General features: G+C 50.2%; 7 protein-coding genes and 1 non-coding gene across 21 annotated transcripts; 7 read left to right on the forward strand and 1 right to left on the reverse strand.

The window, feature by feature from the left end:
• Positions 1-1453: 1453 nt before the first annotated feature.
• On the forward strand, positions 1454-30188 carry GRIPAP1 (GRIP1 associated protein 1). The gene is made up of 26 exons (XM_025372093.1): positions 1454-1524; positions 4435-4501; positions 4640-4701; positions 5753-5779; positions 6588-6695; positions 11277-11427; positions 13434-13618; positions 13812-13859; positions 14830-14861; positions 14951-14998; positions 15123-15222; positions 16622-16699; positions 16912-17004; positions 19267-19401; positions 20811-20906; positions 21237-21449; positions 21585-21698; positions 22793-22870; positions 22974-23069; positions 23194-23250; positions 23352-23451; positions 25899-26029; positions 27552-27674; positions 27801-27894; positions 28613-28767; positions 29627-30188. The coding sequence occupies exons 1-26, from the start codon at positions 1483-1485 to the stop codon at positions 29717-29719; spliced, it is 2526 nt and encodes an 841-aa protein (XP_025227878.1). The 5' UTR covers positions 1454-1482; the 3' UTR covers positions 29720-30188.
• A 1896-nt stretch (positions 30189-32084) lies between these two features.
• KCND1 (potassium voltage-gated channel subfamily D member 1) lies at positions 32085-42923 on the forward strand. The gene is made up of 6 exons (XM_025372094.1): positions 32085-34773; positions 36859-37021; positions 37121-37204; positions 37292-37390; positions 37664-37914; positions 41499-42923. The coding sequence occupies exons 1-6, from the start codon at positions 33653-33655 to the stop codon at positions 41722-41724; spliced, it is 1944 nt and encodes a 647-aa protein (XP_025227879.1). The 5' UTR covers positions 32085-33652; the 3' UTR covers positions 41725-42923.
• A 2095-nt stretch (positions 42924-45018) lies between these two features.
• Positions 45019-45125, forward strand: LOC112616657. Its single transcript, XR_003117698.1, has one exon. It is a non-coding gene; the product is annotated as a U6 spliceosomal RNA (small nuclear RNA).
• A 1114-nt stretch (positions 45126-46239) lies between these two features.
• On the forward strand, positions 46240-82208 carry OTUD5 (OTU deubiquitinase 5). 6 transcript variants are annotated; one of them, XM_025372100.1, is made up of 10 exons: positions 46970-47618; positions 60208-60301; positions 69422-69486; positions 69576-69732; positions 69831-69979; positions 78509-78712; positions 80192-80393; positions 80484-80597; positions 80934-81092; positions 81318-82208. In XM_025372100.1, exons 1-9 carry the CDS (start codon positions 47025-47027, stop codon positions 81053-81055), a joined length of 1701 nt encoding a protein of 566 aa, XP_025227885.1. In that variant the 5' UTR covers positions 46970-47024; the 3' UTR covers positions 81056-81092; positions 81318-82208. The 6 variants fall into 6 exon arrangements, with proteins under 6 accessions (XP_025227882.1, XP_025227883.1, XP_025227880.1 ...); XM_025372097.1 differs by having other exon boundaries at positions 46240-47618; positions 69576-69747; positions 80934-82030; XM_025372098.1 differs by having other exon boundaries at positions 46240-47618; positions 80931-82030.
• Positions 82209-84596: 2388 nt separating this feature from the next.
• On the forward strand, positions 84597-90720 carry PIM2 (Pim-2 proto-oncogene, serine/threonine kinase). Its single transcript, XM_025372106.1, has 6 exons — positions 84597-85442; positions 85571-85680; positions 86381-86431; positions 88491-88863; positions 89313-89489; positions 89588-90720. Exons 1-6 carry the CDS (start codon positions 85382-85384, stop codon positions 89749-89751), a joined length of 936 nt encoding a protein of 311 aa, XP_025227891.1. The 5' UTR covers positions 84597-85381; the 3' UTR covers positions 89752-90720.
• A 1506-nt stretch (positions 90721-92226) lies between these two features.
• Positions 92227-103280, forward strand: SLC35A2 (solute carrier family 35 member A2). 5 transcript variants are annotated; one of them, XM_025372102.1, is made up of 5 exons: positions 92227-92638; positions 94199-94381; positions 99946-100097; positions 100999-101735; positions 103001-103280. In XM_025372102.1, the coding sequence occupies exons 1-5, from the start codon at positions 92548-92550 to the stop codon at positions 103026-103028; spliced, it is 1191 nt and encodes a 396-aa protein (XP_025227887.1). In that variant the 5' UTR covers positions 92227-92547; the 3' UTR covers positions 103029-103280. The 5 variants fall into 5 exon arrangements, with proteins under 5 accessions (XP_025227887.1, XP_025227890.1, XP_025227889.1 ...); XM_025372105.1 differs by having other exon boundaries at positions 101589-101735; XM_025372101.1 differs by adding an exon at positions 93877-93961 and having other exon boundaries at positions 92286-92646; positions 100999-103269.
• Positions 103281-103315: 35 nt separating this feature from the next.
• On the reverse strand, positions 103316-108613 carry PQBP1 (polyglutamine binding protein 1). 5 transcript variants are annotated; one of them, XM_025372110.1, is made up of 7 exons: positions 108257-108320; positions 107988-108065; positions 105164-105275; positions 104419-104531; positions 103944-104228; positions 103665-103728; positions 103316-103532 (listed from the first exon to the last, which is right to left on the reverse strand). In XM_025372110.1, the coding sequence occupies exons 2-7, from the start codon at positions 108052-108054 to the stop codon at positions 103376-103378; spliced, it is 798 nt and encodes a 265-aa protein (XP_025227895.1). In that variant the 5' UTR covers positions 108055-108065; positions 108257-108320; the 3' UTR covers positions 103316-103375. The 5 variants fall into 5 exon arrangements, with proteins under 5 accessions (XP_025227895.1, XP_025227896.1, XP_025227893.1 ...); XM_025372111.1 differs by lacking the exon at positions 108257-108320 and adding an exon at positions 108542-108613 and having other exon boundaries at positions 103317-103532; XM_025372108.1 differs by lacking the exon at positions 108257-108320 and adding an exon at positions 108474-108535 and having other exon boundaries at positions 103317-103532.
• A 37-nt stretch (positions 108614-108650) lies between these two features.
• Positions 108651-113134, forward strand: TIMM17B (translocase of inner mitochondrial membrane 17B). Its single transcript, XM_025372112.1, is given in 7 exon segments — positions 108651-108832; positions 109705-109804; positions 111495-111558; positions 112358-112374; positions 112376-112487; positions 112573-112683; positions 112766-113134. Coding segments are annotated over 7 exon segments (519 nt in total). The 5' UTR covers positions 108651-108806; the 3' UTR covers positions 112855-113134.
• Positions 113135-137710: the final 24576 nt, after the last annotated feature.

The following is a 137710-nucleotide window of genomic DNA, read 5'->3' on the forward strand; positions in this document are numbered from 1 at the left end:
TTAAATCAAGAAAGGAAACAAAGAGTCCTTGTTGGAAATACTTTTCTTTTTCTTTATTTCTTTCTTTTTTTTTCTTGGAGACAGAGTGTCGCTCTATCCCCCAGGCTGGAGTGTAGTGGTGCGATCTCGGCTCACCGCAACCTCCGCCTGGCGGGTTCAAGCGATTCTCGTGCCTCAGCCTTCTGAGTAGCTGGGATTACAAGCGCCCACCACCACTCCCGGCCAATTTTTGTATTTTTAGTAGAGACGGGGTTTCGCCATGTTGGCCAGGTTGGTCTCCAACACCTGACCTCAAGTGAACCACCCGCCTAGGCTTCCAAAGTGTTGGGATTACAGGTGTGAGCCACTGCGCCCGGCCCTGGCTGGAAATATTTTTCCTACAAGGGAAATCATTAACTTCTATGAAATAAGAAGAAGGCCGGGCGCCGTGGCTCACGCCTGTAATCCCAGCACTTTGGGAGGCCGAGGCGGGCAGATCCCCTGAGGTCGGGCGTTCGAGACCAGCCCGACCAATATGGAGAAACCCCATCTCTACTAAAAAAAAAATAATAATAATAAAATACAAAATTAGCTGGGCGTAGTGGCGGGCGCCTGTAATCCCAGCTACTCGGGAGGCTGAGGCAGGAGAATCGCTTGAACCCGCCAGGCGGAGGTTGCGGTGATGGGAGATCGTGCCATTGCACTCCAGCCTGGGCAACAAGAGTGAAACTCCGTCTCAAAAAAAAAAGAAAAAAAGAAAAAGAAAAGAAGAAGAAAAAAACTACACTGAGATACCATTTCTTACTCTCAGATCGGTGAGGGTTATAGTGCATTCTAATACTTAATTGAATGAGCCCGGTGTTTCACCACCCTGGTTTGTTTTTGTTTTTGTTTTCTTTTAATGTGGCTTTTTCGTTTGATTCACCGTCACTCTTTCCACTCCGCTATTTTTAATTTATTGGTGGCTAAGTCCTTTACCTAACGTGACGTGCAGCATCATGATAACAAAATCAGTGTCAAACCTTAAAAAAAAAAAAAAAAAAAAAAAAGGCCAAAGGCTTTACAAGAGGTGGGATTCCCCTTTGGGGTCTCCCGAAGGGGGGCGGGAACAAGACCAGAGCGAAGCTTCCGCTTTCATTTCTGTGGTTATTAAGTTACCCTTTCTCATTAAAGGAGTATCGCGGAAGGGTGATTTTCTGTCGGCAAAGACTTCCCTAACGACGAGTCCACCCATGAAACGGGGATGTAATAATGTCGTATCACAATGGGTGGCCTAAAAGAGCGCAAAAGCCAATCAGATGACTTACATTCTAGTAGAACGTTATATTATAGTTCACCTGACCAGTCAGTTTCGATCTCTTCTCTGCGTCTCCAAAATGCTGCCCTCCGGAATTAGGTTCTACCCCCTCCATTCCTGGCCAGTGGTTTGGTCCGACCTTAATACTGACAGGAGGAGCGAGCTGCGTCTGCGCAGAAAGCTGGCGGGGGGGTGGGGGGAGGAACATGGCGCAAGCTCTGTCTGAGGAGGAGTTTCAGCGGATGCAGGTGCCACTCGCGGTGGGAAAGACCACCCGGCTAGGCGACCGGGGGCGGGGTAGAGAGAGGTCGTGCCATCAGCTCTGAGAAGGGGTTGGTTGGGATGGACCCTGAGTTTATGGGGTGGGTCTGGAGAAGGGAAACTGAGGCTCGGAGTGGTGAGATTATTGGATTCCGAGATACTCTGCGGCTTTGAAGGTTGGACTCTGTTAGCATTGTGGGCGGGGGAGAGCGCCCTTAAGTAGGCGGTACCTTACTCAGACCTGGAGGGGATGAGACTTTTGGGCCCGTGCAGGGGACACCATCGGCGGGTGATGATAATGGGCTTTGAGGGAAGGAGATCCTGAGAAGGCGAAACCATTTTGTCTGGAGAGGAAGGAAGCGGGTGTTGGGTGGTTTGCGTCATGGTGGTAGGAGCCCTTGAGAGGGCAGAACCATTAGCGGGTGGGAGGTGGTAAGTTTTGGGGAGATACCACTGTGCCCGGGGATTGGGGAAAGACCCCAGATGTTGTCATTGTTCCTGGGAGGTGGAGATCTGTGCCATTGGTAGTTGGTAGTGCATCCTAAGAGGGGGCGGCACTGGGGTGAAGAAGGCCATGAATGGGTAATAACATTAATCCCATTAATTGGGGGGAGGACCAGAAGAGGTAAACGAGTGATACCTTGGACTACAAGGAGGGAAGATCACTGGGCTTTGGGGAGGCACTCCCACTTGATTCTTTTGGGGGGACTCTGAGATGCAATGAAAGGCCATAGCATTGCACTATGAATGGGCCCTTGTTGAGAGGGTTCCTCACTGGGGGGCTCTGAACAGGGTCCAGCATGGGGAGGGGAGGAACTCTGAGGGAGGACAGGTAATCCAATTGGTCCTTGAATGAGGGAAACCAACTGTCCCTGCGTGAGGGACACTGAGAATGGAAGGGCGAGTTGATTAACCCATGAATGGGGAAGGCCACTGTCATCTGAAGGGGATTCTAAGTGAGTAAGAGTCATCCAACTGGCCTACCCAAGGCCTTGTAGAGGCTTACCCTGAAGGGCGTAGGGCCATTCCCATTGGATCATGACTGGGGAGATCTTGGGAGTGGGAATACCCTTGAATGAGGAACACTGATCCCACTGGGCCATGAATGAGAGAGAACTACTGGGCTTTGTTGGGGGGCAAGTCTCAGGGGGTACAAAGGGTATTCCAATTGGACCAGGACTTGGAGAGACAGATCACTGGGTCCTGGGGAGGACAGGAGCAGGAAAGATTCTGTGAAGGCCAAGCCCTCTCACTTTGAGCAGACTACCAGAGATAGCAAGTGGAGGCTGGTGGCGTGGGAGGGAGGGAAAAGTCCTGGTGCGGGAAGGAACCGGCCTTGCTGGGTAGAACCAGCCTCAGGGTTCTACAGGGCTGGTAGGGAGGAGGATGCTTAATTCTTTTTTTTTTTTTTTTTTGAGACAGAGTCTGTCTCTGTTACCCAGGCTGGAGTGTGCAGTGGCACGATCTCAGCTCACTGCGACCTCCACCTCCTGGGTTCAAGCAATTCTCCTATCTCAGCTTCCCTAGTAGCTGGAATTACAGGTGCATACCACCATGACCAGCTGATTTTTGTATTTTTAGTAGAGATGAGGTTTCACCATGTTGGCCAGGCTGGTCTTGAACTCCTGACCTCAAGTGATCTGCCCACCTCAGCCTCTGAAAGTGTTTGGATTACAGGTGTGAGCCACTGCGCCTGGCACTTTCCCTTAATTCTTTTTTTTTTTTTTTTTTTTTTTTGAGACGGAGTCTCGCTCTGTCGCCCAGGCTGGAGTGCAGTGGCCGGATCTCAGCTCACTGCAAGCTCCGCCTCCCGGGTTCACACCATTCTCCTGCCTCTGCCTCCCGAGTAGCTGGGACTACAGGCGCCCGCCACCTCGCCCAGCTAGCTTTTTGTATTTTTTTAGTAGAGACGGGGTTTCACCGTGTTAGTCAGGATGGTCTCGATCTCCTGACCTCGGGATCCGCCCATCTCGGCCTCCCAAAGTGCTGGGATTACAGGCTTGAGCCACCGCGCCCGGCCTCCCTTAATTCTTTTTTTTGAGACAGAGTCTCACTGTGTCACCCAAGTTGGAGTGCAGTGGTGCAATCTCGGCTCACTGCAACCTCTGCCTCCCCAGTTCAAGCGATTCTCCTGCCTCACCCTCCCGAGTAGCTGGGACTACAGGTGTGCACCACCACACCCGGCTAATTTTTTATATTTTTAGTAGAGATGGGGTTTCACCATATTGGCCAGGCTGGTTTTGAACTCGTTACCTCGTGATCCACCCGCCTTGACCTCCCAAAGTGCTGGGATTACAGGTGTGAGCCACTGCACCTGGCCCTCCCTTAATTATTGAAGGCGGCCTGGATGTATTTTGAGAGACTTGGAGGTGGGGGGACCCTGGAAAGCCCCCTGACTCAGTGAAAGTTGGGCAGAATACTTGACCCTCTTCCCTTAGGAAAGAGGGAGGAAGACAGGCCCCTACTCCCTGCTTTCAGGGGCCCCCAGGTCTGGTCAGAAAGATGGACAACACCCCTGACAGTGTGTGTTCAGTGTGTGGAGAGGTCAGCCAGGATGAGGAGGAGGAACTTTATCCTGTGGGCATGGAGAGCCAGGGAACTCACACAAGCAAGACCCTGACTGGGGCAGTGCTCTAGGGTGGCCTGAGTGCAGCATGGATTATAGTGTGAGATGGAGGGGTGAGGCTGGCTGGGGTTATTAGTGGAGCTGGAAAAGGTGAGCCAGGGTCTGAGGGCCTGGAAGCTCACTTTAGGTGTAGCACATACAGGTCTTAAGGAGTAGCTACAGAGGAACATGGAGGGCATAAGGTCTGTGGGGCTTAGGGGCTTGGTTCCCTCATGGTAGGCGTAGGGGCGCTTTCCTGACCAAGTCTTTTCCCTTCCTGCCTCCCCCAAAGGCTCAGCTCCTGGAACTCCGGACAAACAACTACCAGCTTTCAGATGAACTACGCAAGAATGGTGTTGGTGAGCCAAGAGGGCCTTATTAGATGGGGGTGGCTTTGAGGCATGATGTCTGAGGTTTTCCCTCAGAGGCCTGGCAGGAAGGCCTTTCAGTTTCTTGCCACCTACTGAGGCTGAGTTTCCCTGCTTTCCTGACACCAGAACTCACCAGTCTTCGACAGAAGGTCGCCTACTTGGATAAGGAGTTCAGCAAAGCTCAGAAGGTACCTCCCTCCACCCATCCATCCACCTACCCATCCACCTACCCATCCACCCTTGCCTCTACCTATCTGACTCATTCATCCCTCCAGTGAGCACCTACAGTGAACCAGACTGAATGTTGCATGCTGTTTTCATGTAGTCATTTAAAAGATTCTCATGGAATTCTCTTTAGTTGGCTAATTTTACCTAATCCTGCTTAATTTATTGATTAATTTTAATTTACTTTTAATTCATTTCTAATTTCAGTTCCTCATTCTCATTCACTGACTTTTAATTAAATATTCAAATCTATCAGTAAATCTACCTTGAATCTGCCTCCCATCCTCCACTCACACTCCTGCCTTGTGCTCCTACTTCCCATCTCTGTCCTGGTCCAGTTGGGAAAATGAGAGCAAACCCACCTCTCAGATCCTCTAAAGATGAGATAGAATATAACCTAATGTGGCCCCTCAAGACATTCAAGGTTCTCCTTTGTCACTGCTCTGTCCCCATATCTAGCCATACCTAGCACAATGTTGATACATAATATGTGCTCAGTAAATATTTGTTGGATGAATGAATACAGTATGCAGAAAATCCGGCAGTCAGGAAGTTGCACTGCTCTTTGGTAGGATGCTGATTCCCCTAAGCTGGCAATGCTCTTGGCTGCCCAGCAGGGGAGCGACAGTTTCCACACTGCGTGGGAGGGACAACAGAGACATGTATGGACAGATGTAGCAATGAAGGCACAATTTCTGAGCCTGGAGATCCAGCCCGTAAATGGTTAAATACCAGGGCACCTCCCTACCTCCCCTACTCCCCATCAGCCTCCAGAGTTTCCAAGAAAGGATGATTTGTGTGTGCTGGGGCCCCAGGGCAAGATTTGCATTCATTCACTCACTCACGCCTTTGGGCTCCAAATTGTCACACATGTTCTGTGGTTGAAGATGCTCCCATCCCGCAACCCCCATCATCATTGTCCTCCCAAAACGCTTGGCACAGTTGTCTCCATATCCTAGTAAGGCAGTCCATCTCTGTTCACTTTAGCTCTCTTCCCACCCACCCCCACTTTAGGCACTGAGCAAGAGCAAGAAAGCTCAGGTAAGGGGATCTCTTGTGGGTGAGTGTGACTGGGAGACTGTCTTGGTGGGCTATTTCTGTATGCTGAGATTTCCTTGTACTGGCCTTTCTTTCTCTGTGTGCCCTTATGTCTGCTACTACCTCACTGCCATGTGTTGCTGTATCTGTCCTTGTTTCCCTATTTGTCTCTAACTCTGTGTCTCTTTCCTTCTCTCTCTTTCTATCCTCTTCCCTGAGTCTCTTTCTGTCTCTGTCTCTGTCTCTGTCTTCCTGTTCCTGTCTCTTTGACTCATTTCTCTTCCCAATCTTCTCTTTGTCTCTCCCCCTCTTGTTCCTGTCTCTGTGATTTCTCTTTTTTTCTGCTTTCTCTCTCTGACTCTTTGTTTCTTCCCCACCTTTCCTCTCTCTTCCTAACTCGTTTCTTTTCCTGACCCTTCCTTCTCTTCTCCCTGTTCTGTTCTCTCCCTGTTGATTTCTGTTTGTTCCTCTCTCCATCTTTTTCACTCTCTCCCTCCCAATCCCTCTCCCCTTTTCTATCTCTCCCCCTTTCCCCATCTCTACCTCCTCTCTCCCACATCATTATCTTCCTGTCTTTTCTTCTGCTGTCTTCCTCCCTGTATTCCCTTCTCTCTACCTTCCCATGTCTTTATCTCCCTTTCCCTGTCTCTCATTTTATCCTTCCCTATGTCTCTTTCTCCTGTATCACCTCATTCTCTGTACCCTATGTCTTCTCCCACCCATGTCATTTTCTCCCTCTCTCTGTTTCTTTGCCCTACCTCCCTATCCTTCCTGCCCTTGCTGGAGTCCTGGCCCTTGTCTGCCACTGCAGGAAGTCGAGGTATTGCTGAGTGAAAATGAGATGCTGCAGGCAAAGCTGCACAGCCAGGAGGAGGACTTCCGTTTGCAGAACAGCACGCTAATGGCCGAGTTCAGCAAGGTGCTGGTGCCTGGGATAGTCAAAGGGGAAATGAGGGGTAGGGGCCATCTGAGCTGAAACCTAACAGCAGCAGAGAGTGATTGGATAGGGTCTGGCCCTGGAGCACTGTCCGTGGTGCTGAAACAGGTCCTGGATTGCTGCTGGGGGGCAGTAATTTGACAGATGGGGCCACTAACTCTGCTGGGATTAGAACGCTTTGAGCCCTGAGGTCAGCTGGTTCCTGGCCAAGTCACTCCTTTTATTTGAGCTTCAGGTCTCCATGTGTATAATGTTGGGTTGATGCTATGGTGCTCCAAGGTATTGGGGGGTTTTAGGCAGAGTTCTTATGCTTAATATAGGATGGAAAAGTGTTTGGGCTTCTTCCCTTTTCTTTCTTCTCTTCATCTGACATGAGCCTGGGGTTCTACCTCTTCCAGATAATTCATCCTGGAGCTACTAATTCTATCTCTCCATTGATTTTAGTGTCCTGTCTGTTTCTAAATCTACTGGGCAGTTGGAGACATTGTCTTTTGTTCCCTCATCTATCTTCTGTATCCACAGTTAATAATTGTCTATGTTTTTAGTGTGTTTTAAGGAAAAAAGTCTCATGGCAGCAAATTTTTTTGAGATGGTGTTTCACTCTTGTTGTCCAGGCTGGAGTGCAATGGCGAGGTCTCAGCTCACTGCAACCTTTGCCTCCTGGGTTCAAGCAATTCTCCTGCCTCAGCCTCCTGAGTAGCTGGGATTACAGGCATACGCCACCATGCCTGGCTAATTTTGTATTTTTAGTAGAGATGGGGTTTCTCCATGTTGGTCAGGCTGGTCTTGAACCCCCAACCTCAAGTGATCCACCCACCTTGGCCTCCCAAAGTGCTGGGATTAAAGGCATGAGCCACCGTGCCTGGCCCAAAAATGGTATTTCTTTTTTTTTTTTTTTTTGAGACGGAGTCTCGCTCTGTAGCCCAGGCTGGAGTGCAGTGGCCGGATCTCAGCTCACTGCAAGCTCCGCCTCCCGGGTTCACGCCATTCTCCAGCCTCAGCCTCCCGAGTAGCTGGGACTACAGGCGCCCGCCATCTCGCCCGGCTATTTTTTGTATTTCTTAGTAGAGACGGGGTTTCACTGTGTTCGCCAGGATGGTCTCGATCTCCTGACCTCGTGATCTGCCCATCTCGGCCTCCCAAAGTGCTGGGATTACAGGCTTGAGCCACCGCGCCCGGCCCAAAAATGGTATTTCTAAGGCTCCATCTGAGAATATAGTGCCTGTGACCTTAAAAAAACAAAACTGAAAATAACCTTTAAGCAGATACAATACCAGGAGAGGCAGTTGAGCAAGTAGTAGTTACCAGCAGGGACTCTGTAACCAGAAGGCCTAGATTAAAATCTTGGCTCTACCTTTTACTAACTGTAACCTTGAGGAAGTTACTTAACTTGCCTGGTTCTTGGTTCCCAAATGTTTAAAATGGAAGTCATGATAATAACAGTACCTGCCTCCTCACAGGGCTTTTGTGAGGATTAAATGAATAAATGTATGTAAATCACTTAGAACAGAGCCTTGCACATAGTATCAGCTATGGAAGCATTAGCTATAACATTATCCTTCTATTAACTCATCTTCCCTCTAAAATATTTGACTTTTTAACAGTTTTGTGGCCGGGCGCGGTGGCTCACGCCTGTAATCCCAGCACTTTGGGAGGCCAAGGCGGGCGGATCATGAGGTCAGGAGATTGAGACCATCCTGGCTAACATGGTAAAACCCCGTCTCTACTAAAATACAAAAAATTAGCTGGGTGTGGTGGCGTGCGCCTGTAGTCCCAGCTACTCAGGAGGCTGAGGCAGGAGAATCGCTTGAACGCGGGAGGTGGAGGTTGTAGTGAGCCAAGATTGCACCACTGCACTCCAGCCTGGGCAACAGAGCAAGACTCTGTCTCAATAAAAAAAAAAAAAAAGTTTTATATCTACCCTGTGGCCCTGCTTTGCCTTAGTCTCTACCACCTCTCATCTGCTGTTTCTACAGCCGCCTCCCTGGTGTCTTCACTTCTAGTTTCTTCTACTTAGTTCACACCACAGAGGCTGTTCTGACCTGCAGATCTTACGACATCACTCCTTTACATAATACATTCCAGTGCCCCCGGTCCTGTCCCTAGTTCAGAGCCCCTGGTATTCACATAACTGCTGGCTTCACCGACTGACTCCTCACTGCTTCCTGCCTCCAGCCTCCATGGTATCATGATTCTTGCAGAGTGAGGCAAGGGCAGACATTCTTCCATAAATCCAGCTTGTTTCCCGGCATCTGCCCTGGTCCAGCACTGGGCCAGTTGCAGAGACTTCCTGCATAGTCCCTTTCCTCCTCCAATTCCTCCCAGGAACTGGAAGTGCTCACAGAGAGAGCTACGTTAAACCTGCCACTACCCCTTATTCACCAAGACATTTCAGCTCAATTGTTCCTTCAACAAATAGTTACTGAGTACCCACCACATGCTCTATGTTCTGGAAATACAGTTGTAAGCAGCACAGAATGATCTTCACTCTTAGCTTACATTCTGGGGGTGGGGATGGGAGAAAGATGATAACAGTAAACAAATAATGCTAGTAGTGATAGCTGACATTTATATGGTGCTTACTTTGTGCCAAGTCCTGTTTGAAGTACTCTACATTATTCACTCATTTAATCTTTGAAATAAGCCTATGAGATATTAGTATCCCTATTTGACAGATGAGGAAAACTGAGTTCCAGGGAGATTAAGTAATTTGTCACACAGCTAGTAAAAGGCAGAGTAGAAATTCACATTCAAGCAGTCTGGTTTCAGAATCTGTGCTTGTTACAAAAGAAAATTGTGATTAGTACTAGGTAAGAAAGAAATGAACAGTGCTGTGACAGAGAGTACTGGAATTTTCTCTGTTGAGGGATACCACTTTAAAGGTGACATCTGAGCAGAGCACTGAAGGATGCAAAGAAGCCAGTTATGTGAATAACTGGATGAAAGGATTGGTGTTCTGGGTAGAAAATATTGCAGGCAGGCTCGGTGCGGTGGCTCACGCCTGTAATCCCAGCACTTTGGGAGGCCGAGGTGGGTGGATCACCTGAGGTCAGGAGTTTGAGACCAGCCTGGCCAACATGGCAAAACCCCATCTCTACTAAGAATACAAAAATTAGCCAGGCATAGGCCGGGCGCGGTGGCTCAAGCCTGTAATCCCAGCACTTTGGGAGGCCGAGACGGATGGATCACGAGGTCAGGAGTTCCAGACCATCCTGGCTAACACGGTGAAACCCCGTCTCTACTAAAAAATACGAAAAACTAGCCGGGCGAGGTGGCGGGCGCCTGTAGTCCCGGCTACTCGGGAGGCTGAGGCAGGAGAATGGCATAAAAACCCGGGAGGCGGAGCTTGCAGTGAGCTGAGATCCGGCCACTGCACTCCAGCCTGGGCGACACAGCGAGACTCCGTCTCAACGAGACTCCGACAAAAAAATAAAAAAGGAAAAAAGTTAGCCAGGCATGGTGGCGCATGCCTGTAGTCCCAGCTACTCAGGAGGCTGAGGCGGGAGAATCGCTGGAACCTGGATGGCAGAGGTTGCAGTGAGCTGAAATCGTGCCACTGTACTCCAGCCTAGGTGACAGAGCGAGACTCCATCTAAAAAAAAAAAAAAAAAGAAAAAGAAAAAGAAAATATTGCAGGCAATAAAATAAAAATTCTCTGTAGGCCTCGATATTCTCATATGAAAATGGGGACAAGGGGCAGGGCGCAGTGGCTCACGCCTGTAATCCCAGCTCTTTGGGAGACCGAGGCAGGCGGATCACAAGGTCAGGAGATCGAGACCATCCTGGCTAATACGGTGAAACCCCATCTCTACTAAAAATACAAAAAATGAGCCGAGCGTGGTGGCAGGCGCCTGTAGTCCCAGCTCGGGAGGCTGAGGCAGGAGAATGGGGTGCACCTGGGGGGCGGAGCTTGCAGTGAGCCGAGATCGTGCCACTGCACTCCAGCCTGGGCGACAGAGCGAGACTCCGTCTCAAAAAAAAAGAAAATGGGGACAAGGGATTTTCTCAGGACTGCTTTGAGAAGTGTACTTTAGCCAGGAATTGGGCAGAGGTCTGGCTTAGTTTTATTGGCATTGTATACGTCTCCAAGACTAACGGCTGGCAATGCAGGAGCTGTCATCAGTGTTGGCCCTGGAAATGACCTGCAAGCTCTTTGTGGTGCTTAGGATGAGAGGGAGCTAACTCTGGGCCCAGGATCCAGCCCTCCACAGAAGAGGGGTGGCAGTGAGGCTGTCTGTAGCACTAACAACCTCCAGAGGAGCCTGAGGTCTTGGATTGCATCTCTGAGGTTGGAAGTAGGAAGAGGAAAATGGTTTTTGGTGTCCTCATACTTGGTATGCTCTTGGTATTTTCTGACTCTGCCACTTAAAAGATGTGTGAATTTGAAATTGTTTAACATCTCTGTGCCTCAATGTCCTTATTTGTAAAGTGGGAGGGCACCTACATCATAGGGTCATTATGGGAATTGAGTGAATTGTAAAGTACATGGACAAATGCTATGTAGGTTTCAGCAAATACTGTTCTGATTCTCTGCTTCTCTGCCCCTTCTCTTCCTCTGTTCAGCTCTGCAGCCAGATGGAACAGCTGGAGCGAGAGAACCAGCAACTGAAGGAGGGGGCTGCAGGAGCAGGGGTTGCCCAAGCTGGGCCCCTCGTGGATGGGGAGCTGCTGAGGCTGCAGGCTGAAAACACAGCCTTGCAGAAGAACGTGGCAGGTGCATAGAGGCCCTCCTGGGGATGCGGGGACCTTGGGGCTTGAGTAGGGCAAGAAAGGCTGTCATCCCCTCAGGGGAAGGAGAAGGGCTTCAGAAATAGGGTTGGCCCATGCCCTGTGTGACTTTGGACAAGCCATTTCACTTCTCTGAGCCAAAGCCTTGTCATCTACACAGTTCATGTAGTGATGTCTGTCACCCAGAAGATTGTAGTAGAGATAAAAGGTAATATCATTCTGCATTAGTTCAGTGTCTGATACCTAGCAGATGTTACAGATTAGCAGCTTGAATGTCAAAAAGGAGATATTTGCTAAGTGGAAAAAGTGAATGGAGTGTTGGGAAGATTCTGAGCCCAGATTGTAAGTGGGGTCTGGGATGAAAGCTGAAAGAAAGCTTGATAGAGTGTGGGAGCATGTGGTATGTGGAACTTTGGAGAGCAGCTGGGACGTCTGTGGTGGTGGGTGCTGGTTCCATGACTAGGAGGGAGACTTAGTAGAATGTGGGTGGGAATTAGGAGGCTCTAGGAGGGATTCAGCTATGGGTGGCACATGGTGGGCATGGCCTTCAAGGGCTATGGGTGGGGCTTGAAGGATTGAGAATGGGATTTGTGAAACCAGCTTGGGCTAATAGTAAACAGAATCTTAGTGGTTGATAGGGCTTAAAATATTTGTGAGAGACTGGGCACAGTGGCTCATACCTGTGATTCCAGCACTCTGGGAGGCCGAGGCAGAAGGATCTCTTGAGGCTAGGAGTTCAAGACCAGTCTGGGCAACATAGCAGGACCTTGTGTGTACTAAAAATAAAATAGGCCAGGCGCGGTGGCTCACACCTGTAATCCTAGCACTTTGGGAGGCCAAGGTGGGCAGATCGCCTGAGGTCAGAAGTTCAAGACCAACCTGGCCAACATGGCGAAACCCTGTTTCTATTAAAAATACAATAATTAGCCAGGTTTGGTGGAGCATGCCTGTAATTCCAGCTACTTGGGAGGCTGAGGCAGAAGAATCACTTGAACCTAGGAGGCAGAGTTTGCAGTGAGCCGAGATCACACCACTGTACTCCAGCCTGGGTGACAGAGAGAGACTCCATCTCAAGAAAATAAACAAATAAATAAATAATAAAATAAAAAAATTAAACGGGCATGGTGTGCACTTGTAGTCCCAGCTACTTGGGAGGATCGCTTGAGCCCAGGAGTTTGAGGTTGCAGTGAGCTATGATTGCACCACTGCACACCAGCCTGGGCAACAGAGCAAGACTGTCTAGGGAAAAAGTTTTTTTTCGAGATGGAGTCTCGCTCTGTCACCCAGGCTGGAGTGCAATGGCTCGATCTCGGCTCAATGCAACCTCTGCCTCCTGGGTTCAAGCGATTCTCCTGCCTCGGCCCCATGAGTAGCTGGGATTACAGGCGCGTTCGCTACCACACCCGCCTAATTTTTGTATTTTTAGTAGAGACTGGGTTTCACCATGTTGGTCAGGCTGGTCTTGAACTCCTGACCTCGTGATCTGCCCGCCTTGGCCTCCCGAAGTGCTGGGATTACAGGCGTGAGCCACCGTGCCTGGCCAGGGAAAAAGATTTTTGGGGGAGGCTGAGACGGGAGGATTGCTTGAGCTCAGGAGTTCAAGACCAGCCTGGGCAATGTAGTAAGACCTTGTCTCTACAATAACTCAAAGAATTAGCCCGGGGTGATGGCACACACCTCTGATCCCAGCTACTTGGGAGAGTGAGGTGGGAGAATCACTTGAGCCCAGGAGGTCAAGGCTGCAGTGAACCGTAATCATTCCACTGCACTCCAGCCTGGGTGACATAGCAAGTCCCTGTCTCAAAAAAAAAAAAAAAAAAAAAATGTTAGAGGCATGGATAGAGCTGAACCTTCGTCTTTTATGCATGTGGTCATTTGGCGCAGGGACTCTGCCACCTGAGGGGTTGAAGGCCAGTTCTCCCTCTGTTCGACGCATGGCAAGAGACTTCAGAGACCATCTCATCCATAATATATCCCTGTTCTACTCACCAGCCCTGCAGGAACGCTACGGGAAAGAAGCCGGGAAGTCCTTAGCTGTCAGTGAGGGCCAGGGGGACCCCCCAGGGGGTCCAGCCCCCACCGTCCTGGCCCCCATGCCGTTGGCAGAGGTGGAGCTGAAATGGGAAATGGAGAAAGAGGAGAAGAGATTGCTCTGGGAGCAGCTGCAAGGCTTAGAGGTGAATCTGGGTCTGTTGGAGCTGGAGACAGAAGGCAGGGCAGATGTTCTACCTCTGTCTATAGTCCCACGGAGATGGCTGTGACATCACACCATCTTGTGGGCTGATGGGGTGAGGGAGGCAGACGGGCAGGGGAAGGCTTCTCCCTGTCCTTGCTGACAACAACCCTCCCATCCCTCATCCTTCCCTGCAGAGCTCAAAGCAGGCCGAAACATCCAGGCTGCAGGAGGAACTTGCTAAGGTGCGGCTGCTTGGCTCTTTCCCATTTTACTCCCAATCTGCTGGATTCTTTCCCATTCCATTCCCAATCCTAGGGCAGAAGGGGCATTGTACCCCATCAAAGCCTAGGTTTCATCATCTGTGAAATGGAGAGACTCACACCTATGTCTCAGTTACTTTCAGTATGGAATGGGCTAATGTGGTCCCACTATATCTTGTGTATGATAAGTTTCATCCCATCCATCTCCTCTCAGCTTTGCCCATTCACTCATTCATTCATTCATGCAAGCATTTACAGACTCCTGACTCTTATCTTAGGACCTGGAGACCCAGGGATGAGGCACCCAGTCATGATCCTGCTTTCCAGGCCCCCCAGTGTAGCCATTCTATAACATGGCCATTGGCCACTATTTTGGGAGCATAAATACTGGGCTTTGGAGCCTGAAGGATCTGGGTGGAGATAATACTGTTGTTGCTGACCAGCTGGGCAACCAAAGACTCAGCTTCCCCATTTGTAAAATGTACTACTCACTTCTCAGGGCTATTTTGAGGATTCCACAAGATAACATAAGTAAATCCTGGCTTCCAAAAAGGACTTCATAAGAAGTGTCTATATTGGCCAGGCGCGGTGGCTCAAGCCTGTAATCCCAGCACTTTGGGAGGCCGAGACGGGCGGATCACGAGGTCAGGAGATCGAGACCATCCTGTCTAACACGGTGAAACCCCGTCTCTACTAAAAATACAAAAAAACTAGCCGGGCGAGGTGGCGGGCGCCTGTAGTCCCAGCTACTCGGGAGGCTGAGGCAGGAGAATGGCATAAACCCAGGAGGTGGAGCTTGCAGTGAGCTGAGATCCGGCCACTGCAGTCCAGCCTGGGAGACAGAGCGAGACTCTGTCTCCAAAAAAAAAAAAAAAAAGTCTATATTTATTAATTTTATATTTGTCTTTATATTATTCTCAATGTTATCACTTGTCTGCACCCCTCTCCCCAGCTCTCCGAGAAACTGAAAAAGAAACAAGAAAGGTAAATTTCTTTTTCCTAGGGGTACTGGGGGCTGAAGGGGGAATTAACTTACGGAACTGACCCATCTACATCTGTCCTTCTGTGCCCAGTTTTTGCCGTCTGCAGACAGAAAAGGAGACTCTATTTAATGACAGCAGGTAACTGCCAGATTTGCAGGCATTGGTGGACAATTGGGACAGTGCCTAGTGAAGACTACAGGGGCAGAGCTAGGAGACCGGGCCTCAAGCCATGCCCAACACACCCCCTCCCCATTACCCCTAGGAACAAGATTGAGGAATTACAACAACGGAAGGAAGCTGATCACAAAGCCCAGTTGGCTCGAACCCAGAAGCTGCAGCAGGAACTTGAGGCTGCAAATCAGGTGATGGGGGCTGGGTTCTGAGATCCCTGGGGTAGGGGCTAGGACTGGGAGCCTGGAGAGGTCTGAAGTCCATGGAGGCTGGCTGGGGAGTCTGAGATTTCCTGTGTTGGAAATGGATTCTAGGGTACCCCAGGAGCTAGGAAAATGGAGAGCCCTAGGAATTGTTATAGGAGTCTTCATGAGTGTAAGATCTCAGGGGGCTAAGGACTTAGGGGGCTGTGTGCTATAAATTTGTGTAAATATGAAACTCCTGGAGGTTTGAGACCACAGTCTGGATGAATCTGTGGTCACTAGGGCCTAGGACCAGGAATTGGGGTAAGTCTGAACTCCCTGGGCGCTGGGTGACTTTAAGACCTTTAGGGGCTGGGATATCAGTAAATTTGGGACTCCCAAGGGCTGAGGACATGGCTAGGTACAACTTTCAAGGGTGAGACAGTTGGGGCTGAAGGCTGAGTGCATTTGAGACTCTCAGGATCTGGGCGCTGGCTTGGGCCTAAGACACCTAGGAAGTGAGATCATATGGGCTAGGTAGTCCTGAGATCCTTGGGGGCTGTGAACAAAAAGCTGGTCAGTCTGAGACCTCCAGGGGCTGGAGCAAAAGTTTAGGTGGGTCTGAGGCTCCTGAGGACGGGGGGCTGGATGACTCTGAAGCCTCTGGGTTTCCTTCTAGAAAAGGTGAGTCTGAGGTCCCTTGGAATGGAGGATATGGTGGCTTGTGGTTCTGAAGTCCCTAGAAACTGGGAACATGGGGTCTAAGACAGGAGTCTAGGTAAAGCTGAGACCCCCAGGAACTGGTGGTTAGCTGGGTCTGAAGATCCCAAGAGACTGGGGAGCAGAGTGACAGGTGAAGGAGTCAGTCTGAGAGTTCACCAGGACCTGGAAACTAGGAGGTTGTGAGTTTGAGACCTCTAGGATCTGGGACTATGAGTTTGGGTGGATCTCACTTGGGAGATAGGGACATGGGAGATGAGTGTGTCTGAAACCCCTGGTGGCTGGGATTGGGAGGCTGGGTGAAGCTGTCATCCTTGTGTGCTGACTACATCTGAGATCCATGGGGCTGACTGTGTCTGAGAATCCTGGAGCTCCCAAGCTGGAATCTGGGTGAGTATGAGACCTCTTATGGATGGGAGCTGAGTGAGTTTGAACCACACAGGAGCTACGGCCAGGAGACTAGATGTGCCTGAGATCTTGGAGGCTGGGATAGAGGGGCTGACTGTGTCTTAAGCCCCTGAGGGTAGTGACCTGGCGTCTGGGTGAACCTGAGATTGCTGCTGGCTAGATAGTCTGAGACCCACAGGTGCTGGGAACATGCTGTCGGGTGGTCAAAGAGGGAGTCTGTATGGTTGTATGCACCCCAGGAGAGGCTGAGGTGTAAAATGGGCTCCCCTGGTCTCCACAGAGCTTGGCAGAGCTGAGAGATCAGCGGCAAGGGGAACGCCTGGAACATGCGGCAGCTTTGCGGGCCCTACAAGATCAGGTATGTTGTACTGGGTGGGCTCAGGGAGCTGGGGTTCAGGATGGGGGCAGCCTGAGTGGGTACTACATAGGCAGGCAAGGTCCCAGGGGATCCTGCTTCCCCCAGGCCTTCGTGTGTGTTTGTGTGTGTATGTGTCCTTTCTTTCTTGGCTGTGGGTAGGTCCTGTCCCCCTGTTCTGGACCCACTCTCACCTGCTGTGGGCATGGGGCCAGGTATCCATCCAGAGTGCAGATGCACAGGAACAAGTGGAAGGGCTTTTGGCTGAGAACAATGCCTTGAGGACTAGCCTGGCTGCCCTGGAGCAGGTAAAGGACACCTGGCGGCCCTTGCTGATCCCTGTCTTGTTCCCCCATCTCCATCTGTTTCTGGTGCACATCAGGGTAGGGTGGTCTGGACCCCATGCTATTCTCCTGTCTTTGTTTCTGTTGCTCCTTTCAGTTGGCATCCAGCCCTCTTCTCTCTGGCCATCCATCCCTACTTTTTTTTTTAACTTTAAAAAATTTTATTAGGGAGGCTGAGGCAGGAGAATTGCTTGAACCAGGACCCAGGAGGCAGAGGTTGCAGTGAGCCGAGATCGCGCCACTGTACTCCAGCCTGGGTGACAGAGCAATACTCTGTCTCAAAAAAAAAAAAAAAAAAAAAAAACGGGCTTGGTGGCTCACACTTGTAATCCCAGAACTTTGGGAGGCCGAGGCAGGCGGATCACCTGAGGTCAGGAGTTCGAGACCAGCCTGATCAACATAGAGAAACCCCATCTCTACTAAAACTACAAAATTAGCTGAGTATGGTGGCGGGCGCCTGTAATTCCAGCTACTCGGGAGGCTGAGGTGGGAGAATCGCTTGAGCCCGGGAAGCGGAGGTTGCGGTGAGCTGAGATCGTGCCATTGCACTCCAGCCTGGGCAACAAGAGTGAAACTCCATCTCAAAAAAAAAAAAAAAAAAAATTATTGGCCGGGCGTGGTGCTCACACCTGTAATCCCAGCACTTTGGGAGGCAGAGGTGGGCAGATCACCTGACATCAGGAGTTTGAGACCAGCCTGGCCAACATGGCGAAACTTCGTCTCTACTAAAAATACAAAAATTCGGCCAGGTGCGGTGGCTCACACCTGTAATCCCAGTACTTTGGGAGACCGAGGCGGGCAGATCACGAGGTCAGGAGATCGAGACCATCCTGGCTAACATGGTGAAATCCCGTCTCTACTAAAAATACAAAAAAAGTAACTGGACGTGGTGGCAGGAGCCTGTAGTCCCAGCTACTTGGGAGGCTGAGGCAGGAGAATGGCGAACCCGGGAGGCAGAGCTTGCAGGGAGCCGAGATTGCTCCACTGCACTCCAGCCTGGGTGACCGAGCGAGACTCCATCTCAAAAAAAAAAAAAAGAAAAAAAAAATTCGGCTCGGCGCAATGGCTCACACCTATAATCCCAGCACTTTGGGAGGCTGAGACGGGCGGATCACCTGGGGTCCAGAGTTCGAGACCAGCCTGGCCAATATGGTGAAACCTCGTCCCTAGTAAAAATACAAAAAAATTAGCTGGGCATGGTGGCGCACGCCTGTAATCCCAGCTACTCGAGAGGCTGAGGCAGGAGAATTGCTTGAACCTGGGAGGCAGAGGTTGTAGTGAGCCGAGATCGTGCCACTGCACTCCAGCCTGGGCGACGGAGCGAGACTCCGTCTCAAAAAAAAAAAAAAAATTAGCCGGGTGTGGTGGGGCCTGTAATTCTAGCTACCTGGGAGGCTGGGAGGATGAGGTAGGAGAATCGATTGAACCTGGGAGGCAGAGGCTGCAGTGAGCTGAGATGGTGCCACTGCACTCCAGCCTGGGTGACAGAGCAAGACTCCATCTCAAAAAAGAGAAAAAAAATTATTTTGTAGAGACAGGGTCTCACTGTGTTGCCCAGACTGGCTCAAACTTCTGGCCTCAAGCTGTCTTCCCACCTCGGCCTCCCAAAGTGCTGGGATTACAGACGTGAGCCACTGTGCTTGGCCTATCTCTGCTTTTCTTTCTTTCTAGTTTCTCTCTAGTAAAGTACATGAAATGTACTAATCTTAAGTGTACACTCAGTGAATCCTGTCTTCCTCTCTCTCTGCCTCTGTCTCTCTCTTTTCTCTCTCTCTCTTTCTCTCCCCGCCACCATAGCCACTACCCAGATCAAAGTATAAAGCACTTTTAGTACCCCAGAAGGTCCCCTTTATCCCTTCAAAGTCAGTCTCCCCCAGAAGTAACCATTATTCTGATCTCTAGCAACGTAAGATTCATTTTGCTTGTTCTTTAACTTTATATAAATGGAATCAGCTGCTCTTTGTCTCTGACTTCTTTCTGGTAGCACTATGTAAGTTTATCCACGTGGAACACAGGTGTGTTCTCTTATTGTTGTGTGGTATTCCATTGTATGAACATGCCACATTTACCCATTCTCTTCATTGCTTTTCTGTTTGAAATTTCCTCTCTCTTCCTGGTTCTCTTCCCACCTCCCTCCCTGTTTCCCTGGAACTAGGAGGCTCATACCCTGTCCCTGGCCCCTGGGGTCCCTTTCACTCTACTTCTTATCACCACTACTTTCTCCAGATCCAAACAGCAAAGACCCAAGAACTGAATATGCTCCGGGAACAGACCACTGGGCTGGCAGCTGAGTTGCAGCAGCGGCAGGCTGAGTACGAGGACCTTATGGGACAGAAAGATGACCTCAACTCCCAGCTCCAGGTAACACCTTTGGCTCTGGCCTGTCTCTTCCTAGTTCCCTAGTAATGGCCCAGGAAAGTCACCAATAAGGTAGAGTGGGAAGACTGGAGTCAGGAGGACTTAGGTTCCAGTCTGGCTCCCTAACTTATTAGCACCTTTGTGTTCTGGGACAAGTCATTTCACTTCTCTGAAACTAGCCTCTTCAGTTAGTTAGGATATCCATTCTTTTTCATTTTATTTTTATTTTTTATTTTATTTTATTTTATTTATTTATTTTTTGAGATGGAGTCTCACTTTGTCGCCCAGGCTGGAGTGCAGTGGCGTGATCTCGGCTCACTGCAAGCTCTGCCTCCCGGGTTCTCGCCATTCTCCTGCCTCTGCCTCCAGAGTAGCTGGGACTACAGGCGCCCGCCACCACGCCTGACTAATTTTTGGTATTTTTAGTAGAGACAGGGTTTCACCGTGTTAGCCAGGATGGTCTCGATCTCCTGACCTCGTGATCCGCCCACCTCGGCCTCCCAAAGTTCTGGGATTACAGGTGTGAGCCACCGCGCTCAGCCTCTTTTTTTTTTTTTTTTTTTTTGAGATGGAGTCTCGCTCTGTCGCCCAGGCTGGAGTGCAGTGGCGCCATCTCAGCTCACTGCAGCCTCCGCCTCCTGGGTTCAAGTGATTCTCCTGCCTTAGCCTCCCAAGTAGCTGGGATTACAGGCGCCTGGCACCACACCCAGCTAATTTTGTATTTTTAGTAGAGACGGGGTTTCACCATGTTGGTCAGGCTGGTCTCAAACTCCTGACCTCAGGAGATCCACCCGACTCAGCCTCCCAAAGGATATCCATTCTGATTCCATAATAGAAACCAGAATAACAGTAGATTAAATAAGATACAAATTTAGTTTTCTCTCATTAAAAGTCCAGGTATGTTGTTCAGGGATGGAATGATGGCTTTCCAGTCATCAGTGACCCAGGTTCTTTCTCCATTGCTGTTCCTCCATCTTCAACACAAGACTTTTATCTTGGCATCCAAGACAGGTGCTGAAGCTCCCTGACCATCATGTTTGTATTCTATCTGGAAAGGAGGAGGAAAGGGGGCAGGGAAGAGTGTGCCTCTTTCCTTTAAGAGCATAACCTAAATTACACTCACCACTTCCGCATACACAAATAAATCACATGGCCATACCTAACAGTGAGGGAGGAGGGGAAACATCTGCTAGACAGCTGTATGCCTGATTATAAATTTTATTGCTAGGGAAGTAAGGGAGAATGAATACTGGGGAGCAACTAGCAGTCTCTGCTATATTTCCTATCCAGAAATTGAGATCACAATACCAACTTTACCACGGAGAAGGGAGATGGTCTACCAGATGGTCCTGGGTGACTAGCACCTACTGGATGCTCTTTATCAAACTCTTTCCCCTTGGTGTCTGCATTAGGAGTCATTACGGGCCAATAGTCGGCTGCTGGAACAACTTCAAGAGATAGGGCAGGAGAAGGAGCAGTTGACCCAGGAACTACAGGAAGCTCGGAAGGTAGGGGAACATGAGGGTTGAGGGGAGAGGATGAGGGGTAGGAATTGGCTCAGTCCATGGGGATGGGAAGAGGTGATATAGCCAAATATGTGGGGATAGGAGGGAAAGGAAAATTGATTGGTTTGTGGTTGACCAGTTTCTTGGCCAAATCCATCAGAGTGGGAGGGGAAAGAAAGAAAGTGACCAGTTCTATAAGGATGGGTGAGTGCCTTAGCCAGTTCAATGAGGATAGGAGTAGAGTTTGGCTAGTTCTTTGGGCATGGGAAGAGGGTGGGAGGCCTTTTTTCAATGTTGTGGAATGAAGTTAACTGCCATCGTCCTGGTCCCCAGAGTGCTGAGAAGCGGAAGGCCATGCTGGATGAGCTAGCAATGGAGACGCTGCAAGAGAAGTCCCAGCACAAGGAAGAGCTGGGAGCAGTTCGTCTACGGCATGAGAAGGAGGTGCTGGGGGTGCGTGCCCGCTATGAGCGTGAGCTCCGAGAGCTGCATGAAGACAAGAAGCGTCAGGAGGAGGAGCTCCGTGGGCAGATCCGGGAGGAGAAGGTGGGTGGGTAGATGACGATGCCCTTCTTCCTCTAAAACCTGGGGACCACAGTGTTGCTGATAGGCCAATGGGTAGCGTGCATCAGGTGCCCACTCCTCTGCCTGCCTGGCCCATGACAGTCTGCCCCATCCCAGGCCCGGACACGGGAGCTGGAGACTCTCCAGCAGACAGTGGAAGAACTTCAAGCTCAGGTACACTCCATGGATGGAGCCAAGGGCTGGTTTGAACGGCGCTTGAAAGAAGCCGAGGTGAGTTGGGGATGCCTGGTGAGGAACAAGAGGTTGATTGGGGCCCTCATGTCAAACCAGAGAAACAGGAGTGGTCAGACCCTGGAACTTCCCGAGATTTTCTGGACTTAGGGATATCCCTACAGTCCCCTGGCTCAATAGCAGCTCTCTGGAGTGGATCAGGGGATGGCCATCAGATAGGACAGACTGTCACGTGTTAAGGCTGCCCTGCCTTTATGCAAATTTGGAAAGGCACCTCTTTCTCCTGAAACTGTACTTCTGTCAGGAAATTAATGCAATACACTGATGTTATTTGAATAAGAACCTGCTGGGTGTGGTGGCTCATGCCTGTAATCCCAGCATTTTGGGAGGCTGAGGTGGGCGGATCACTTGAGGTCAGGAGTTTAAGACCAGCCTGGCCAACATGGTGAAACCCTGTCTCTACTAAAAATACAAAAATTAGCTGGGCATGGTGGCCGGCGCCTGTAATTCCAGCTACTCAGGAGGCTGAGGCAGGAGAATCACTTGAACCCAGGAGGCAGAGGTTGCAGTGAGCTGAGATTGTGCCACTGCACTCCAGCCTGTCTCAAATAAAGAAACTTTGTTGCCATTTTCTGGAAATCTCATGATACATTGAAAGGCATTGTCATGTAGCAGTGAAGAGCACAGGCTGGAGCCAGTTGTTTGTCTAGGTTTGAATCCTGGCTGGGCTGTTTCCTAGCTGTGTGACCTTGGGCAGGTTATCTGACCTCTCTGTGGCCTGTTTTCATCAATGGTAGAAAGGGGATAACAATAATATCTACCGTCTAGGTATTACGGGAGGATTACAGAAAATGAGTTAATATATGTAAAACCCTTAGAACATTCTTGGCACATAGTAAGTGCTGTGTTATGTTTTGTTAAATAAAATAAAATGTAAATGCAAATCTAGGTCAACCATGTGAATGGTGCAGCTTTAGATGTGACACTTATGTATACTGCCTAAGGGCATGTGGGGTTCCCTGCAGGAGGGTCATTTCTGCATACCTCTGGGCCCCCATTGCAGTCCCTCATACCCCTAACGGGGCATGATATCTTCTGGGGGGCTGTGGCCAGACCTGGGACTTGTCTTGTAGGAATCCCTGCAGCAGCAGCAGCAGGAACAAGAGGAAGCCCTCAAGCAGTGTCGGGAGCAGCATGCTGCCGAGCTGAAGGTGCCTCTCGCATGATGGTGTTCCTCTCTCCAGACAGTGACGGGCCCTCCTGGGAGGACAGAGGCTTCCCAAGCCAATGCCTAAGCTGCTTTCTGCTTTGCAGGACAAGGAGGAGGAGCTACAGGATGTGCGGGATCAGCTCGAGCAGGCCCAGGAGGAGCGGGACTGCCACCTGAAGACCATTAGCAGCCTGAAGCAGGTCAGTGGTCCTTGCACAGCCCCCAGACACACCCCTGATCCTCAGCGTGCAGGAGGGGCAGGGAGGGAGCATGCTTCAGGCAGCCCTTCTGGCACCTACCAGCCATGCCTGCTTTCTCCCACAGGAAGTGAAGGACACAGCAGATGGGCAGAGGATCCTGGAGAAGAAGGGCAGTGCTGCGGTAAGACAGAGGGGTGCCCAAGCACGGCTCCCTCCTACCTGCAGCCTCCCTCCTATGGGCCCACTGGGCCTTAGTCCTCATCTTACCCCTGTCCCCCACAGCTCAAGGACCTCAAGCGGCAGCTGCATTTGGAGCGGAAACGGGCAGATAAGCTGCAGGAGCGGCTGCAGGACATCCTCACTAATAGCAAGAGCCGCTCAGGTGAGGGACCAGGACAGGCAGAGGAGGCTGAGGCATGGGGTAGGCAGGGCCTGGGCCCGCAGGCTGCAGGTCAGTCCTGCATCTTCCTCAGCTGTGCTTTCCTGCTTCTGTCGCTCTGGAACTCCATCTGTCTTTTACCTCTTCTCTGTCTCTCTTCTGATTCTTTCTCTGCATTTTCTCTTATTTCTATCTTTCTGTCTCGTTTTTGCCCTGTCTCTTCTCAGTTTCTGTCTCTGCCTCTGTCTCAGTTTGTTCTCCCTCTTTCCTCTATATTTGCCTTTATCTCCTTGCTTTCTTTCTCTAGTTTTCTCTCTCTTTTTTTTTTTTTTGAGACAGAGTTTCGCTCTTGTTGCCCAGGCTGGAGTGCAATGGTATGATCTCCGCTCACTGCAACCTCTGCCTCCCGGGTTCAAGCAATTCTCCTGCCTCGGCCTCCTGAGTAACTGGGATTACTGGCATGCACCACCACGCCCGGCTAATTTTGTATTTTTAGTAGAGGCAGGGTTTCTCCATGTTGGTCAGGCTGGTCCCAAACTCCCAACCTCAGGTGATCTGCCTGCCTCAGCCTCCCAAAGTGTTGGGATTACAGGCATGAGCCACTGCGCCCAGCGCCCCCTTACTTTTCTCTGTCCCTTTATCTCTTCCCACCACTTTATCTCTGCCTCCTCTTCCTCTCTCTTCTGTTTGTCTGTTTATATCTCTGTCTCCTCACTGTATGTCCTATGTTACACACTCCCACACCTCACTTGGTGTTTCTAAATCTATTGTATACAATCTCTCATTCTATAAATCTCCACACTCAAGTACAGGATCCCTGATAGAAAACTCCCTGAGTCCCTGCCCTCCAGAAGCCCCCAGTTGAGCTAGGGAGACAGACTTATACACAGTCAGCAACCCTGTGGTGTTTTCATTATACAACTAATCCAATCTGTTATTTCTGCCACTTCAAGCAGAAGACACACACACACACGCACAACTTTCGTTGCTTCAGCCTTTTTTTAGACGGGGATGGCCTATAAATACATTTAAGTAAGTAAAATGCAGTGATGGCTCTGTTGTATCTCCTAGATCACAGACTCAGAGAAAACTTGGTCCCTTGTTCCCCTACTCGGGATACCTATGGATCCCCACTCAGTCACCCCACCCTTGCCAGAGATCCTTGAGGGCTTTAAGTGACGTGGCAAAACAGATGTATCTCTCACCAAATCAATTTCTCTCTGAGGCACTCAGTCTCCCGAAGTAACCTTTCTTTATAAAGGAGGAGTTTTGTTTCTGTTTTATCACAGACGAATGTAAGAATCTTGGGAAAGGTGTAATCCCAGCACTTTGGGAGGCCAAGGTGGGTGGATCACCTGAGGTCAGGAGTTTAAGACCAGCCTGGCCAACATGGTGAAACCCCGTCTCAACTAAAAATACAAAAAAATTAGCTGGGCCTGGTGGTGGGCGCCTGTAATCCCAGCTGCTTCGGGAGGCTGAGTCAGGAGAATTGCCTGAACCCAGGAGGCAGGGGTTGCAGTGAGCCAAGATTGCGGCATTGCACTCCAGCCTGGGCGACAAGAGTGAAACTCTGTCTAAAAAAAAAGAAAAGAATCTTGGGAAAAGTTACAATTGTATACCATACATTCAATACATTCACCTTGTCCATTAGATTAAACTGAGATTTAGGTGTGTGGTTACGAGAGCCTGCTTGCATGTTTTTTCCTCTCTGTCTCTGCTCTGGCTCACTTCTTTCTCCAGGGTCTCTGTTAGTTTCTGTCATCTGCTCTGGCTTTCCATCTCTGGCATTTTCTCTCTGCAAGCAGATGTGCCCTGTGTCCTCCTAGCTGTCTTCCTTTCTCTGAACCCTGTGTCCAAGTGTGTCTGCCATTAGAGGCCCATGTATACCCACATCGTTGGGTTTCTCCAACCTCTTCCATTTTCTCCCTCTCTTTTTGTATGTGTTTCTCCAGAAAGGCAGCTCTTTCTTTTCTTTTCTTTTCTTTTTTTTTTGAAACGGAGTCTCACTCTGTCACCCAGGCTGGAGTGCAATGGTGCGATCTCGGCTCATTGCAACCTCCGCCTGCCAGGTTCAAGCGATTCTCCTGCCTCAGCCTCCTGAGTCGCCGGAATTACAGGCATGCACCACCACACCTCGCTAATTTTTGTGTTTTTAGTAGAGACAGGGTTTCTCCATGTTGGCCAGGCTGTTCTCGAACTCCTGACATCAAGTGATCCACCCGCCTCGGCCTCCCAAAGTGCTGAGATTACAGGTGTGAGCCAGTGCGCCCGGCCTCAGCTCTTTTTTCTGTCTCTGTCTCTCCCTGTCCTCCTGTCTGCTTCTGCCTTTCCCCATGCCTCGGTGTCTCTCTTTCCATCTCTGTTAAATCTGTTTCTGCCTCTTCCTGCTGGTTGCTGCTCTGGGACTCAGGGGTATTGGGGCTCAAGTTTCTCTTCCCTCCACCACCCAGGCCTTGAGGAGCTGGTTCTCTCAGAGATGAACTCACCAAGCCGGACCCAGACAGGGGACAGCAGTAGCATCTCCTCCTTCAGCTACCGGGAGATCTTGCGGGAAAAGGAGAGCTCGGCTGTTCCAGCCAGGGTAAGGGGAAAGGAAGAACCTACAGCTCCAGCTTCTCTCAACCCAAAAATCTGAGAACTCCTCCCCTTTTCTCCTCACTTAAATCCATCTCCTACTTTGGGCGCAGCACACATATTTTCTTGCCAACTTCTCCCCAAGCCCACCAACTTGGATTCGGATTGCTACATGTGGGACAGGCCATTCTCTCTCTGTCTGACTTTCTGTTCCATCATCTGTGGGCTAATTCCCCCTTCTCTGGTGCCATAAAGTATGTGGCTCATAGTAGGTGCACCATCCAAGGAGAAGGTCCCTTTTTCCAACTTGTAACCATCATGAATTATTATTGCCAGCTATCATGTCAGCCTCTTTACCAGTCACTTTCCTTTGGAAATAACTTTTTTATGTTCCACAAATAGTATGTGCGCATTGTAGTACATTTTTTAAAAACCACAAATGAGCAAAGATTTTTTAAAACCTTAAATGTCTGGCCGGGTATGGTGGCTCATCCTTATAATCCTAGCACTTTGGGAGGCCAAGGTGGGTGGATCACATGAGCTCAGGAGTTTAAGACCAGCCTGGGAAACACAGTGAAACTCCGACTCTATTTAGAAAAAACAAAAACCAAGAAACCTTAAATGTCAAAAAAAATAATATTTTCACCATCCAGAAGTCACTATTATAAATTTTTAGTTCAGGGCTGGGCGTGGTGGCTCATGCCTGTAACCCCAGCACTTTGGGAGGCTGAGGTGGGCAGATCACTTGAGGTCAGGAGTTTGAGAACAGCCTGGCCAACATAGCAAAACCTTGTCTCCACTAAAATACAAAAATTAGCTGGGCGTGGTGGTGCGTGCCTGTAATTCCAGCTACTCGGGAGGCTGAGGCAGGAGAATCGCTTGATCCCGGGAGGCAGAGGTTGCAGTGAGCCAAGATCTTGCCATTGCACTCCAGCCTGGGCAACAAGAGCGAAACTCTGTCTCAAAAAAAAAAAAAAAAAAAATTTAATGTCATCTAATACTTTGACCTTAACCAGATTTCTCTAGTTGGCCCCAGAATGTCCTTTCTTGCTGGTTTTATGAAAACTAGCATTCAGATTCAGAGCACATGTTACATCTGGTTGTTTTATGACCCTTAAATCTCTTTAGTGTGGTCCCTTTTTTCCTGAGACCAACTTGTTGAAGAGGCCAGCCCAGTCACCCCACAGGAAGTATGCTACCTTTTGGGTTTTTCTGCTGGCTTCCTGGTGGTATGATCTAACATGTCCCTCTCTCTTCCAGTTTTCCTGTCAGCTGGAAGTTAGATCGCATTTGCTTTGGGATCTTCCTTTAATCCTCTCCACAAAGCTCTGATGTGGTTACTCTCTACCCCCGTTTAGGCAGAGGGGAAAACAGAGTCTGAGGGTACCAAGATGGGCCTACAGTCCCATCTTCAGGGCCCACGTTCTCTCATCCACCTCTGGCCTGGTTCTCCTCCCCAGTCCCTGACACCTGTCTGCGGTCAGTGGTGCTGAGCCTGGGTCTGGCCTCTCCCCTTCTCTTTCCTGCAGTCCTTATCCAGCAGCCCTCAGGCCCAGCCCCCTCGGCCAGCAGAGCTGTCAGATGAGGAAGTGGCTGAGCTCTTTCAGCGGCTGGCAGAGACACAGCAGGAGAAATGGATGCTGGAGGAGAAGGTGCTGCCTGCCTGCCTGCCCATCCCCACTTGAAGTGCCCTTGGGGGTGTGGGGTCTGTCCAGGGCCCGCCTCATGTGTGAACATGTACAGTAGAGGGGTCTCAGGTGGGCTGGGCCATCTTGCAGGTGAAGCACCTGGAGGTGAGCAGTGCTTCCATGGCAGAGGACCTCTGCCGGAAGAGCGCCATCATTGAGACCTACGTCATGGACAGCCGGATCGGTCAGTGCCCCCTTTTCCCTGGCCCTCAGCCCTGGTCCAGCCTTCACCTGGCCCTCCCTCTCCATTATGTGCTGCGGCTTCTCTCCTCTTGGAACTCAGCGAAGCTACTGACAAGACCATGGCCTGTGGAGGGGAGAATAGGAAAGCACTGTCTCTTGATCTCGCCTCCTCCCTCTTCTTCCTTTCTCTGTCATCTCTCCACTCTCCATTCTCCAGTGTGTCTGTCCGCTTTCTCCTTTCTTCTCCCTGTGCCTCATCTTCCTCTCCTCTCTCCCTTCTCTCTTCTCCCTGTTTCTCTTTTTCACCCCACTCCTTCATCTTGTCTCGCTGTCTATACTGTTCTATCTCCATACATTTTCCTTCTCTGTATCTTCATTGCTTTTGCTCCTTTCTTTCAAACCTTCTCCTTCACAGATTTTTCTTTATTAATCAGAATCATACTGACCAACATGTGCTGAGGACTTTCTGTGTGCTCTGTGCTTCACACGCAGTCATGTGCATCTTTCCAGTTCCACAAGTTAGTTATCCTCATTTCTCGGGGCCGCAGAGCTAGTGAGTGACAGAGCTAGGTTTCATATGTCAAAGCCTCTGTCCTCCATGACATGGCTTTTCCTGCTCCCTTCTTCCCTGGTATTCGTCTCCCTCTTTTCTCCTCTGGCTCTGCCTGGCTCTCCTCTGGCTCTGCCGAGGGGGTTGTTCTCAGCCTGGGCCCTTGCAGATGTGTCTGTGGCAGCAGGCCACACAGACCGCAGCGGGCTGGGCAGCGTCCTGAGAGACCTAGTGAAGCCAGGCGACGAGAACCTTCGGGAGATGAACAAGAAGCTGCAGAACATGCTGGAGGAGCAGCTCACCAAGAATATGCACTTGCACAAGGCGAGTGTGGCCTGCCAGCCTACCCATCTGTTCACCCAGCCACCTGCCTACCCAGCCACAGCCCCTGGGTTATCTGCCAGTCCTCTTGCCCACCCACCCAGCCTGTCTTCCCAGCTATCCTCCTACCCACTCATCAACTACCCCATCATGCTCTCATCTTCCACTGTCTCATCAAGTTATTATCCATTCATTCCTTCCATGTATCCGCTCATCCATTTATCTACACATCCACCCAACCATTTGCCCATCTGTCCATCTGCCCAATCTACTACTTACTCATCTCATTGTCTACCCCATGTCCTGCCACCCATTTCTTGACATATCATTCTCTTATCTACTCATCAATTGCCCCTTGTGTTACCTTTCACCCACCCGGTGACCTGCCTGCCCACCTGTTGATCTCCATCTGTCCTCTGGACAATTCATTTGTCCACCAATTTGTCTACCACAGATCCCCCATGCCCATGAGTCCACACACACATCTTTTTGTCCAACCTGCCACCCAAAGACTTTCCCCATCTCTGAGAGTCAGAAAGGAGTCAGACCCAGCTCCTGCCTTTGAGAAGCAAGCTCACACTTAGTAGAAGGGCAGGTGGCCAGAGTGGTGATGTATCCTGCAGCAGCACCATGCCGCAGGAGGCGTCCCACTCCCATATCTGTAGCTCCCCACCCATCCTCATGACTTTTCTGAGCCCAGCCCACTGCTGGGGGTGCTGTGAGTACCTTCCCATCCCAGGCCAGACACAGCTGAGCATTGATTAATGAAAGGGTGTGAAGGAAATCACAGATGATACTCTGCATTTGGCAAGGGAGCAGCCTGTCCCCTTTTCCGGCCCCTGATGGTTCATTTGTTTCTTAGGACATGGAAGTTCTGTCCCAGGAAATTGTGCGGCTCAGCAAGGAGTGCGTGGGGCCTCCTGACCCAGACCTAGAGCCAGGAGAAACCAGCTAAAGACCTGCAGGCTGCACCCACCTCCTCCCCCTCCTACCCCCTAGGATGCCATTCCCTTGGGCTGTGGTGGGGAAATGAGGGCTGAAGCCAAAATCAAATAGCTTGGGAGACTGGACATTAAAGGGACTAGAGGCCTGATGGTTAGTGTTAATGATCCTGTCTTAGGGCAGAGGCCACCAGGGAGTGGGGATCCTGAAGGAAGGGGCAGGGATTTCTCCTTCTTCTTGGTCCTGGCTCCCAAGGGCTTCTGTCTTCATCTCTGCATGAGCTCTCCTTCCCAGAGACCAACTCTTTTTTATTTTATTTTATTTTATTTTTTAATTTATGTCTGGAGCCTGGCTACTCTGCATTTGGGATTGGGGATGTTGGGTGGGTGTGTGGTCCATGTTCAGCGTTCTAGCAACACGTGTGTGTGTGTGTGTAAAGGCTGTGCAGCCAAAATACCATCTGGCCAGACGGGCCCACCCACTGACTGTCTCGTCTCATTCTTTTCAACCAAGAGGGACGTGCTGGGGGCGGGGAGGTTCACACCATTGGAATAGGGAGGGAGATCTCTGGCTGCAACGTTACTCTCTTTTCCTCACCCTCATCCAGCCTGTCTCCATTTACTGCTGACCAGCCCCTCAAACTGAGTAGAGCTGAAATACCTGCAGATATGTACATGGGTAGACATGTATGGGATTGTGGGTATAGATAAGTAGATAGACGGGGGGATGGGTAAGTGGTTGGATGGACAGATGGATGAATAAGTGGACAGTTGCATGGACTGATGATGGATAGGTTGGCAAATAAATGGATGGATGGATAGGTGGTTGGATGAATAAATGGATAGATAGATTGGTGGGTGGATAAATAGAGGATGGATAGTAGAGATGTAAATGGACACATGGATAATAGGTCTATGGACAAATGGATGGGTGGAGGAATTAGGTAGATAGGTGGATGGATGGGTTTATGGACAGGTCGGGAGTAAATGGACCAATGGTTAGGGGAATGGATGGATGGGTAGATGAGCTCATGAATGGGAAGGGTAAAGAGTGGGAGAAGAAATGATGAGTGGAGCTATGTATGGACAGCAAAGGGCAGAGGATGTCACCCTGCGTGTATTCCAGGTGGGAAGAGATGGGTGGAGGATGGATGCATACAGATAGATTGGCAAATAGGCAGATGGGGTGAACTTACACATGGATGAATGAGTGGGTGGGTAGATTAACAACTAAGTGGACAGATGGGTGGGTGGAGGGATGGATAGAGTAATTGGTTGTGTGGGTGGGAGAATGGATGGATGGGTAGGTGGAGGAATGGATGTAGAAATGGACAAATCAGGAGTGTGCCAAGTGGGCAAATGGAAGATTACATGGGTGGGTAATCGGATGAAAGGCTAGGCCTGGCCCTGCGTTACAGTGCCCCTGTCATCACACTCCTTTAATTAAGATTAAGCATCCCTGGTGTGTGCTGTGTCCAGTGCTATCACCTTTCACATCATGTAATGCTCCAAATGATGCTATCAACTTGGGATAAGTCTCTCCATCTGACAAATGAGGAAACAATGCAAGTCACTTGCTCAAGGATGCAGCAAGTCAGTGGCAAAGGTGGGGTCTGAACCCACCCATAGCCAGCCAGAGGCATTCCATAATCAGTGCTCCTGCCATCCAGAAGCAGAGCCCTCTAGCGGAGGAGGTGTGATTTGAGGCCACTGGATGTGGACAGATAAGAGAGACTGCCCCCTCAGAGTGGGGCCTGCCTGAGAGACGACTTGGTAGAGGGATGGGACCTGGATTGTCCCCCTCTACATTCCCTTTATCCTCATTTCATATCTAAAAACAGGAAGTCGTGTGCTCCAGTCCCACAGTCGAAGTCTTAGAGCTGGGGCTCTAACCCATGCTGCGTCCCTCAAGGGGGCAGCTTCGGAAGCTTGGCCATTTAGAGAAACACTCCCCAGCAATTACCCCCGACTCCTGGCTCTCCTGCCCTTCCACAGTCTGGGGGGCAGGGAGGGGACAGCGCTGCATCATTCCCTGTGGCACTCCGCTCTGGGGCCATTAACAGACGCCTCCCCATCGATCGGATCTGCTAAGTGCTGCTGATTCAGGCGAGTGGGGGTGGGGGCCCCTGGGGGCAGAGGGGGTAGGAGCTGGGCAGGAAGAGAGGGGAGTCCAGGAAGGAGGTGGAGAGAATTGGCAAAGTTCCCTGCCACCCCCATTTTCCAGATGACGCGACTGAGGCCCAACCAGCTTTGTAGGAGGCGGAGTCTCCCCAGGGTCCCTCTCTGGCTGTCCTAGGGGAGGGGGCTCGGGGAGCCACGAGGCCCCTCCCTGCCTCCCTCCATCTCCCGGCAAGCTCGGAGGGGCGGGGAGAGAGAGCCAGAGGAGGAGGAGAACTCAGGCAGCTCTGCAGAGGGGGCCAGGAGCTCGGGTGTTTGGTACCCCCAGCCCCACCGCTGTTGCTGCTGCTGCAACGGGGACACAGGTGAGGACGGCCCGAGAGGGAGGGGGAGGGGGACCACCACTAGCGCTGTCCTCATCCTTCCCTGGTCCAGCCCCCATGCCCTAGCCCATCCTGGGATAGTCCCCAGGGGTCCCACTGGACCTTGCCCTTCCCAGGCCTCCTTCCGGGGACCCTGCGCCCTCTCCCTGCCTATGCCACCTCTCCTACGCCTGGCTGTGGTTGCTTCTCTTCCTCCTGCTGCCGCTGCTGCTACTGCCACTGCCCAGCACACACCGCCAGCCCCTCGGGGTGTGGTTTCCCCAGACCTGCCCCCAACGGTGGGACCCAGCCTTCTCCCGGCCTCCCCTGCCAGCTTCCTGCAAAGCCCAGGAGCCCCCCTCCCTGGAGACACACCCAACTCCCTTTCAACACCCCACCCTCCTCTTAACCCCATTTTGGGGGTAACCCCCTTCCTCTTATTTAGTCTTCATAGATCCCCTGGGTGCTCTGGGACTGTGCCCAACTTCCTAACATTTGAATCCCAGCTCCTTGGAATTCCCCAGGCCCCTTTTTCCTCCCCGTAGAACTCCTGAGACTGTCGACTCAGGCTTTCTTGGCCCCTCTAGACACCCACCTCCCCCAGATAACTCTCAGCCTCTCAAAAAATAACCCAGCCCCCTATCCACCCCTTTGGATAACCTCTTCCCCTCTCCAGCCCTACTAGGCGGCCCTCGCCTCTCCTTTCTTCCCCAGAACTCCTCTAGAGTACAGACATCCCCCCAGGCTATTCTTGGCAGCTCTAGGCAGTCCCAAGACACCTTTCAGCCTCTTTACAACCTCCTGGATCCACAGCCACCCCTCCAGATGCACCAGCTGCCTTTCCAGATCCATGAGGGGGGTCTAACCCTCTTATGCTTCCCCTAGAAGCTTGAGGGTGTGGACAACCCTCCTCACCTGTCTCAGCCCCTCTAGAACCCCCACTTCCAGACACTCTCAGTCTCTTTCAAGCACCTCTGGTCCCATTTCTACCCCTCCGGATGCCCCAGTCTCCTCTCCACCTCCACAAAGGAGTTCCAGGCTCTTCTGCCTTCCCTGAGACTCTTGAGAGTGTAGAGAACTCCTCACGTGTTTCTTGGCCCCTCTAGACGCCCCCAGACACCTCTCAGGCACAGGCTAACTCCTTTAGAATCATCTCGGTCTCTCTAAACCCTCCCTCAGCTCCTTCTTGGCCCCATCCCCACACCTCTTTTCTGTTCTCTATGTCCCCAAGTCCCTTCTTAGTCCCTCAGGACATTGCCCAGGCCCCTCCTAGGCTCTGTAAATGTCCCCCAAACTCCTTCCCATCTCTCTAGTTCTTCCTCCTGGTTCCTCTTGGCCTCTCTAGACACCCCCAGTTTCCTTGTTCAGGTGGCTCAAGGCGTCTCCAAGCCCCCACCATCCTGGAGACAGCCACATTCTCCTACGCGCCACCCTCACTAAGTCTCCCTGGGCTTGGGGAGCGGCACGATGGCGGCAGGCCTGGCCACGTGGCTGCCTTTTGCCCGGGCGGCAGCGGTGGGCTGGCTGCCCCTGGCCCAGCAGCCCCTGCCCCCAGCACCGGGGGTGAAGACATCTCGAGGAGATGAGGTTCTGGTGGTGAACGTGAGCGGACGGCGCTTTGAGACCTGGAAGAATACGCTGGACCGCTACCCAGATACCTTGTTGGGCAGCTCAGAGAAGGAATTCTTCTACGATGCTGACTCAGGCGAGTACTTCTTCGATCGCGACCCTGACATGTTCCGTCATGTGCTGAACTTCTACCGAACGGGGCGTCTGCACTGCCCACGGCAGGAGTGCATCCAGGCCTTCGACGAAGAGCTGGCCTTCTACGGCCTGGTCCCCGAGCTAGTTGGTGACTGCTGCCTTGAAGAGTATCGGGACCGAAAGAAGGAGAATGCCGAGCGCCTGGCAGAGGATGAGGAGGCCGAGCAGGCCGGGGACGGCCCAGCCCTGCCTGCGGGCAGCTCCCTGCGGCAGCGGCTCTGGCGGGCCTTCGAGAATCCACATACGAGCACTGCAGCCCTCGTTTTCTACTACGTGACCGGCTTCTTCATCGCCGTGTCGGTCATCGCCAATGTGGTGGAGACCATCCCATGCCGCGGCGCTGCACGCAGGTCCTCGAGGGAGCAGCCCTGTGGCGAACGCTTCCCACAGGCCTTTTTCTGCATGGACACAGCCTGTGTACTCATATTCACAGGTGAATACCTCCTGCGGCTGTTTGCTGCCCCCAGCCGTTGCCGCTTCCTGCGGAGTGTCATGAGCCTCATTGACGTGGTGGCCATCCTGCCCTACTACATTGGGCTTTTGGTGCCCAAGAACGACGATGTCTCGGGCGCCTTTGTCACCCTGCGTGTGTTCCGGGTGTTTCGCATCTTCAAGTTCTCCAGGCACTCACAGGGCTTGAGGATTCTGGGCTACACACTCAAGAGCTGTGCCTCTGAGCTGGGCTTTCTCCTCTTTTCTCTAACCATGGCCATCATCATCTTTGCCACTGTCATGTTTTATGCTGAGAAGGGCACAAACAAGACCAACTTTACAAGCATCCCTGCGGCCTTCTGGTATACCATTGTCACCATGACCACGCTTGGGTGAGTGCGGACTCCATGTTGGGGGCTGCCCGATTACACTCACCCTTTCTGTAAAATTAGGAAGTTTAAAGGAATGATCTCCTTCCTTCCTTCCTCCCTCCCTCCCTCTCTCCCTCCCTTCCTTCCTTCCTTCCTCTTTCTTTTTTAGATGGAGTCTTACTCTGTTGCCCAGGCTGGAGTGCAGTGGCAAGATCTCAGCTCACTGCAACCTCTGCTTCCTGGGTTCAAGTGATTCTCCCGCTTCAGAATCCCAAGTAGCTGGGATTACAGGTGCATGCCACCATGCCCAGCTAATTTTTGTATTTTTAGTAGAGATGGGATTTCACCATGTTGGCCAGGCTGGTCTCAAACTCCTGACCTCAGGTGATCCGCCCACCTTGGCCTCCCAAAGGGCTGGGATTACAGGCGTGAGCCACCGTGCCTGGCCTCTCTCTCTTTTTGAGCTTCAGTTTGCTAATCTGTACAAACTGAAGGAGCTGGACTTATTCTTCAGATCCCCCCCAGCTCTGACAATGCCTTGATTTTCTAGGTCAGGAGACTTGGGTTCAAGGATTGTCTTAGCTGCTCTCTTTCTGTTGATGTCATTTTCTCATGGCCTCAGTTTTCCCCTCCGTAAAATGGGGAATGCTGATCCCTTCATCATCTAGAGAGGATTCAATGACATCACAGTTGTGAAAGTTCTCTGAATGTTTCTGGTGCAGGACACATAGGTGTTGGCTTTCTAGCACCTCTTTTTCTGTTTTGGGGACCCATGTCTCCCAACCTTCTAGAATTGTCTGCTGTGTGGGGCACTACTTCTGTGCCTTTGTGATTCCTTGATGTTTCCCAGAACAAGATGTTTTCAGCTTTTTTTTTTTTTTTTTTTGGTAGATCCCTGCAGAAGAAACAGAGTTCGGATAAAAGTATCAAATGGAATCATTGAACTCATGAGCTTTCTAAAGATACTGTCTAGGGCAGATGCTGTGATCCTTCTCTAAGTTTCCATCACTGGGATTGGGTATACAGTTGGTGCTCAGTATCTGTTGAAGGAATGACTGAATGAATTGGGTTTGCTCAGTTTCTTCATAGAGGTACAAAAAAAGTTGATTTGGGGTTTCTAAAGCGTAGAAACCCCAATTCTAGTTGGAGGTCCAGGATCAGACCAACAAACAAATACAGAGCGCTGACAGTAGGCTGGAACTGAGTATTTTGATGGCTTTTACTCTATTCAAGTCCTCACAACAACTCTGTGAGGGTGGATGTCTGCCCATGTCTCATAGTTGAGGACACGGTCTGAGATGACACATCAGAGAGCCAGCAATGGCCAAGTTGGAGAGACTTTTGAGCAGAGTCCTGAATGCTTAAAATGAGTCAAAATACAGAAATAAGGAACAGCCATCCTAGGGCACAGAGAAAAGGCTTAGAGGCTAAAGACTGCAGAGACTGTGTTTCTGTGGAGGAGTTCTGATTGGTTCTGCGGTCAGAACAAAAGTATGCAGTGTGATCTTGGGCGAGTCAGTTACAGAACCTCCCTGATCTTCAGGGGAGCTCTCTGTGAACAAGTTAGTAAGGTTGGCTTGGCTCTATCTCTATGGGAGGTGGGTGGCATGGAGAAAGACAGGGGGGTTTCAAGGCTCCTCCCTGTTTTGTCATATGTGGACAGTTTTCAAAGATTCCCCTACAGGGAAATGAAAAGGGGTCCTACTTAGACCGGGTAAGAGAGGCAGCCAAAACCAACAAAACACTCAGCCTGGGACTTGAAGCCCTTCGACTGGCCCATGGTGCTGGGACTCTCCTCCTAGGAGGAGGCTGTGTTCACTGTCTGTGACTTCCTCATGCTCCCCTCTGTTGGTTTTCATAGATTTCTAGCTGACTCAGGTGCTTGGTATGTAGCTTGGACAGGGGCAGCAGATGGTAGGGGTTGAGGGCCAGGCCCATTTCTCACTTGACTCCCCAACATTTTACAGAGCAAGAAACTGAGGGACTCAGAAGGTTTGAGTGCCTGGCCAGGGTCACAGAGCTAGTCCGGATTAGATGGGATGGAGTGAGGGACTGAAAGGTAGGTGGGCACTTTTCCTGACCTTGGCCTACCTCCCCTCACTCCAGCTACGGAGACATGGTGCCCAGCACCATTGCTGGCAAGATTTTCGGGTCCATCTGCTCACTCAGTGGCGTCTTGGTCATTGCCCTGCCTGTGCCAGTCATTGTGTCCAACTTTAGCCGCATCTACCACCAGAACCAGCGGGCTGACAAGCGCCGAGCACAGCAGGTAACTGCGCTTTCCATCCGAGCACCTCCCACTCCCTACACCCCAAGCCAGTCTACTTTGGGGCTTACCCACCTGACCTTTTATCTCCTCTCTCTGCAGAAGGTGCGCTTGGCAAGGATCCGATTGGCAAAGAGTGGTACCACCAATGCCTTCCTGCAGTACAAGCAGAATGGGGGCCTTGAGGTGGGTTGGGGCCTGGATTGGGGTTGCAGTGAGCCATAACAGGGGGAGGAAGGTGCTGCCCTTATTGCTCTGCTCCATCCACTCCAGGACAGCGGCAGTGGCGAGGAACAGGCTCTTTGTGTCAGGAACCGTTCTGCCTTTGAACAGCAACATCACCACTTGCTGCACTGTCTAGAGAAGACAACGGTGAGGCCTAATGTGAGGTGGTATAGCAGAATAGAAAGGGGTCCCTCTGAGGCCATGCCAGTTCTCTCCCTTGGATGGGAGGCTCACTACAAATTGTGGAAATCACACAGAGCTTCCTGGAAGAGGCTACAGGAGAGCCAAGCCTTGAAGGATGGGCAAGGGAAGGCAAGAGGGAGCAATTTACAGAAAGGAGAGAACAGCCTGAGCAAAGGCTTGAGGGTGGGATTAGCTCCCATGGGATGCCCCGTGACCCCGCCTCCCTTCTGCCCACAGTGTCATGAGTTCACAGACGAGCTCACCTTCAGCGAAGCCCTGGGAGCCGTCTCGCCGGGTGGCCGCACCAGCCGCAGCACCTCTGTGTCTTCCCAGCCAATGGGACACGGAAGCCTGCTGTCTTCTTGTTGCCCTCGCAGGGCCAAGCGCCGTGCCATCCGCCTTGCCAACTCCACTGCCTCAGTCAGCCGTGGCAGCATGCAGGAGCTGGACATGCTGGCAGGGCTGCGTAGGAGCCCTGCCCCCCAGAGGTAAGCAGCCCTCCTACCTGCTAGCCACACCTGGGGAAGCTCAGAGCTTAGACCAGAAGCTCTGAGATTCCATGACTCCAGGCCTAGCAAGTCAAGCTCGAACCCAAACCCCTCCATACTGGAAGCTTGGGCTTATCTTGTCTGGATCTCATTCTTCATCCATTCTTTTTTTTTTTTTTTTTTTTTTTTGAGACAGAGTCTCACTGTCACCCAGGCTGAAGTGCAATGGCGGGATCTCAGCTCACTGCAACCTCCACCTCCTGGGTTCAAGCGATTCTCCTGCCGCAGCCTCATGAGTAGCTGGGGTTACAGGCACCTGCCATCATGCCCAGCTAATTTTTGTATTTTTAGTAGAGATGAGGTTTTGCCATGTTACCTAGACTAGTCTCGAACTCCTCACCTCAAGTGATCCACCTGCCTCAGCCTCCCAGAGTGCTGAGATTACAGGCATACGCCACCTCGCCTGGCCTCTTCATCCATTCTTTCACCAAACATTTATTGAGCACCTATTGTGTGGCAGGCACAGTTGTAGGCAACTTGGATGTGGCAGTCAATGAACAGACAGAAGCCCCTGTATCCTATTCTAGTGGGATAAGACAGTTAACTTCTATTCTAGTGGGATAGGACAGTTAATAAACAAATACATAGATTATATAGCATATCAAACAGCTGTAAATGCCAAGGAGAAAAGTCAGTCAGGGATGGGGGCTAGAAAGCATAGAGCAGGCCAGGTGCGGTGGCTCATGCCTATAATCCCACCACTTTGGGAGGCCAAGGCGAGCGGATAACAGGAGTTGGAGACCAGCCTGGCTAACATAGTGAAACCCTGTTTCTATTAAAAATACAAAATACTAGCTGGGTGTGGTGGTGTGCACCTGTAATCCCAGTTACTTGGGAGGCTGAGGCAGGAGAATCACCTGAACCAGGGAGGTGGAGGTTCCAGTGAGCTGAGATCGCACCATTGCACTCCAGCTTGGGCAACAACAGCAAAACGCTGTCTCAAAAAAAAAAAAAGAAAAGAAAAAAAAAAAAAGAAAAAAAAGCGTAGAGCAGGTGGTGATGCAGATTTTTTTTTTTTTTTTTTTTTGAGACGGAGTCTCGCTCTGTTGCCCAGGCTGGAGTGCAGTGGCGCGATCTCAGTTCACTACAAGCTCTGCCTCCTAGGTGCATGCCATTCTCCTGCCTCAGCCTCCTGAGTAGCTGGGACTACAGGCGCCTGCCACCACGCCTGGCTAAGTTTTTGTATTTTTAGTAGGGACAGGGTTTCACAGTGTTAGCCAGGATGGCCTCGATCTCCTGACCTCATGATCTGCCCACCTCGGCCTCCCAAAGTGCTGGGATTATAGGCATGAGCCACCACGCCCAGCCTTTTTTTTTTTTTTTTTTGAGACTGAGTCTTGCTCTCTTGCCAGGCTGGAGTGCAGTGGCTCAATCTTGGCCCACTGCAACCTCTGCCTCCTGGGTTCAAGCGACTCTCCTGCCTCAGCCTCCCAAGAAGCTGGGCCTATAGGCATGCGGCACCACACCCAGCTAATTTTTGTATTTTTAGTAGAGACAGGGTTTCACCATGTTGGCTAGGATGGTATCGATCTCCTGACCTCATGATCCACCCACCTCGGCCTCCCAATGTGCTGGGATTACAGGCGTGAGCCATCGCGCCTGGCTGCGTTTTTTGGTTTTTCTTTTGAGATGAAGTTTTGCTCTTGTTGCCCAGGCTGGAGTGCAGTGGTGCAATCTCGGCTCACTGCAACCTCTGCCTCCCGGGTTCAGATGATTCTCCTGCCTCAGCCTCCCGAATAGCTGGGATCACAGGTGCCCGCCACCATACCCAGCTAGTTTTTTATATTTATGTATTTATTTATATATTTATATATTTATTTATTTATTTTTGAGATGGAGTCCTGCTCTGTCGCCCAGACTGGAGTGCAGTGGCGTGATCTTGGCTTACTGCAACCTCCGCCTCCCGGGTTCAAGCAGTTCTCTGCCTTAGCCTCCCAAGTAGCTGGGACTACAAGTGCGTGCCACCACGCCCAGCTAATTTTTGTATTTTTAGTAAAGATGGGGTTTTGCCATGTTGGCCAGGATGGTCTCAATCTCTTGACCTTGTGATCTGGCCACCTCGACCTCCTAAAGTGCTGGGATTACGGGCATGAGCCACTGCACCCGCCAATTTTTTATATTTTTAGTAGAGATGAGGTTTCACCATGTTGGCCAGGCTGGCCTCAAACTCCTGACCTTCAGGTGGTCCACCTGCCTCGGCCTCCCAGAGTGCTGGGATTACAAGCATGAGCCACCACTCTCAGTTGGTGATGCAGTTTTAATAGTGTGGTCAGGGAAGGCTTTACTAAGGTGACAACTGAGCCAAGACCTGAAGGAGGCAAAGGAGTGGGCTATGCAGAGGAAGGAAGAGCTTTCTAAGCAGAGTGAACAGCCTGTGCAAAGGCCTTGAAGCAGATGTGGGTCCACATTAGAGACATAGCAAGGAAGCTATCATGGGTGGAGGAGAGTGAGCTAGGGGGAGAGTGGTAAGAGGCAAACTCAGAAAGGAGTGAGGGTCCCACCTTAGATCCTACTGTAGACACTTGGAAGGACTTGGACACTGTTAGGAGTAACCATGAGAGAACATTTTCATATGTATGCTCATTGTGTTCCAGACACTGCTCTGAGCACTTCGTAACATTTTCAATCTCATTTAATCTCCACAGCAACCCTATGGGAGATAGTGTTCATTCCACGCTACAGATGAGAGAAGAGAGAGGTTTGGAGTGGTTAAAATAGGACCAGGATTTGAACCCAGGACTGTCTGACTCTAGAGTCCTCACTCTTTACCACCATAATTGGGGATGCAGGAGAAGTACTTACGTACTTAGCAGTGTCAGGGACCCAGTAGGTGCTCAATAAATGCCATGATTGCTATGGCAAGTATTAAGATAACTTTTTTTTTTTTTTTTTTGCGACTGAGTCTCACTCTGTTGCCCAGGCTGGAGTGCAGTGGCGCGATTTCGGCTCACTGCAAGCTCCGCATCCTGGGTTCATGCCATTCTCCTGCCTCAGCCTCCTGAGTAGCTGGGACTACAGGTGTCTGCCACCACGCCCAGCTAATGTTTTGTATTTTTAGTAGAGATGGAGTTTCACCATGTTAGCCAGGATGGTCTCAATCTCCTGATCTCGTGATCTGCCTGCCTTGGCCTCCCAAAGTGCTGGGATTACAGGCATGAGCTACCGCGCCTGGCTGATAACTTTTATTTATTTATTTATTTATTTTGAGATGGAGTCTCATTCCGTCGCCCAGGTTGAAGTGCAGTGGTGCAATCTCAGCTCACTGCAACCTCCACCTCCTGGGTTCAAGCAATTCTCCTGCCTCAGCCTCCCAAGTAGCTGGGATTACAGGCATGCGCCACCATGCCCGGCTAATTTTTTGTATTTAGTAGAGACCAGGTTTCACCACGTTGGTCAGGCTGGTCTTGAACTCCTGACCTCAGGTGATCCACCCGCCTTGGCTTCCCAAAGTGCAGGGATTACAGGCATGAGCCACCGCACCCGGCCTAAGATAACTTTTTAAGAGCCTTCCATCTTTTCCACAGCCGCTCCAGCCTCAATGCCAAGCCCCATGACAGCCTTGACCTGAACTGCGACAGCCGGGACTTCGTGGCTGCCATTATCAGTATCCCTACCCCTCCTGCCAACACCCCAGATGAGAGCCAACCTTCCTCCCCTGGTGGCGGCAGCAGGGCCGGCAGCACCCTCAGGAACTCCAGCCTGGGTACCCCTTGCCTCTTCCCTGAGACCGTCAAGATCTCTTCCCTGTGAGGGGTAGACCTGCCCATTCAGAAGGTCCTCTTCATTTTTGGGAAATCCTTTCCAAAGCCATATTTTTGGGAGGCAGAGAGAGGCAGACTTGGACACCCCTTCTGCCCCCCTACTGAGAACTATGCAATGGAGTTTCATGAAATGGTCCACATAGTGGGGAAGTAGCCAGGAAATGGGAAACTTCCCCCCACCCCAGACATTTTTCCTGGTGGGAGCTGAAGCACTGGGCTTCCACAGGCCCCTGGCCTCCTTGCCCCAGCACACTGGGACTGGCCCCACTCTCCCAGCTGGACTCCTGCATGCTCCTCCCCTTGGGCTCTCAGTTGAAGGTAAAGCTTTGATCTGATATCTGAGGTCTGGCCTAAGAAGGAGAGTTGAGATTTCCACCTCCCTCTGGCTGGGATATGGAGCTTTGGAGGTTCAGAGAAGAGAACCCTCACCTCTGATCTGGCCTCTACACGAGGTCCTCACCCTCCATCTGGCCCAACAATTCCCAGATTCTGAAGCTTGGAATGCAAACACAGGCTTCATGGGCTGTGGCCTCTGCAGTGACCTGCCATCCCCAGGCCTTGCCTGAGGGGTCAGGCTGCCTCTCCCAACACACACTCAGATAGCACAAATTCTACCATCCCCTTCCCTGGCTGCTGGAAATGGGACCCCGCAACCCTGTCCTCTGCCAGGCCCCCAGCAAACTCTAGCAATAGCAGCTGCTGCCGTGTCATTATGCAAAGCCTCTGACCAGTTTGCTGCAGCATTTACATCTGCCCTAATCAGAGGGGCCACCTCTAACTCCTCCTCCTCCTCTCTTCTCCTCTGGTTTGCCTCCTTCCTGGGTTGGGCTGGAGTCTGGACTGGCCGAGATAAGAGCCTGGCAACCAGCAAGAGCTGGGCTGTATTTGGAGATCATGGGCTGATTCCATGTTCTTGGGCAAGAGTCCAGAAGCATCAGGGGCTCAGGCCTGGGATGTTTTTGAACTTTGGGAGTTATAGGAGACAGGAGGAACTTCTCCTCCTCCTCCCCTACAATTCCTTTTCCCATATTCCTTTCTTCTCCCTCTTGGGTCACCTTCCAGAACTCTGCTCTCAGGCTGAAATCTGGCATCATCTCAGGTTCCCTGTCCCCAGCACTGTCCCCATGGAGCTGGCGGCTGACAAAGATGTAGTTTCCATCAGTCAATAAAACCTGAGAGGAGAGATGAGGACTGAGTATCTCCTGGCTCTGTGGATTTGGGGGCTGGGTTGGGCTTGGGGGTTGAAAACACTCTGATTTCAATCCCTTTTGGCTAGGAAAAGGGCAGGTATGGGTCAAGGTATGGGAGATGGATGGTTGGTGATGTATTCTGGAAGACGGGGATCCAGGAGAAATGAAAGAACGTGGTTTGAGGAGTCCATCTACAGCCAGTGAGGCAGGCCAGGGGGTCCTGAGACATTCCTCCTTGGATATCATCTGCGCCAGCTTCCTGATTCACAGATGGGGAAACTGAGACCCAGAGAAACACATAGAGGAGACTTAAACCCAGGCTTCCTGACAGCAAACAACTCTGAATTTAACCCTAATAAAAGCATCACTTGGTTTGGTGAATTTCCTTTCCTTATGGACGCCCCCTACATTCTCTCTTCTGGGCTACTGGCTACACTAGGTTAGTGTGTGGCTGAGTTCTGTAGAGCACTGAGCAGACAGACCATGGATTCAGGTTGATCTGGGTTCCAGTCCCTGGGTGAGAGAATCATTTACCTTCTCTTGCCTCAGGTTGCTAATCTGTGAAATAGGGATAATTCATTTAGTCACCAAATATTTATTAACTTCCATTATGTGCCAGCCCTAGGGATACAAAGGTGGGCAAAGTAGACATTGTCTCTGATGTATAGTTGAGCATGGAAGGCAGACAAGTAATTACAACATGGGGTGTGGCAGAATTACAACAAAGATCCATGGGTTATAGAAGCATGCAGATGGCAGGAGAACTTAACCTGGCCAACACACAAGGAATGAGTTGGAGTTAGCCAGGCAGCAAATCAAAGGATGCAATGTTCTGGGCAGAGGGAACAGCATGTGCAATGACCTGGAGGTTAGAGAGTGAGCTCAGGCCTTTGGGGAACTGAAAGTATTTCAGTCCAGCTGGGGAGGAGAGTGTGGGGCTGAGGAGAGGAAGGATGGAGAGGTAGGCCAGATAACAAAAAGCTTTGACGCTATGACGCGAATTTTGAACTTCATCCTAAAGATAGTGGGGACTTCTAAAGGCTTTTAAACAGAAAAGTCATGATGAAGTTTGTGTTTCAGAATGATCATTCTGGCTATGGAGAGTAGATATAGAGAAACAGTCCTGGAAGGAAGAAAAGTAGGGAGGAGGCTTTTATAATAGTTTAGGTGGTAGGGGACAGTGGCTTGGACTAGAGTAGTGGCAGTAGAATTGCAGAGTCTAGAGATTTGGGAGGTAGAATTGGCAGGACTTGGGATTGACAGGCATGTGGGAGTTGAGGAAGAGGGAGCAGTCAAGGTTGACTCCCAGGTTCTGGCTTGGACAACGGCTGGATGGGAGTGCTATTCCCTGGTAAAGGGAACATCAAAGCTGTTAGCACTCAGTGCTAGGTACATAGTAAGTACTTGGTGAAGGGTAGCCATGATTACTATCTTGAGTTCAGTTTTAGATGTGTAGTGAGTGAAACATATGGGGCTAGAGTGAGATGATCATGAGAAGATTCAATGTGATAATGTGCATTTGGCACAGAGCCATGAACACAACAGGCCTGGTAAACATGAAAGTCCCCTCCTCCCATTAAGTCTCATGAGCAGAAAACACTACTTAGAACCCATTTATTACTTACACCTTTCAGGGAAGAACTTCAACTAGGGTTAGTATCTGAAGGGAGGCAAGGCTATACTCAAAACAGCTTTCCCATGGTCTCTTTCAGTCAACCTGTTGTATGGCTTGTCTCCTAAGACTGGAAGTGAACTCCTAATACCTTCTTGGTTCATCAGCTCATCTGAACCCCATAACCATTCCCTGAGGTAGTCTGGGCAGGCATTATCATTCCCGTTTTACACATGGGTAATCTCAAAAGCAACACAATGACGTGCTCAAGATCATACAGTTGGTAATGGTCCATCTGTGCCTGGAACTGAGGTCTTTCTGGCTCCAAAGCCTAGGATCCTTCCACTGCACCACCATGCAGACTACTTTATTGAACACTTCCTATGTGCTGGGCACAACACCAGGCCCTTCAGAAGCATTAATCTCTGATCCTCAGATTGGAATTATCATTGCCAATTTATAGAACAGAAATTGAGGATGGGTGCTCACTTCGCACCACATATACTAAACTTAGAACGATACAGAGAAGATTAGCATGGCACTATGCGAAAGGATGACACGCAAATACGTGAAGCGTTCTTTTTTTTTTTTTTTTTTTTTTGAGGCGGAGTCTAGCTCTGCCGCCCAGGCTGGAGTGCAGTGGCCGGATCTCAGCTCACTGCAAGCTCCGCCTCCCGGGTTCACGCCATTCTCCGGCCTCAGCCTCCCGAGTAGCTGGGACTACAGGCGCCCGCCACCTCGCCCGGCTAGTTTTTTGTATTTCTTAGTAGAGACGGGGTTTCACCGTGTTAGCCAGGATGGTCTCGATCTCCTGACCTCGTGATCCGCCCGTCTCGGCCTCCCAAAGTGCTAGGATTACAGGCTTGAGCCACCGCGCCGGGCCGAAGCGTTCTATAAAAAAGTAAACAACAACAATAACAAAAGTTGAGGACGGGGTGGGAGTTAAATGACTGACAAAGATCAATCAGACAGGAAGGGTAGAGCTAGAATTAGCGTGTAGCTCTCCAGCTACTCAACAGCAGGGATTCTGCCAACCCCATTTCGAGACGCTGAATGGTGACAGAGCTGATTCATAAACCTCGATCGACCCAAGCAAACTCAGTTTTAGAAAAAGGCTGGGCTTGGCCAGGCGCGGTGACTCACGCCTGTAATCCCAGCACTCTGCGAAGCCGAGGCGGGAGGATCGCTTGAGCCCAGGAGCTGGAGATCAGCCTGGGCAACATAGCGAGACTTTGTCCCTACAAAAAAGTGAAAAAAAAATTAGCCGGGCGTAGTGGTGCGCGCTTGCGGTTCCAGCTATTCGGGAGACTGAGGCGGGAGGATCGCTTGAACCTGGGAGTTGGAGTTTGCAGTGAGCTATGATCGCGCCACCGCATTCCAGCCTGGGCGACAGAGTGAGACCCCCGTCTCGATTAGAGGGGAAAAAAAAAAAAAAAAAGGCTGGGCCGCGCCTGCGCACTAGCCGTAGGGCCGGGGAGGTCAACGCGAGGGCGAGACTACTGTGGTGCCAGAGAAGGCGTGTCTGTTTCCCAAACAACCACTGTCCCCACGGTGCTTGTCTGTCCCAAGGTTGGTCGGTATGACGCGAGTGACGGCGTCTTTTAGCCAATCACCGCAGAACTCAGGCTGTTGCCGGGGTGAAGCGGTGTCCGCCTCCCCGGAAGAATATTTGTAGGTGGGTGGGACCGGAAGTGACGCTACAGGGGAATGCTATGCCCTGGGAGTGTTGATGTTTTCCAGTCATTCCGGCTGACAGCGTTCAAGTTGGAAGCCTGGAGGGGAGGTGTTTTTCCTGTCGTACGTGGGACAGGCCACACTGTCCGTCCGCAGTACCGACGACTGCGAGTCAGAGCTTCAGGGAGAAAAGTGAAGAGCAAGACGGGACCGACGGGGAGAAAGGCTGGGAACCAGGGTGTCGACTTTGACTGAAATTTGAGACGGAGGGCACCGGAGGGCGAGCACTCGCCTGTGATTGGCCCGTGGGCGTCGTCGAGGACCCACGCAGCTGCTCAATTGGTTGGTGTTCGCAATTGTTGTGGCTGCGGCGGCGATTTTGCCCACGTACTTCCGAGCAAGGGGCGGGGCTGTGCCCTGGCGCGCGTGCGCAGCGTCCCGGGGCCCCACCCGGTAGTGCAAGAACCTGCGAGGGGGCGGAGCGAAGAGGTGCTTGTTTTGGTTCTGTTTCCTTTGAAGCAGAAGGCAGGAACAAGCGTAGCAATAAATTTGCTGGACTTGGAGAGAAGGTTCCGACAAACTCGCCGCACTGCCTTCATCTTGGACTTTACATCCGGGTTCTCCTCCCGGCGTGACCCGCGCGCCGCCGCCGCCGCCGCCGCCGCCGAGGGTTCTCGAACCGGTGCCGCGATCCCTTTATCCGGGTTTCGCCGTTCCCGTCGTGCTTAGCGCACTACACTAGCCCCCCTCATCCGGGTTCTCTCCCGGCGTGCCTCGCGCCGGGTTTGTTGGGGGGTACTCGGCGGTGCAGCCATGACTATACTCCCCAAAAAGAAGCCGCCGCCTCCCGACGCCGACCCCGCCAACGAGCCGCCGCCGCCCGGGCCGCTGCCCCCGGCGCCGCGGCGCGGCGGGGGTGTGGGCGTGGGCGGCGGCGGCACGGGCGTGGGCGGCGGCGATCGCGACCGTGACTCCGGCGTCGTGGGGGCCCGTCCGCGAGCTTCGCCACCGCCTCAAGGCCCGCTACCAGGACCGCCGGGCGCACTTCATCGCTGGGCGCTGGCCGTGCCGCCTGGTGCAGTGGCGGGTCCCCGGCCACAACAGGCTTCTCCACCTCCTTGCGGGGGCCCAGGTGGTCCCGGCGGCGGTCCCGGCGACGCGCTGGGCGCAGCGGCGGCGGGTGTGGGTGCCGCGGGCGTGGTGGTGGGTGTGGGTGGTGCCGTAGGCGTGGGCGGCTGCTGCTCCGGGCCTGGGCACAGCAAGCGGCGACGTCAAGCTCCTGGGGTTGGCGCGGTTGGCGGGGGCAGTCCCGAGCGTGAGGAGGTCGGCGCAGGCTACAACAGTGAGGACGAGTATGAGGCGGCTGCAGCACGCATCGAGGCTATGGACCCTGCTACTGTCGAGCAGGTAAGAGCTGCGGGATGAGGGGTGGGCGGCTACGGCAGATGGGACCCCCAGACTGTGAAGAGACTCAAGGAAGGCTGTTTGAGATCGCCCCAAGGGATTTAGGCGTTTTCACTGGGCCTGACAGTCTTCTCTGGTGGTAGGGGTGTGAGATGCCTTCTTTCTTCCTCTCCAGGGATTTGGGGCTAGAGGCCTACGATAAGGTGGCAGACTTAAAGATGGGATCCGAGGCCTCTTTTAGGGTCTGTAATCGTCATTTCAGTCCTTGGGACCTCATCTTGTAGGGCCAATAGGTGGGAATTCTCCAAGAGACACAGGTAGGATCGCGCCCCTCTTGAGCAGGAGTCTCAGGTCTTCCAAAAGACCTAGGTCTGTGTTCAGTGGCTTAAGAGCTCTTTTCCTTTGGGATAGAAGTTTGAGATTCCTCCTCCAGGAAAGTCAAATAAGGTGGAGACCTCAGAGATCAGGTCTGAACATCCCCAGGGAGCCTAAGCCCTTTCAAGAGTCTAAGACACTCTGCATGTAGGACAGTCCTCTCCTGCTTCACTAGGTAACACGGCACAGGACCACTGAATAGCCAGACCGGAGACCTCAAGGGTCCTAAGTCTGTCTTCAGGGGCCTGAGAGTCCTTATTGTAGAATCAAGGTCCTGACACACACACACACACACGCCCCCTTTAAGGACAGGGATCTTCTAAGCTTTTTCCAGGGATGTAAGACTTTTCGCAGGAATATATGATTCCCTTGCCCTTGGGGACAGGGACCGAAACCAACACCCAAGGACCAGCAGCTTTACTTGAGTACAAGAGACTCATCCGCTTTCTGAGTGACAAAGGTCTGCATTTCCTATCAGTGGCTGAGACCTACCTCTTCGGAGACAAGGCCCTGACTCTCTTCAGGATCTTAAGCTTCTTGTAAGAAGAGATGGGCCCTCAGCGCCCCCACCAGGGGCCTGAACCTTTCTTCAGGAAAATGAAGACTCACAGCGTTGGATCCTAGGGCCTAAGATCCACCTGCTTATGGACTGAGGTTTTTAGAGACCGAGTCTGAGGCCTCTTCGGGGGCGTGGTGTTCTGCTGCAAAGGTCTCAGACAAGGTGAAGCCTTAGGAGATTCTTCTTCTCAAGACTAGTGTCTGAGTGGTTTTGGGGGTCCGAGACTCCCTACCCCACAAGCATATGTGACCTTTTTACCCCAATTATAAGGGACTGAAACATACCTTGGGGATACAGTATCTCATTTTCCCTTTTGTAACAGGGGTTTGAGGCCCTCCCCTCTTTGGGCCTAAGCTTCTTGTCAGGGACATATGACCCTTGCCTTGGGAACTTGAGCCTGAGACTACTCCTCAGGGGACATGGGCAACATGGGATCCCAGAGATGATGTCTGGGGCCTCCCTACAGATCTCTGCCTACATTTAAGGGCCTGAGACCCACTCTGCCAAGGACACTTGAGCTTTCCTTCAGGGACGGGAGACTCATACATACCCTGGTGACTTGTGTGTCTAGAGGTAAGGTCTGAGCTTCCTCCTCAAGGAACTTAAGGTGTACCCCTGAGAAACAGGAGGACTCCTCCCCCGACACCTGAGCCCTGAGACCCTTCCCTTGGGGCATGGATAAAGGATTCCTGTGGAACAGGGTCCTGAGTCTACCTCCAAGGGTTTGAATCCTACCTCAGGTGTGCGAAGGCCTGTTCCCCACCTTAGGACCTGATTTCTGAACCTGTCCTTAGGGTACTGTCACCTCACCTCAGACAACATACATACACCCTAGTCATAGGGGTCATTTGGGGATGTAAGATTTCCTGCCTCGGGGACTTGGGCCTCAGATTCCCAATTCCTTTCGGGGACATGAGTAGAGCAGGATTCTGAGGAAAAGAGTCTGGGCCCGAGCTTCCTCTCTGGGACAAGATATCGTTTGCCTTAGGGACTGGGGCCTGGCTCCCAGTTGGGCATGAGGCTCTCCCGCTACCACACCAGGCATTCTTTTTTGTACCGGGAGAGGAACGTGAGGTCATCCTCTCCCATTGGACAGAAGGACCTGGATGCTCTTCAGGGTCATATGAACCCCTTATCCTGAGCTCCCTCGTGGCCAGGGCCAAGAAGATCCTCCTACTTTTTATGAGAAGATTGTCAGGTCCTGGGGACATGGAGTCTGGAGCCTCCCTTCTGAAACCAGGAGCGATTCAGAGTTTCTCCCTGACCTAGCTATGCTTGCTTCTCACCTCTAGATCATATAATAAGTTTTGAACTGCTTTTGACAAGCTTTTTTCTTCCCAGGGACAGGAAAGGGGTTTGGGACATCGCCACTCTGGGGAAATTCTCCTCCCACATTCCTTTTCCCCTTGGCTCAGGTAAATCTTTCTGTACTTCACAGGGGCCCCAAGCCTTGTCTTGAGCTCCCTGTTCTTGTTCCCTTCCTCCCATCATTAATTCTGGCACGATAAGCCATCTGTACTCAAGGGTCAGGACCAGTTATTTCTTCTCTCTGTGGTTGGGTAGTTTCTTTCCTTCTCTAGAAACAGGGAGCCATACATCCCTGGTTCCATCGACAGAGAGAAAGAACATCCTGTGCTGCCATGGTAACTCAAAAACACCTCCTTATGCCCCTTGCAGTCCCTCTCTTATACTTGTCCCCATAAGAACATGGGAGTAAGCCGGGCATAGTGGCCCATACCTGTAGTCCCAGCTACTCGGGAGGCTGAGGCGGGAGGATCACTTGAGCCCTGGAGTTCAAGACCTGTTTGGCAACATAGTGAGACCGCATCTTTTTTTTTTTTTTTTTGGGACGGAGTCTCGCTCTGTCGCCTAGGCTGGAGTGCAGTGGCGCGATCTCCGCTCACTGCAAGCTCCACCGCCTCCCGGGTTCACGCCATTCTCCTGCCTCAGCCTCCCTAGAAGCTGGGACTACAGGTGCCCGGCACCACGCCCAGCTAATTTTTTTGTATTTTTAGTAGAGATGGGGTTTCACCGTGTTCACCAGGATGGTCTTGATCTCCTGACTTTGTGATCCGCCCGCCTCGGCCTCCCAAAGTGCTGGGATTACAGGTGTGAGCCACCGCGCCCGGCCGACCTCATCTTTATTAATTAAAAAACAGAATATGAAAATCAAGTTCTGTGGGTTCATGAAACCTGCCCTTCCCAATGACAGGAGAGGCTTTCTGTCCCCACACTTTTTGGGACAAATAAGGTGATCCTCTTTTCCCTGCCTCACCTGGTCCAACTTGAGAACTTTTGGGGATGAGAAGAGGGAAGATTCCTCCTGCCACCCCAGTCTTGGTCCTAAACTATCACTAGGGGTGTTTGTAGCCTGGAGGTCAGTTGGATCCCTTGGGAAGAGAGGCGTCATTAAGAGGGAGTCTGGATGGCGATTCTGGGGTTCTGACTACTTGGGCTTCCTCTTTGTCCTGATTCTCTTGTATCCCTACTTCCTTTAGGAGTCTTTGGCACCGTGGGGTCCAGGTGCTGGGTGGGTGGTGATGTCAGGGGTTCCCAGGCATGGCTGTCTTGCTGAGAGTCTGCTCTATGAAAAGGTTGGCCTGTAAGCATCCTGAGTTTGGAGACCCCACAGAACTCTTTGAGAAGGGGCATGTGAACTGAGGTGGTGGAAAAAGCTGAGCGTGGCACCATAGTTGATGCCTGGGTTCCAACTCTGGGTCTTTCAGGGCTTTGGATGAAGCAGGGTAGGTTCTACCTATGCGCTCTGGGCCTCAGTTTCTTCACTGGCCAGGCAAGATGCTGGTGAGGTGTTGTTTGGGATTTTAGGGAACTCAGTCCAAAGCTCTCTGGACCTGGAGGTGGCAAAGAATGGTGGATGTCTTTTGAGGAGGAACTGGGTTTCTTCCCTCTCATCCTGGCTCCTCTGTTCCCTCTCAGCCATCCAAGCTTGGTGGGCAGGACAAGCAGCCTGTTTTGTGTGAGGCTCACGGTGGATGAACAGCCTTTTTTTGTGGGCAGCCCTGTTGTAATGAACAAGCTCAGTGGGATTTCCTGTCAGGAGGCCTGTTGGATAGTGGTGTGGAGGTAGAGTTGTGTGTGGAGTTGGGGCTTTGGAGCAAGGCAAGCTTTGAGCCATCATCCCTCAATTCTCTCATCACCTTCCAGACTTCAGCACCTTCTCCTTACCTGCTTTATAGCTTTAGGTAAACTACTTCCCCCCTCAGCTGCCCTTTTTGCAAAAGTTTGTCCGTGCCCAGGTGTATCTGATCTTGCTCACCTTGGACCTTGACTGGTTCTTCCTCTTGCCCAGAATGGGCAGTTTGCCCCAGGTTCATCTTCGTTCTTCCTAGGAGCCTTTGTCCACTCCTAGTAACCTATCTTTGGTAGCAAAAGCCCTTCATTTGGCATCTAGGAACCTGCTGATTTCTTGGGTTCTTCTTACCCCAACTGGAATTGGGTAGCTAGCTGGTGGGAAAGCAGGAAGGGGTCTTTTCCCAGGCAATGTGGATTTCAGTCCTGTTTCTGCAGTAAGCTTTTGTGTGGTCTTCAGCCAGTTCCCTTTTCTGGTTCTTGGTTTCTCCCTCCATGAAATGGGTAGTGGTGAGGAGGGAGGTTGGACTCATTGCTCTGAAGCAAGTTATAGTCTCTTCCCTGTTGCCACTCCCCTCACCCTTCATGAAAGTTTTAAGTGGGACCCCTTGGCCTTTGGGGGTTGTGGTAGGACATTTCAAGCAGTGTTCAGCATCCTTCTTGGCTGGTGCTGAGCCCTTGGGTGTGTTTCTTTTAACAACTTTAATGAGATGTAATTCATGTACCATGCTATTCACCTATTTGAAGTGTACAGTTCAGTGGCTTTTAGTATATTCACAGATCGGTGCGTCCATCACATCACTACAGTCAATTTTAGAACATTTTCATCACCTTAAAGAGAAATCCAGCACTCTTTAGCCATGATCCCCCAATTTCCTCATCCCCTTCCAGCCTCTGGCAACTACTAATCTACTTTCTGGCTTAATTTGTCTATTTTGGATGTTTCATGTAAATGGAATAATAGAATATGCAGTTATTTGTTATGTGGCTTTTTTCACTTAGCATAATATGTTAAAGGCTTATCCATGTTGTAGCATGTATCAGTACTTCATTCCTTTCTATTACTGAATAACAGGATCTTGGGTTGTTTTTGTTTTTGTTTTTGAGGTGGAGTCTCGCTCTGCTGCCCAGGCTGGAGTGCAGTGGCGCAATGTCAGCTCACTGCAACCTCCGGCTCCTGGGTTCAAGTGATTCTCCTGCCTCAGCCTCCCGAGTAGCTGGGACTACAGGCATCCGCCACCGTGCCCGGCTAATTTTTATATATTTAGTAGATATGGGGTTTTACCATGTTGGCAAAGCTGATCTCCTGAACTCCTGACCTCAGGTGATCCGCCTGCCTTGGCCTCCCAAAGTGCTGGGATTACAGGTGTGAGTGACCGCGCCCGGGCGATCTTGGAGGTTTTTAATCCCCCTGCCCTCAGTGGCCTAGCCAAATGTTGGTGCCTTGGGCTTCTCCCCTTCTGCCCTGGAGGGCTTGTGTTGGTCCTTAGAGAGTATTGTGTCTATGTTTCTCGTTGGATGGGTTGCCTGTGTTTTTTTTTTGTTTTTTGTTTGTTTGTTTTGTTTGAGACGGAGTCTCACTCTGTCCCCCAGGCTGGAGTGTAGTGGCGCCATCTCAGCTCGCTGCAACCTCCACCTCCCGGGTTCACGCCATTCTCCTGCCTCAGCCTCCCGAGTGGCTGGAACTACAGGCGCCCACCACCACGCCTGGCTAATAATTTTGTATTTTTAGTAGAGACGGGGTTTCACCGTGTTAGCCAGGGTGGTCTCGATCTCCTGACTTCGTGATCCACCCACCTTGGCCTCCCAAAGTGCTGGGATTACAGGTGTGAGCCACCGTGCCCAGCTCACCTGTTTTGTCCATGGAGCCAGGCTAGTGTTCCTGGGTGCTTTGCTGGAGGGGGTGGTCTTGGCACCAGGGCTGCTGGGACAGAGCTGTGAGTCCCAGAATGCTAAACACCTCTTGGCCATGGGCTCAGGGAAGACATCTGTCCATGAACTGCCACTGCTGCTGCCATCTTTTGCCCCCTTCCTGCTTCAGTGGCAGCTCATCCATCCATAGGCAGGGTCAGTAGTTTCCCATGCTGAGAAGGGAGATTCCAGGCCCCTGCTGCCTTAATTCTGACCTCCTATTCTGGAGGATGGTAGGCAGGTGGACCCTGCAGAGTGGGATCCATGCCATGTTGTCTCACATCCTTGAGGCACTAGGGAACAGACACCAAGGAGTGCTACCAAGAGGGGTGTGTTAGTTTCCTGTGGCTGTTGTGACAAATGTTACCACAGACTAGGTGGTTTAAAACAACAGAAGTTGGCTGGGTGCGGTGGCCCACCCCTGTAATCCCAGCACTTTGAGAGGCTGAGGCGGGTGGATCATGAGGTCAGGAGTTCAAGACCAGCTTGGCCAAGATGGTGAATCCGCATCTCTACTAAAAACAGAAAAATTAGCTGGGTGTGGTGGCGGGTGCCTGTAATCCCAGCTATTTAGGAGGCTGAGGCAGAGAATTGCTTGAACCCAGGAGACGGATTGGAGGTTGCAATGAGGTGGAGGTTTCAGTAAGTTGAGATTGCACCACTGCACTCCAGCCTGGGCGACAGAGAGAGACTCCGTCTCAAGAAAAACAAAACAAAACAAAAAACAGAAGTTTATTCTCTCACAATTCTGGAGGCCAGAAGACCAAAATCAGTTTCACTGCTTCCAAATCAAAGTGTTGGCAGGGCCACACTCCTTCTGGAAGCTCTCAAGGAGAATTTAGACCTTTTCTAGCCTCTCGTGGCTGCCAACATTCCTTGGTTTATGGTTGCGTCATTCTAATCTCTGCTTCCATCTTCATCATCGCCTTCTCTGTAAATTTGGTTTCCTTTTCTGTCTGTATTGAATTTCCCTTTGTCTCTCTTTCATAAGGACACTTGTGATTGCATTTAGGTCCTACCTGATACTCCAAGATAACCCCCCTATCTCCAGATTTAATAATGTAAGTTAATTACGTCTGCAAACACTTTCTATTTTCTCTTTTTTTTTTTTGAGAGAGTCTCGCTTTGTCACCCAGGCACAATCTCGGCTCTCTGCAACCTCCGCCTCCTGGGTTCAAGCTATTCTCCTGCTTCACCCTCCCGAGTAACTGGGATTACATGCACCCACCATCACTCCCGGCTAATTTTTGTATTTTTAGTAGAGATGGGGTTTCGCCATGTTGGCCAGGCTGGTTTCAAACTCCTGACCTCAGGTGATGCACCTGCCTCAGCCCCCCAAAGTGCTGGGATTGCAGGCATGAGCCACTGTGCCCGGGCTTTTCTTTTCTTTTCAGACAGGGCCTGCCTCTGTCACCCAGGCTGGAGTGCAGTGGTGTAATCTTGGCTCACTGCACCCTCCACTTCCTGGACTCAAGTGATCCTCCAGCCTCAGCCTCCCGAGTAGCTGGGACCACAGGTGCGAGCCACCATGCCTGGCTAATGTTTGGTGTTTGTTTGTTTGTTTTTGAGATGGAGTCTCGCTCTGTCGTCCAGGCTGGAGTACAGTGGTGCGATCTTGGCTCACTGCAACCTTCGCCTCCCAGGTTCCAGCAATTCTCTTGCCTCAGCCTCCTGAGTAGTTGGGATTACAGGCGCCTGCTACCACGCCCGGCTAATTTTTGTATTTTCAGTGGAGATAGGGTTTTACCATGTTGGCCAGGCTGGTCTCGAACTCCTGACCTCAGGCAATCCACCTGCCTCGGCCTCCCAAAGTGCTGCGATTACAGGCGTGAATCACCATGCCTGGCCTGTATTTTTCGTAGAGATGAGATTTCATCATGTTGCCTAGGCTAGTCTTGAACTCTTGAGCTCAAAGTGATCTACCTGCCTTAGCCTCCCAAAGTGCTGGGATTGCAGGCATGAGCCACCATGTCCGGCTCTACCTTTTTCATTATAAGGTAACATTTACAAGTTCCAGGGGGGTTAGGGTTTGATATCTTTGCGTGGCTATTAATCAGCCTACTAGAGAGGCTTTTTTCCTTCCTGGGGAAAGGAAGGGAACTCATTAAGTGGTCTCTTACTGGGCAAAGCCCTGTAATATTTGAGTCTGCCCAGCATCCCTATTATTGGGAGGCTTGGTATCCCCATTCACAGATTGGAAAACTGGCTCAGAGCAGTTCATCACATAGCTAATAATTGGTGGAGCTAGATTAGAACCTAAGTCAGTTGGGTTCCACAGCCTGCTGCTCCAACTTCACTTGGGCCTTTAGACTTCTAGGTTACAGAATCTTGCCTTATTTCCTGGGATCCTCTGGTGTTACGGAGCTTTACTCAGCCTTTTTGTGGAGGCTCAAAGATATGGAGGGACTTTCCCACAGTTCACAGCCTGGACTTGATCTCCTCAGACCAGGGCATTGTTGGAGCTTAAACTTATCTATGGCTGAGCTATCCCCTACCCCCTACCCCTACCAGCCCTTCCTGAGCAACATTTTCTCCCCAAAGGGAGAAAGAGAAGGGCCAGAGCCCAAACTCTTCAGGCTGCTGATGCCAAAGTCAGTGGGTGGCTAGCAGTCCAGCCTCTAGATCCAAGCCTGGATGCCAGTTTGACTGCCCCAGGACCCACACCCTGCAGTGCAAGGGGCTATTCAGTTCTCTTTCATGTTTAGAGACAAACCAGGATACTCCATGGATGGGCTGAGAGCTATGTCCTCTATGCTGTGGCTCATGGGAGCCTTCCCTGTTGCCTCTATACTAGGCTTTGCTGGTATCCAAACTCCAGCTCCTTTCTCTTTCTGCCTTTGTTTTTTTGTTTTTTGTTTTTTTGAGACAGAGTCTTGCTCTGTTACCCAGGCTGGCTAGGGTACAATGGTGCGATCTCGGCTCACTGCAACCTCCACCTCCCGGGTTCAAGTAGTTCTCCCGCTTCAGCCTCCCAAGTAGCTGGGATTACAGGCACACGCCACCACGCCCTGCCAATTTTTTGTATTTTTAGTAGAGACTGGGCTTCGCCATGTTGGCCAGGCTGGTCTTGAACTCCTAACCTCAGGTGATCCACCCGCCTTGGCCTCCCAGAGTGCTGGGATTACAGGCGTGAGCCACCATGTCTGGCCTCCTTTCTGCCTTTGTAAAGTGAGGGTAATGTTTCCTGCCACCTGGGCTGTGGTCAGGACAATTAAATGAGGTGACATCACCCTTTGCATCTGGCATGGGGCAGGTATTCAGTTAATATGAGTTCATCGTTCTTCCTGGCCCTCCTTGCTTACCTGCCTAGTACTACCCAGAACTTTAGCTCTACTGAATTCATTGCTGGGCTCCAGGCATCCCTGGTACTTCGTGGCAGAAGTGACTTCATTTCTCACCCAGTTAGCAAGCGTTTTTGGAGGTCTTGGTGTTTTAATCCTTTGGTCAGGTGGCACCTCCTCTCAGGTGCTAGCCTTGATGACTGTGTTTCTTTTTTTTCTTTTTTCTTTTCTTTTTGAGACGGAGTTTTGCTCTTATTGCCCAGGCTGAAATGCAATGGTGTGATCTCAGCTCACCGCAACCTCCACCTCCCAGGTTCAAGCGATTCTCTTGCCTCAGCCTCCTGAGTAGCTGGGATTGCAGGCATTCACCACCACGCCCGGCTAATTTTGTATTTTTTAGTAGAGACGGGGTTTCTCCATGTTGGTCAGGCTGGTCTCAAACTCCCAGCTTCAGGTGATCTGCCCACCTCGGCCTCCCAAAGTGCTGGGTTTACAGTTGTGAACCACCACGCCTGACCTAATGACTGTGTTTCTTTTCTTCTTCTTCTTTTTTTTTTTTTTTTTGAGGCAGAGGCAGAGTCTCGCTCTGTCACCTAGGCTAGAGTGCAGTGGCGGGATCCCGGCTCACTGCAACCTCTGCCTCCCAGGTTCAAGCGATTCTTCTCCCTCAGCCTCCTGATTAGCTGGTGTTACAGGCGTGCACCACCATGCCCCGCTATTTTTTTTGTATTTTTTAGTAGAAACGGGGTTTCACCATGTTGGGCAGGCTGGTCTTGAACTCTTCATCTCAAGTGATCCACCTGCCTCGGCCTCACAAAGTGCTGGGATTACAGGCGAGAGCCACCGTGCCCAGCCTCTTTTTGTTTTACAACACCTGGTATTTACCTTTTTCACAGCCTTGTTCATACCTTGTGGTGGTTACCTGTTTCCCTGCCCCTCTGCTAAATAGTTTGTGAGCTTATCAGGAGTGGAGACTAAGTCTGATTCATTTCACTGTCCTCACTGCCCAGCCCGGTATCTTACTGAGTAGCTACCTGGTAAATCTTTCTTAGATGGATAAGTAGGAGCCCCTCTCCTGTTTGACCTCCTTTTCGCCTCTCTTTTCCCCCTCTCTCCAAAGGCAGGAAGTTTCTGTGTTCTTTTTTAAGAACCCATTCTTGTGTCAGGTTTGGGACTATAGTTATGGTTGCACCATCCCTGCTGGAGACCCCTGGCTGGGGCAGGCCCATGACTCTGGGAGATGGCTGACCCTGTGTGGCCAGGATGGACTTGGCCATAACTGGCTGGAGTGTGTTAATCCACAGGCTCAGGGGCAAGGAGGGCCACCTGGACCACTGGAATGTTGTGCACAAACAGAAGTCCTTGTGCTGCGCATGGAAGCTCATTAAGGGCTTCCAGGTGCCTTTGTCATCTCTAGAAATCCAGCCACATCTTCCTGGGGTGTGGGCCCTGATGACCGGGCTGGCTGGGTATTCTCTTGTCACCTCTTCCTCCCCTCCTGTCCTGCTACTCACCTAGGATTTGCTGAGGGCCTCTCAGTTGTACATAATCTCCGTGCTGATCTCTTCCCCTTCTGTGACTGGCGACAACTTCCCCCAGTATATGGTACGTTATTTACAAAGCTTCTTTAGGTCCTGAAACTCCTCTGAACCTCTTGACAGCTCTGTCCGGTAGATCAACATATCCCCCATTCCATAGGAAACTGAGACTGATATCGGACAGCAAGTTTGTGACAAAGCTGGGGTTGGAATCCAGAGCTCTTGCCTTCCAAACCTTGTGCTTACAACTTTGCCAGAGATGCTTCTCCTCTGGCTTTCCTAGGGGATGGGTTCCACCCCTTGCCTGAGCTGGGGAAAAATGGCCTTATGGACAGGTGGGCCCCTATGTCTGGTCTCTGATACCCCAGATCCTATAAATTCCTGGGCAGGCCTGTGTTCCCAACGAGCAGGCTTGGGATCCTGTAGTTTGCAGCCCTGTTGCTGGGTCAGGCTGGCTGCTTCTGGTAGCCAGCAGAGGGCGTAAGGGGCCCAGGAAAGGTCTGCTGCTTCTGGTTGGTTTTGTTTTGAAATGAAAATTATGTTTTAAGAGGTTATGTGGTCATTATTTTTTTTAATCCAAAAATATGCATTTGTACAGGTTCATTTAAGTTGAACCTTCACGGTGCCAGATGTGCTTTGGAATTTAGGAAAAATTCGGAATTTATGAAACTCACCTGGTGTGTATACTTTGTATTACGTAACACCTCCAGCAGGGTCTGAGGCAGCACCTCATAATCAAACACCTGTATGTTTTCTGCATTGAAATATTTGAATATTCACCCCAAGTGGGATAGATTCTTGTCAGTTCTGGTCAGGTTATGATGCCAAATGAATTCGCTAAAGGCTTTTGATTTTCAAAGCTTTTTGGGTTTAGTGTACCTTTATAAAAGGAAAGTGCAGTGAAATCGCTGGTAACACCAGGACTTAGGGATAATATTTTGCTGTCTAGCTTTCCCAATTTTGTGTATGTGTGTTTGTATACATACATATGTATATGTGTGTAGATATCTATCTGTTAAATGTGTTCAGTCACAGATGAGAATATTGTTTGCACACTTTTGCCTTCTAGAGTATATCTTTTTTTTTTTTTTTTTTTTTGAGATGGAGTTTCACTATTGTTGCCCAGGCTGGAGTGCAATGGCGTGATCCCGGCTCACTGCAACCTCTTGCCTCCTGGGTTCAAGTGATTCTTCCGCCTCAGCCTCCCGAGTAGCTGGGATTACAGGCATGCACCACCACGCCCGGCCAATTTTGTATTTTTATTAGAGACGAGGTTTCTCTTTGTTGGTCAGGCTGGTCTCAAACTCCCGACCTCAGGTGATCAACCCACCTTGGCCTCCCAGAGTGCTGGGATTACAGGCGTGAGTCACCGCGCCCAGCCTACAGCATATCTTGGAATCCTCTAGCCCTTTGTCAGGTTCAGGATCTAGGCTCTTGCCAGTTACTCCCTCTTCACCACCTTTCCTAGATGAAATTCCTTAAGGTAGAGCCACATTCTCCACCCAGGCATTTGCTGGGTCTGAGTCTCTGGCTGCCTGGGGCAATGTGGCTCCCTGGGCCAGGCCCTGCAAGGTCAGCAAAAGTCATAAGGCAGATGGGGCCACTGTTCTCAGGGCACCTGGGACCCTTTTGGAAGCAAGTCTTAGTTTCACTCAGCAACTGATTCCCTAAAAGAGTCTCCTACTTCACATGCATGGAGTGGTCACACAGGGCTGAGAACTTTACCTTGGCCAGCGTCCTCTCTGTCAATGACCTAGGCCTCTCGGGAGCTTGAGGTCGGGGCCCTGGGGATGGAGTGTAGGTTTTCCCTGTTGCTGACCCCCACCTCTTCCCTCCAGCAGGAGCATTGGTTTGAAAAGGCCCTACGAGACAAGAAGGGCTTCATCATCAAGCAGATGAAGGAGGATGGCGCCTGTCTCTTCCGGGCTGTAGGTGAGTCTCTGCCTTAGTCCTTAAGGGCCTAGGGCTGCCCCTAAGCTGTGTCCCAGTTACCAGGAATAGCCCCTGAGACAGGGTTGAGGCAGAGCTAGCTAATCTTTTAGGGACTCCAGGCTCCAGCCTCCAAGTTGGTATCTGACCTCTAGCCGTGGGTCTTGAGACGTTGTAGTGGTGCAAGATTAATATGAATAATAACAGCAAGAAGAGTGATAAAGAAAATAATATCCTTTGGGACACATTGGTCTGTCAGGTGCTACAGGGAAACCTCTTTGATTCCCCCCTGAGCTAGGTGAGTGTAGGGACTATTGTTGCTTCCGTTTGTCAGATGAGAAAAGTGGCTCCGAGATGGTGGGTGACTTGTCTGGAGTAAAATAATAAGTGGTAGACTTGGGATTCAGTGTCTGCATTAGATTAGTCTGAGGCCCATGCTCTTAACCATAGCACACTGCTGCCACCCTGGCTGTATGACCCCTAGGTTTATACCCAGATCCCATCTCTGGTGTGTTGCGGGTCTCTGTTCCTCAATCTGTGTATATGGGGGCTACCAAACTAGATCTTTACAAATTTCTTATGTCATAGAATTTTTTTTTCAACTTACATAAAAGTAGAATGATGAACCCTCATGTACCCATCATCCAGCTTCAAAATAGTCAACACGTGGCCAGCCTTGTTTCATCACTATCCCGCCCACTCTTTCTCACTCCCCTGAAAGAAGAGTATTTTTAAAGCAAAACCCCGACATTGGATCTTTTTATTCGTAAATATTTCTGTATGTTTCTCTGACAGATACAGACTTACTCTTTTCTTTTTAACTTAATCAAAATGCCATTACTGCACCTAACAGAATTAATAATGCCTTAATACCATCAGTTATCCAGTCTGAGCTGGATCTTTGAGGCCATTTTGGCTCTGAATCTGTGACCCCACAAGTAGTTGTGAGGTCCTGTGCTAGGGTGAAGGGGAAGCTGGGAATGTGACCCTGATCCTCCCTTTGGTGCTCTGATACCTACCAAGGAAAAGTGCCCTCTGATAGGAGCTTTGAGCTGGGAGTCAGAAGACCTACCTTCTAGTTCTGGCCCTGACTCATAACTGCTGTGACACTTGGCCTTGGTCTTACCGTCTGTGAAATGATGTTGATTCTCAATGCCTCTTTGAGTTCCTTCTTGGTCTGCTATTCTCTCTGTCTGTGGGTAACCCCCATGTCTACTGGTGGGCTGGAGTGTTTCAGGCTCCATCCCTGGCTGCACCCCTGATTCTTGGTATGACCTTAGGCAAGCAGCTCTTCTTTCCTGAGGCCGTTTCCTCATCTATAAAATGGGGCTAAAATACCCTAATGTTGTAACGATTTAATGAAGTTGCTTTGGTAAATCCCTTTAGTGCCTGACACATATAGTAGACCCTCATGGAACAGTAGCATTTGTAAAACCCAGATGCCGTTTTCAGTGGTGCCTCAGAGTCACATGTGTCTGTTGAAAGGGTGGAGTGAGTGGTCTCCTCTCTATTCTGCCAAGCAGACGAGGCTCAGGCAGTGGGCTCTGTTGGACTGGGAAAAAACTTACCCCTCCTGCCCCTCTGTCTCAAGTTTGTGTTTTTCCTGGGATGTTTCCCAGAGGAAGAGCTGGGTTTCGGGGCATCTTGGACAAAAGAAAGGCAAAGAAAGAATAGGTGGGGGCCTGTTAGGTGCGAGGCCCTGTGTCCAGACCTCAGGCTGGATGTGGGATAAGCAGGGTTGCTGGTGGAGTTAGGATCAGAGAGTACAGCAGGCATCTGAGTCTTGGGCAGTCATTGAGGGTAAGCCTCGGGGCTGGCTAGTAAGGACCTGGCTTGTGTAGTAACTCATATCAAGAGCTCTGTGTGTGTGTGTGTGTGTGTGTGTGTGTGTATGTGTATGTATCTAGCTGTTCTCCCCAAATACCCCCGACTCTTGGGGCTACTTGGCTTGTTGTAGTAACTCGTATCAAGAGCAGTATTTGTGTGTGTGTGTGTGTGTGTATCTGTGTATCTAGCTCTTCTCCCCAAATACTCCCGACCCTTCCTCCCACTGGGGCCTTCAGTATAAGGGGCCTCTACTTACAGGAAGAGCTGACCACAGCAGGTTGAAGGCCTTTCCTTATCAGGACTATGGCTACACATTTCCCCTGACTGGGCTGCCTTTGGCTTTTCTCTGTAAAACCTCAGAGGTCCTGTGGCCTCTCCCCCGAAGTACATGGCCCCTGGTCTCTAGACCTTATCTGGAGGTTTCCTTGGTGCAGAGTGCATAAATACATGTGCCTGGGAAGGGGACTTTGTCCCTGGGCTTTTTGCTGCCCGGCACCCCGCCCCCCCCCCCGCCCCAGTTTCCAGCCTCGCCTGGATGGGGACAGATGGCAGTCAGCTTAGGCTGTAGTGTGAAGCCCTACAGGCTGACTTCCTGTCATGTGTTGAATAGTGGAAGGAACGTGGAGCAGAGAGTTGGAGTTGGAGTTGGGGGGTTGCAAACATAGAGGGCACTGTTTCCTTGACCCCTGCTTTGTGCTAGACATTCAGCTGGGTGCTTCAGGCTCACTTGCAAAACTTGGATCATTATCCCGTGAGACAGGTGAAAAGATTGAAGCATAGAAAGGGGAATGACATGCTCAGGGCCATTAGCCAGAACTGGCCTGGGAACCTAGAGGTGTCCAAAGGACCCACATTCTTTTTTTTTTTTTTTGAGATGGAGTCTCCCTCTGTCGCCCAGGCTGGAGTGCAGTGGCGTGATCTCGGCTCACTGCAACCTCTGCCTCCCGGGTTCAAGCGATTCTTCTGCCTCAGCCTCCTGAGTAGCTGGGATTACAGGCGTGCACCACCACACCTGGTTAATTTTTGTGTTTTTTAGTAGAGATGGCGTTTCACCATGTTGGTCAGGCTGGTCTCGAGCTCCTGACCTTGTGATCCACCCGCGTTGGCCTCCCAAAGTGTTGGGATTATAGGCGTGAGCCACCGCACCTGGCCAGGACACATTCTTTTTATGATCCTAGGATCCTTAGCTTCTTAGCTTGGTTGTCAACTGGCTGGATGACCTTGACTGTGTTCCTTGACATCTCTGGACCTTACCTCCTCCAAGTAGGAGCACATGGCCCTCTGTTGTTGGGCCTCTTGAGGCAAGTGGGTTTCTGCCTTCTGTTCCCCTGGATTATCTTCCTATAGGGTCCTACCATTTGCTTTAGAGACTTCTGAGAATTGCCTACTCCCCAGGTAGCTGCCTGCCTGCCATTGGTTCCCCTGAGTGAACCAATATCCGTTGCTTGCACTCAGTTCTCTCCCACCTCCTCTTATTGGGGATTCATGAGCATCAGTGAAGGCTTGGGTGGAGGGGAGGTGGGAACCTGAGCCTCAGAGGTATCCTGTGGCCCACCCTGTCCCTGTTATGCTCAGATAACCTCCTCCTGGAAATGTGACTCTGCATCTCTCCCTTGCCCCCTCTCTCCATGTGGCTTTGACTCAGCAGAAACCTCTAACCCTGACCAGGGTCCTGGTGCTAGTTTCTGTGGGCAGAGTGGAGGCCACATGGTTGTTTCTACATGGGCCATGGGGGAGTGGCAAGGGCTGTGCATGTTACCATGATGAGGCCCAGAAACATTGGCTAGGCCCACTCTTCTGTGCCTTTTGGTCTTGGAACATGGACCATCAGCACTAGGAGGGGTGGATCTGAGGTCAATTTTGATTGTTTTGTAAATGGGGAAACTGAGGCCTCAAGAGAAAGCCAAGACCCTATCCTGTCTAGGTCATACAACCAGTGTCAGAACATTGGTATTTGAGGTTGAACCAGGCCTCAGAAAGAAGAAGATTCCCATGGGCCATTTCCTGTACACCAGCTTCCTTGTATCTCCCTTGTATCCTTCAGGTTTCTCATCCTTGCAGTGGGAATCCTTGAGCAGAGGAGCACACATCTCAGGAACCAGACTCTCCAGGGGGATGAGTTCTTCTGTCTCTCCCACTGAGGGTATGCTAGTTGGGGTAGTTGGGACCACAGACCAGGTCACACCACGGCTGCTTGACAGACAAGTGAGACCTTTATCCTGGCTTATCTCCTCAGGAGATTTGTTGTCAGTGGGGCCAGGGTTCCACTGGACCAGGATGGTAGTGGGGAGCAGACCAGGTCCCTGTCTCCCTCTGCAGCTGTGTGTACACACATTTGTGTGGTTTGTTTTTAGGTTCCCTGTAGACACCTAGCTTCCCTTTTTGCCCCTAGCGGAACTTGCTGTGGCTCTTCTGGCAGGCAGGCAGCTACCTGGGGAGTAGGCGGTTCTCAGATGTCTCTAAAGCAAATGGTAGGACCCTATAGGAAGATAATCCAGGCTCTCATGTCTTGCTTCTTAACATAAATCTGGGTACATTATTGGTTACATTACATTAGTTACATGAGGACTTCTCTCAGGCAGCAGAGGAGAGAGGTTGAGGCTAGTCTGTTAGAGCTCTTGGTTATTTTCCCTGCCCTCCACCTACCCTGCCAGAGGCTAGAAAGGAGGTTGGTGGGGTAGGGGTTTCCTCAGTTTGTAGAGCCTCTTATCTTCAGTCTTTCCTGAAGTGGCAGGGGCATCTACTCATTGAATGTGATAGTTCTCTGTTGTGGGATTTATTGGGTGAGCATTTGACCTCAGGGAGCATCTTTGGCAGGCTCTGCTGTATGTGTATACACATGTGCATTTCTACACTGGTGTCTCTGTGTGTCCAGAAAAAGGAAAGAAGTAGGGTGTGTATGGGGACGGTAATGTTCATGTTGGCCTCTGTGGCCCTAGGGAGAGATACAGCCCCTGATATCTATAATCTCTGCCCACTCCCATGCCTTTCCTGAGTTCTAGCTGATTCCTGCTTGTGCTGGTGTGGAAACTGAGGCACACAAGATCAGGTCCTGCCCCAGGGAGTAAGGCGACTAAGATGGTGGCTAGATTGGGGTGAGGGTGGTAATATCAGCTGGGGCCAGCAGTTACCCTTTGAGAGCCTGGCCTCCCCTTCACCCCGCTAAACGTGTGATCCCAGGCCAGCTTTGCCACATTTCTGTGTCTCCTGGGTAAAGTAAGAGTGTTTTGGTAAGGGTAGAATGAGTTGGAGTGTGAAAAGTCTTTGGTATGGGACCAATTGTAGTATTTTACTGAGGATTTCTGAGCCCAGTTGGAGATGGGAACAGAGGCAGAATGGTGGGGGACCCCCTTCCAGCTGGCCTTTGGGAAGGGAGAACAGGTGCAGATTGCCCACAAGTGCAGCGTCAGCAGGAGAAGTTTCAGTTTCTATCAAAACAAGTTCTCTGAATTCCCCTACCTCTGCAGGTCATCCCCCCAACCTCAGACCCCTCCACAGGGAAGTCATGCCTTGCCCCCAGCCCTGTGTGCCAGCCTTCTGGGAAGAGGAGGGCTTTCTGGAGGACAGAGGTGGAGCTAGGAAAGTCAGAAAAACGAATTTTTTTTTTTTTTTTTTTTTGAGACAGTTTCGCTCTTGTTGCCTAGGCTGTAGTGCAGTGGTGTGATCTTGGCTTATTGCAACCTCCACCTCCCAGGTTCAAGCGATTCTTCAGCCTCAGCCTCCCAAATAGCTGGGATTACAGGCATCTGCCACCACGCCTGGCTAATTTTTTGTATTTTTAGTAGAGATGGGATTTCACCATGTTGTCTAGGCTGGTCTCAAACTCCTGACCTCAGGTGATCCACCTGCCTTGGCCTCCCAAATTGCTGGGATTACAGGTGTGAGCCTCCACACCTGGCCAAAAATGAATTCTTGTTGACTGCTTCCTATGTGTTTAGCTCTGTGCTTAGATGCTTTTCCTGCCTTATGTTATTGGAGAAATCCTATTCTCCCTTGTTGGGGTCCTACTATTGCTGTTTTCCTTGATTTGGAGATGTATATTTTCTTCCACATTAATGATTCCAAACTTAGGATATACCTTATAATCAGTGTGATATATTTCCCCACCAAAAGCTGTGATTAGGTACATGTTATACCATATCACCTATCAGTGGTGTCGTAGGATTGAGGAGAGAAGGTGGTATTTTACATTTTACAGATAAGGAAAGAAGTGTCATAACTTGTCCATAGTTTAGGACCCTGTTTTATGAAGCCTGTATTGTTAACTTGATATTAATTTAACTGCTGAAGTTTTGTTAGAACTAAGGGCCTAGAGGTAGACTTGTGGACCTTTGGTTTCACTAAAGGTAGAGAGCCAGGAGAGGACATGCATCCTAGGTCTGCATTTGGGGCTTTCCTCTGACTGAGCAATTGCAACAGAAATGAGGAAGGGCTTCATAAGTGGTTATGGCAACATTCTGGCTGACTTGTGGGTAACTAGCAATATGAAGGAATCATTGTCGTCATGACAAATGATGTTCTTGTTTCTTGACCACCTACTGTGCCTTAGGTGCTTGGCAAACCTCCTGTGTAGTTTTGACAACACCCAGCAAATGGAAGAGGAGTTACTGTCTCTACCTTATGCACGAGGACATTTCAGCTTAGAGAGGTTAAAGGCTTTATCCATTGCCACACAGCTAGGAGGCAGCAGAGCCTTTCTGCCAGGCCAAAGGGGTCAGTAGCAGAGAAATGGGACCCTCAGGGGGTTTTCCCCCAGATCCCTTCCCTGTTCCATGGTCTCCTCTCTTTCCCCCATTTTCCTGCATCTGGCATCTAGCTCTTGAAGATAGAACTCCCAGGCCTGGAAATGACAACTGACCTTTCCATAGGAGATGGGCTTTCTCCATCACCTCAGCCTATCTCTCTGAGCCTGGCCAACCAACCCCTATTTAACTCCTTCACGCTCATCTTTGTTCCTGTTTACTGCAGCTGCCAACAGCACTGCCTCCCAGTACCCCAAGCTCAGCCTACAGAAATAGCTCCTCAAGCAGCTCACTGTGCGGGCTTTGTGGTCCTGGCTTCTAAGAAAGGCAGCAGCAGGGGGCCCCCAGCCTGTGCGCAGGACATGTGACTTGCTGGAAATGCCGCTGGGGAGGGCGGGGGAGAGTGTGGCCGCAGAACCCACATCCTTGTTTACATTGGTGAAGGGGCTACCCCCTTCCCGCCTTCACAACCTCCACACCCCCTTACCCTTCAGGTCTCTTCACCTCCAAGAGGACAGGAGGCAAACATGGGCCCTATTTTCTATCTCAGAGTAGCCTTTCTCACAGAGCCCTCCAGAGTAGGAAGGGGAAGGCAGGGAAGGCGTTCTTCTGACAGTTCTTCAGAGAGGTAGACTGACAGGGAAGAACTCGGGAGTGTTCCTGTGTGACCTGACCCTAGCCCAGTGCCCTAGGGAGATCCCATCAGAGCAGTGGTCCTCTGGGGAAACAAAGGGAAATTCCCTAAACCAGTGGAAATCAGACTTGCATGATCTTCAGGCCCACTTTAATTTCACAGGGAGAAGAGCTCTCTGGCTTACCCAGCCTATCCATTTGCTCAATAAACTTTTCCTGATTTCCTTTACTGTATCGGGCCCTGAGCTGGGGGTGGACTTTGGTGTGAACTGCCCTTTGCCTTCAGTGGGAGCCCAGTGCAGTCGGGCAGAAGTCTGTGCACACCTCTGATAAATCTGGTGATAGAGGTGTCCTGGGTAGTGGGGAACTATTTAAAGAACATGTTGGGCCAGGCGCGGTGGCTCACACCTGTGATCCAGGCATTTTGGGAGTCTGAGGCGAGAGGATCGCTTGAGCCCAGGAGGTCAAGGCTGCAGTGAACTATGATTGCGCCACTGCACTCCAGCCTGGGCGATAGAGCGAGACCTTGTCTCAAATAAATAAATAAATAAAGAACACATTGGTGTTTGAGAAGTAGGCAGCTGACGAGGATGGAAGGAGCGTCCTGAAGAGAAGGAACGGCATGTGTGAAGATCCTCAAGCGAAGCAGAGGGAGTGTGTTTCCTTCTCGCCTTAGTTTGACCAAATCTCACGACGCCTGGACTATTCGGGCCACAGGCTGCCCATCCTGAGTTAAGCTAAAGTTAGTTGCATGTGTGTCTTATCTCTTTTACTAGACTGTGTGCTCCCCGAAGGTAGGGGCAGGATTTTACTCACCTCTGTCACCTTCACAGTACCCCACATTCAGGCCTCCCTATGGAGGAAGGAATTCCGATTTACTGTGTGGCTACTCTGTCCCAAGCCCAGTGGTAGTTATTTTATACCCATTATCTCATTTAATCCCCACCATTAAGGCCTGCCATGTGGTTATCCCTCTTTTTTTTTTTTTTTTTTTGGAGACAGAGTCTCACTCTGTTGCCCAGGCTGGAGTGCAGTGGCATAGTCTCAGCTCACTGCAACCTCTGCCTCCGGGGTCAAGCGATTCTCCTGCCTCAGCCTCCCAAGTAGCTGGGATTACAGGCGCCTGCCACCATGCCCGGCTAATTTTTGTATTTTTGGTAGAGACGGGATTTCACTGTGTTGGCCAGGCTGGTCTCGAACTCCTGACCTCAAGTGATCTGCCTGCCTCGGCCTCCCAAAGTGCTCGGATTACAAGCGTGAGCCACCATGCCTGGCCTGTTATCCCTCTTGTTCCTATTTTACAGATGAGATATATGAGGCTCAGAACACTTGGGTCACTTGCCTCTGGTCACTCAGCTCTCTAGTATCTGGCAGAACTGGGCTTGGAGGCCCCCCCCTTTTTTTTTCTGTTTTTCTTTTTTTGTCTTTCCTTTTTTTTTTCAACCTACAAAGGCTGTATTGGCTCATGGGAGTCAGGAAAACTGAATTCAGAGTTGTCTCTGTCACAGACTGACTCTTTGTGATCTTGGACAAACCACAAACTCCTCCTGAACCTCAGTTTCCTCATGTGGAAAGTGAAGAGGTGGTATGGGAATCAATAGCTTTTGAGGCCAACCTATGGAACTTAGAATGTTGTTGATTTCTCTGAGTGGCCACGTGTACCCTAGATAAAGTCATTTGCCCAAGAGGCTTGTGGCTGTGTTCCTCTCACCTGCACTCTCTTGTTCTTCAAGTCTGGCCCTGCCTGCCTTATTTTTCCATGACCCCGTTCTAGCCTACAAGGGCAAGAACTCTCCAGGCCTTGGGGTAGAAAAGGGAATTTCCCTGGTCCCCCAGCTCCTCCTCCCCAAAGGATGTTCTGTGATTCAGAGCTCTTCTCTGGCATCTCTGACCTAGCCGCTGCTTTCTTCTGCCCCCACAGCTGACCAGGTGTATGGAGACCAGGACATGCATGAGGTTGTGCGAAAGCATTGCATGGACTATCTGGTGAGAAAATGGGGGAGGCCTTTGGGGGTGGGGCGGGGTGGGAGGATTTCTTCTCCACACAGACCTTAACCTTCCAATCTATTCTGTAGATGAAGAATGCCGACTACTTCTCCAACTATGTCACAGAGGACTTTACCACCTACATTAACCGGAAGCGAAAAAACAATTGCCATGGCAACCACATTGAAATGCAGGCCATGGCAGAGATGTACAACCGTCCTGTGGAGGTGTACCAGTACAGCACAGGTACTTCTGCAGTGGGTAGGTGAGGGACTGATGGCACCTCGTTCGAGCCTGCCCTACCTGGCCTGCTGTGGATGCTCCCTCCTTCTCTTTCTCTGCAGAACCCATCAACACATTCCATGGGATACATCAAAACGAGGACGAACCCATTCGTGTCAGCTACCATCGGAATATCCACTATAATTCAGTGGTGAATCCTAACAAGGCCACCATTGGTGTGGGGCTGGGCCTGCCGTCATTCAAACCAGGGGTGAGTAGGTCCCTATGCCCAGAATGGCTGCTGGATATAGAGGTCAGAAACCTCTGTTGGAGTCTGTTTTGCCCCTAACTCACAAAAATACCCTGTCTCCTCTCTGGGTCTCCCCTGAGGTCTCACCCTTATAAAAAAAATTATAGGGAGTTACTCAAGGTGATCTCTCAGGGCTTGTTCTTTGGTCTTGATTTGCCCATCTGAGTTGGCTTACCTATCTTTTGTGCCCATTGAGGGCTGGCATTTTAGGATATGGAGTCCTATTTGGGAGCAGTGAGCCAGGGTCTGCTCTAGGCATCTTGGCATGTATCTTTCTCCCAGGATCATAGTGGTTACAGACAGCATGGTCGCAGAGACATGGGGTACAGGCCTGGCCCCACCACTCACTGGCTGTGTAATCTAGGCAGATTCTATAAGTATTCCAGGCTGGCAGCTTGGCTGATACAGAAAGCACCTCCCACTGGGCCTGGGGCCTAGTAGGTGTTCAGAAGGTGGCAGTGCATTTTCCCAGCACACACTGATAGATTCTCATTTCTTTCTCTCTCTCCCCTCTCCCCTCTCCCCTCTCTGTCATAGTCATCTGCTGAGGATTTTGGTATCTTCTATTCAGGTTTCACTTCTACAAACACAAAGTACTCCTGCTTCATTTTCGGAAACACATGCCCTAACACCAACACACCCTCCAACATAGTTCTTTTTTGTTTTGTTTTTAAATAAACTTAATTTTAGAGCAGCTTTAGATTTACAGAATTACTGCAAAGTGGCTGGGCCTGGTGGCTCACGCCTGTAATCCCAGCATTTTGGGAGGCCGAGGCCGGTAGGTCACCTGAGGTCAGGGGTTCAAGACCAGCCTGGCTCACATGGTGAAACCCTGTCTCTACTAAAAATATAAAAATTAGCTGGGCATGGCAGCGGGTGCCTGTAATCCCAGCTACTCAGGAGGCTGAGGCAGGAGAATCGCTTGAACCTGGGAGGCGGAGGTTGCAGTGATCTGAGATTGTGCCACTGCACTCCAGCTTGGGCGACAGAATGAGACTCTCTCAAAAAAAAAAAAAGTTGCAAAGATATTACAGAGTTCCCATGTGCCTCACTATGATTAATGTATTAACATAGTACATTTGTCATAGTTAATGAGCTAATATCGATATATTAACTAAAGACCATACTTGACTCAGATTACCTCAGTTTTTCCCTAATGACCTTTATCTGTTCCAGGATCCCATCCAGGATGCCATATTATATTTAGTTGTTGTGTCCCCTTTATCTCCTCTTGGCTGTGACAGTTTCTCAGAATTTTCTTGTTTTTGTTTTCGATCTGTTTACTGACTCTCGTTTTGCCTTTTCTAGAATGTCATATAATTGGAAATGTACAGTATGTAGCTTTTTCAGACTGGCTTTTTTCACTTAACACTATGCATTTAAGATTCATCTGTGACTTGTCCTGGTTTAATGGCTCATTTTTTTTTTTGGTGGGCGGGTGGGGAGACAAGGTCTCACTCTGTCACCCAGGCTGGAGTGCAGTGGGGCAATCTAGGCTCACTGTAGCTAGCCTCCACTTCCCAGGCTCAAGCAAGCCTCTCACCTTAGCCTCTCGAGTAGCTGGGAGACTACAGGCACTCGCCACCATGCTTGGCCAGTGTTTTTAAAAAATTTTTTGTAAAAAAGAAAAAAAATTTTTTTGTAGAGACAAGATCTCAGTATATTGCCGAGGCTGGTCTTGAACTCTTGGGCTTAAGTGATCCTCCCGCCTCCGCCTCCCAAAGTGCTGGAATTACAGGCATGAGCCACTGCACCCAGCTTCCTCTTTTTCTTCAAAAATGTCAGTGTTTTGGCCAGGCGCAGTGGCTCACTCCTGTAATCCCAACACTTTGGGAGGCTGAGGTGGGAGGATCACCTGAGGTCAGGAGTTTGAGACCAGCCTGGCAAACATGGTGAAACCTTGTTTCTACTAAAAATACAAAAAAGAATTAGCAGGGCATGGTGGCACACGCCTATAATCTGAGCTACTTGGGAGGCTGAGGCAGGAGAATTACTTGAACCTAGGAGGCAGAGGTTGCAGTGAGCTGAGATTTCACGAACCCTGCACTCCAGCCTGGGCGACAGCGAGACTGTCTGAAAGAAAAAATAAAATGAATGTTTTAAGTTTTTGTATTTAATAGACTTAATTGTTTAGAGCAGTTTTAGAATTACAGAACAATTGAGGAGATAATACAGAATTCCCACATATCCTCCTCTTCCCAAACACAGTTCTATTATTATTATTATTATCTTTTTTTTGAGACGAAGTTTCGCTCTTGTCACCCAGGCTGGAGTGCAATGGCGCAATCTTGGCTCATTGTAACCTCTGCCTCCCAGATTCAAGCGATTCTCTTGCCTCAGCCTCCCAAGTAGCTGGGATTACAGGCGTCTGCCACCACACCCAGCTAATTTTTGTATTTTTAGTAGAGACAGGGTTTCACCATGTTGAAGGCTGGTCTCGAACTCTTGACCTCAGGTGATCCGCCCATCTCAGCCTCCCAAAATGCTGGGATTACAGGCGTGAGCCACCGCGTCCAGTTCTGGTATTATTAACAGCTCAGATGATTATGGTACATTTGTTACAATGTGCGAACCAATGTTAATACTTTTTTTTTTTAAAGACAGAGTTTTGCTCTGTTGCCCAGGCTGGAGTGCAGTGACATGATCTCGGCTCACTGCAACCTCCACCTTCTGGATTCAAGCAGTTCTTCTGCCTTAGCCTCCTGAGTAGCTGGGATTACAGGTGCCCACCACCACACCTGGCTAATTTTTCTGTTTTTAGTAGAGACAGGGTTTCACCACATTGGCCAGGCTGGTCTAGAACTCCTGACCTCAGGTGATCCAACCATCTCAGCCTTCCGAAGTGCTGGGATTACAGGCGTGAGCCACTGCGCCCAGCCTAATACGTTACTATTAAACAAAGTCTGCATGCCTCCTTAGGCCCCTTTATCTTTGACAGTTTCAGTTTTGTTTTGATGACCTTGATGGTTTTTTAAGGAGTACTGATCAAATATTTTGTAGGAAACATCTCTTTTGAACTTTTTCTCATGTTTAAACTAGGGTTGTGGGACTTAGGGAAGAAGATCACAGAGGTAAAGTGCCATTCTCATTACATCATTTCAAGGGTGTATACAATGAGTGTCATTTATGCCCGTTGGTGTTACCCTTGATCAGCTGGCAGAAGTAGTGTTTGTTAGATTTCTCCACTTAAGGTTAGTTACTCTTTCCCACCTTTTCCATACTGTACTGTGTGGAAGGAAGTCACTCTGTGCAGCCCACACCTAAGAAATGGTTATGCCCCATCCCCTTAAGGGTAGAGTATCTGCATAGATTATTTGGAATTCTTCAAGGAGGATCTGTCTCTCATCCTTAACTCATCCTTAATTTATTAATTTTTCCTGTTGTTTATTCATCTCAATACGGTCTTTTTTTTTTTTTTTTTTTTTTTGTGAGACGGAGTTTCTCTCTTGTTGCCCAGGCTGGAGTGCAAGGGCACAATCTCTGCTCACTGCAACCTCTGCCTCCCAAGCAGCTGGGATTATAGGCATGCGCCGCCATGCCCAGCTAATTTTTTGTTTTTTTAAGACAGAGTCTTGCTCTGTCACCAGGCTGAAGTGCAGTGGCACTATCTCGGCTCACTGCAACCTCCACTCCCTGGTTCAAGCGATTCTCCTGTCTCAGCCTCCCGAGTAGCTGGGATTACAGGCATGCGCCACCACACCCAGTTAGTTTTTGTATTGTTTAATAGAGATGGGGTTTCACCATGTTGGTTAGGCTGAAGTCTTGAACTCCTGACCTCAGGTGTTCCACCCTCCTCAGTCTCCCAAAGTGCAGGGATTATAGGTGTGAGCCACTGCGCCCGGCTGAAACAGCCATTTCTCTAAAGAGCCCTGGAACGTATTGGAGAATGTTAACAGAAGCCAAGACCTAGGTGTTGAATGTGCTCTTCCATATCAGGTTGTCCATGCTTCTAGGCCCTCTCAGATGATAGAACAAGGAGCTACATGTGTGTATAGTGGCCTGTGTACACATATCTATAAATATTTCTACGTGTAACCATGTTTATTTATATTAAACATGAATCCTTACTGATGTCTCCAACTCAGATCCATTATCACATGCTTCATTCTAGCCTTCTCCCCTTGTTGATCTGCAAATTCCCACTCCAACAGTAGATATGCTATCGGATGTATATGCAGTGGCTCCTACCACCCGTTTATGTAACTGCTCACTTCCATATACACATGTAGCAGAATCAGACTTGTTCATCTGTACCCCCGTGGGAAACAACTGTATCACTACAGCACAATGCTACATATAGTTCTTTTTTGCTTTTGGTGTTACAGACTCCATTCATTTTGAAAGTGACCTATTTGTACCCCCACCCCCTTCAAATGAGGTTGTTTCTTTTTTTTTTTTTTGAGATGGAGTCTGGCTCTGTCACCCAGGCTGGAGTGCAGTGGCGTGATCTCCGCTCACAGCAAGCTCCGCCTCCCAGGTTCACACCATTCTCCTGCCTCAGCCTCCCGAGTAGCTGGGACTGCAGGCGCCCACCACCACACCTGGCTAATTTTTTGTATTTTTAGTAGAGACGGGGTTTCACTGTGTTAGGCAGGATGGTCTCAGTCTACTGACCTTGTGATCCACCTGCCTCAGCCTTCCAAAGTGCTGGGATTTCAGGCGTGGGCCACCGTGCCCGGCCAAGCTTGTTTCACATGTTTGTAATACATTTATATTATTTTGTCACATTTTTGCATTCTATGCTGGGATCTCAGATTTCCTAATTATTTATTTATTTATTTTTGAGACAGAGTCTTACTCTGTCGCCCAGGCTGGAGTGCAGTGGTACAATGATCTCAGCTCACTGCAACCTCTACCTCCTGGGTTAAAGCAATTCTCATGCCTCAGCCTCCCGAGTAGCTGGAATTACAGGCATGCACTACCACGCCTGGCTAATGTTTGTATTTTTAGTAGAGACGGAGTTTCACCATGTTGCTCAGGCTGGTCTCGAACTCCTGACCTCAGGTGATATGCCCGCCTCGGCCTCCCAAAGTGCTGGGATTACAGGCGTGAGCCACTGCACCGGCCATAGATCTTCTAATTTTTATTTTATTTATTTATTTATTTATTTATTTTATTTTATGTTTGAGACAGAGTCTTGCTTTGTCACCCAGGCTGGAGTACAGTGGTGCGATCTTGGCTCACTGCAACCTCAGCCTCCCTGGTTCAAGCAGTTCTCCTGCCTCGGCCTCCCGAGTAGCTGGGATTACAGGCACATGCCACCATGCCCGGCTAATTTTTGTATTTTTAGTAGAGACAGGGTTTCACCATATTGGCCAGGCTGGTCTCAAACTCCTGACCTCAGGTGATCCACCCGCCTTGGCCTCCCAAAGTTCTGGGATTACAGGCATGAGCCACCGTGCCCAACCTTCCTAATTTTCTTTTAAATAGCATATATTAAGGTCCACTCTTTGTGTTATACATTCTATGGGTTTTGACAAATATATAATGTCATGTATCTACCATTACAGTATTATTCAGAATAGTTTGACCACCCTTAAAATTCCTCATATTCCATATGTATGCTTACCCCTCCCTTCCTCCCTCTTCCTGCAAACACTAATCTATTCTCTTTGTGGGTTTGCCTTTTTCAGAATGTCATATAATTGTAATAATACAGTATGTAGCCTTATGTAGCCTTTTCAAACTGCTTTTTTTTTTTTTTTTTTAAGACTGTACCACTGTTGACCAGGCTGGAGTGCAGTGGCGCAATATCACTGCAACCTTGACCTTCTGGGTTTAAGCAATCCTCCCACCTCAGCCTCCCGAGTAGCTGGTACCACAGGTACACACCACCACGCCTGGCTAACTTTTAAAAATATTTTTAGTTTGTAGAGACAGGGTCTCACTGTGTTGCTCAGGCCGATCTCAAATTCCTGAGGACAAGTGGTCCTCCAGCCTTGGCCTCTCAAAGTGCTGGTATTGCAGGGTTGAGCATCCTGCAGCCAAATAGCTTTTTTGGCCCTGAAATTAAAATGGTCAATGTGACAGACTGCTTCTTATCACTTAGCATTATGCATTAAGGTTTCTCCATGTTCTTTCATGGCTTGTTAGCTGGTTTCTTTCTTATCACTTAATGTTCCTTTTATGGAGGTACCAGTTTAATTATTCACCTATTAAAAGACATTCTTGGTTGCTTCCAGTTTTTGATGATTATGAATAAAGCTTCTGTAACGTGCATGCAGGTTTTTTTATGGACATAAGTTTTTAGATCAGTTGTATACATACCTGGGAGCAAGATTGCTGGATTGCGTTGTAAGATTATGTTTTGATTTTTGAGGAACTGAGAAACTGTATTCCAAAGTGGCTGTATTATTTGCATACCCAGCATAACGATTTGGAAGTTCCTGTTGCTCAGCATTACCAGCAATTGATACTATCATTGTGTTGGATTTTAGCCATTCTCTTAGGTGTATAGTGGTATCTCATTATTTTAACTTGCAATTGCCTATTGGCAAATGCTGTTGAGCATCTTTTCATATGCTTATTTGCCATCTGTATATCTTCTTTGGTGAATTGTGTTTGTGACTTCCTGGCATACAATTCCTAAAATCCTTAGAATCTCCAAAGTGATGCCTTTTTGTATGCTAAAGAGGTGACTGATGGCTGGCAGCCTCTAGGTAGCTTCAGGATGGGGGCTGGTGACCTGAAAGACCAAGGCAGGATTAGAGGTTTGAGACTTTAAGCCCATCCCCCAGCCTTTGGAGAGGGGAGAGAGGCTGAAGATTAGGTTGATCACCAATGTCCAATGGCTTAATCAATAATGCCTACATAATGAAGCTTCCAAAGAATCCCGAAAGGATTGGGTTCTGGGAGCTTCTGGGTAGCTGAATACATGGAAGTTTCTAGAGGGTCGCACCCCAGGGAGGGCATGGAGGCTCTACATCCCTTCCCCCATATGTTACTCTGTGCATCTCATCTGTATCCTTTGTAATTTTCTCTATAATAAACTGGCAGACGTGTTTCCTGGGTTTTGTGAGCTGCTCTAAGCAAGTTAATTGAACCCCCCAAAAAGTATTGTAGGAATCCCAATTTATAGCCGGTCAGTCAGAAATTCTGGAGGCCCAGACTTTCGATTGGTGTTCGAAGGGGAGTGGGGGTAGTCTTGTGAGACTGAGCCCTCAACCTGTGGGATCCCAGACTGTCTCTAGGTATTGAATTGCATTGGAGGAGGGACACCAGGTGTCCGCTGTTAGCTGCTTGCTGTGTAGGAAAACACCCTCCCCCCAGCCCGCACATTTGGTCACAGAAGTCTCCTGTGTTGATTGTTGTTGAGTGAGCGAGTAGAAAAAACACTTGGAGTGTGTTTAACACTGCCAGAGTGGTTAGATTTTTTAACTTTTTTTTAAATTAGCTTATTCTAACATAGTTTTACGTTTTTTTTTTAAACTATTCAGAGTAAAAAATTACATTTTATCTGAATGTAAGGTCTGCAGGAAAAAGAAAAGAATACGTTTTACATGATTACTTAACATATATGCATTTGTGTGTGATGTATATATGTGCATTAAAATAATGTTAACTAAAGCTTCATGAAACAATATTTGCACTTATTCCCTGGGATATACTCTGATATTTTCTATTTTTAAAAAATACTGTTGGATCTCATAGCCGGAAAAACAGTACTCTGATGTGTAGTGTCCTGTAACTCATAGCACCCCACACCATCCATGTTGATAACTGCCCCCTTATTCCCTCACACACCCACTGCTTCCCCTAACCCCTCACATGCTTACTCCCACCCTGTGCTCATATAGCTAATTTTTCTATGTGTCTCATCTGCTCATGTGTGAGAAAGGCCTCAACATTATGAAACAGTCATCACTGGATGGGGCTTCTTTAAATTAAGGCCCAGAGCCAGGCGCGGTGACTCACGCATGTAATCCCAGCACTTTGGGAGGCCGAGGCGGGTGGATCACCTGAGGTCAGGAGTTCAAGACCAGCCTGGCCAACATGGTGAAACCCCGTCTCTACTAAAAATACAAAAAAATTAGCCATGGGTGGTGGTGCTCACCTGTAATCCTAGCTACTTGGGAGGCTGAGGCTGGAGAATCACTTGAACCTGGGAGGCGGAGGTTGCAGTGAGCCGAGATCACGCCACTGCACTCCAGTCTGGGTGACAGAGCGAGACTTCGTCTCAAAAAAAAAATCAAAAGCCCAGGTTGGAAGACACCTGACTGCCCCAGTCTCAGTGCCTCAGTTGAGGTGGTTTGGGGGTTGGAGTCAGGTCTTCCGAGCATAGGAGTTTGGAATGACAGGTTCCACATCCCAAGCCTGCTTTCCCCTGGTTCCCAATCATGACGTAGTCTGCGGAGGGTTGCTCTGTGGGAGTACCTGCTTTCCTGTCTCCTTTTTTTCTGGTGCCCCGGGGCCTACCTCGCTGAGCCTGTTCTGGCTCTTGGGCAGGTTCAGTGTGTTATTGCACATCCCTATTCCTCTCCCTCCTTGCAGTTTGCAGAGCAGTCTCTGATGAAGAATGCCATAAAAACATCGGAGGAGTCATGGATCGAACAGCAGATGCTAGAAGACAAGAAACGGGCCACGGACTGGGAGGCCACAAATGAGGCCATTGAGGAGCAGGTGGCTCGGGAATCCTACCTGCAGTGGTTGCGGGATCAGGAGAAACAGGCCCGCCAGGTCCGCGGCCCCAGCCAGGTGGGTTATGGACTCTGTCACAGGCTTGGCCAAGAATCCGTTACTTCTCATGATTTGCCCTCAAGTGAGCAGAAAAAAATTAAGCAGTTTTGACATCTGGGAGGGAAGGGAGCATCCAGCACCATCTAACTCATCTTGGTCTTAGTTGTGGCATTATACCTTAGAACTTTAAATACTTGTGCAGAACAGGCACTTAAGGAGTGAGAGGAGGGCAGCCATGCTGCTGGTGACACTAGGGAATAATGGATAGCTTCAGAGACACAAGCTTTCGTTGACTGCCCTTGTGTGCCAGGTCTCTACTGAGAATGTAACATCAGATCTGGACTACTCTGCCCTCAGCGATCTCATTTGTTGGGGGTGACAACTCATTGGTGGGGTCCTTGACCCTGGCTGGGAGATCAGTGGAGGTGGGGGCTCTGGTTAGTCTTCACAGAGGAAGGCTGAACTGTTAGGGAATCGGGGAGGGGCAGGGCAGACAAGTATCTGAGGAATTGTAAAATCACAAGGAGTTTGGAGTGATTGTAGATGTTGGCTGGCAGGAGCTGAGTTTTATTCCACAGATACTGCCAGTCTGTGCCAGGCCCTGTTTTCAGTATATGGTGATACATAGGTGAGCCCAGCAGAGCAAGATCCCCGTCCTTGTGATGCTCACAGTTTTGCAGAGTGAAACAAAATAAACAATAAACATAATGAATAAACTAGTTGGGAAATGCTGTGGATGGAAAGTGTAGAGCCAGGATAAAGGGGCCAAGCAGGGATGTGAGTTCACAGTATGAAATAGCACAGTCAGGGTAGGCCTCAGAGCAGGTGAGATTTGAGCCTTGAAGAAGGTGAGAGTTAGCTGAGTGCACATGGAGGGGAGGGCAGCAGGCCCACACACCTGGTGTGACTCAGGAACAGCCCAGAGGGAGGCCAGTGCATCCGAACAGAATGTAGAAGTAGATGAAGTCAGAGAGGTTGTGGGTCCGATTGGGTAGGGGCTTGTGGGCTGTGGCGAGGACTTTGACTTTTACTCTGAGCGAGGCAGAAACCCTGGGAGGATTGTGAGCAGAGGACAGACAGGATGTGGTTGGGGATTTAACAAGATTGCCTTGCCTGCTAGTCATCCAGTGGAGTCTCGTGAGTGAGGGCAGAAGCAGGGGCCAGTGAGGAGGAGGCTTCTGCAGCAGGCCAGGCGACTGGTGGCCGCTGCTGGCAGTAGAGGTGGTGAGAAGGGGTTGGATTTGGGATCTATTTTCAAGATAGAGGTAACAGGGTTTCCTGTCAGATTGACTGTAGGGGTGTGAGAGAAAGGGTAAGGAGCTCCACCTCTGTCCTGTGAGGAGCCTTGTGGTCCACCGTGTGAGTTGGGATGATGTTGACCTATGTAGAAGCTGTATCATAGCCAAGGTCCTGGGAAGGGAGCCAGCATTCAGGGATGGGTCACAGGAAGGTCATGGTTGCTGGTGGTCCTTAATGCATTTTCCTTCCCCACTGCAGCCCCGGAAAGCCAGCGCCACATGCAGTTCGGCCACAGCAGCAGCCTCCAGTGGCCTGGAGGAGTGGACTAGCCGGTCCCCACGGCAGCGGAGTTCAGCCTCATCACCTGAGCATCCTGAGCTGCATGCTGAATTGGGCATCAAGCCCCCTTCCCCAGGCACTGTTTTAGCTCTTGCCAAACCTCCTTCGCCCTGTGCGCCAGGTCAGTGACTTGCCCACAGGGAATGTGCTGGGAGTTAGGAGGCACTGCCTGGGTCCTGGGTCCCTACCTTTGACTGTCCGTCTGCTTCAGGTACAAGCAGTCAGTTCTCGGCAGGGGCCGACCGGGCAACTTCCCCCCTTGTGTCCCTCTACCCTGCTTTGGAGTGCCGGGCCCTCATTCAGCAGATGTCCCCCTCTGCCTTTGGTAAGCCTCCTTTGTCTGGGGGGATGGAGGCTGCTAGGAGCTGGGCGAGACTGGAAGAAGTGGCAAGTCCTGAGAGGGGGTTTCTGGAGCCTCTGGCCATCTCTCCAAGAAAACAAGGGAGAGGCACTGGAGGGGATTTTTCTGACCCAAAGAATTTGCCCCAGAAGGGTCTGGGGTCTAAGTGGGGTTTCACAGGCCTAGCAGATCCTTCTGTTTGAGAAGGGAGTGAGAAGGGCCCTTTGGGATTTCTCCAGAGCCCCAGACGTCGGCACAGGGTGAGGAGAAGGCAGGCTGAGAGCGCTCCATCATCCTTTTCCTCTTCCTCTCGCCCAGCAGGTCTGAATGACTGGGATGATGATGAGATCCTAGCGTCGGTGCTGGCAGTGTCCCAACAGGAATACCTAGACAGTATGAAGAAAAATAAAGTGCACAGAGACCCGCCCCCAGACAAGAGTTGATGGAGACCCAGGGATTGGACACCATCTCCCAACCCCAGTACTCCTGCTCTCCGGTGCCACCTCACCTTCTTTGGCTTCTTCCCTCTTGCCTCCTTCTGTTCTTTCTGCTCTCCCCCCTTTTCCCTCCTTCTCACTTCTCTCTGGCTAGCCCACCCCTGCGCTCCCTCTCATTGCCGCTGCCACTATCACCTGTCTCTCTGCCAGCTGACGTGCCCTGTTGCCCCCCCCCAACCCCACACAGAACCATCCCTGCATTCCACAGGGGACTCGGGCAAGGGTGCCGAAGATAGACGAGAGGCACACAGAGACAGACCAACTGGCAGCCAGGCAGCCCCAGAGGAGAGAGACATTCAGACAGAGGAAAGTCTCCCTGCCCCTCATTCCTTCAAAGATGAGAAAAACTTGCCCTCCCCCCCACCCACACTCATGCCAGGGAGGTGGGAGGAAGAAGTGGGAAATTTCCCTTCCCAGTACCCCAAGAACGTCTGAGCCTTCAATGTTGAATTTTTTCTTTATTAAAATGTACTTTTATCTTATAAAATCAACTAATCAAAAATGATATAGACGACAGCAGTGGCTCTGTGAAGGTGGCATCTCTCTGGGCAGGCAGGCCATGGGGCATGGAGGAGGGCACAAAGATGTGGGTTGCTGTCTTCTGGCCTCCAGCTGCATGGAGGCCGGCCCAGGGTCTAGGGTGTGCACTGGGCAAGGGCAGGGCAGGGCGGCAGGTGTCAGGCCGGCTTGGACAATGAAACCCTGACCTTGCTGCATTCCTTTTGCTTCCACCACCACTAGCCTCTTTGGAATCTTGGGGTGGGGGGCATCTTTGGGGATTATGGCTGCCACCCGGGATTTGAGTTATAAGGAGTGTGGGAGCAGCTTTGGCAGATGGGGCACCCGTGCCCTGCAGGTGTTGACAAGATCCACCATCTGTAATGTCCTTGGCACAATAAAACCAAATGTCAGTTTCCCTGAGCAGCTCTGTTCTGTGTGGGGCAGGGGTTGGGCGGGCCTCTGGGCAGAGGAGGCAATGGCACGGACCTTGGCTTGACCTCAGAGGTGTGAGTGCTCTCCAGCAGGGTCTGTCTGGGGGCCTGGTGTTTGTATTTGATTTGCTGCTTATTAAACCTCCTTCTGGACCTATTACCACTGGAAAAGCTGCGTCTTTGCCTGCTGACCCCACCCCTGCCTACCCTATTTCCTGGGGGTGTGATGGTAGCAGAGGACTGTGAGCTTGAACTTCCTGCCTGAATTCCAGCTTCTTTGCCTGCCTCTCACCATGAATGTTGCTCTTTCCTTATCATGATCTGATGAAGAAAAACCTTGGAAAAGTACAACTAATACTTTGTAGCGACATGAGTTTAGTGGAAGTAACCAGAGGGGCCTCCCCCACTAGGTTTTAGAAGGTGAAGGATGGCTAAACCCTTTTTCTTGTCCCCCAGTCTGACACCTCTTTCCCTGCCCTTCCTAGGGGTAAATCCAAGGTAAAGAAGGCTGGCTAGCCCCCAGGTTTTCTCAAGCATCTTTTTCACCATGCCATGATAATGGAGACCCTCTGGCTGGATGTGTGTCTGGCTCTGCAGTTGAGGGCATGGCTAGCTGAGTGGCTGGCTGTGGGGTGTCTCTGGAACCCAATGGCCAAGCATCTATTTGTTGTAGAGTTGCTTTGAAACCTTGCCTGGCATTTTCTAGCTGTGTGGCCCTGGTCGATTCATAGCTTCTCTGAGTTTCAAGTGTCTCATCTGTACAAGAGGTGATTAGGCTGGGCGCAGTGACTCACACCTGTAATCCCAGCACTTTGAGAGGCTGAGGTGGGTGAATCACCTGAGATCAGGAGTTCGAGAACAGCCTGGTCAACATGGAGAAACCCCATCTCTACTAAAAATACAAAAATTAGCTGGGTGGGTTGTACGTGCCTGTAATCCCAGCTACTTGGGAGGCTGAGGCATGAGAATCACTTGAACCTGGGAGGTGGAGGTTGCGGTGAGCCGAGATTGCGCCACTGCACTCCAGTCTGGGTGACAGAGCGAGACTCCGTCTTAAAAAAAAAAAAAAAAATCTACTCCCTCATGTTGTCTGCTTGTGATCATCTAGAGGGAATATGTATGATCAAAGTAATGTACTACTGGGCACAGTGCCTGGCACATTGAGAGCACAAATGTTAGTAGTACTATCCTTTTTGTAGAAGTTCTGCACCGTTTGGCCCCTGCCAATCTCTTGCCGCTCTATCCAGTATTCTTGGCTTTTGCCTGCAATTTGCCCTCCCCTGTCCTGAGCCACCAACTTTGTCTTTCAAGACAGGTAGAGGGTCACCTGCTGAGAAGCCCATTCACATTCTCACTTCTATCTAAAAATCTCCCCAGTAACTGTACTACAGATAAACTTCATGGCACAGGTTTGATGCCTGACTTATCTGTACATCTCTAATAGCAACATCCCCATCAAGGCCTGGCAGGCTTATAGCAAACCAACCCCTAATAATGTTGGGTGAACAAAGGAGAATACGTGTATGCTTTTTTGGTGGTGTCTGTGTGTGTGTGACTGTGGTGAGTCCAAGTCTTCATGTGCAGCTCACAGTGTCTCCAGTTGTGTGTGTGATGAGGGCTTGTTTCCAGGTGTGTCAGATGGTGACTGAGTGTGGGACTCTTATCTCTGACAGTTTGTGTCTAAATCCAAGATGAGTGCATGCCTGCGTGGGTCTGTGACAGTGCATCTGTGGTTTCTGTCTGATGGGGTGGATGTCCGTTTGTGTTCCTGCAACAGATTCTGGGTAGCTATTTCTGGACAGTTTGTTCCATTGATAAGCTGCATGTGTCATGGTGTATGTGTGTCTGTGTCTGAACAGGTCTATCCATGTCTGCTTTTGTGACACTGCCACAAATGTGACTCTATCACATCAGTACATGTCTGCCTTCAGAGTAGTGCATGTGTGTTCCTGGAGCATCTGTGTATCTTCTGTGACAGACTCTGCGTCTCTCATTTCTGGGACAGTACAAGTCTTGCTGTGACAGTGCATGTCTGATGGTGACAGTGTGTTTGTGACAGGTTCTGCCAGTGTGTTTGACGGGACATTTCTGTGTTATCACATGGCAAATGTAGGTCTGCGTGAGTGCCTTTCTGTAACAGTGTATCTCTGGGTGTCATTCTAGGACATAACTATTTTTCTGACAGTGTGCCTGCCTGAAAGTGTATGTCAGTCTCTGGCTGCATGTGTATCTAGGTCATTTCTGTGAATGTGTCTGACAGTATGTGTTTGTGTATATCCTGGCATTCATGTTGTCTTTGGAGTGCATTTTTCTTCCTGGGGTGTGGCGCCTTCTCTGGCTGTTTTTCACAAATTTGTGTCAGGGTTGCCACTTGTCTAGCAGCCTCTATCATGTTTCTCAGTCCTTGCCTCTCTCAACTCCAAGTGCAGCCCATGCCACCACCACTCTGGGCTCACCCCCATCCCCCAAGAACCACCCTCTGCTGTTCTAGATTCTAGACCTGCTGACTGGGCCCAGGGCTCAGGGTTAAAAGCTCCAATAAACACTCCCCAGGCAATGCTGCCTTTGACCAATGCGCACCCGTGGCGTTGATGGTGTGGGTTCCCCCTCCCTGGCTACCAGATATTTCCAGGGCCCTGGCCTCAGCTTTCCAGTGAAGGCCGCCTGGAAGACTCCGGTGAAGGAGTCCGACAAGCACCTTTCGAGACGGGGTCCTGGATAGATTCTTAGAAGCCCGGCCTGGCGCTATCTCTGTGCTAATATCCAGGCAGCGGCGGCAAACCAACTTCCCAGGAAAGGATACTGCGCAGTTATTTTTTAAGTGTAAATACACACACCGACACCACTACCAACAACAACCCCGCGCAACAACCAAAACAAGCGCGGTGCTGCAAAGGGATTCCCAGAACCGGTTTCCTCTTGGTGTGAGCCCCACCTCAAGCCCCCTCATTTACATGCAGGCCCCGCCTCCTCGGAAGAACCGAGCGTGTATTTGCATAAGGGGGCACTTGAAACGATGAGGGTGGTATGCAAATAAGGAGTGGCTCCGATTGGCTGTGGTACAGCAGGTGCCGCGTCCGGATTGATCAAAGCCAGGTGGGCGGGGCTGTCGCCCAGGGTGACTCTCCCGGGAGGCGCGTGCCCAGGCTCAGTAGCATTGGGGCTGGCGCGCGCGGCGAATCTTAACGCTGCGCCGTCTGCGGGCGCTTCCGGACCACCAGTTTCTCTGCCTTCCACCCTGGCGCCCCCCAGCCCTGGCTCCCCAGCTGCGCTGCCCCGGGCGTCCACGCCCTGCGGGCTTAGCGGATTCAGTGGACTCAATCTGCGCAGCGCCACCTCCATGTTGACTAAGCCTCTGCAGGGGCCTCCTGCGCCCCCCGTGACCCCCACGCCGCCGCCAGGTGAGCACATCCTCCCCTGCTACAACCAGACGGGGTGGGCTGGAATGATGGGTTGCAGCGCGGGGGGAGGGAGTCGTGGCTGGGCTCAGCACGCTACCACCCTGACTTCCTCGCCTCCGCCTGCGTAGGAGGCAAGGATCGGGAAGCGTTCGAGGCCGAGTACCGACTCGGCCCCCTCCTGGGTAAGGGGGGCTTTGGCACCGTCTTCGCAGGACACCGCCTCACAGATCGACTCCAGGTATCCGTCACAAGGGTCTTGGGAGGGTCAGGTGCGTGTGGCGGGGGCGGGGATCCTGGGCCTGGAATGCTGGTTGACCGAGGAGTGAGCCTGCAGTGTGTGTAGAGGACCGGGGGTGTGTGTGTGTGTGTGTCCGAGGAGTGAGCCTGCAGTGTGTGTAGAGGGCCAGGTGTGTGTGTCCGTGTGCGCGCGTGTGTGTCGGTCTAGGGGGTTGTGTTGGGGGTGAGGGGACAGGGGGCTTCAGATTCCGGAGGTCCTCGACCCCAGGGTCCAGGCTGCGTATGTGTGGGAAAGCGGGGACCTAGATGTGAGATTTATGGGACTTTTGGAGGTAGGTGTCCAGTGTGAAGTCATACGGACCAGGACCCTGGTACAGAGTTGGGGTGTCGTAGAGCTAAATAGGAAGATTGTGGGCCTGGGGTATCAGGAAATCTAGAACTCAGGACTTGGAGTGATGAGTCCTGGTGCCTGAGAACGGAGAGCCCAGGGCTCAGGAAGGTGAGAGAGATGAACCTGGTTCCGAGGACTTGTAGGGCAGTGGAGACGCCCTGGAATGAGTTGTGTGGGGTGGTGTGGTTGGGGATCAGAAAGACTAGACTGCTGGTAGATGGAGGAATACTGGAGGTAGGCAGAAGGTCTAGACTGGGAGGGGTCTGGGGATCACTGGCTGGCCTCCTTACCATGCCCCTCTCTTCTCCAGGTGGCCATCAAAGTGATTCCCCGGAATCGTGTGCTGGGCTGGTCCCCCTTGGTGAGTACCTTCGGAGCCCTTCCTGACCTACCTATTCCATCACTGATGATGAATTCACCTCCTTGCTTTTCCAGGGGATGTATGACTCCCTGGGCCCTGTAACAGTGAGAACACTCCTGCCAGCCCATGTATACTCCCTTGGGGTGACATACAGTTCTGATTCACCCCAATTCCCCTAGAGCCCTGGATTCTCCCCTCCAACAATCCTTTCCCATCCTCCCTCCAAACACTGCTGGGGGACTGCCCGCAGGGCATGCTGGTGGGGAACGAGGGGCAGAGGTCACTGGTTGCCATGGTGATGGTGGCTGCTTCTCTCCTGCCGTTATAGCGCTAACCGACATCAGGGCGGGTCTGGGCAAGTTGTAGAGTTGGGAGCGCCCCCTGGCGGGCTCTAGAGGAAATTGCGCCTGCGCAATATCGGAATTTTTGCGTCTCGGCGAGAAAACGTCTGCTGCTGTGCAAGTCAGCAGCCTGGCCAGGAGAGGGCTCTACCTCAGCCCAGAAGGTTGCTGGTCGAAGTGTTCCTGCGCAGGGCGTGGGGAGGCGGTTGGGGGGCGGATTTTGTGGCCAGTAGCGTTTATACTTTATTTTTCTTTATTTTTTTGGAGACACAGTCTCCCTCTGTTGCCCAGGCTGGAGTGAGGTGACGCGATCTCGGCTCACTGCAACCTCCGTCGGGTTCGAGCGATTCTCCTGCCTCAGCCTCCCAAGTAGCTGGGACTACAGGAGCGCACAACCATGCCCAGCTAATTTTCATATTTTTAGTAGAGACAGGGTTTCACCATGTTGGCCAGGCAGGTTTTGAACTGCCGACCTCAGGTGATCCACCTGCCTCGGCCTCCCACAGTGCTGAGCCACCGCGCCCGGCCTCTAATTTTGTATTTTTAGTAGAGACGGGGTTTCTCCATGTTGGTCAGGCTGGTCTCGAACTCCCGACCTCGGGTGATCTGCCTGCCCCAGCCTCCCAAAGTGTTGGGATTACAGGCGTGAGCCACTGTGCAGGGCCACGTTTATGCTTTTTATTGACTGGTTCTAGGTGCTTGGTGATGCTGACAAAATACATGATAACACTAAGTCCTTTTGTACTAGGTCCTTTGCAATAAATCAGTCAGCTGTTTAACAAATTAGGTATATTGAACACCTACTATATGACAGACACAATTCTAGACACTCAGCAAAGTATTACATAATTATTGAGAGCTCATTTTTTGCTAGGGCATTTTTTACTAATTGTTTTACCTGTTTGACAAATATTTATTCAGCCCTACTTTGTTAGCAGCCACTGTTCTAGTGCTTCATATAGGTCCGTGAACAAAACACACCATTACACAATAACAGTGTTTATTGAGTGCTAACTGCTTGTCAGAGCCCATGCTATCAAGTGCTGTCATCTGTTTAACATTTATTGAGCACCTACTGTGTAAGGTACTATTCTAATCTCCTGAGATATGTCAGGGAACAAAACAAAATACCACATAATGGTGCTGCTTCTGCTGAAGGCCTTTTGTTAAAAACCAGTTTTTTCTATTTTTGTTGGTTTTGAGACAGCTGGAGTGCAGTGGTGCGATCTTGGCTCACTGCAACCTTTCCCTTCTGGGCTCAAGGGACCCTCCCACCTCAGCCTCCCGAGTAGCTGGGACTACAGGTGCATTTCATCAAACCTGGCTAATTTTTGTGTTTGTGTAGAGACAGGGTCTTGCCATTTTGCCCAGGCTGATCTTGAACTCTTGGGGTCAAGCAATCCACCCACATCAGCCTCCCAAAGTGCTGGGATTACAGGGATGAGCCTCTGTGCCCGGCCAAACTTTCGTTTATTCAAATGTTTATTGATCTACTACATGCAAGACTTGTGCAGGCTCTTTGCTGGTTTCACCCTCTCAATCACTGTGTGAGTTTGTGTCTTTAGGGAAACTGAGGCCCAGGAAGGGAAGTGAGTTGCTCAACAACACACTGTCAGGAGAAGGGGCCCTAATTTGAGCTTAGGTAAAAAGCCTCAGAGCTGTTGCCCTGACATCTGTCTTTTTTCTCTCTCTGCTTCCCACCCTACCTGTTCCCCCAGTCAGACTCAGTCACATGCCCACTCGAAGTGGCACTGCTATGGAAAGTGGGTGCAGGCGGTGGGCACCCTGGCGTGATCCGCCTGCTTGACTGGTTTGAGACACAAGAGGGCTTCATGCTGGTCCTCGAGCGGCCTTTGCCTGCCCAGGATCTCTTTGACTATATCACAGAGAAGGGCCCGCTGGGTGAAGGCCCAAGCCGCTGCTTCTTTGGTCAAGTAGTGGCAGCCATCCAGCATTGCCATGCCCGTGGAGTTGTCCATCGTGACATCAAGGATGAGAACATCCTGATAGACCTACGCCGTGGCTGTGCCAAACTCATTGATTTTGGTTCTGGTGCCCTGCTCCATGATGAACCCTACACTGACTTTGATGGTAAGGCTTCTCTAAATCTCCCTGGAGGGATTGTTTTTACTTGATGGACTTGTGACCTTTGGCCTCCAGTGGTGGGGTATCCTGTAATCCTTGACCCATACTGCATCTGTATAAGATGATCGATTGCTAATACTGGGGAATTCTCAGCCTTGCCCTCTGATAAAGTCCATCTTTTAACAGTGCGCTAACCTTATTCTGGGCTCCTATTCTGGTGAGGGTATCCTGTTACTATCCTGAGTATCCTTTCTCTGGTAAAGGGATCCTGTTACTTCTCAATGCTTTTATTCTGTTGAGGGGACTTTGCTATTTTAGCTGCTCTTTATCTAGTGAGGGGACTCTGCTTTTATCTTGAGTGCTCTTAATTGTGGTGAGGCCATCCTTCCTGGGGAGTTTGGGGTTGGAGAAGGGCATCATGAGAGTGAGTGGTCTAACCCCTGGCTTGTGTGCAGGGACAAGGGTGTACAGTCCCCCAGAGTGGATCTCTCGACACCAGTACCATGCACTCCCAGCCACTGTCTGGTCACTGGGTATCCTCCTCTATGACATGGTGTGTGGGGACATTCCCTTCGAGAGGGACCAGGAGATTCTGGAAGCTGAGCTCCACTTCCCTGCTCATGTCTCCCCAGGTGAGGCCTCACTGACCCCAGCCCAGAAGACTCCATCCCTCCCAGGGATCAGTACCCCCTACTGACTGCTAATCTTCCCTCTGCTTCTTGGCCCACAGACTGCTGTGCCCTAATCCGCCGGTGCCTGGCCCCCAAACCTTCTTCCCGACCCTCACTGGAAGAGATCCTGCTGGACCCCTGGATGCAAACACCAGCCGAGGATGCACCCCTCAACCCCCCCAAAGGAGGCCCCGCCCCTTTGGCCTGGTCCTTGCTACCCTAAGCCTGGCCTGGTCTGGCCCCCAGTGGTCGGAAGAGCCATCCCATGGCCATGTCACAGGGATAGACGGACATTTGTTGACTTGGTTTTACAGGTCATTACCGGTTATTAAAGTCCAGTATTACTAAGGTAAGGGATTGAGGATCAGGGGTTAGAAGACATAAACCAAGTCTGCCCAGTTCCCTTCCCAATCCTACAAAGGAGCCTTCCTCCCAGAACCTGTGGTCCCTGATTCTGGAGGGGGAAGTTCTTGCTTCTCATTTTGCTAAGGAAGTTTATTTCAGTGAAGTTGTTCCCATTCTGAGCCCCAGGACTCTTATTCTGATGACGTGTCACCCCCACATTGGCACCTCCTACTACCACCACACAAACTTAGTTCATATGCTCTTACTTGGGCAAGGGTGCTTTCCTTCCAATACCCCAATTGCTTTTATTTTAGTAAAGGGACCCTTTCCCCTAGCCTAGGGTCCCATATTGGGTCAAGCTGCTTACCTGCCTCAGCCCAGGAGTCCTTATTCTGGGGGAGGTAATGCCCTGCTGTTACCCAAGGCTTTTTTTTTTTTTTTTTCCTTTTTTTTTTTTTTTTTTTTTTTTTTTGGGTGAGGGGACCCTACTCTTATCCCAAGTGCTCTTATTCTGGTGAGAAGAACCTTACTTCCATAATTTGGGAAGGAATGGAAGATGGACACCACCGGACACCACCAGACACTAGGATGGGATGGATGGTTTTTTGGGGGATGGGCTAGGGGAAATAAGGCTTGCTGTTTGTTCTCCTGGGGCGCCCCCCTCCAACTTTTGCAGATTCTTGCAACCTCCTCCTGAGCCGGGATTGTCCAGTTGCTAAAATGTAAATAATCACGTATTGTGGGGAGGGGAGTTCCAAGTGTGACCTCCTCTCTTCTCCCCCTGCCTGGATTATTTAAAAAGCCATGTGTGGAAACCCACTATTTAATAAAAGTAATAGAATCAGAAGCGGCTGGCCATTTGTAGGTGTGAGGCTTTTATGGAGCATCTACTTTGCACTGAGATAGACTGTCCCTCTGCTTTGTCCTCAGGAAGCCACAGTCTTATGTTGCCATCCTAAAGACCTTTAAGGGTTCTTGAAACTGCACCACAAAAAAAAACAAAAAACAAAAAATCTTGATTCCCCCTGCCCCTGATCTTAGGCAGCGCCCAGTATGTGTAGAAGGGCTGTCTGTTGGAGATACTGTGCATGAAGGTGGAAGGTGTTTAGGGTACATCCCCAATCAAGATGGCCATCTCAGAAGCAGATAAAACTACCTTCCCTGGCACCCCAGGAGAAGGAGGAAGCCCTTTTCCATGTTGGAGAAGAAGAGCCCTATCAGGGTACTGATGAGGGCGGGGCTAGTTGGGCACTGACTGGAATCTGTCCAGGGTGTAGTCACCTGTTTTGCTTTTTTTTTTTTTTTTTTTTTTTTTTTTGAGACAAAAGTCTTGATCTCGGCTCACTGCAACCTCTGCCTCCCGGGTTCACACCATTCTCCTGCCCCAGCCTCTCTACAGGCGTCCGCCACCACGCCCGGCTAATTTTTTGCATTTTAGTAGAAACGGGGTTTCACCGTGTTCACCAGGATGGTCTCGATTTCCTGACCTTGTGATCCGCCCGCCTCGGTCTCCCAAAGTGCTGGGATTACAGGCGTGAGCCACCGCGTCCGCCCTGTTTTGCTCTTAATCTTTAGCCTCTCCCCCATCTTTACCCTTACATACCCATCCCTCTAATTTCTCCTTCAACACTTGACTTACCTGGCCTGCCCTATTCCATGTTGGTTTCACATGCTCCGACCTCGGCTGTCACCTCTCTTGCCCTGCTTATTTGTCTCGGTTCAGTGCAACCTCCGCCTCCTGGGTTCAAGCGGTTCTCCTGTCTCAGCCTCCCGAGTAGCTGGGTACAGGTGCATACCACTACATGCGGCTAATTTTTTAAGTAGAAACGAGGTTTTGCCATTTTGCCCAGGCTGGAACTCCTGAGCTCAGGTGATCGGCCCGGCTCAGCCTCCCAAAGTGCTGGGATTACAGGCGTGAGCCACCGCCCCTGGCCCGGACTCTTTCCCTGCTTCCAAATGCTAGCTAACTGTGAGCCTTTCGCCTGTCCCCTTTATTTGCCATCCTCATTGGTGACTCACTTGTCTTCTCTGCGTCAACTTTCCTTTTCATTTTCACTTGTTTATCCTCACCTGCTCTGCTTTTATCTGCTAGCTTACATGCCTGACTCGCACCTGCTGCTTCAGCCAGTACGCCCTCACCCGACCCCGACAGGTCAAAGTTTCTTGGTCCCCAGATTCCCCTGTGCTTTCCAGAGGGTGGGGCCTCGCTGGAAGACGGGAAAGTGGAACTTCAGTCCAACCAGGAAGCACCTGGGAGTTTCTGATTCGGAAGGGGCGGTGCCTTATGGAGAAGCTGCCAATAAAGAGCCGAGATGAAAGAGGGATGGCTTAGCCAATGAGACTAGGAGACGGGATCGGGGGGTGATCTGGAAAGCGCGATCAGTGAAGCAGACGAACAGCAGGACAAGGCGGGTCTAGTGACAGGAATGGGCCGATGAAGCTCTGTAGGGGCGGTGGGTAGGCCGATCGGGCCGTGTCCCCGGCATCCAGATCCGACGGAATTTGGAAATCCCGGGGCTACTCTTACGTTGAGCTTTTAGGAGCGAAGGAGAAAAGCCACCACCCTGACGATCCCGGCTCTCGACCCACCTTCACTCAGGTGGCCTGGAAGCGGAAGTGACGAACACGGAAGTGGTCTGCTGTTACCGAGGGGACGGGCCGGGCAAATGCCAACATGGCAGCGGTTGGGGCTGGTGGTTCCACCGCGGCGGCCGGGCCAGGGGCGCTTTCCGCGGGTGCATTAGAGCCGGGGACTGCGAGTGCGGGTGAGACAGTCTGTGTCCGAGCAGTCGCATGGGAGGCGGAGGTCGGGATCGCTGGGTGTCGGGAATGTTCCTCACTAAAGTGAGAGGGAGCATCCCGTGTGAACCGACGTGTGTGTGTGTGTCTGTGTGTGCACATTGTGAGTGTGTTGGGGGCGGGGAAGAAAACATTCTGAGAGTGATTGTGGGATCCTTCCGCATATGGACCATTATGAGTGTGGAGGGTAATTCTTTTTGGGAAGGCTAAGGGCACCGAAACCATTCTGAATATGTGGGGTCCTTCCTTGTGGAAGAGACCATTCTGCGGGCGTGGGAGTTCTTCACTGAAGAAGTGGGAGACTATTCTGAGGGTGGTGCTTCCTTCCTTATAAAAGGACAGAGAGACTATTGTGAGTTAGGGTGGGGCGAGTCCTTCTTTATGTGACTAGAGAGGGTCCATTTTGAGGATGATGGTGTCCTTCATTATGTGCGGAGGAGACCGTTCTGGGGGCCCCCTTCCTAATGGAGGTAGAGTTCATTGTACGTTCGGATGGGAGGGCTCATCGTTATATGGTGGAAAAAGAACGTTCTGAGGGTGCCAGGTCCTTCCGTATAGCAGAGAGAGCCGATTGTGATTGTGGGTAGAGCAAAGATTGTGATTGTGGGTAGAGCATTAGCTAGAGGGTCGGTGCGCGGTGGTGGGAGGACGGACCATGTGGAGTGCAGGGAAATATTTCCTCATCTGGTTGAGGGAGCCAGACCTTTCTTGGTGGGATAACCATTCCTGTTACAGGATTCAGTAACTGGGAGCATGGGGGAATCATTTCTTGTATTTAGTAGACTATTCTGGGTCGGGAGGAACCAGTTGTCACAGGAGGGAGGGGTTAGAGAGACCATTCTGGGTATGAGGAGGATCATTCCATATGGGATGTAGGCCATTCTGAGAGTGAGGGAATCGAATCATTTCTTAGATGGGAGAAAGACCTTTCCTTAGGGGGTGAACATACCTCATACAGTGGCCTCATTCCCTGCATTGATGTATTATTCTTTACATGAGACAGTCCCTCGTTAAATAGGAGCATTATTTCATATACATTCTCAGTTTGCTCATCCGTAAATGGGAATCCTCGCAGTTCTTTTGGAGATGACAATGATATGAGTCTATTGAGGTAATCCATAGAAATCCCTTAACCCAGTGATATGCATACAGTAAACACTCAGTAAACGTGGAGAACGTAGTTGTCGGTATTCTGTCTGGGGAGGAGTTGCTTCTCACTTGGGCGGGAGCCGAGGCGCGTGGCCAGAGCTTGCCTCAGCCATTACCTGAAACCTCGGTAAGGATTCCAGGTATGGACTGGACAGGGTGGGGCCCATTTCTCCCTTCTGGCTCTTCCTGCTTGTGGCTGAGGCAATAAGGCGGTAGGAGTCAGACCCTCATTGGGTGAAGACAGGCAGGCTGAGGGAGCAAGTAGCGGTGGCTAGGAGGGTCCTGGGTGAGAAAGGAGAGGGGGTGGGTGGTGGTGTGGCTATGCCCTAGCGGCTTCTGACCCCCTCCTTCCCCCTTGCCCCTTCCGTTCCCCACAGCTCACAGGCGCCTGAAGTACATATCCCTAGCTGTGCTGGTGGTCCAGAATGCCTCCCTCATCCTCAGCATCCGCTACGCCCGCACGTTGCCAGGGGACCGCTTCTTTGCCACCACTGCTGTGGTCATGGCGGAAGTGCTCAAAGGTCTCACCTGCCTGCTGCTGCTCTTCGCACAGAAGAGGGGTACGAGCCAGGGAGGGGGCTGCACCGGGGTCGGTGCGTGGGACTCCACATGTATGTGTGTGTGTTCACACAGACGGTTTGCTTCAAGAGTGTCTCCAAATCTCAACCTGCCTGGGGCGCCCCTCCAGCTTTGTGTAGCTGCATCTTACACTTTTCTAGCCCTAACAGCCAGGGAGCTGACCTGTGTGAACTGTAGGAGTGGGATTGTCTATGCTTATAAAGTAGCAGGGGTCTCTCACATGTGATTTAGTCATCTTTAGCTTTATATTATGGAGAATTCCGAATACCTGCAAAATCAGAGAGAATAATTAAATAGTAACATATCCATGTACCCATCCCCCAGAGTTAGCAATTAGCAACTCATGGCCGCTTTAAACAATATCAGTGATTGTTCACTCACTGCCAATCTATATGTCTACCTACATCCTTATCCCCTTATTATTATTTTTTGTTTTGTTTTGTTTTGTTTTGAGATGGAGTCTCGCTCAGTCACCCAGGCTGGAGTGCAGTGGAACGATCTCGGCTCACTGCAGGCTCCGCCTCCTGGGTTCACACCATTCTCCTGCCTCAGCCTCCCCGGTAGCTGGGACTACAGGCGCCTGCCACTATGCCTGGCAAATTTTTTGTATTTTTAGTAGAGACGGGGTTTCACCGTGTTGGTCAGACGGGTTTCACCATGTTGATCAGGCTGGTCTCGAACTCCTGACGTTGTGATCCACCCACCTCAGCCTCCCAAAGTGCTGGGATTACAGGCGTGAGCCCTATATTATTTTTAAGTAAATCCCACACAAAGTAATATGGTATGGAAGTAAATTCCCCCATATTATCTTGAATAAATGTTTTGGTGCATTGTTTTTTAAAAAATAAAATAAATACAATACTGGCCTGGTGTGGTGGCTCATGCCTGTAATCCCAGCACTTTGGAAGGCTGAGGCGGGTGGATCATTTGAGGTCAAGAATTTGAGACCAGCCTGGCCAACATGGTGAGACCCTGCCTCTACTAAAAATACAAAAATTAGCTGGAAGTGGTGGTGGGTACTTGTAATCCCTGCTACTTGGGAGGCTGAGGCACAAGAATAGCTTGAACCTGGGAAATGGAGGTTGTGGTGAGCAGAGATCATGTCACTGCACTCCAGCCTGGGCAACAGAGCAAGACTCTGTCTAAGAATCATACATGAAAAAATTAATAATAAAAAAATAGGCCAGGCATGGTGGCTCACGCCTGTAATCCCAGCACTTTGGGAGGCTGAGGTGGGTGGATCACTTGAGGTTGGGAGTTCGAGACCAGCCTGGCCAACATGGCGAAACCCCGTCTCTACTAAAAATATAAAATTTAGCTGGGCATGGTGGTGCCTGCTTGTAATCCTAGCTACTTGGGAGACTGAGGCAGGAGAATCACTTGAACACGGGCAGTGGAGGTTGCAGTAAGCTAAGATCGCACGACTGCACTCCAGCTTGGGCGACAGAGCAAGACTCCGCCTCAAAAAAATAATTCAATAAATAACATGGACATAGAGAGTGTAATAATAGGTCTTGGGGACATGGAAAGGTGGGAGGCGAGTCAAGAGAGAGAAACTGCCTAATGGGTACAGTACTGTTTGGGTGATGAGCACACTAAAAATGCAGACTTCATCAGTGTGCAATATATCCATGTAACAAAACTGCAGTTGTACCCCCAATCTTTTTTTTTTTTTTTTGAGACAGGGTCTTACTCTGTCATCCATGCTGGAGTGCAGTGGTGTGATCTCGGCTCACTGCAGCCTTGAGCTCCTGGGTTCAAGCAATCTTCCCACTTCATCCTCCTGAGTAGATGGCACCGCAGGCACGTGCCACCATGCCTGGCTAATTTTTGTACTTTCTGGAGAGACGGGGTTTTGCCATGTTGCCCAGGCTTACATCTTTGTTTGATTTTTTTTTTTTTTTTTTTGAGACAGAGTCTCACTCTGTCGCCCAGGCTGGAGTGCAGTGGTGCGATCTCAACTCACAGCAACCTCCTGGGTTCAAGCAATTGTCCTGCCTCAGCCTCCTGAGTAGCTGGGATTATAGGCGCCTGCCATGACGCCTGGCTAATTTTTGTATTTTTAATAGAGACAGGTTTTTGCCATGTTGACCAGGCGGGTCTTGAACTCCTGACCTCAGATGATCCGCCCTCCTCGGCTGCCCAAAGTGCTGGGATTACAGGCATGAGCCACTGTACCCGGCCCTTTTAAAAATTTAAATAAAAAATAATCACATATCCAGTTAATGTTCAAATTTGTAATTTATTAAATGTCATAAAACTTTTAAAAAATTCATTTGTAAAGGCCGGGCACGGTGGCTCACGCCTGTAATCCCAGCACTTTGGGAGGCCAAGGTGGCCAGATCACGAGGTCAGGAGATTGAGACCATCCTGGTTAACATGGCGAAACCCCGTCTCTACTAAAAATACAAAAAAAATTAGCCAGGCATGGTGGCAGGCGCCTGTAGTCCCCAACTACTCGGGAGGCTGAGGCAGGAGAATGGTGTGAGCCCAGGAGGCAGAGCTTGAAGTGAGCCGAGATTGCCACTGCACTCCAGCCTGGGAGACTGAGCGAGACTCCATTTCCAAAAAAAAAAAAAAATTCATTTGTATATAGCCAGTGTTTTGTAATTGTTTTGTATCTTCTTTTTTTGAGATGGAGTCTCACTTTGTTGCCCAGGCTGAAGTGCAGTGGGACGATCTCGGCTCACTTTGACCTCCGCCTCCTGGATTCAAGCGACTCTCCTGCCTGAGCCTCTCGAGTAGTTGGGATTACAGGCTTATGTCACCACGCCCGGCTAATTTTTGTAATTTTAGTAGAGATGGGGTTTCACCATGTTGGTCAGGCTGGTCTCGAACTCCTGACCTCATGATCTGCCCACCTCGGTCTCCCAAAGTGCTGGGATTACAGGCGTGAGCCGCCAGGCTGGCCTTGTTTGGTATCTTATATTCTAAATCTGTTAATCTCTAGGGGTTTTTTGGTCTTTGCAATTAATTTGTTGGAGAAAACAGGTCATTTGTCTTGTAGACTTTGGGTAGTCTAGATTTTGCTGACTGCCTCCCTGAGGCAAATATTCTCAAAAATTTAACAAATATTCTGTCTTCTTTATCTCTTGTAAATTGGGAGTTGGGTTTATCTACTAATTTCAACATCTCCCTGAAGGTCTTCTACTTTGAAGTGTTGCCCAATTGTTTCTCTAAAGAGGTCTTGCATAAGTAAAGGGATGGAGATGAATTATGCACCTTTGCCCTTTGTTTACACTGAAGAGAACATTCTCACCCACTTGTTAACTCCAGGTTAACAAGAGACCTGCTCTTACCTTTATTAACTCTGTGAACTATGCAGGTGTGAACACTGCCTCAGGCCGTGGGGGTGGATGGGTTAGCAATGCAGAGGAGTGGCTTGTCCTCATTACTGATGGGAGATGGAAATAACAGACAGCCACAGACTTAATCACAGGCCTTCACCTCTTAGCCACATTTCAGCACCCCTCCCTCCCCCGCCCGGAATTTTTTCCCCTGAATTAGAGTTTGGAGACCAGTAGTGGACAGGGTTTGGTGAATGAGCATCAGTAGGAGTTCCAGGGACAACTTTGTTCAGTGTTTGAAGAAGTTTTGCCTGTGGAGTGACACCCAGCTGTGACTTAAAAGATGAACTGCCAGCTGGGCGTGGTGGCTCATGTCTGTAATCCCAGCACTTTGGGAGGCCGAGAGGCAGGTGGATCACGAGGTCTGGAGTTTGAGACCAGCCTGGCCAAGATGGTGAAACCCCGTCTCTACTAAAAATACAAAAATTAGCCGGGCATGGTGGCAGGTGCCTGTAATCCCAGCTACTTGGGAGGCTGAGGCAGGAGAATTGCTTGAACCCGGGAGGCGGAGGTTGCAGTGAGCCAAGATCATGCCACTGCACTCCAGCCTGGACGACAGAGCAAGACTCCATACCCACCCCCCGCCCCCGCCCCACCAAAAAAAAGATGAACTGCCAAAAAGTGGGGCGAGCTTTGCAAAGGCCTTGTTACATAGGAAATGATTCTCATGTTTTTTGTTTGTTTTGAAACGGAGTTTTGCCCTTATTGCCCATGCTGGAGTGCATATGGCATGATCTTGGCTCACTGCAACCTCCACCTCCCGGGTTCAAAAGATTATCCTGCCTCAGCCTCCCGAGTAGCTGGGATTATAGGCGCCTGCCACTACACCCAGCGAATTTTTGTATTTTTAGTAGACAGGGTTTCACCACGTTGGCCAGCCTGGTCTCAAACTCCTGACCTCAGGTGATCCACCCGCCTTGGCCTCCCAAACTGTTGGGATGACAGGCGTAAGCCACTGTGCCCAGCCCAATTATGTTTTCACTGGAGCAGGTCCCAAGCGGACTTCTGCTTAATGGTCAAGCCTGCACTCATCCATATGGCAGAGGCAACTCTGTGTCTAGGGCTGACAGAAAGATGCAACAGGGGGGAGGTGGTGGCCCCTGCCCTCAAATGGCACATGGGTCAGTGAGGAGCCAGGATAAGTCTAAAAGTCTATAGACTACTCCTGGTGCAGTGGCTCACATCTGTAATCGCAGAACTTTGGGAGGCCAAGGTGGGCGGATCACGAGGTCAGGAGATGGAGACCATCCTGGCTAACACGGTGAAACCCCGTCTCTACTAAAAATACAAAAAATTAGCTGGGAGTGGTGGCATGCACCTGTAGTCCCAGCTACTCGGGAGGCTGAGGCAGGAAAATCACTTGAACCTGGGAGGTGGAGGTTGCAGTGAGCCTGAGCCGAGATGGTGCCACTGTGCAAAAAAAAAAAAAAAAAAAAAAATGTCTAGACTAAACTTCTCTTTCTCTTCTGTGTGGGAGACAGCCCTCCACCCCAGCTCCTAGGGCTTCTATTTCATAAGCTCCAAGTTAATGATGGTTATTTCTTATTTTATTTTATTTTATTTTATTTTATTTGAGATGGAGTCTCACTCTGTCGCCCAGGCTGGAGTGCAAATGGCATTGTCTCGGCTCACTGCAACCTCTGCCTCCCAGGTTCAAGCAATTCTCTTGCCTCAGCCTCCCAAGTAGCTGGGATTACAGGCGCATGCCACCACACCTGGCTAATTTTTGTATTTTTAGTAGAGATGGGGTTTCGGTGTGGTTGGCTCAGCTGGTCTTGAACTCCTGACCTCATGAGCCACCCGCCTTGGCCTCCCAAAGTGCTGGGATTACAGGCATGAGCCATGGCGCCTAGCCTAATGATGGTTATTTCATTGTACAAAAATGTATTGAGTATTGAGTGCTTGCCCTGAATGGGGCTCTCTGCCAGGGAGGTAGGCTCTAACATAGTGACATGCTCTGTGATTAGCAGACACAGATGGCTGATTCTTTTGCTGCCATTAAACTGAGTCTCAGAAAAGCTAGCTGGAAACATGGTTATACCCTAGGGAAAACCAAGATCACAGACTTCATTCCAGCCCCCAGGGATTGGACAGCAGGGTGGATGGGGGAGTCACGATAGCAAGGCCTGTTCCCAGCCTTCAGGGGTTCCCCATGTATGGCTGTCAGTGCTGAGAAGGGCTCTCCTCCTCCCACCTAGGTAACGTGAAGCACCTGGTTCTCTTCCTTCATGAGGCTGTCCTGGTGCAGTATGTGGACACACTCAAGCTCGCAGTGCCCTCTCTCATCTACACCTTGCAGAATAACCTCCAGTATGTTGCCATCTCTAACCTACCAGCTGCCACTTTCCAGGTGAGCCGCAAGCCCAGCATGGCCCCAGAGGAACTAACTAGGTTGGGGACTGGAGTATGGGAATAGCGTGGTGGGGGGATGTTGCAGAGGACAGGGGCTATGTCACCTCCAGAATGTCCTTGGAATTCCCTCAACCTTTTCTCATCTGAAAATTGGGGGTGGAAATAGTAATGCCTGTTCACTGAGATGCTAGGATACTTAAAAGAAATAATACCTGTGAAGAGCCCTTGGTTGATGATAGATAAGCTTTAGGCTATTTGTGGGCAGCTTTGTGAAATGGTTAAAGAGCCTGGATTCTGGGAGCAGGCTGCCTGGGTTCAAATCTCAGCTCTGCTACTTTCCAGCTGTGTGATTTTGGGGCACGTCACCTAACCTTTCTGTGCCTTAGTTTTCTCATCTTTAAATTGGGGCTTACAGTGGTGCTCACTTCAGAATGGTGTTGTGAGAATTAAATGAATGAATTCATGTGCAGTGCCTAGAACCACACTGATACATTGTAAACACTATGTAAGTATTTGCTGACATTGTTGTGGCTATTGATTCATTTGTATCAAGTCCCTCATCACAAAGATACTTCCATACCTCAGCCATCTTTTATAGATGATGATGCCAGGGCTCAGACAGGGCAAGTGCTTTGTCCCGTCACACAGCCAGGAAATAGGATTGGGATGTGGACTTCCTGGCACAGCCGTCCTTTTGTGCACTTGGTGGGAGAGACCTCAGAACTGTTTTGCTGCAGCTCAGCCAATGGCCAGTGGCTGGCTCCTTTTGCTGTTTTTGTTGTCATACCCCCCACCCTGTCCCTCCGTTGTGCCTGGGGACCCACAGTGGGTGCTGCCCCCCATATGTACCTGTTGGGGGCCAGGGTTAGCCCTCAGTGCCTTCCACGTGCCACTCGCAGGTGACGTACCAGCTGAAGATCCTGACCACAGCGCTGTTCTCCGTGCTCATGCTGAACCGCAGCCTTTCCCGGCTGCAGTGGGCCTCCCTGCTGCTCCTCTTCACTGGCGTCGCCATTGTCCAGGCACAGCAAGCCAGTGGGGGAGGCCCACGGCCACTGGATCAGAACCCTGGGGCAGGCCTGGCAGCCGTCGTGGCCTCCTGTCTCTCCTCCGGCTTTGCAGGTGTCTACTTTGAGAAGATCCTCAAAGGCAGCTCAGGCTCCGTGTGGCTGCGCAACCTGCAGCTGGGCCTCTTTGGCACAGCACTGGGCCTAGTGGGGCTCTGGTGGGCTGAGGGTACCGCCGTGGCCACCCGCGGTTTCTTTTTTGGGTACACGCCTGCTGTCTGGGGCGTGGTGCTCAACCAGGCCTTTGGTGGGCTACTGGTGGCTGTGGTTGTCAAGTACGCTGACAACATCCTCAAGGGCTTTGCCACCTCCCTGTCCATTGTGCTGTCCACTGTTGCCTCCATTCGCCTCTTTGGCTTCCACGTGGACCCATTATTTGCCCTTGGCGCTGGGCTCGTCATTGGTGCCGTCTACCTCTACAGCCTTCCCCGAGGTGCAGCCAAAGCCATAGCCTCTGCCTCTGCTTCCGCCTCCGGGCCCTGCGTTCACCAGCAGCCTCCCGGGCAGCCACCGCCACCGCAGCTGTCTTCCCACCATGGAGATCTCATCACGGAGTCCTTTCTGCCGAAGTCAGTGCTGGTGAAGTGAGGGCTGGCAGCAATGGGGAACACAAGGGAGGGGGACTGGGGTGGAGGGTGTTGGGCATCTGCAGGACCCAAGTTGCCGCCCTCCGGGGCCTGGCTCCTCTGGGTTTGGGAGATGGTCTTTTCTCCCAGGTCACTGAGACTTCTGGAGGGGCGTGGGACTAGAGCTGGGTGTCACGTGAACCCTTCCTGGTAGGCTGACCCCCTTCCCCCGGTGGGGGTTTTAGAGCTGCCTCCTCTGCCCCCTCTAACCTCTTTGGAGGCAGGGTCGGGGTTATTATTCAAGGCCTTTTTTTTGTCTGCTCCCTCCCTGACCCTATGCCCTCTTCTGGAGGTGTCTTGTCTGGGAGAGTCCCTCCACCTCCATAAGGACACACTGGACAGAACTTCGCAGCTCTTCAGGAATGACCGATGCCTACCTGTTGGGGTTCAGTTGCCCGTAGTTTGAGGCCTTCTCTCCTCCCTTACCACCGCTCTGGATCATGTTAGCAGTTCCGTCTTTTGTGTGGCCTTGGGCCAGCTTCCCTGACACCTTGAAGATGGACTTCTTGTGAGTCCCCAGGGAGAAAGGGACAAGAGCTAAGATTTTTGCATCAGCCCTTCTGGCAGAAGGTGCGGTCGGGGCCATTTGATTTTTAGTGGACTTGGGATTTGTGGTGTAATCATATCATTAATGATCCAGGGTGTGGGAAAAATGGAGGTCCTTGAAGTGGCTGAATCTCATTGTATTTAAGACACTGTCAGTTGCCAGATGCAGGGTTATTTTTGGAGACGTCTAGAGAGGAAAAATAAAGCTGCCAATCATACTGTTGATATCTGTCTGGCTGTGTGAGGCACCCCTACCTCATGGGGGTGTCGTGGGATTGATGAACTGTGGAACCTGCCTCCTGCACTCCCCAAAGCTTATTAACCCCTTAACTGTATTGGGGCGGGGTGTGTGTGTGCATGGAAGATGCCTGGGCTGTCTTTGCTATATGTAAATAGAGCCACTGGATCTTTATTTTTGATTAATTTGTTCTGATTTTTTGGTTTGTTTTTTAAGGAACTGTAATGAACAAATGTCAGGATATCCAATGCCAAATAAAGATGTTGTATTTATTTAGTCCACGTGTAGCTTTCTGACCCAGGTGGGCGCCATTACTAACACCAGGACTACCAGCCTCACCACTGCCGCCCTCACTTGCTCAGGAAACCCACCTGTCGGCCTAGCCCAGCTTTGTGTTTTTCTTTCCTCCCCATTCCCACCACAGGTTGCTCACCAAGGTGAAGGGTTCCTAGCCGCTGGGATTGAAGACATTGGCCTGGCCTCGTTCTCTTCTTGCCCTGGCCCAGCTGGGACCAAACTCTGATCAGTATTAGGGGTAGGGTGAGGTAGACACTGGACTCCCTGTCCCCACCACCCCACCCCACGCAGGGCCGACAAGACTAAGCTCTCTCATGACCCACCTCAGCTCAGCCCCCCAGCCCCTGCCAGCCCCACACTCTCTTAGCTGAGTTTTTGCAAATAAAATGTGTTGTGCATCTTGCCGACTTGGGTTGGGCAGCCTCGAAGGAAGCACTCAGGCATGGTGGGCAGGATCACCAGAAAGCTTTTATTTTAACCCAGGGCCAGGAAGGCCGAAGCTTCAATCCTGCTGCTTGGTTCGGGAGGCCTCTGCATTGGCCCGGAGCACAGCCCCTGGGGATGGATACGGCCGCTGCTGGAAGAGGGGCCCAGCTGCTGTGGTGTCAGCGCCAGTCTTGGCCTCATTCCGCTTGGGGAGTCCTGTTGACCACGTACCCCTGCCGGTGAAAGAGTCAGGGGATGGGGATGGAAGATGTGGTGGACACGGCCCACCTGGTCCCAATGAGGAATGGAGGAAGGAGGCAGGAGGATGGTGTCCACGTACTGAGTCAAGAGGGGTTGTCACTTACCGGGGGGCATCTGAGTATGAGCTAGGGTCCATGGGGTCTAACTCTTCATCCTTTCGACTTACTGCTGTGGAAGTGGCAGGGCAAAGTCTTCAATAGAGGCACCAGGAGCCCCTGATCACTGAGCCCCACCCCACAAGAAGAAATGAAGCCCCTGGCTGCCATGTACCACAGCACCCTCCTCTAGGCCCCAGGTCTAGGCATCTTTTTGAGGGAAGGCTTCCTCACGCAGTGTGCCCTGCACCTTGCTGGTCTCACCGAGCCCCATTCTGCCCAGCTTACCCTTCTTGCTCTTGGGGTAGGGAGCCAGCTCCTCCCGGCGATGGTGGCGCCGTTCTTTGCCCTCTTCCCGGTCTGCCTTGTCATACCCGCGGTCCCGATCCCGTTCCCTGTCTCGCTCTCTCTCTCTGTCTACCTTGTCATAGCCACGCTCTCGATCCCTGTCAGATTTGTCGTGGCCCCGGTCTGACTTGTCGTGGCCCCTGTCTGGTTTCTCATGGCCGCGGTCCAACTTGTCATGGCCCCTGTCCGACTTGTCATGGCTCCGGTCCAACTTTTCTTCAGCATCTGGGGACACAAGTCTTGAAGTGACCTCTTGCCACCCAAGGACCCAGCAGCCTCTGCCTTCAACAACCTCGCTTGCCTGAGGCTGGGCCCACCTGGTCTCACCTGCCCCTCTGATCCACTATCATTCTACTTGGCCTCTCTGTGAGAACTGCTTAGATCACTCAAGGCACTCTTGTACCTGCCAACTCACCTGCATTACTGCTTCTGAGCTTCTTGGCCGATTTGGTAACCACAGAGTTGGGGTCATGTGGGGAAAGCCAGGATACGAGGTCTGTGTCCGCATTCCAGTAGTAAGGGAGCCCACTGTGGGGCCGCAGGACAAGAGAAGTGTCAGCACAGATGTCTTTGCCTTGGATGCTCAACTCGTCTCCCCAGTCTCTGCCTATACCTGCCCCATGTCAGGACCCCACAGGTAGGATCCCCAGAATCTCTTCTCCCAAAGAGAAAACACTGTCAGCCAGGCGTGGTGGCTCATGCCTGTAATCCTAGCACTTTGGGAGGCCGAGGCAGGCGGATCACCTGAGGTAAGGAGTTCGGGACTAGCCTGACCAATATGATGAAACCTCGTCTCTACAAAAAAATACAAAAATTAGCCGGGTGTGGTGGTGCGCACCTGTAATCCCAGCTACTTGGGAGGCTGAGACAGGAGAATCGCTTGAACCCAGGAGGCAGAGGTTGCAGTGAGCCGAGATCACACCATTGTACTCCAGCCTGGGCAACAAAAGCGAAACTCCATCTCAAAAAAAAGAGAGAAAAGACAGTCTTCCAACCCCAGAGGCGCCAGGCCCCAGCAGGCAGCAACTTGGGTCCTGCAGATACCTAACACCAACACCCTCCACCCGAGGCTCCCTCCCTTGTGTCCCCCTATACCTCACAACCAAGGTAAGCACAGGAAAGGTGAAGTCAGAAGTTAGTCCCCCCTCACCCAGGCTCACCAGGAAGGGTCGAAAACCTTGTACCAGCTTGGTGGTAGGCCCTCCAACCTGGTGGCCTCATAGTCCACAGGATCATCGTCATAGTCCTCGGCAATGATCTCTTCCTCTGGTTCTGGCAGAACAAGGTGGGGACGAGGAAAGCAGTTAAGGACCAGGGGTGTCCTCATCCTACAGAGCCTAGAGACACGCACTCACATTCACACAAGCCACACGTAAACGACGTGTGTGTGTGCCAGGAAGCATATGCAGTACCTTTCACATTCCAAATCCAACTCTCTGTATTAGGAGGTTTACAAAAAAAGGTTACCTAATTCTGTTTCTGGGTTCAGATGATGAGTTCTACTGTTAGCCAAAGCTATCTCGTTTCAGAGTTGATAGGGATTCATCAAAAAATTTACTCATCTTGGCCGGGCGTGGTGGCTCAGCTCATGCCTGTAATCCCAGCGCTTTAGGAGGCCAAGGTGGGTGGATCACGAGGTCAGGAGTTCAAGACTAGCCTGGCCAAGATGGTGAAACCCCATCTCTGAGACTAGCCTGGTTAACATAGTGAGACCTGTCTCTACAAAAAAAAAAAAAAATTAGCTGGGCACAGTGGCACACGTCTGTAGTCCCAACTACTCAGGAGGCTGAGGCAGGAGGATCATTTGAGCCCAGGAGTTTGAGCTTGCAGTGAGCTATTACCGTGCCACTGCACTACAGCCTGGGCAACAGAGTGAGACCCTGTCCCTAAACAAATAATAATATATATACCATAGGCACAGGTCACTCAATAGGCTTAAAAGAAAATCCAGCCTGGTCAACATGGTGAAACCCTGTCTCTACTAAAAAATACAAAAATTAGCCAGGCACAGTGGTGCACGCCTGTGGTCCCAGCTACTTGGGAGGCTGAGGCAGGAGAATCACTTGAACCTGGGAGGTGGAGAGTGGGCCAAGATCATGCCACTGCACTCCAGCCTAGGTGACAGAGCAACACTCTGCCTCAAAAAAAAAAAGTAAATCAATGATCATTGCCAATTTTATTTTATTTTTTTGAGATGGAGTCTCGCTCTGTTGCCCAGGCTGGAGTGTAGTGGCGTGATCTCGGCTAATTACAAGCTCTGCCTTCCGAGTTCACACCATGCTCCTGCCTCAGCCTCCCGAGTAGCTGGGACTACAGGCACCCAGCACCACGCCCGGCTAATTTTTTTGTATTTTTATTAGAAATGGGGTTTCACCCTGTTAGCCAGGATGGTCTCGATCTCCTGACCTCGTGATCCACCCACCTCGGCCTCCCAAAGTGCTGAGATTACAGGCGTGAGCCAGCGCACCTGGCCTGGGATCACTGTCAATTTTATTAACCACAAGGTCTATACCTTGCACACAGTAGGCTTGTAATAGATGTCAGTTATCAATAAGGAGAAGATGCATTTTCCAGTGCCTGGCACACCATAGCCCCAAATAGATGCCAGTTTTTAGTATTACTGACAATAAGGTGTGATTTGCAGCCACAGCACAGTAGGCCTAAATGATAGATCCTCACTGCAACTACATTTGGCACACAGGAGATAGCAGTAGAGGTTAGCAGTACTTCCTATTAGATAATATGTCATCACCCCCATAATCCATGGATTTAACGTGGCATACAGTAGGCCCCAAATAGGCATTAAGTGGTCAGTATTATTTTGGGTTTTTTTGGATATTTTTGAGACAGCGTCTCCATGTGTCGCCCAGGCTGGAGTGCAGTGGCACAATCTCGGCTCACTGCACCCTCGACATCCCAGGCTCAAGCGATCATCTCACCTCAGCCTCCCAAGTAGCTGGGACTACAGGCATGTACCACAACACACGGCTAATTTTTGTATTTTTTGTAGAGAAGGGGTTTCGCCATGTTGCTCAGGCTAATCTCCAATCCCTAAGTTCAAGCAATACACCCGCCTCAGCCTCCTAAAGTGCTGGGAATACTGGCATGAGCCGCCACGCCCAGCCAGTCAGTATTGTTAAGAATGAAATAGCCGGGCACAGTGGCTTACACCTGTAATCCCAACCTTTTGGGAGGCCGAGGGTGGGAGTGGATCACCTGAGGTCAGGAGTTAAGAGGCCAGCCTGGCCAACATGGTGAAACCCGTCTCTACTAAAACTACAAAAATCAGCTGGGGGTGGTGGCACGTGCCTGTAATCCCAACTACTCGGGAGGCTGAGGCAGGAAAATCGCTTGAACCCGGAGGCGGAGGTTGCAGTGAGACGAGATCACGCCACAGCACTCCAGCCTGGGCGACAGAGCGAGACTCTGTCTCAAAAAAAAAAAAAAAAATTCGCCAGGTGTGGTGAAGCGTGCCTGTAGTCCCAACTACTCGGGAGCCTAAGGCAGGAGAATCACTTGAACCCGGAAGGCGGAGGTTGTAGTGAGCTGAGATCGCACCACAGCATTTCAGCCTGGGCGACAGAGCGAGACTCTGCCTCAAAAAAAAAAAAAAAAAAAAAAATTCGCCAGGTGTGGTGAAGCGTGCCTGTAGTCCCAACTACTCGGGAGGCTAAGGCAGGAGAATCGCTTGAACCCGGAAGGCGGAGGTCAAAGTGAGCCGAGATCGCGCCACTGCACTCCAGCCTGGGTGCAGAGTGAGACTCCGCCTCAAAAAAAAAAAAAAAAAAAGAAATATCTATTCCCCCAACCCGCTCCACTTGACACGCGGTAGAGATGGATGTCAGGAATCCATATCGTTAACAATGAAAAATGCCTGCCACCCCATTGCTTGGTGCACAGTTGGCCCACGATAGTCAGTATCAACAACAAAAGTGCCTGTCGAGGCTGGCACGTGTTAGGACCATCTGCTTTTAGCCGACTCACCAGGCTCCAGATGTTTGAGGATGCCTCTCTTGGCCAAGCGGGTCTGCAGCGCAACGGGCAGAGGCATAGCTGATAGACCTAGGGGCAGACGGACAAACTGACAAGCAGCTCAGATAGATTCATATCTGGATCCCGTCACCAAGCCCCTCCCGTCAACATGTACTCATCTGACTCCCATCTACTCAAATGAACCAGTAGTTGGGTGGACAGAACATACGCACTAAAAGATGTAAGAGTTAGGTGGCAATATTATCGCAATTCTCACCAACCCTACTGTCCCGAAACCGGGTGCTCCAGGGCCCTGTTCCTCTCCCAGGCCCAGGCTCCGCCCGCCGCCTAAGGAGCCCGGCCCCTCCGCACTTCAGAAATGGGCTCATCCAGCGTCCCCCAAAGACTGCCGGTTGGGAGAAACCAAAGCGCTGGGATGGGGGAGCAGAGGGCAGCACTTCCTCCAGCTCCAAAAGAGTGCGCCCACCCCAACATTACCAATACACTCGTGCAGGTAGTGGACAGCTGTCACACCGGCCGTCTCTCTCGTGTCACCGCTACGATACCTGGGCCCACACGACTCTCTTCCCAAAACACAGAATGAGACCTTCTCTGAATGAGGCCTTCACTCCCCGAGCCTGAAAGTAACTGGACTACGCTCAGGAGGCAATGAACAAACGGCAGAAACTCGATTGGCCAATGAGAGTGCGCCCTTGGAGTGACATGCGGCGTAGCGACCCAATCGCTGTCCGGTAATAGGCGGAAAGCTTGGACGCCGGTGTGCGTCTACGCTGGGGGCGTGGCCTGACTGCGCGGCCAGACGCCAGCGCCATGGAGGAGTACGCTCGGGAACCTTGGTACGGCGATGGGCACTGGCATCCGGACTGTTGCTGCGACGCCAAGGCCAGCCGTGGGGGTCGGGCGGGGGAGGCACCGGCCGCACAGAGCCATGTACCAGACTCGGGGGACTCTTAACGTATCTCCCGCTACCCCTACTCGGTTCCTGTCACTCGGGCTCCGTTATGAGGGGCCACAACCGTCTCCCCTCAGAAGGTGCGGCGAAGGCCGAACCACGCCATGTTTCTCCTGACTTAGTAATCTCCTAGTCCCTATTAACGAAAAAAGACACGCTGGCCGATCCATCCTGGCTAGGGGTGGTACAGTGTTGACCGGAAATCCCGAGTTGCCGCGGGTGGTTTTTCCCAGGTCGCCTTTGTCAGTGGGGGCGGGGTACGGATGAACCTGCTGAGGGCCGGCGGGGACGGTGGATGCTTCCCGCGGTCGCTCTTGGTTTTTCCCAGTTGCGCCGGATTGAAAAGGGGCGGGGCATGGTTGGACGGGCACACCGTCGGAGAAGGGGTGCCACGCGGTCCTGCTTTGCTGACAATCTGTCTTGGCTAGTTAACACGCCTACGTCGCTTATTGAAACGTCAACTCTGCGTGTGCCAATTCATTTAATCTTTGATCACAGTAAAACAGTTGGCTGATTCCTTGGTTGGTAGACAGGGCGAAGACTAATATTTCTCCCCCTTTGCCCCATTTCTCGCTTTAATGGGGGGGAGCTGTGGAAAAAGCGTGACAGGATTAGCTCCTTATTATCTGAAGTGTTTGTTCCTCCTTAGGAACTTCCCATTCTGGTGACTTGGTTTCTCCCAATTAGAAAAGAGTTCGTGTGACAGGGCCTGGGGGAGGGCTCACATTAACCCCACCCTTCCCTTCCTGCTTGCAGCCCATGGCGAATTGTGGATGATTGCGGTGGAGCCTTCACTATGGGTGTCATCGGTGGCGGAGTCTTCCAGGCCATCAAGGGTTTCCGCAATGCCCCTGTTGTGAGTCCAGACCTTCTCTGGGTTGATGTGGGGTCAGCTGTCTTGCCCACAAGGGATGCTGCTCCGAAAACTGCTTGGAGCTGCCAGTCACGTGCACTTATTCATTCTGGTGGCCACTCACCTACTGTGTGCCAAGCCTGGCTTCTGTATCTGGGATTTTGTAGGGATTGCAAACACGGCTTCTGTCTTCCACCCTCCACCCCACCCAAGTGGAGCTCCTCTGTGGAAATGCTGTGTCGTTCAAAGAGTCATCACCAAATCTTAAATATATGTGCAAAGCCAGACAGATTTTTTTTTTTTTTTTTTTTTGAGACAGAGTCTTGCTCTGTTGCCCAGGCTAGAGTGCAGTGGCATGATCTTGGCTCCCTGCAACCTCTGCCTCCCGGGTTCAGGCGATTCTCCTGTCTCAGCCTCCCGAGTAGCTGGGACTACAGGCAAGTACCACTAGACCTGGCGAATTTTTGTACTTTTAGTAGAGTTGGGGTTTCACTATGGTGGCCAGTCTGGTCTCGAACTCTGGACCTCAGGTGATCCACCTACCTCGGCCTCCCAAAGTGCTGGGATTACAGGCGTGTGCCACCATGCCTGGCCAATGTTTTTTGTTTTGTTTTGTTTTGTTTTGTGTGTTTTTTTTTGAGACATCATCTTGCCCTGTTGCCCAGGCTGGTGTGCAGTAGCCTAATCAGGGGTCACTACAGCCTCTGCCTCCCAGGCTCAAGTGATCCTCCCACCTCAGCCTCCCAAGTAGCTAGGACCACATGACTGCGCCACCATGCCTGGCTATTTGTTTATTTATTTATTTATTTGTAGAGACTGGGTTTCAACATGTTGCTTAGGCTGGTCTCTAATTCCTGAACTCAAGTGATCCACCCACCTCAGCCTCCCAAAGTGCTGGGATTACAGGTGTGAGCCACTGCACCAGGACCAGACACATTTTACCTAGAGGCAGATTCTGACTCAGAAACCTGTATAGAGGAAAATGGCAGGAATTTAATTGGCAGAGGGAAGACAGCCTTAAAGTTGAGAGAATTTTTTTAACATAGTTCTTTTTCTCTGACCACCTCCCCTCCCAGAAGATCGCAAATGCCGTGACTTTAAATGCCATCTATTAGCCAAAGTCTCTGCAATTTATATATGTAGCCCCGTCCCTCCCCTAGACTCCTGGAACTCTCCTCCCTGGATCTTTGCCCAAGTTTGTCATCATCAAGGTCTCAGCACAGATTCTCTCTCCTTCAAGAGGCCTTTCCTGACCCCTCAGCCCCAATCATATTTCTTCATGGCATTTCCTCTAGAGTGCAGATTGCTGAAGCGCCCTTGTTTACTTATCCTTGCTCAAGGTCTGTGTCTCCCACTGTTAATGTGAGCTCTGAGAGGGCAGGGAGCAGATCTACCTTGTTCATGGCTGTATCTCTGCATATGGCATGGTGCTTGGCACATATAGTAGGTACTTGTTAATCATTCACTGAATGAATGAATGAACAAACGTATGAATGCATTAGCACTTCTCAACCCACCTCTGAGAACACCCATGTTGGGGCGCTCTCCAGGCCCCTAGTTCTTGGCCACTTTTCCACATTTCTACTGCTGATACCTCTAACAGGTCTCCCATCTTTTTCCCTCTCTTAAAAGTTGGAAACCTGTCTGCCAGTGGCTTCAGCCCTGCCCTGACGGACTTCCTTCCTTTCCCCAGGGAATTCGGCACCGGTTGAGAGGTAGTACCAACGCTGTGAGGATCCGAGCCCCCCAGATTGGAGGTGAGGGACTTGGGGAGATAGATATAGGAGATGTCTTGGCAAAGGTGGGAGTGGTTGATCCTTTGGGTCTAGGCTGCAAGTTGGGGGTTCAGATTCTAGCCCCTGCGGGAGACTTTCCAGAGGGGTGATGTTTCCCAACAATTGAATATGGAGGGGAAGAAAGTGGGTTCTGGAATTTAAATCTAGGTCCTGACTATTCCCTGCTGTGGGACCTTGGGCTAGTGGCTTAACCTCTCTGAACCTCACCCGTACCAGGGGTGGTGATAACAGTAACCACTTCATCGGTAGTTTTAAAGTTTATGTAATTTATATACTACTAAGTGCTGGTTGCTATGCTAAACACTTTAATAACATTAATATAAAATTGCAAAAGTCAAATAACACAGTACCTCAAACAGGTCCTGGCACACAGTAAGCCCTCAGTAAACATTTTAACTATCATATTAACTGGGTTTCCTATTTCCTTCTCACTGAAACCCAAATCAGAATTCCAACTCTGTGGTGATTATGAAGCTCAAAGTTGCTCTGTTAAAAGCCATATGAAGGTAAATCTGCTTGTAAACATTTGTCAGCTCCCCATAAAGGTGAAGGGAACGTTGATGGTGATCACAGACAGCTTGAAGTGGGAGCTACCACAGGATGGGGACAGATAGAAAATACTCTTTGGGGGGTTGCTATCTGCCTTTGTGTCTGGGTTTTTCTCCCTGTTCTTGGCCAAAGCATTCAGGCCTTGGAAGTCCCCTGAGATGTGAATTCTCGGGATTTCCTACGAACTAATTAGGCCTCGGTTCCACTACAGGTAGCTTCGCAGTGTGGGGGGGGCCTGTTCTCCACCATTGACTGTGGCCTGGTGCGGCTTCGGGGCAAGGAGGATCCCTGGAACTCTATCACCAGTGGAGCGTTGACCGGGGCTGTACTGGCTGCCCGCAGTGAGTACCCCCGGCCCTGGCCCCAGCCCCTTCCACCCTGTTCTGTCTGCCCTCACCTCTGTTTCTCTGCCTCCAACTCCCCCAGGTGGCCCACTGGCCATGGTGGGCTCAGCGATGATGGGGGGCATCCTGTTGGCCCTCATTGAGGGCGTTGGCATCCTCCTCACTCGCTACACGGCCCAGCAGTTCCGAAATGGTGAGTAACTGGTGGTTGGGGGAGTGGGAAATCCTCCACCTGGCCTCTTCCACTCATCCTTACCCGAGTCTCCCTTCTCCAGCGCCCCCATTCCTGGAGGACCCCAGCCAGCTGCCCCCTAAGGACGGCACCCCAGCCCCAGGCTATCCCAGCTATCAGCAGTACCACTGAGGAAGCCACTGCCACCATGGGAGCTGCTTCTCGGTTCCCTCCCCGATGATCTACCTCGAAGGGAGGGCTGGCTCCCAGTTAGCCCTGGGACCCTCCAGAGAGGGCTTCTACTCTGCTCCCTAGTCCCAGGGTGGGGGTGGGGCACCCCAGCTGCCCTGAAAGATGGGTCCCCTTTTTCTCTCTCAGGGCACCCCAGCCCCACACTCACATGTACGAAGTTCTCACCCCAGCTCCTTTGTGTGGCACCCTGATGAGTATTTAAAGTCTGTTTTGAAATGCCTATGTGTGGACTCCTTGAATTGCCTATGGGGCCCCTCCTTAGGACAAGGGGCAGAGCCTGCTTCAGGGACTCGGAAGCCCTAGGACTTGGAGGCCCACAGCAGATGGGCTCTAGTAAATGTCTGTGGGCTGGATGAGCAGGAAGGGAGAATGAAGATGTGAATTAGCGACATGAATAAGGTGGTCTGGGGCTGGGTGATGGGTCCTAGCTGTCAGAGGAACAAGCTTGGGAAAGAAGTGAATAAACACCAGGATTGCTGGGGGTGGGGGTGGTTCTAGACATTGTACCCCTGACCCCATCGCCCCACACACACCCCAATACCCCTGACCCCTGCTCCACAGCCCCTGTCGCCGAGGCTGGGAAATGTGGCCTCACAGGAGTCCCTTCTTTCTGGACACTCAGCACGGCATTTGTGAAGGTGATTTCCCTCCCTCCATGTGGCCTCAGGGTAGATCTGGGATGGAAGAGGGCCAGGAGACCTAGCTCCCTCAAAGAAGGTGCCCTGGATCAGCCTCCCCTTCTGCCACAGAACTGCTTTTCTGCTCTCCTCTGCTCAGTATGGTCAAGTGTTTTTATTTGTTGTTTTGAGAAGGAGTCTTGCTCTGTTGCCCAGGCTGGAGTGCAGTGGCATGATCTTGGCTTACTGCAACCTCCACCTCCTGGGTTCAAGCGATTCTCCTGCTTCAGCCTCCCAAGTAGTTGGGATTACAGGCGTCCACTACCACGCCCAGCTAATTTTTTGTATTTTTAGTAGAGATGAGGTTTCACCATGTTAGCCAGGCTGGTTTCGAACTCCTGACCTCAAGTGATCCGCCCACCTTGGCCTCTCAAAGTGTTAGGATTACAGGCGTGAGCCACCACGCTCGGCCAATTTTTGTATTTTCAGTAGAGATGGGGTTTTACCATGTTGGCCAGGCTGGTCTCGAACTCCTGACCTCAGATGAAGTGCCCGCCTCGGCCTCCCGAAGTGCTGGGATTACAGGCATGAGCCACTGCGCCCGGCCAGGTCAAGTGTTTTTAAAGGGTAACCACAAAATAACCAGAAATGAGTTTCTATTTTGGGGTGGGGGAGCTAGATTTTTCTGAGTGGACATGCCCATGCCCCGCCCCCGCCCCCAAGCTTGACTTCTGCGAAAACTTCTACATGGGTGGGGCAAACATTGCCTACACTGGGGTGCAGAAGACACGGGGAGGCGCAAAAACTTCCTGAGGAGTCAAGGGTTTCCTCTGCACAAACTGCCCCAGTGGCGAATGACCTTGAGACATGAAAACCGTCCCTTTCTTGCAAGCCATTACAAGGCAGTGGGAACACCCTTTCTCCCTTACAAAACTGGTCCGTGGGGATGCAAAGAGTCCTCAGCGGTGACAGCTGTAACACCTGTTTGAGCGACTCAGTACCGGGCAGGGCGCAGCCACACAACTGAGGGACCAGGGAGGGCAGCGCGGGGCCCGGGCTTCGGCCTGGAACCCTCATCTCCACAAGCACTGCGGCGGCAGCACCAGGCTTGCATCTTTGAGACCGGAGCGCCAGTCAGACTCAGGGTGTTCCTTGTGTCCCGCCCCTTCTGGATTCTCGGGCCGGCCCTGCCCCCTGCAGGCCTTCACCTGCATCGATCTAGCACCGCCCCTGGAGAGTAGCTCCTGGAGGCCCTTCCCTTCCGAGAGTCCTGGGGACTCCACTTTCCCGGGGTTTCCGGCCCTGCCCCTCGGCACCGCCCTGGTCCTATCGCTCAGCACCGTCCCCTGAGGCAGCGGCGGGCCCCACCTTCTTCCTACAACCACCCGGCTCCTCCGAGGCCGCACCCCTCCATGCTCCCCAAGACCCGCAGGCTCGCGTCCTCGGCCGCCTCTGGACCCACCTCCTCCCACCGCCGGGCCCCGCCCCTCTCCCGCGCGCGGCTCCCGCCGCGCAGTCTCCAGGCTGGGGACGGCTGGACCCACCCGCGGGGCCTAGGAGCGGTCCTTCTGCGCGACCTCGGCCCGGGTGGCTTGCCCGCTTACGGCTACGTTCGGGGCTTCCTCTGCCCGGGCTCCTCCGGCCGCTGGCTGGGGCGGGGCTGGGGGGCCGGAGCCACGTTTAGAAGCCAGGGAGCGGGCTGGGAAACCGAGGCTAGGGGCCTCGCGTGAGAGTCGTAGGGCGGCTGGGGACGGTGCCGGGGGAGGCGGGACTCCGTGGAGGCCTGGCGTCAACGGCGTCACCCGGCCTCACCAGGCCTCGAGCTGGGGCTGGGGTGCCCTCGGTCATTCGTGGCTCGCGAGCTGGGGCGCGGCTGGGGCGAGCCCTGAGGCCCCGCCCACTGACCGACCTGGGCCCGGGGTCGGCAGCCTCTGTTCCTAAAAGAAGGGGATGCGAGGTGAGACCCTCGGTTGTTTCGACGAGAAGAGACTACAGAGACAAAGGGAGGACGGGGGATGGAGAGATGAGAGAGAGAGAGAAATAGAAACAGACATGCACGTAGGGAGGTAGAAGAGACAGGTGGAAAGAGATGGAGGCAGACACGCAAGAGATCAATGAAAACAGACAGAGACAAAGAGAAGGGGAGAGACACTAAGAAATAGAAGAAGCTGCGTGAGGGTCAGAAACGCAGGCAGGTAGAGGGGAATACTGCATCAGACGCAGGCAAACACGGGAGACAGTGAGGAGCGGGTGACCTGTGAGCTGGCTTCAGGCCAGGCCTCCTCCGGCTGCCACCCACCTACACCGTAGCTGCGGGGCCTCAGGGGACAGATGCCTCACCTGCATCCTCTTGGTGTCTCTCTGGCACTCTCCCAGTCTCCTCTCTAATTTAATCCCATCTGCTTCCAGCAAAGACTTCAGCGACTCTGCCTCAGGTTCCTCCTCCTGTTTCTTCCTGCTTCCTCCGTGCCTAAGCCCTTAGTCTCTGCCTCTATCTGTCTTGATCTCCCAGCTTCACATCCTCATTTTTCTGCTTTAGTGTCCCTGGCTGGTGCTTTCACAGTGTGACCCCGGTGGCCCTTGAGTTTGCCACCCACCTGTCTGCATGGGGAGAAGGGAAATAGTCGGTGGGCTAGGGGGTTAAGGAGGTGGGTGGGATCAAAGAAGAGCAAGGGGGTCCAGCCCTGACAGGTGTGGGATCACTTTACTCACTTCCTCAGGGACAGACCCTGACAGATCAGGGAGAAAGAAACAGACATGGGGGAATCAAAGAGACAGAGAAGAATAGGGAGAAAGACATAGATAGAAAGAGAAGCCAGAGTTTACGGAGAGATTAAAGGAGAGACAGAGATGCAGAGAAAGATACCAAGAGGCTGGGCGTGGTGGCTCATGCCTGTAATCCCAGCACTTTGGGAGGCCGAGGTGGGTGGATCACCTGAGGTCAGGAGTGCGAGACCAGCCTGACCAACAAGGTGAAACCCCGTCTCTACTAAAAATACAAAAATTAGCCGGGTGTGGTGGCAGATGCCTGTAGTCCCACATACTCAGGAGGCTGAGACAGAATTGCTTGAACCCAGGAGACGGAGGTTGCAGATCACTGCACTCCAGCCTGGGTGACTAAACAAGACCCTGTCTTTAAAAAAAAAAAAAAGAAGAAGAAGGAGGGGCCAGGCGCAGTGGTTTATGCCTGTAATCCCAGAACTTGTGGGGGCCGAAGTGGGCGGGTCACTTGAGGTCAGGAGTTTGAGACCAGCCTGGCCAACATGGTGAAACCCCCTCTCTACTAAAAATACAAAAATTAGCCAAGCACGGTGGGGGGCGCCTGTAGTCCCAGCTATGTACTTCCCTGGCTGAGGCAGGAGAATTGCTTGAACCCAGGAGGTGGAGGTTGTAATGAGCCGAGATGGCGCCACTGCTCTTCAGCCTGGGAGCCGGAGTGAGACTCCATCCGAAAAAAAAAAGAAGGAGAAAGACACATTGATAAAGACACAAGACAGGGATAACAGGGACAAAAGAAAAACAGAAGCAGAGAGAAAACGAGATTGAGAAGGTAAGATGGATACAGAGGAGGGAGAGCAAGAGGGAGACGGAAGAGAGGTGCACTCACTTCACCTTGAGTCTGGGACTGTTGGTCTCAGTGTTCCTATTTCTGCTGTTCTCTTAGTGGCAGTTGGAGAACAGGGCCTGACAGGCAGGGCAGCTCTGACATCCCTGACCCCAACCTAGGGGCAGACCTTTAGAGATTGATGCTCTGACTTTAAAAAATGGGAACCATCCCAGTGGGCCCATTTAGGACCACGTCTGAGGTGACACAAAACTGCCTTTCGTTGTCCTCATTTACACTTGAGGAAACTGAAACAAAAAGGCGAAGCAACTTCCGATGACTACACTGCCTCAGAGGGGCAAGGCTGGGACTGAAATCCACAGCCGGGCGCAGTGGCTCACACCTGTAATCCCAGCACTTTGGTAGGCCAAGATGGGAGGATTGCTTGAGGCCAGGGGTTCAAAATCCTTATTTACAGCACTTAGAGTTTCAGAGATGTCATTTGCAACATAATTTCAGGGACAACATATTCTCAATTATAACTACAGGTGTCATTTGAAGGTTTTATGAGCCTTCTTTGCTAAAGTAATAATTTCAAGGACAAACATTCCTCTTTTTGCTTTTATTATTGTATTGTATTGTATTGTATTTATTTAAGACAGGTTTTCTCTCTGTCACCCAGGCTGGAGTGCAGTGGCACAGTCTCGGCTCACTACAACCTCTGCCTCCTGGGTTCAAGTGATTTCTCATGCCTCAGCCTCACAAGTAGCTGGGATTACAGGCACGTCCCACCATGCCCAGCTCATTTTTGTATTTTTGGTAGAGATGGGGTTTCACCATGTTGGCCAGGCTGGTCTCGAACTCATGACCTCAAGAGATCCTCCCATCTTGGCCTCCCAAAGTGCTGGGATTACAGGTGTGAGCTACTACACCCGGCCTATTATTATTATTATTATTATTATTATTATTATTAAGACAGAGTCTTGCTCTGTCACCGAGGCTGGAGTGCAGTGGCGCGATCTCAGCTCACTGCAAACTGCACCTCCTGGGTTCAAGCAATTCTCCTGCCTCAGCCTCCCGAGTAGCTGGAATGACAGGTGCACACCACCATGCCCAGCTAATTTTTGTATTTTTTTTAGTAGAAATGGGGTTTCACCATGTTGGCCAGGCTGGTCTCAAACTCCTGACCTCAGGTGATCCACCCGCCTCAGCCACCCAAAGTGATGGGATTACAGGCATGAGCCACTGTGCCCGGCCCCAGCCTATTATTTTTAATAGACACATAATAATTGTAAATATTTATGGGGTACAATGTGACTTTTTCTTTTTGAGACAGGATCTCACTCTGTCGCCTGGGCTGGAGTGCAGTGGCACCATCATAGCTCACTGTACCCTCAACCTCCTGGGTTCAAGTGATCCTCCTGCCTCAGCCTCCTGAGTAGGTGGTACTACAGGCGTGCACCACCATGCCTGGATAATTATTTTATTTTTTATTTTTTTATTTTGTTTTATTTTTTTTGAGACGGAGTCTTGCTCTGTCACCCAGGCTGGAGTGCAGTGGCGCGATCTCGGCTCACTGCAACCTCCGTCTCCCAGGTTCACGCCTTTCTCCTGCCTCAGCCTCCCGAGTAGCTGGGACTACAGGTGCCCGGCACCATGCCCCGCTAATTTTTTTGTAGTTTTATTAGAGACGGGGTTTCACCGTGTTACCCAGGGTGGTCTCGATCTCCTGACCTCGTGATCTGCCCGTTTCGGCCTCCCAAAGTGCTGGGATTACTGGCGTGAGCCACCACGCCTGGCCTTTATTTTTTATTGAAGACAAGATCTCACTATGTTGCACAGGCTGCTCTTGAACTCCTGGGCTCAAGTGATCCTCCCAAAGTGCTGGCATTACAGGCGGGAGCAGCCTCGCCTGGCCTATAGCTGTACTTTTGTATTTATTAACCAACCTTTTGCTCTCCCCACTGTGGACAGACTTGACTTAATGGAGATGGCATTGGCAATGACCCTGGGCATTTCACAGGCTTCTGTAGTTGTACAGGGACTCAAGACAGACATTCTTGTCAAAGTTTCTCAATTCAACACTTCACCAAATCAGATGGTGTAAACTAACTTTATGATGGAGATTGGACTATCTCCCCCCACAGCCAAAAGGAATCTTAGATTCCTTTAGTTAATTATAAAGACAATCATTATTAAGGCTAGTGTCTGGATCTGGAATTTAATTAGGTGAACATTAAAAAGAAAATGCATTTAGGCCTATGGAGCTAACTTTTTACTGCAAAATACAAAGGATAGCGGCAAAGAGGATTTTCTTTAAATTTCAGTGCAATAATGAGCATGTTATGTTTTCCTTCTATAAAATCGAAGGATTCCTTTAGGATCTGCCCCCACCTTAGCCCCTTTTCTGTTCAAACAGGCTTTCTTTCTTACGTTCTTTTTGAGACAAGGTCTCATTCTGTCACCCATGCTGAAGTGTAGTGGTGCCATCTCAGCTTACTGCAGCCTCAACCTCCTGGGCTCAAGTGATTCTCCTGCCTCAGCCTCCCAAGTAACTGGGACCACAGGTGTGCACCACCATATCCAGCTAATTTTTATACTTTTTTGTAGAGATGGGATTTTGCCATGTTGCCCAAGCTGGTCTTGAACTCTGGGGCTCGAATGATCCACCCACCTTGGCCTCCCAAAGTGCTGGGATTACAGGTGTGAGCCACTGTGCCCAGCCAACACAGGTATCTTCTGAGATGTGCCAGATACTATGTGGTCCTTGGATGTTGACTCATGTATGATGCTCCTGCTTTATCCCTCAAACTGACTATGGGGTACTTCCAGGTCTAACTCTTGGTTAAATCTGTATCCCCTGGAGGCATAGGAAATATTTGCTTCCTCTTCCCAGCCATAACAGGAGCACAGTGGTTTTGTGGGGCCCATCTGCCTAGACCAACATACAGATATTCTACCCAAAAAGACATAGTCAGCTTCAAACACATACGGTTGACAAAGGATGAATAGCCACAATACAAGGGGACTTCAAAAAGTGTGGAAAAATGAAATGACAATCGTCTTTGTTTGATGAGAGCAGTAGGCAGGGACATTGTTGTGGTGGAGAAAGACTTTCTGGTGAAGCTTTCCCAGGTATTTTTCTGCTTTAAAGCTTTGGTTTTCTCAAAACACTCAGTGTGTATATATATATATGTGTGTATATATATATGTGTGTGTGTGTTTATATATGTGTGTGTGTGTGTGTGTGTGTGTGTATATATATATATATATATTTTTTTTTTTTAGACGAAGTGTTGCTTTTGTTGCCCAGGCTGTAGTGCAGTGGCACCATCTCAACTCACTGCAACCTCCGCCTGCCTCCTGGGTTCAAGTAATTCTTGTGCCTCAGCCTCCAGCGTAGCTGGGATTAGAGGCACCCACCACCATGCCCAGCTAATTTTTGTATTTTTAGTAGAGACGGAGTTTCTCCATGTTGGCCAGGCTGGTGTCTAATGCCTGACCTCAGGTGATCCGCCCACCTTGGCCTCCCAAAGTGCTGAGATTACAGGCGTGAGCCCCCAGGCCCAGCCATAATACATAATTGATTAATCCCCTAGGCCAGGCGCGGTGGCTCACGCCTGTAATCCCAACACTTTGGGAGGCCAAGACGGGCGGATCACGAGGTCAAGAGATCGAGACCATCCTGGCCAACATGGCGAAACCCCGTCTCTACTAAAAATACAAAAATTAGATGGACGTGGTGCTGGGCGCCTGTAGTCCCAGCTACTCAGGAGGCTGAGGCAGGAGAATCGATTGAACCCGGGAGACGGAGGTTGCAATGAGCCGAGATCGTGCCATTGCACTCCAGCCTGGCGACAGAGTGAGACTCCATCTCAAAAAAAAAAAAAATCCCCTACCTGCTCCTTTTCTCTTGCAACCTATGGATGACCACACCCTCCCTCTTTCCCCTCCAGCCCGCTTTTCCCATTTAGATATTGAAGCCCTCAAAATCATCTTTGGAGAAAGGCACAGGCACAGATGTGTGTCCAGGGCATTGTCCTCAACCTTAGTAAAGTAAACTTTTTTTTTTTTTTTGGAGATGGAGTCTCGCTCTGTCACCCAGGCTGGAGTGCAGTGGCGAGATCTTGGCTCACTGCAACCTCTGCCTCCTGGGTTCAGGCGATCCTCATGCCTCAGCTTTTCAAGTAGCTGGGATTACAGATATGTGCCACCACACCTGGCTAATTTTTTTGTTGTTGTTAGTAGACATGCAGTTTCACCGTATTGGTCAGGCTGGTCTCAGACTCCAGTTTCACCGTATTGGTCGGGCTGGTCTCAGACTCCTGTCCTCAAGTGATCCACCCGGCTCAGCCTCCCAAAGTGCTGGGATTACAGGCGTGAGCCACCTCACCTGGCCAACCTTGGTAAAGTAAACTTCAAAATTGATTGAGACCTGTCTGGGATACTTTTTGGTTCACACCCTCTTACAAGGCTGCCCCTTACCTGGTCCTTTGGCTATGGGGAAGAGGTTTCCCCAAGTCTCTGGGTTTTTTGTTTGTTTGTTTAGAGATGGGGTTCTCACTATGTTGCCCAGGTTGGATTTAAACTCCTGGGCTCCAGTGATCCTCCTGCCTCAGTCTCCTGGATAGCTGGGACTACAAGCACGCACCGCTGTGCCCGCCAGGCTTTCCTGAGTCTTTTTTGTCTGCACTACTTGGTGTTCTGGGTTGCTGCTTTCTCCAGCACCTGGTCTTCAATGCATAAGAAAACCCACGGGGCTCAGCACCATGTCATTTCTTGAGTCCAAATCCCTAGCCATCTGCTGGCTCTTCTGTACCTTGCAGTCTTCTCAGGCTTCTTTTCTATGTAACATCCAGGGGTTTCAGCTGTACTTTGTGGGAGAAACAGGGAGGAGTGTATCCACTCCATCTTTTCCAGGAACTGTGGCAGCCCAGGTCTCCATAAGCCCTTTGTTGTAATGAGGAGTGTATAAGTCAAACATTAAAGCAGGAGTAAAAAATGAATACTGACCTGGGAAAACTGGTGCCTGAGTACCAGAACTGAAATGCAAAAACAAACCACGAAAACCCCTCCTGGATTTCTCAACCTCAAAACCTGATAGCATTCCTACACATGCGACCCCTACCAAAACCCATTTAGGATTAAGATTAAGAAACTTGGCCGGCCACAGTGGCTCACGTCTGTAATCCCAGCACTTTGGGAGGCCGAGGCGGGCGGATCATGAGGTCAGGAGTTCAAGACCAGCCTGTCCAATATGGTGAAACACTGTCTCTACTAAAAAATACAAAAATTAGCCAGGCATGGTGGCATGCGCCTATAGTCCCAGCTACTAGGGAGGCTGAGGAGGAGAATCTCTAGAACCCGGGAGGCGGAGGTTGCAGTGAGCTGAGATCAAGCCATTGCACTCCAGCCTGGGCGACAGAGTGAGACTCCGTTTCAAAAAAGAAAAGGAAGAAAGAAATTAAAAAGAAACTTTCCGGCCAGGCACAGTGGTTCATGCCTGTAATCCCAACACTTTGGGTGGCCGAGGCAGGCGGATCACGAGGTCAGGAGTTTGAGACCAGCCTGACCAACATGGTGAAACCCCATCTCTACTAAAAATATAAAAATTAGCCGGGCGTGGTGGTGCCTGCCAGTAATTCCAGCTACTCAGGAGGCTGAGGCAGGAGAATCACTTGAACCTGGGAGGCAGAGGTTGCAGTGAGCCGAGATCGCACCATTGCACTCCAGCCTGGGTGAGAGAGCGAGACTCCATCTCAAAAAAAAAAAAAAAGAAATAAACTTTCCTACCTTCAGACCCCTAGTTAAGAGGATTAGATGGCCAGGTGAGGTGGCTCACGCCTGTAATCCCAGCACTAGGTGGATCACTTGAGCCTAGGAGTTTGAGACCACCCTAGGCAACATTGGGAGACTGCATCTCTACAAAAAATTTAAAAATCAGTTGGGTGTGGTGGCGCTCATGTGTAGTCCCAGCTACTCAGGAGGCTGAGGTGGGAGGAACACTTGAGCCAGGGAGGTCTAGACTGCACTGAGCTAAGATCATACCACTGCAGTCCAGCCTGGGTGGCAGAGCAAGACCCTGTCTCAAAAAAAAAAAAAAAAAAAAAGATTAGATTAATTAAGAAACACTCCTGCACATAGGCATAGAGTTTGAATTGTATACATAAGCTAACAAAACACCTAACTTTGGGTGGGTCTGGTGAATTACTCCTACCTTCTCTCTAGCCAGCTGCAGAAAAAAACTCCCTTCTCTTCTAGTCTGTCTGCATCTTATTATTGGACCACAAGAACCAGCAGGTCCATCTGGGAACAGAACCAGAAGTCTGGGTATTGGTGTTTATCAAATACTGGGGTGGGCCGGGTGCAGTGGCTCACGCCTGTAATCCCACCACTTTGGGAGTCCAAGGCAGGCAGATCACTTCAGGTCAGGAGTTCAAGACCAGGCTGACCAACATGGTGAAACCCAGTCTCTACGAAAAATACAAAAATTAGCTGGGCGTAGTGGTGCATGCCTGTAGTTACGGCTACTTGGGAGGCTGAGGCAGGAGAATTGCTTGAACCCGGGAAGCGGAAGCTGCAGTGAGCCCAGATCGCGCCAGTGCACTCCAGCCTGGGCAACAGAGAGAGACTCTGTCTCAAAAAAAAAAAAAAAAAGAGAAAAACAAAAAGAAAAAAAAAAAACTGGTTTTGTTTGTTTGTTTGTTTTCTAGATGGAGTTTTGCTCTTGCTGCCCAGGCTGGATTGCGATGGAGTGATCTTTGCTCACTGCAACCTCGGCCTCCTGGGTTCAAGCGACTCTCTTGCCTCAGCTTCCTGAGTAGCTGGGATTACAGGTGCCTGCCACCACGCCCGGCTAATTTTTTTGTGTTTTTAATAGAGGCGGAATTTCACCATGTTAGCCAGGCTGGTCTCAAACCCCCGTCCTCAAGTGATCCACCTGCCTCGGCCTCCCAAAGTGCTGGGATTACAGGCTTGAGCCACCATGCCTGGCCACTGGGTTGTTTTTGTTTTCTCACCAATTGATATGATCATATGCTTTTTCTTTTTTTTTTTTTTTTTTTTTGAGACGGAGTCTGGCTTTGTTGCCCAGACTGGAGAGCAGTGGCACGATCTCAGCTCACTGCAAGCTCCGCCTCCTGGGTTCACGCCATTCTCCTGCCTCAGCCTCCTGAGTAGCTGGCTGGGACTACAGGCACCTGCCACCACGCCCAGCTAATTTTTTGTATTTTGGGATTTCACCGTGTTAGCTAGGATGGTCTCGATCTCCTGACCTCGTGATCCTGCCCGCCTCGGCCTCCCAAAGTGCTGGGATTACAGGCGTGAGCCTCCGCTCCCGGCCTTTTTTTTTTTTTTTTTCAGACGGAGTCTCGCTCTGTTGCCCAGGCTGGAGTGCAGTGGCCGGATCTCAGCTCACTGCAAACTCCGCCTCCCGGGTTCACGCCATTCTCCTGCCTCAGCCTCCCGAGTAGCTGGGACTACAGGCGCCCGCCACCGCGCCAGGCTAATTTTTTTTGTATTTTTAGTAGAGACGGGGGTTTCACCGTGTTAGCCAGGATGGTCTCGATCTCCTGACCTTGTAATCCGCCCGTCTCGGCCTCCCAAAGTGGTGGGATTACAGGCTTGAGCCACTGCGCCCGGCCCATATGCTTTTTTTTCTTTAACCAGTTTTGGTGGATGACATTGATGAGTATCAAAAACTGAACCAGCCTTTCATACCTGGAACAAATCCTACTTGGTCGTGGTGTATAATTCCTTTAAAACATTGCTGGATTTGATTTCCTAATATTTTGGTGAGGATTTTTGTGCCTAAATTCACAAGAGATATCAGTTTGTAGTTTTCCTTTTGTGTGTATGCTTTTTTTCCTGGTTTTGGTAGCAAGGTAACACTGGCCTCATACAATGAGTTGGGAGGTGTTCCCTTTGCTTCTATTATCTGGAAGAGATTCTACAAAATTGATGCTAATTTCTCTTTAAGTGTTAGGAGGAATTCTCCAGTGAAAACATCTGGGCCTCAAGATTTCTTTTTTGAGGGCTAAATAATAAATTTAAATTTTTGATGGTTGTAGAATTATTCAGATCACCTATTTTATATTGCTTGAGTTTGATCGTTTGTGGTTTTGGAGTAATTGGTCCATTTCTTCCAAGTTGTTGAATTTATGAGCATAGAGTTCTTCTTTATGGAACTTGCAGTATCCTTTTAGTGACTGCAAAATCTGTAGTGACATCCACTTTTTCATTTCCAATATTGACGATTTGTATCTTCTCTCTTTTTATCTTTGCCAGTCTTGTTACAAGTTTTTCAATTGTATTGATCTTTTCAAAGATCCAAGTTTTTGTTTCATTGATTGTTTTCTTTGCTGTTTTTCTGTTTTCAATTGTATTGATTTCTGTTCTTATCTTTATTATTTCCTGCTTTCTACTTCCTTGAGATTCGTTTGCTCTTCTTTTTCTAGTTTCTTGAAGTGGGAACTTAGATTATTGATTTGAGACCTTTCCTCTTTTCTAATGTAAGTACCTAGTTCTATAAATTTCCTTCTCAACACTATACTCATGCATTGCACACATTTTGACAGGTGTATTTTCATTTTTTCCAGTTCTGTGTATTTATAAAATTTCCTTTTGACTTACTTTGTGACCCATAGGTTATTGAGAAGCATGTTTTAAAATAAGTGTTTAGGGGTTTTCCTGTTGTCTTTCTGTTATGATTTCTAATTTGATTCTGTATAATCAGAGAACATACTCCCTCTTATTATAGTTTTTCTAAATTTGTTGAGGTTTGTTTTATGACCCAGGTAATGTTCTATCTTGGTGAATGTTCCACAGGCACTCAAAAACAACATGTATTCTGTTGTTGGGTCGAATGTTCTATACTGTTTTTTTTTTTCTTTTTTTTTGAGACGGAGTCTTGCTCTGTCCCCCAGGCTGGAGTGCAGTGATGTGATCTTGGTTCACTGCGACCTCTGCCTCCTGAGTTCAAGGGATTCTCCTGTCTCAGCCTCCCAAGTAGCTGGGACTACAGGCATGTGCCATCACGCCCGGCTTATTTTTGTATTTTTAGTAGAGACAGGGTTTTACCATGTTGGCCAGGCTGGTCTCGAACTCCTAACCTCAGGTGATCCACCCACCTTGGCCTCTCAAAGTGCGGGGATTATAAGCGTGAGCCACCGAGCCTGGCCTTGATACTGTTGATTGATGGCGTTGTTTAGTTCTTCTTTATCATTGCTTGAATTTCTTTCTAGTAATTCCATTTGTTGCAGGGGTGGGTGTTGATATCCTCAATTATAATTGTGGATTTGTCCACTTCTCCTTTCAGCCTAATCATTTTTTCTTTGTGTAATTTGAAATGATCTTGTTTAGTGCATGCACATTTAGGATTGCTATATCTCTTTGGTGGATTTTTTTTTTTTTTTTTTTTGAGACGGAGTCTCACACTGTCGCCCAGACTGGAATGCAGTGGCGCAGTCTCTGTTCACTGCAACCTCCACCTCTTGGGTTCAAGCGATCCTCCTGCCTCAGCCTCTTGAGTTGCTGGGACTACAGGCGCATGCCACCATGCCCGGCTAATTTTTTGTATTTTTAGTAGGGAGGGAGCTTCACCATGTTGGCCAGGATGGTCTCAATCTCCTGACCTCGTGATCCACCTGCCTTGGCCTCCCAAAATGCTGGGATTACAGGCGTGAGCCACCGTACCCGGCCCACATTTTCTTTATTCACACATTGATGGATAGAGGTTGATTTCCTATCTTGGCTATTGTGAATAATTATATCATGAACATAAGAGTGCAGATATCATTTTAACATATTGATTTCTTTTTTTTGAGACAGAGTTTCCCTCTTGTTGCCCAGGCTTCAGTGCAATGATGCAATTTCAGCCCACTGCACCCTCTGCCTCCCGGGTTCAAGCGATTCTCCTGCCTCAGCCTCCCAAGTACCTGGGGTTACAGGCATGTGCCACTATGCCTGGCTAATTTTTTTTTGTATTTTTAGTAGAGATGGGGTTTCTCCATGTTGTTCAGGCTGGTCTCTAACTCCTGACCTCAGGTGATCTGCCCGCCTTGGCCTCCCAAAGTGCTGGGATTATCTTTCATCTTTTTAAAAATTGTATTTTATTTTTATTTTAGAGACAGGTGTCTCACTATGTTGCCCAGGCTGGCCTAGAACTCTTGGGCTCAAGTGATCCTCCCAACTCAGCCTCCCTAGTGGCTGATACTAAAGGCATCCACTGCTGTGCCCAACTTTGTCTTTTTGTTTTAATTTATTTTTATTTATTTTATTTTTGAGACAGGGTCTTGCTCTGTTGCCCAGGCTGGAGTGTAGTGGCACGATATTGGCTCATTGCAGCCTCTGCCTCCTGGGTTCAAGCGATTCTCCTGCCTCAGCCTCCTGAGTAGCTGGGACTACAGGCACACACCACCACACCTGGCTAATTTTTGTATTTTTAGTAGAGACAAGGTTTCACCACGTTGGCCAGGCTGGTCTTGTACTCCTGACCTCAAGTGATCCGCCTGCCTCGGCCTCCCTAAGTGCTGGGATTACAGATGTGAGCCACCATGCCTAGCCTCTTCATCTTTTTATTTGAGACAGAATCTCGCTCTGTCACCCAGGCTGGAGTGCAGTGACGTGATCTTGGCTCACTGTAACCTCTGCCTCCCAGGTTCGAGCAATTCTCCTGCCTCAGCCTCTTAAGTAGCTGGGATTACAGGAGTATGCCACCATGCCTGGCTAATTTTTCTATTTTTGGTAAAGATGGGGTTTCATCATGTTGGCCAGGCTGGTCTCGAACTCCTGACCTCGTGATCTCCCCACCTCGGCCTCCCAAAGTGCTGGGATTACAGGTGTGAGCCACTGTGCCCAGCCCTCATTGTAGTTTAAATTAGTATATTTTATTACTTTTTTCTGTTTGTTCCCTCTGATTCTCATTCCTTTGTTTCTCTCCCTTTGCCTTCCTTGGGGTGGATACGTTACCATTTTTTTTGAATTCCATTTTGACTTATTTATATAATTTCTGAGCATATCACTGTTATGATTTGAATGTTTTTGTCCCTTCCAAAAATTCATGTCTAAACTTGATCCCCAATGCAACAATGTTGGGAGGTGCAGTCTTTTGGGATGTGTTTAGGTCGTGAGGACTCTGCCCTTATGAACAGATTAATGTTGTTAGAATAGGGCTTGATGGAGGGAATGCCTCCCTTTTTGCCGTTTCCCCTTTTTTGCCATATGAGGACACAGTGTTTCCCCTCTCCAGAGGATGCAGCATTCAAGGCACTGTCTCAGAAGCAGAGAGCAGTCCTTCCCAGATGCCAGACCTCTTGGTGACTTGATCTTGGACTTCCCAGCCTCCAGAACTGTGTGAAATAAATGTGTTTTATAAATTTTCCAGTCTCAGGTATTCTGTTACAGCAGCACAGAATGTACTACGACAATCACTTTGTATGGTCTTCTTAGTGATTGCTGTGGGTATTACAACCTGCAACTGTGTAACTTATCACAGTCCACCCATGTCAGTGTTTCACCACTGTAATTGACATGGAGGAATTTACTTACTTCTCTTTAGATCCCTTTACCCATCCTACTTTCAAAATGTAATTGTCCTAAGTATTCCCTCTATATACATTGAAAACTGTATCAAATGTTGTTACAATGTTTTGCTTCAACCATCAAATATGTTTTAAAAACCTCATGAGAAAAAAAAAAAGCTCATGAGGAGAAGAATATTTACTCCTATTGTAACCCATTCTGTTGTTCTCTTTTCCTTTCTGAAGTTCCAAGTCTTTGTCTGTTATTTCACTTCTGTTTGAAGAACTTCCTTTCACCTTTCTTTAATAGCAGATGTCCTAGAAACAAATTTGATATGGACTGAATTTGTCTCCCCCAAAATTCATGTGTTGAAGCCTTCACCCCCATGTGACAGTATTTGGATGTGGGACTTTGGGGAAGTAATTGGGTTTAGATGAGGTCATCAGAGGCCCTTGTGATGGGATGAGTGCCCTTATAAGAGACACCAGAGAGCTTGCTTCCCCTACCCTTCTCTCTCCTCCCACCAGAAGGACACGGCCAGGAGGCAGCCCTCTGTAAGCTGCGAAGAGAGCCCTTTCCGGGAACCAGATCAGCCAGCATCTTGACTGAGGACTTCCCAGCCTCCCGAACTGTGAGAAATGAATTCATGTTGTTCAAGCCACCCATTCTATGGTATTTCGTCATGGTAGCCTGAACTGATTAACACAGACTTGTTTTAGTTTTCCTTCACCTGAGAACGCCTTTGTTTCCCTCTCATTCCTGAAAGATACTTTTGCCCAATGTAGGACTCTCAGTTGACAGTTCTTTCAGTACTTGAAGAATATCATGCCACTTCCTTCTAGTTTCCCTAGTTTCGGATGAGAACGCCACTGTCATTCTAATCAGTGTCCCCTATGCCTCGTGTGTCGTTTCTCTCTAGCTGCTTTCAAGGGTTTTCCTTTGTTTTTAGTGTTTAGACTTTAAATGATGACGTATGGGCCTGGGTTTTGTTTGGTTTATCCTACTGGGGTTTGCTCAGCTTCTTCAATCCGTAGGTTTATGTCCTTTGCCTACTTTGGGAAGCTTTCAGCCATTATTTCTTTAAATGTGTTTTCTTCACTACTGTTTCTCCTCTTCTTGCAGAAGTCCAGTGACATAAATCTTAGATCTTTATTGTTGCCCTATAAGGGTCTCTGAGACTCTGTCCTTTTTTTTTTTTTTTTCAGCGTATTTTCTCTCTGTTGTTGAGATTGGACAATTTCTACTGTTCTGTCTGCAAGATCACTTCTCTGTGATATTCATCCTGCTATTGAACCTTTTGCATTAGCTTTAATTTTCTGTTTTCTTTTTCTTTTCTTTTTTTTTTTTACATAGAGTTTTACTCTTTCACCCAGGCTGGAGTGAAGTGCAATGGCTCACTGCAGCCTCCGCCTCCTCGATTCAAGCCATTCTCCTGCCTCAGCCTCCCAAGTAGCCGGGATTACAGGTGTCCGCCATCATGCCCGGCTAATTTTTGTATTTTTAGTAGAGACAGAGTTTCACCATGTTGACCAGGCTGGTTTCGAACTCCTGACCTCAGGTGATCCACCCACCTTGGCCTCCCAAAGTGCTGGGATTACAGGCTTGAGCCACCATGCCAGGTCAGTTTTAATTTTCATTTATAATTTTTAGTTCTGTTATTTCTATATGATTCTTTTTCTATATCATCTATATGGTGAGAAGTTTTTTTTTTTTTTGAGATGGGGTCTCACTATGTTGCCCAGGCTGGAGTGCAATGGTTCAATCATGCCTCACTGCAGCCTCAACTGCCTGGGCTGAATCGATCCTCCTAAGTTCAGCCTCCCAAGTAGCTGGAACCACAGGTGCACACCACCATACCTGGCTACTTTTTGTATTTTTTGTAGAGGTGGGGCTCCACTGTATTGCCCAGGCTGGTCTCGAACTCCTGGACTCAAACGACCTAACCGCATTGGCCTCCCAAAGTACTGGGATTACAGTTGTGAGCCATCGCACCTGGCCCAAGAATTTCTATTTCTTCTTTTGTTTCCAGTTTATTTGTAATTCCTTATTGAATCATTTTTTTGGTGACTACTCTAAAATCCTTGTCAGATAATTCCAGCATGTGATTCATCTTACTATTGGCTTCTGTTTTTTGTTTTGTTTTGTTTTTTGGGTTTTTTTGTTTTGTTTTGTTCTGAGACAGAGTCTTACTCTGTCACCCAGAATGGAGTACAGTGGCCTGATCATGGCTCACTGCAGCCTCAACTTACCCAGGCTCAGGTGATTCTCCCAGTTCAGCCTCCCAAGTAGTAGCTAGGACTACAGGCATGTTTCACCATGCCTGGCTAATTTTTCTGGTTTTTTTTGTAGAGATGAGGTTTCGCCATGTTGTTCAGGCTGGTCTTGAACTCCTGGGCTCAAGCGGTTCGCCTGCCTTGGCCTCCCAAAGTTCTGGGATTACAGGCGTGAGCCACCACACCTGGCCCATTCTTAAGCTGAGTTATCTATTTGTAAACTGCTGATTTATATGGCGGCACTGTCCCCATAAACTTTTCAGAAAGCATCAGTGATTTTTCACCATTCTTCCACCCAACCATCACCATAAATTTGATCTTGTTATTGCTTCAGTATTAGCAGAATTCATGTGGCTCTGATAGAGGCTCTTTTCAAATCGATGTCTTATCCTTCTTAACCCCTCAAACCAGATCCTGTTCAGACATGTTATAACAAGTTAGTGCAGATTTATTTTGGTGCAAAAAAAAATTGAAATTCAAAAAAGAAAAAACAAAAATAAATAAATAAATAAAAGCAAAACAAAAATAGGAAAGAAAAAAGCAAAACAGAAAAACAACAAAAAAACTAGAAAACATTTGAAATCCATTCATATAGTTTTTTTCATCAAATGCATTTTCCGTGTACTGTTAGGTGACCCCTCATATATAAAGAACTCCTAAAAAATTTTAAGGAAAAGACAAGACACCCAATCAAAAACTATGCAAAGGTTATGAACAAACATTTTGCAAAAGAGGAAACCCAAATGGCCAATAAATATATAGAAATATGCTCACAGTAAATCAGAGAGCTGTATATTAAAGGAACAAAATTTTATTTCCTGTCTATCAGATGGGCAAAAAGATATATATATATTTTTTTAGATGGAGTCTTGCTCTGCTGCCCAGGCTGGAGGGCAGTGGTGCGATCTCGGCTCACTGCAATCTCCACCTTCCGGGTTCAAGCAATTGCCCTGCCTCAGCCTCCTGAGCACCTGGGACTACAGGTATGTGCCACCATGCCCGGCTAATTTTTGTACTTTTTAAGTAGAGACGAAGTTTCACTATGTTGGCCAGGCTAGTCTTGACTCCTGACCTCAGGTGGTCTTCCTGCCTTGTCCTCCCAAAGTGCTGGGATTACAGGTGTGAGCCACCGCTGCCCGGCCCCAGATAAGCAAAAAATTTAAAATCTGATAATACCAACTGTTGGTAAGGATTTCCAGAGACAGAATGTCTCATTCACAGCTGATGGGAGCATAATGGATACAACAATTATTTTGGAAAACTGTTTGGCAGTTTCTTTTTTCTTTTTCTTTTTCTTTTCTTTTTTTTTTTTTTTTTTTTGAGACAGAGTTTGGCTCTTGTCACCCAGGCTGGAGTGCAGTGGCAAGATCTTGGCTCACTGCATCCTCTGTCTCCTGAGTTCAAGTGATTCTCCTGCCTCAGGCTCCCAAGTAGCTGGGATTACAGGCGCTTGCCACAACACCCGGCTAATTTTTGTATTTTTAGTAGAGACGGAATTTCGCCATGTTGGCCAGGCTAGTCTCGAACTCCTGACCTCAGTTGATCCACCCACCTTCGCTTCCCAAAGTGCTGGGATTATAGGCATGAGCCACCGCGCCCGGCCAGCAGTTTCTATTAGAGCTGTATATGTGCACACCCATCACTCAGTGATGCCACTTCTGGGTATATACTAAACAGAATGTGTATAAATGTTAACCAAAGACATAAAAGAATGTTTACAGCAACTTTATTCATAATAGCCCCAAACTAAAAACTACCCAAATGCACATTAGCCATAGAATGGATATAAAAATGATGGTATATTCACGCAAGGAAGTACTATATAGCAATGTGTTGGGAGGCAGATCTGCACAGATCACTCATGTTCCTACATGGACTAGGCCTTCTGAACAATGAACAGCAGCCTTGGATATTGAGATAGTGCATCCCTGTGGAGAGATTTAGAGACAGTTCAGGGTAAGAAACCCAGAAATGCCCAACCCCCGCCAACCAGGAGATTGCTGACATTCCAGGGTAATGAATAATCTCTGGCTATGGAGGGGAGGACAGGCAGGTGTGTCAGCAGGTTCACAACAGCTGAGTCTCCTAATTTTAGTTTCTTCCCCCATGATGCAACCCACTGAACACACAGGAAACATCTGGCTTCGTGTGAGCTGGGGCATGAGGAATCGATACAAGGTATAGCTCTGGCTGCTGATTTTTGTGGTAATCAGTGATCCATTTTTTCTGATTCATGGTAATCTGTGTGTGGGGGGGGTATGGGTGTGTGGGTGTGTGTGTATGTTTTGAGACAAAATTTCACTCTGTCACCCAGGCTGGAGTGCAGTGTGGTGTTCATAGCTGACTGCAGCCTCGACCTCCAGGACTCAAGCAATCCTCCCACCTCAGTCTCCCGAGTAGCTGAGACTACAAGCATGTGCCATCAAGCCCCTAATTTTTTTAAAATTTGTTTGTAGCAACAGAGTCTAGCTATGTTGCGCTGGCTGGGGTCTTGTGTTTTATATCTCTGTGTGTGTGCACATGTGCATGTATGTGTGTCTGCGCAAAACTTCAGCAGGCTAACTTTTTAGCTTGCAAGTAGGGTAAACTCAAACCCTTCACAGTTCTGACTTACAATGAAAATGAAGAAAGGATAATTCCATGTGCATCACAGGGATGGACCTCACAAACAATGTTGGGCAAAAGAAGCTGCGGGACACAGAAGGATAATACTATATGATTCCCCTTATGCAAAGTTCAAAAACCTGGCTTCATGGCCAGGCATAGTGGCTCATGCCTGTAATCCCAGCACTTTGGGAGGCCGAGGTGGGTGGATCACTTGTCAGAAGTTCAAGACCAGCCTGACCAACATGATGAAACCCCGTCTCTACTAAAAAAAAATACAAAATTAGCCGGGCATGATGGTGCACACTTGTAATCCCAGCTACCTGGGAGGCTGAGGCAGGAGAATGTCTTGAATCCTGGAGGTGGAGGTCACAGTGAGCCGAGATCACGCCATTGCACTCTAGCCTGGGCAGCAAGAGCGAAACTCTGCCTCAAGAAAAAAAAAAAAAAAAGCCAAAAAGCAAAAAACTTGGCAACATGAAATCATGCTGTTCAAGTCACAGCCTGACGTACTGCGGGACATGGTTTTTTTCTTTCTTTCTTTTATTTGTATTTATTTATTTTGAGATAGACTCTCATTCTGCCACCCAGGCTCGAGTGCAGTGATGCCATCTTAGCTCACTGAAACCTCGACCTCCTGGGCTCAAGCAATCCTCCTGCCTCAGCCTCTCAGGTAGCTGAGACTACAGGCGCACTCAGACTCCAATGCTGATTCTTCTTGCCTGAAACACGGATATATCTTTCCATTTATTCTGGTCATTTTTTTCTTTACTTCTGTCAAAATGTATAGAGCTCTGGCCGGGCGCGGTGGCTCACGCCTATAATCCCAGCACTTTGGGAGGCCGAGGCAGGTGGATCACAAGGTCGGGAGATCGAGACCATCCTGGCTAACACGGTGGAACCCCGTCCCTACTAAAAGTACAAAAAAAATGACCCAGGCGTGGTGGCGGGCGCCTGTAGTCCCAGCTACTCCGGAGGCTGAGGCAGGAGAATGGTGTGAACCTGGGAGGCGGAGCTTGCAGTGAGCTGAGATGGCGCCACTGCACTCCAGCCTGGGCGACAGAGCGAGACTCCAACTCAAAAAAAAAAAAATGTATAGAGCTCATACTTTTCTTTTTCTTTTTCTTTTCTTTTTTTTTGAGATGGAGTCTTGCTCTGTCACCAGGCCGGAGTGCAATGGTGCGATCTCAGCTCACTGCAATCTCCACCTCCTGGGTTCAAGTGATTCCCCTGCTGCAGCCTCCCAAGTAGCTGGGACTACAGGCACGCACCACCACACCCAGCTAATTTTTTGTATTTTAGTAGAGACAGGCTTTCACCGTGTTAGCCAGGATGGTCTCCATCTCCTGACCTCGTGATCTGCCTGCCTTGGCTTCCCAAAGTGCTGGGATTACAGGCGTGAGCCACCACGCCCAGCCAAGCTCATACTTTTCTTGCTCACAAGAGGTTGATGAATTTTGTTACTGTGATCAATGGTACCCTGCCCTGTTACATTTTCTAATTTCAGGTGTCTGTCAAGGAAGGCTACCCATCTTTGTATTTTGTATTCATTTTTGGTTTTGGTCACCTTGCTCACCTCTCTTATTAAGTCTAAGAGGTTTTGTTTTGTTTTGTTTTGTTTTTATGATTCTCTTGGATTTTCTAAGTGAATAACACCAGTGCCCTCCAGCCAAAGACCACCAGGAGCATAGTGGTAGTTTACCAAAGTTAGATTTTGTTTTGTTTTGTTTTGTTTTTTGGAGACAGGGTCTTGCTCTGTCATCCAGGCTGGAGTGCAGTGGTACGATCTTGGCTCACTGCAACCTCCACCTCCCGGGTTTAATCGATTCTCCTGCCTCAGCCTCCTGAGTAGCTGGGACTACAGGCAGGGGCCACCATGCCCGGCTAATTCTTTTTTTTGAGATGGAGTATCACTCTTGTTGCCTAAGCTGGAGTGCAGCTGTGCAATCTCGGTTCACTGTGACCTCCACCTCCTGAGTTCAAGCAATTCTCCTGCCTCAGCCTCCCAAGTAGCTGGGATTATAGGAGCCTGCCACCACGCCCGGCTAATTTTTTGTATTTTTAGTAGAGATGGGGTTTTGCCATGTTGGACCAGGCTGGTCTCGAACTCCTGATCTCAGGTGATCCTCCCCAAGTGCTGGGATTGCAGGCGTGAGCCACCGTGCCTGGCCCAAAGTTGTATTTATTAACTCATTGCAATGATGAAGCGTCCACATCGTGGGAAACCATGGAGCATCTCATTAAAAGGGTGTTAGAAAAGGCAGCCGGCTATCCTGGCTAACATGGTGAAACCCCGTCTCTACTAAAAATACAAAAAAAACTAGCCGGGCGCGGTAGCGGGCGCCTGTAGTCCCAGCTACTTGGGAGGCTGAGGCGGGAGAATGGCGTGAACCTGGGGGGCGGAGTTTGCAGTGAGCCTAGATCGCGCCACTGCACTCCAGCCTGGGAGACACAGTGAGACTCCGTCTCAAAAAAAAAAAAAAAAAAAAAAAAGAAAAGGCAGCCGGACACGGTGGCTCACACCTGTAATCCCAGGCTCACACCTGTTTTGGAAGGCTGAGGTGGGAGGATCACTTGAGCCCAGGAGTTCGAGACCAACCTGGGCAACATAGTGAGACCTTCATCTCTACAAAGAATTTAAAAAGTAGATAGGCATGGTGGCACGCACCTGTAGACTCAGCTACTCAGGAGACTGAGGAGGGAGGATCACTTGACCCCAAGAGTTCGAGGCTGCAGTGAGCTGTGATTGTCTCAAAAAAACAACAAAACAAAAACAAAACAAAACAAAAAAATAAATAAAAACAAAAAGAAGAAAAGAGGCTGGGCACAGTGGCTATGCCTGTAATCCTAGCACTTTGGGAGGCCAAGGGAAGCGGATCATGAAGTCAGGAGTTCGAGACCAGCCTGGCCAACATGGTGAAACCCCGTCTCTACTAAAAATACAAACAAAATAGTCGGGCATGGTGGTGCACACCTGTAATACCAGCTACTCAGGAGGCTGAGGCAGGAGAATTGTTTAAACCCAAGAGGCAGAGGTTCAAACAATTCTTTTTCTTGGGGGAAAAAAAAGAAGAAGAAAAGAAAAGAAAAAAGAAAAGAAAAGGTATTACTGGGTTGGAGTTTGTGTTAGGTGATTTCAGAGAGGGTTAAAGAAGCAGAACTTTGGGCCAGGTGCGATGGCTCACACCGGTAATCCCAGCACTCTGGGAGGCCGATGCAGGCAAATCACAAGGTCAGGAGATCGAGACCATCCTGGGGTAACACAGTGAAACCCCATCTCTACTAAAAAATACAAAAGATTAGCCAGGCATAGTGGTGGGCGCCTGTAGTCCCAGCTACTTGGGAGGCTTAGGCAGGAGAATGGTGTGAACCTGGAAGGCAGAGCTTGCAGTGAGCCGAGATCACACCACTGCACTCCAGCCTGGAATTTCAGCGTGTTGGCCAAGCTGGTCTCTAACTCTTGACCTCAGGTAATCTGCCCACCTCGGCCTCCCAAAGTGCTGGGATTACAGGGGTGAGTCACCACGCCCAGCCATTTTGAGTTGATTTTTGTGTATGTTGTAAGATAGGGGTCCAATTTCATTCTTCTGCATGTAGTTATCTGGTTTTTCCAACAACGTTTGTTGAAGATACTATCATTTCTCCATTGTATATTCTTGACACTCTACTCAAAGATCAGTTGACCATATGTCTTAATCTGTTTTGTGCTGCTGTAACAGAATACTACAGACTGGGTAATTTTTTTGTTGTTTTTTGACTGAGTCTTGCTCTGTTGAGTGGGCTGGAATGCAGTAGTGCAATCTTGGCTCACTGCAACCTCTGCCTCCTGGGTTCAAGCAATTCTCTTGCCTCAGCTTCCAGAGTAGCTGGGATTACAGGCACATGCCACCATGCCTGGTTAACTTTTGTATTTTTAATAGAGATGAGGTTTCGCCATGTTGGCCAGGCTGATCTTGAACTCCTGACCTCGTGACCTGCCTGCTTCGGCTTCCCAAAGTGGTGGGATTACAGGTGTGAACCACCGCACCTGGCCAGACTGGGTAATTTATAATGAACAGAATTTCATTGGCTCAAGGTTCTGGAGGCCAGCAATTAGGCAAGGCTTGCTGCATCATCCCATGGCAGAAGGGCAAGCAAGGGTGAGAGAGAGAGAGAGAACGGGGGTGATATGATTTGGCTGTGTCCCCACTCAAATCTCATCTTGAATTCCCACATGTTTTGGGAGGGACCTGGTGGGA

The sequence above is a fragment of the Theropithecus gelada genome, chromosome X, assembly GCF_003255815.1.
Source record: "Theropithecus gelada isolate Dixy chromosome X, Tgel_1.0, whole genome shotgun sequence".
Classification (NCBI taxonomy): Eukaryota; Metazoa; Chordata; class Mammalia; order Primates; family Cercopithecidae; genus Theropithecus; species Theropithecus gelada.

Excerpts from the sequence above, each read along its gene's own strand:
- GRIPAP1 (XM_025372093.1), top strand. The coding sequence starts at position 1,483 with ATGGCGCAAGCTCTGTCTGAGGAGGAGTTTCAGCGGATGCAG. Across the intron at positions 4,702-5,752 it reads AGTTCAGCAAAGCTCAGAAG|GCACTGAGCAAGAGCAAGAA; the intron begins GTACCTCCCTCC and ends CCCCCACTTTAG. Across the intron at positions 6,696-11,276 it reads TAATGGCCGAGTTCAGCAAG|CTCTGCAGCCAGATGGAACA; the intron begins GTGCTGGTGCCT and ends TCCTCTGTTCAG.
- KCND1 (XM_025372094.1), top strand. The coding sequence starts at position 33,653 with ATGGCGGCAGGCCTGGCCACGTGGCTGCCTTTTGCCCGGGCGGCAGCG. Across the intron at positions 34,774-36,858 it reads GTCACCATGACCACGCTTGG|CTACGGAGACATGGTGCCCA; the intron begins GTGAGTGCGGAC and ends CCCTCACTCCAG. Across the intron at positions 37,205-37,291 it reads AGCAGAATGGGGGCCTTGAG|GACAGCGGCAGTGGCGAGGA; the intron begins GTGGGTTGGGGC and ends CATCCACTCCAG.
- OTUD5 (XM_025372095.1), top strand. The coding sequence starts at position 47,025 with ATGACTATACTCCCCAAAAAGAAGCCGCCGCCTCCCGACGCCGACCCC. Across the intron at positions 47,619-60,207 it reads ACCCTGCTACTGTCGAGCAG|CAGGAGCATTGGTTTGAAAA; the intron begins GTAAGAGCTGCG and ends TCTTCCCTCCAG. Across the intron at positions 69,733-69,830 it reads GGTGTACCAGTACAGCACAG|AACCCATCAACACATTCCAT; the intron begins GTACTTCTGCAG and ends CTTTCTCTGCAG.
- PIM2 (XM_025372106.1), top strand. The coding sequence starts at position 85,382 with ATGTTGACTAAGCCTCTGCAGGGGCCTCCTGCGCCCCCCGTGACCCCC. Across the intron at positions 85,681-86,380 it reads GCCTCACAGATCGACTCCAG|GTGGCCATCAAAGTGATTCC; the intron begins GTATCCGTCACA and ends TCTCTTCTCCAG. Across the intron at positions 86,432-88,490 it reads TGCTGGGCTGGTCCCCCTTG|TCAGACTCAGTCACATGCCC; the intron begins GTGAGTACCTTC and ends CTGTTCCCCCAG.
- SLC35A2 (XM_025372101.1), top strand. The coding sequence starts at position 92,548 with ATGGCAGCGGTTGGGGCTGGTGGTTCCACCGCGGCGGCCGGGCCAGGG. Across the intron at positions 92,647-93,876 it reads CTGCGAGTGCGGGTGAGACA|GAGTTGCTTCTCACTTGGGC; the intron begins GTCTGTGTCCGA and ends CTGTCTGGGGAG. Across the intron at positions 93,962-94,198 it reads AACCTCGGTAAGGATTCCAG|CTCACAGGCGCCTGAAGTAC; the intron begins GTATGGACTGGA and ends CGTTCCCCACAG.
- PQBP1 (XM_025372107.1), bottom strand. The coding sequence starts at position 108,364 with ATGAGCCCATTTCTGAAGTGCGGAGGGGCCGGGCTCCTTAGGCGGCGG. Across the intron at positions 105,276-107,987 it reads CCTCAAACATCTGGAGCCTG|AACCAGAGGAAGAGATCATT; the intron begins GTGAGTCGGCTA and ends TTGTTCTGCCAG. Across the intron at positions 104,532-105,163 it reads AAGGTTTTCGACCCTTCCTG|TGGGCTCCCTTACTACTGGA; the intron begins GTGAGCCTGGGT and ends GCGGCCCCACAG.